The 138,062-nt window shown below is 40.9% G+C and overlaps 3 protein-coding genes across 16 annotated transcripts in view; 1 reads left to right on the top strand and 2 right to left on the bottom strand.

The window, feature by feature from the left end:
• Positions 1 to 11,151: 11,151 nt before the first annotated feature.
• On the bottom strand, positions 11,152 to 29,585 carry LOC146680954 (calcitonin gene-related peptide type 1 receptor-like). The gene is made up of 13 exons (XM_085448642.1): positions 29,423 to 29,585; positions 24,926 to 25,001; positions 23,665 to 23,818; positions 23,301 to 23,411; positions 22,813 to 22,925; positions 22,625 to 22,719; positions 20,933 to 21,056; positions 20,687 to 20,840; positions 20,541 to 20,601; positions 20,392 to 20,452; positions 18,722 to 18,934; positions 18,595 to 18,636; positions 11,152 to 15,373 (listed from the first exon to the last, which is right to left on the bottom strand). Exons 2-13 carry the CDS (start codon positions 24,992 to 24,994, stop codon positions 15,167 to 15,169), a joined length of 1,404 nt encoding a protein of 467 aa, XP_085304768.1. The 5' UTR covers positions 24,995 to 25,001; positions 29,423 to 29,585; the 3' UTR covers positions 11,152 to 15,166.
• Positions 29,586 to 36,720: 7,135 nt separating this feature from the next.
• Positions 36,721 to 116,052, top strand: inpp4ab (inositol polyphosphate-4-phosphatase type I Ab). 14 transcript variants are annotated; one of them, XM_085449219.1, is made up of 27 exons: positions 36,722 to 36,842; positions 64,736 to 64,795; positions 71,734 to 71,975; positions 72,750 to 72,794; positions 73,181 to 73,299; positions 73,935 to 74,051; positions 74,134 to 74,213; positions 77,407 to 77,518; positions 78,015 to 78,105; positions 82,405 to 82,552; positions 84,799 to 84,929; positions 85,011 to 85,115; positions 85,211 to 85,319; positions 85,556 to 85,573; positions 87,314 to 87,500; positions 87,587 to 87,802; positions 89,583 to 89,724; positions 90,656 to 90,844; positions 91,307 to 91,381; positions 92,007 to 92,179; positions 94,730 to 94,853; positions 94,932 to 94,999; positions 95,755 to 95,954; positions 96,029 to 96,126; positions 96,236 to 96,348; positions 96,522 to 96,676; positions 115,552 to 116,052. In XM_085449219.1, the coding sequence occupies exons 3-27, from the start codon at positions 71,867 to 71,869 to the stop codon at positions 115,682 to 115,684; spliced, it is 3,057 nt and encodes a 1,018-aa protein (XP_085305345.1). In that variant the 5' UTR covers positions 36,722 to 36,842; positions 64,736 to 64,795; positions 71,734 to 71,866; the 3' UTR covers positions 115,685 to 116,052. The 14 variants fall into 14 exon arrangements, with proteins under 14 accessions (XP_085305358.1, XP_085305345.1, XP_085305346.1 ...); XM_085449220.1 differs by lacking the exon at positions 64,736 to 64,795 and adding an exon at positions 52,379 to 52,460; XM_085449232.1 differs by lacking the exons at positions 64,736 to 64,795; positions 115,552 to 116,052 and adding an exon at positions 104,079 to 105,475 and having other exon boundaries at positions 36,721 to 36,842; positions 91,349 to 91,381.
• A 13,114-nt stretch (positions 116,053 to 129,166) lies between these two features.
• Positions 129,167 to 138,062, bottom strand: part of fam171b (family with sequence similarity 171 member B) — a 13,491-nt gene continuing 4,595 nt past the window's right edge. The window contains exons 5-8 of the mRNA XM_085448371.1: positions 136,606 to 136,776; positions 136,398 to 136,514; positions 136,185 to 136,308; positions 129,167 to 134,915 (exon numbers count right to left, since the gene is read on the bottom strand). Coding sequence (XP_085304497.1) covers positions 133,595 to 134,915; positions 136,185 to 136,308; positions 136,398 to 136,514; positions 136,606 to 136,776 — 1,733 coding nt within the window. The 3' untranslated portion in view covers positions 129,167 to 133,594. The remainder of the gene's footprint in view (positions 134,916 to 136,184; positions 136,309 to 136,397; positions 136,515 to 136,605; positions 136,777 to 138,062) is intronic.

Here is a 138,062-nt window from a genome sequence, read left to right as displayed (position 1 = left end):
TAATGCAGGAGCTAAAACTTAAGGACTGAGTATGCATATAAGAGCATGTGGTCTGCATGTAGTCTGTGCATTTCTGACAATCTGACAAACCAAAATTTATGTTTCTCCATTTGCATACCTTTATTCATCTCTGATTTGCTCCCTTGGGTCATGCTGGCCAGGAGACTGGTCAACAACCAGCTGTCACTGAGTAAAATTGGTTGCAATTCAATTTGTTTCAATTCATTTTTACTTATAGCACCAAATCACAACAGCAGTCACCACATGGCGCTTTGTATTGTAAAGACGCTACAAAAACATAGAGGAAACCCCACCAATAAAAAACCCAGCTATGAGAAAGCACTTGGTGACAGTGGGAAGGAAAAACTCCTTTTTAACAGGAAGAAACATCCAGCAGAAAAAGGCTCAGGGAGGGACGGCCTTCTTCGGTTGGAGTGGGGAGTTACTGGCTGTTAGCACATTACCGGGGTTGCCTGTAGAGAATAGCGTCTTAAAAAATTATATTTTGTGTCATGAAACAGTTTCTATGAGCATGCAGATGTGAACATAGAGACACTGTCAGCATGCAGGGTTTGGAAATTTAAGCTTTGGACTTAACTTTTGGCTGATGGCACTAAATAAAAAGTGAAGCTAGGAGGGTGTGATAGATGTTTGAATATTATAACTAAGGCAAATCAGTATAACATGAAAACAATTAATGTCTATCACCCTGATGGAGCGCTAAATGAGCACTGTATGAATGCATATCAATAGTGTTATTATTATAAACGGGCATGTGGAAGTGCTTGTCCCCAGAAACTGTGCAGTCTTCTGCTAATCTCAGAGAGGAAGTCATTCCTCATCTCCTGAGGAAACACTGCACATGAGCACCAAGGCTCCTTCTCCTCTTTCCACGCCCTCCCGCTCACATGCATGTTTACATTTTGGGGTTTTCTCTGCAAGGCTTTCTGTGCCTGCTTCACCGAAACGACGGCCGCTGCAGTCTGCGACCCTGAGATGACTTGGCAGCGGCGCCCAGATCCTGACTGGGGTGTCCTCTTGTTCGCTGAGGAGCCTCGATGAGATTTCCCAGCTACACCTTTTCCTTCCTGTGCACCCTCCAACCCTACCTCACTGACGCCCCTCTAAAAAACACTTAAAGCACACTGGGAAAGGAGCATGAGAAAGGATCCAGCCTCTGGCGTGAGTTATTCTCACTGGCGTGAAAACTCTGGGCTGACAACAAAATTCTCACCATTGAAGGACGGCGTTCAGTTTTCTCTGTCAACAACAATTTGTTGGATATCCAGGGAATATGTTTTCTTGGTATTTCTTCTATAGCCTTAGCTTAATCTCATCTTTATTTCTTTTACAACTTCCCTCTGGTTTTTAAACACCTCCCACTGCTAATATCACTTTAATTGACACATTGTTGCCTACAAGGGAAATATTGTATTGAAAAAGTGATGTTAAAAAAATCCTCTGAACAATGGTTTTATAGCCAGAGATTGGATGTTAATCATATTACAGACAAAAACAGCAGAACTGATTTAAAACCAAAGTATTTTGAATGCAGCCTCATTTTCCAGACCCTACGGTTTGGTGGTAGTGGACAAAGTTTCCCTTCAGGGCTCCAGGAAGTCCCCTGTGAAACAATAGTGAGTGTTGACTTGTGATTTTTTTAGTGGCAGTTTGGTGAAGCAGCCAAAGCACCCCAATGGACACATTGGAGAGTATGTGAGTTTCAGCATGATCAAGAACTGGAAAAACTAGAGACTGAAGCACCAACCGTCATGGCTGCTGACTCTTTTCTGGGTTATGAGTCCTACACATACTGCAAAACTCTATTGGAGGTCTCGCCCAGATGGGACTCAAACCCATACCCCCTGGTTTATGAGGCCAGGGGTGAGTTGTGCCAGGTTTTACTTAAAGTGACTTTAAAGAGAGGCCATGAAAGTAATGCTTCCACCTTTCAGGATGTTGTGCATCCCTGGGAATAATCACTTTGGATGTGAAATATAGCATTTAAGAAATATAGCTTTCTGAAAAAAAGGTGGTCTTGCAGCACAACTTGCCCCCATTGTGGGGTAAGTTGTGCCTTTGAAGAGAATGACTTGAATTGTGCCACTGATTATTAAAGTATATTTTGATCTCAGAAATTGTAATGCTCTATAAAAGCTAGACAAATTCAACACAAAATTACTTATCTAAGGTTTATTTAAAGTTATTTCACAACATCAGAGGCCAGTTTTATACAAGTCAATTGTGCCATATGAGCACATCAAAGTCAGTTTTATTAAACAAGGCCTAGTGTCACATGAACACATGTTCAGAACAAAATGAAACTCAAATGAAGACGAAATTAACTGCAATTCTCTTCACAGATCTGGTCTATTTCATAACATCCCACATGTTGATGCTACCCACTGCTCCCCTCTGGCTGTGGGTAGTTTTTTATGCACATCTTCTCTAGGGAAGACTCCGTCATCATTTTCTTTCAAAGTGAAAATGAGCACCAGTGTCGACACCATCAACCGTCTCAACCAAAGACTTGATTGGCCGGTCCAGATCTTTTATATCCTTTTATAGCCTTGTTTCTTTTCCATCTACCTTGTCCTTTACATGTATCGTTTTAACGTCATCCTGAATACGTTCATCTTCCTCGCCACCTGACGAATGGACTTCCCTTTCTCCACTTCATTCACTCTAAAGGAGTGGAAGCCCTGCCTGTCCTCCTTATTATAAGTTCGTTGCATTATGGTCTATTTCTATTTTTGGCCTGAAATTAAGAATGTCACTGTGAAAAACTGTAAAAATACAACCTACAATTACAATAAAAGAATATGTTTAAAATATTTATAATTTGGGGGAGTTGTGCCACTGGCCAAACTTAACCCAGGCCCCTTAGCACAAATCATGCCAACCCCAACATTTTGAAAAAAAAAAAAAAAAAGCATGGCGTATAGACTCATAGTGTAGCTTAGCAAAGGACTAGAAAATTTGGGAAGTGTTTTCAAACTTGTCTATAACTGTTCAGACAAAAAAATCAGAGAACCTTGATTGTAGAAATTTTACAGTTTTTAAGTGAGCCAATTTCTCATGCAGTGAGGCTCTCTTCTTTGCAGGATGAGTAAAATGGCTGACTCTTCACAAATGTACTGCCACTTGATCAGTTTCTTCTATGGCTTCCTAGAAAAAAGGGGTGGCACAAATTACCCCACTTTCCCCTACTGAGCAGAGGTCTTGAGCCACATCTTATTTCTTCAAGAAGTCAGACTTTCTTTCATTTTTAAAAGTGCTGTTGAGCAATATTTCTCCAGGCTTTTTGAACGTCTTTCAATGTGTTTCTTTGTACATTTGCTGCTTTTCCACTCTGACCATTTAGGGAGAAATGTTTTCGTTGGTTAAGCCCATTTAACACAATATATGACTCATTCAATCATAAAACAAAGTTCCTAACTCAAGAGATGAACCAGTGTTGTGTCTGCACATAAGAGCTAAGACTCAGTGTGTCCTTAAAAAAGATTTGAGGAAACTGGACAACACAAGTTCAAGGCCTAAAAAACAGAAATGGTCTCACTGGAAAGGCGGCTGTAAAGAAGCCTTCTTAAGAAGGGAAACAGGGAGAAAAGGCCCAAGTATAAAAATTACACAAGAACAGGACTGAAAATCAATGACAACAGGTCTGATAGGTTGATGAATTGGAAAGGTCTGGTTAAAATCCGCGCCAATATGTTTTTGTATGCTATATTTAAAAGATGATGGAGGCTGTGTCATAGTTTTGAGGCTGAATTTTCAACCAATGGTGTTGGAGATCGTGTCAAAAATAATGGAATACGACCTGGAAAGCCCGGAGAACTATTCCTAAAGAAATGAGGGTTGAGTCAACATTTTTGCACAGTACTGTATGTTACAGTAACGACTCCAACTATCAGCTGTACTTCCCTTTGTTCTCATTTTGGCTAAAGTGCGCTTTTTTTTAGTTGTTGTTGTGGGTTTCATGACAGCTTAAAAAAAGCCAGCTGTGTTGTAAAACTCTTTAGGGAAAGCAAACCTTTTTTTTGTTTTGGTTTTTTTTTGCATCAACACTTTCATTCACATGACTAAAAACGTCTTTTCTTTTTAAGCAGTTAATGCTGTGACGGCCTTTAACTTCCAGCTGAAGGTCAACAGTGGTGTTTTTCAACACCCCTGTGCCGTAAATCCACAAATCCGCCTTTTAATTGATTTAACTGATTAGATATTTTCCAGGAGAAACTCACTCATATGGTGTGACAGGAAACATTAAGAATAGATTGTAAACCTAAACCGTGGGAACTCACTGACATCACAAAATTTCAATCAGATCTGAATCTAAATGGTACTCTTAAATCTGTATACAGTACTTTCTAAAAGTATGATTTTATCTGGGTTATTGTTTAAGATCATGTATTGTACATGCCAGAGCTCCAGGCTGGTGTTTTTTCTGTTTTGTTTTGTTTTTAATCTCTTTTTGAGGTGGTATTTAAAGTCAAACGTCTCACATACACACAAAAGGCCAGTCACTTTTATGGATTCTGCTCCTAACACACCCCTCCTCCTCCAGCTGTGATGGTGGCTGATCAAAGGGGAAATGGGCCGCTATAGAATCCCACCTTTTCCCAGATCCTGGGAGGAGCCTGCGCCTGGTGGCAAAGAGAAGAACAATGGCAGGAAACTAGGAGAGGAGCTAGGGAGTTCCTGTTGGCAAGATGATCCCGAAGACGAGAGTGATGGCACGCCTCGTACAAGTGGACACTGGCCCGCTGCCCTGAGCAGGAGGAACTGTGCTCTTTAAAACTAGAATAAGGTTATTGTTTGAGATGTTTTCAAGAGTTTGATTCAAAATAACTGATGTTTGCAAGGAGGGATGTCTTAGATGTCCTGCTGCAAAATGTAAAACAACAAAAAACAAACTGAATATCAGAACACAATTGTTTGCAAGGTAAACAAATGGTAGATGTTATACTATGGTTCATTTAGACTAGCATCAAGCAGGGCTGAACCTAACCCAAGGGGTACTGCTGCAGTGGGTGGAGGTAGATGGAAAGATTAGCTCAACTATTACAGTTAGAGAATTACGTGGATCTTAAGTTAAATCTAAAGTTAAGGAGTTCAATTGAACAGATAAGGAATAATTAGGTGACTTTTTTCATGTTTTCAATGTTTTGATACTAGTGTCCGAACAGATTGCAACATAAAAAACTGTTGCGTGATTTGCCTCCAGTAATCTAAAGACTGATTTCCATCTATAGTATTGTCTAAAGGATTAACGAAACACATGCAAAAACAGAGTCTGTAAAATTCTAATAAACTTGAAAGGCAACATTTGGTGTGACCACCTTTATTCTTCAGCAGTCTGAACTCTCTTAGGCAGCCTTCTTTTCATGTCTTTAAGTCGTCTTCAGGAATAGTTCTCCAGGCTTCTTGAAGGACATTCAAAGCTCTTCTTTGGATGTTTCTGCCTTTTGTTCTGTTCTCTGTCAACATGATCCCACACTGCTTCAATGATGTTGAGGTCCGGGCTCTGGGGAGGCCAATCCATGACTGATAGTGCTCCACTGTATGTTTTTATATAAAAGTATGAATTCACTGCATTGGCAGTGAGTTTGGGATCATTGTCATGCTGAAAATGAAGCTGCTGCCAATTAGATGCTTTCCAGATGGTGTTACACGGTGGATCAAAATCTGAAATTTGACAAGATCTCCAACACCGCTGACTGAAATCCATTGATTTGAACAAAGAATCCTGTTTTCAGATTTTTTTGTCCTCTACTTGTTCAGTTACCTCAATTTTTAAGGACACATTGCACACCACACTGATATGCAAAGCTTTCAGCTATTATCTCTCTGGGAATCACCTTGTTGGTGGAAAAATACTATTTTATGTCAAACTGAGTAATCTTTGGCATTTTTCACAGATTCAACTAAAGAAATGGAAACAAATGTGTTTTTGTGACAGGCTGCTCGTAACAAATTTCCTTAAGTCAGAATTTAAACTAGTTTTGCTAGGTTGTCTGTTAAATGTCTTTTTGTGCTTGAAGGATTCATAAGTCAGTGTTACGTGGCTTAACAAACAAAAAAATTCTTTTGAAAATGGTCAGGTACAAGGCCTGGACTGAAAAATGAGTAAAAAAGCAGTTATGTCCAAAGAAAACCTTGACAGGCCTTCAGAAAGCTTGGAGAAACATTGCTTAAGATTACTTTTTAAAAAGTGGCAAGAAAGTCTGTCTTTCTCCAAAATATAAAGAAATGAGGGTTGGCTCGAGACTTTTGCACAGCACCTGTGATTTATTTTAGCTGAGCTCACTTTTGGATTTTACTTTGAAATAAAATTATTAAGCTGACTAGTTTGACACCTGTCTGGTTATATGTGCCCTACTGCAAACATGATAAAAATGCCTCACCCTACAGCAACAGAGTATTAAAGAATATTTTTCCTCCAAGATAATGGCTCGAACGTCATACAGCTGCAGAGGACAAAAAGAAAAACAAAAAATGAAACAGCTCAGTAGGATTAATTAATACTGCCTTAAGAAATACAGTATTCTGTCATGGGTCCTAGCTACACCCCTGGCTGGCTAGAACTCGGGAAATGAACTCTCCACATGATATATTCACACATTTGATCGTGACATTCCTTTTGGAGCCTCTAAAGTCGACAACGAAGTGTTGACATCACGCTGTGATGAGTCGCTTAGATAATTCATGACCTTGCAGCGGTCTGAGAGGGCCGTGCAGCAAGCGGCAGACTTCCTGTGGTCCCACCCAGGCCCGGGTCACATCCACACGGCCGGGGCCACATCGCTCACCCCAACCCTTGTGCTGTACACCCTCCACGCCCTCAAGCACAGCCAAGAACTCATTCCATTGTTCTCAGGAGTGAAACATCCCCATGCACAAGTGGCCAGAACAGCACGCCATGGGCCAGATGTGCGTATGGTATGTGTATGAACAGGGCAAAGCATTGTTTTCAACAAATTCAAAAGAAAACCTAAGAGAAGTTTCTAATGAAGTGCAGTTACTGGAAATTGTTTCAGCTTATTGTTTCAAGCTTGAGTCATTCTTCCATGAAAAAAATTAACTAATTCTCGCTATTTTAACCTACTGCAAAATGTGCATGGCATGATGCACAGTATGTTCACCGGTGGTTGGTATCATCACATTTTCTGCACCAGTCAAACCACGCCAGAAGTGACAGAACACCTTCTTCCCGCATTTCTGAGCTCATTCAGACCTCTTCAGCATTCCTAACATACCGCCCACGATGCTAGTAAGGTAGATCTCACCGTGTCTTTTTTATCAGAGGGATTTTCCAATCATACACCACACTCATGACAAATGGGAAGCGGGGAGTTTCCTCTTTCAGGAGAGAAAAAATCCATTTGACTGACCCAGAAACTCAGATGATAAACTATTAACTTACTTCAACTGCATGACGGGCTTATTGGCATTTCTATTCACTTGTTTTAGTGTCTGTTAATTGTTTTTAGTGCAGTATATGATCACTTATATCATACAGAGCGTAATGCAGTATTATGAACTGAGCCATCAACCATTTAATGCAGTGGTTCTGAACCCTTTGGCACATGGCACATCCCATTTCAGAAGCTCAGAAATGGTTTCTTAAAGTCATGTCTTTAATCAAAAGAAAAGAAATCCAGCACAGAAGAGGTTGGGTGGCCATTCTTAAGGAAGGAAAACTGAGAAAATGCTGAGGTATGAAAATTACACAAACTGGACTGAAAATCAGTGACAACGGATCTGATGGACTGAAGCTGCATGTCTTTGGACGGTGGGAGGAAGCCGGAGTACCCGGAGAGAACCCACGCAAACACGGGGAGAACATACAAACTCCACACAGAAAGACCCCGGCCTGATGTTGGAATTGAACTCAGGACCTTCATGGTGGTTAGCACTGTTGCCGCACAGGCAACAATGCTAACCACCATGCCACCGTGCTGCCTTGATTGAATTCTCAGTCTAATAATTAACAATAATTACTGAGGAGGTCAGGAGAGAGTTACAACAGTAAAACATAGTGTGCTTTAAATACACTTTAAAACACAGTGGCCGCTGTGGCATGGTTTGAGGCTGCATTTCAGTCAGTGATGTTGGGGATTTTGTCAAAACTGATGAATAATGAACACAGAAAAGTACCTCCAGATTTTGATCCACCATCTGGAAAGCATCTGATTGACAACAGCTTCATTTTCAGCATGACGATGACCCCAAACTCACTGCCAATGCAGTAAAATCATACTTGCATATAAAAACACACAGTGGAGCACTATCAGTCATGGATCGGCCTCCCCAGAGCCCGGACCTCAACATTATTGAAGCAGTGTGGGATCATGTTGACAGAGAACAGAACAAAAGGCAGAAACATCCAAAGAAGAGCTTTGAATGTCCTTCAAGAAACCTGGAGAACTATTCCTGAAGACTACTTAAAGAAATTATCTATGTTTGCTAAGCCAGCTAGCTAGTATAATGTTATTTAAATAAAGACACATCTGGCTCCAAAAAACTCAGTGTTTTATCATCTAGTGGTTGCTTTTCCTTTTTTTTTTTTTTTAACCAAAGTGCTAAGAAAAGCTAGTGGATAAAGATGCAGTGTGATTAAAATGATTCTGAATTATTCATTATTAATAATTATTTGAATTATCATATGTTTATTCTCAGTAAGATTTAAAGACATGTTTCTTCTCACATTACAGAGCAAAGCCAGCATTGCATGGTTTACTGATAACTGAAGGTCCTAGTAGTCGTACAGCAACTTAATTGGTGATTGCTTTGCCCAGTGATGCAGTGATGCAGAGATACAGTTATGATTAAACATTTACATCCACTCATCATGGGCATGAACATCATGGTAATTTTAGACTTTTAATGATTTGAACTGCTGACCCAGAGCATGATGCTACCACCACCAGCTGGTACATTTTTCTTAGGTCTGAAAGCCTCGCCTTTACTCCAAACATACCTCTTGTCAGTGTGACTCAATTTGTCAGTCTTTGTCTCTTCTGACCATAGAACGTTTTGGCTTGTCTATGAGGGCATCTGCAAATTTCAGTCGAGCTTGAAGGTGTCGACTTTGGAGCAGGGGTTACTTTCTTGGTCGGCACCCTCTCAGTCCATGATGATGTGAAATTTTCTTCATGTTTTCACTGAAGACAATTCAGACTTGAGCCTTGGTGGTCCCTAGATTTTTCCTCTCATCTAAGGATGGAAACTTGGGTCTTCTTCCAGAATTGTCTAAACTGATGATCTTTGAATCTGCAGTTGTTTAGAAATGGCTCCATGAGACCTTCCTAACTTGTCAAATCTACAATTCTCCTTTTTAGATCTTCACTGATTTCCTTGGACTTTCTGATTGTTCTGAGTATTAATCAATACAATAAATGTTGTTGAAAAATCCTTCATAGAGAAACTACCAGTTGTAGTCACTAATGAGACATTACCAGGCCTTAACCTTGTCAAGTAAAAAATAATCGTAGAATCTTCATTACCACCAAAGATTTAGTTGAATGTCTATAATTGAGATTGTATGTAAACTTCAGGCATCCAGTCTTGTTTTTTAAAGTCATTAAATGTGAATGCTCTACAGTCATTCTACTCTGAAAAAGGAACAGTTCAAAGAAATCATTAAAAACCCCAAATTAACATCACATTCATGCCCAAGATGAGTGGTTGTAAACTTGTCTACATCCCACACAGTCCAAGCCCTAATTTAAATCTCCACCTTAAGGCCTCAACTGTCACACACGTAATTGATGTCAGCTGTGTGTGAAGCAATAGTGCTTAACTGTGCTTGATGGTTTGAAATGCTGTGAACAGGAATGAGACCGCACCTTGTGTCAAATGCCTTGGCGTTACTTTGACTGTCTCAAAGCATGTTTCACACTATCATGGATTTGTGACGTTTACTTTGCTTAAGACGACCTAAGGACTACCTTCCTCATTTGAACATCAGCTAACAGTAACAGATGTTCTGCATTTTTATACCAGTCTATCCGTAACCACAGGAAATTACTTCAGATCAGTGCATCAGCTACACTGAATTAAATCTACTTGTGACGATGCCAATATGAGACAGATTTATGTGATGATTTCTGCCACATCTGCAGGATTGCCGCCAAACATGAGCGCACATGTGTCTCTGTTAAGTCACGTCCTGTGGAAATGGCCTTGACAAATTCACAGAACTGCTACTGACTGCTGGAAACCCGGGGACAAAAACATGCATTAAAGTTTCAGTGAAGGCATGAGGAAGTTAAAGCAGTAAACAAGTGTTAGTCATGAGGCTGAGGAAGTGCTCGCTACCAGCACACAAGAGCCGACGGATCAGGAGTTCAATGGCAATGTATTCTTAGAAACAGGAAGCCTGCAATGCATCCAGTGGCCTGATTCCCATTGAAGTAAATAGAGATGGGTGCAGCTTATCCAGTGGTGCTGTGATGGGTAAACAGGAAAAACAGATCTTTACTGATCTTGCGCTGATGTTTTTACATGTGCATTTCTTCAAGCTGAATTTGCACCTCTGACTTTATCTCAGTTTTAAAGGAAGCCCATGCTACCGAAAACCTCACAGGATATCACATCCTCTAATTTTGATCCAACTTATTAAACTTACTTAGCTCAAGTATTGCAGAAATGTTTCTGCAGAAAATTACAAGGGAGGGGACGGTTCATGATTACCGTAATGATGCTCCAAGCACTGCTCAAAAACCCGCAGATAACAGGAGTCCTTTGTGGATTGAGGTCATGACTATGAAAGGCATGTGAGATCATAAAAAAAACCCAAAAAACACTGGTCGTGTACAGATGCTTTTCATCAATGTGCATTGTCCTTGCAAATGAATCTGTTTAGGAGGAAAAGTAGCCGGTTAAGTGCTTTTACAGCTTCTCTCCTTTGAAATTAATAAAGTATGCGCTGTAAGTACAGATATAGTCTTTTTCCTTTGGGACTTCCTAATGGTACCTGCTCACATACATTCTGGATGAGAAGCAGACAGTAACACACCCTGCTTTGTGTGGAAACAATATTCATTGCAGTGGGAAACACTTTCTGAAGTCAAGGAAATCCCACCCTTAAATAAATATGTGGGAAAGATGGTTAAGATGGTTAAAGATGGATAAAGATGGTCTTGCATCTCAGTTTAAATCAGCTTATTTTTATTTACAGCATTGTTTCTCCAGTTTAAATGAGTGCTGTTAGGATTTATCCAGAAAAATGTTACAAAACAAATAAATCACAAAAAACTGAATGAAAAAAAGCCACAAAATACAAACTGTACAACAGCCCAAATTACTTAAGCTCTTCTCTCTGACACAAAACAAAAATTTTGGTCTTGTATTCATGTTTTACATCTGCTTTAAAGTTTCAAAATATGTAACACTTATGTGAAACGATAAGACCAGCTTTCCAGTCAGGTTGTCAATACACTACATTTACATTCTAAAAACAGTGGATCTGAGGGCGTAAGGCCACAGTCACACAGTTCTGAGAGACCAGTCTGCAACCATTTGGGAACCATGAGAAAAAAATGTGTATTCCCCTACAGGGTGGTAAGTGGTTGGTGACAACTGGCAGGAGAAACAACGGGCAGTGCTGCATGAAAAACTCTCTATGCTATAGTCCCTGGCGGATAGTTGCAATCACTTGTAGTGCATGTAAGATGCCAACTAGTCTGCAAACACTCAACAACTACTTTCCAAAACTGTGAAAAGTGCAGTGCTAAATGGAACCATTTGTCTTCTAAGTTGAAGCTGGTAATTCATAACTTTTACTTTGAAGGGGAATGTTCTCTATTTCCTGTTTGTGTTGCACTTTTTCAGATTTTTACCAGCTCTCGACTAGTAGTTGATGAGTGTTCAGGTCACCGTCTTGCATTCAAACTATGCATGACTGTGACATTATGCCAGCAGCCAAAATTGTGATGAGGTGTTTTTGGTGCAGCACCTAGCAACGACAAGCAACCTCCAGCAACTATTCTCCAATACACATTTTCCCCTAGCGACTGGAGTTTACAAGGGGGTCAGGAACTGGTTTCTTGGTCTGTGACTGAGACCTAATATAAAAACATTACTCTGACTAATGTGACATCAAAGGCCTGTAAAATACATCATATATAGACTGCTTACATTGCAAAAAAAATCTCTCTGCGTTCTGGATATTTTGTGACCACAAAGCAATCCTGTCAAATTATGACCAGTATAGCGTGCTATGTTTGTAAGGAAACTTTCATGGTAATCACCTGGTAGCATAGTTTTTGTAACAACATGTTTTCTCACTCACGCAGAGATGAGAAATAGCCATGGTTATGTAGCCATAACCACCAGGGCCAGAGGAATTTTAGCCAGTTAGCTTCATCAGGGAATCGAACACCTAGCATGGCTCTGTCAAAAATTAGCCATTAGGTTACCAGCTAACTTTAGCTAGCTATATTTCAGCTTGATATTTATTATTGGGTGGCTGTAGCTCAGGTGGCAGAGTAGGTCAGCCACTAATCAGAAGGTCGGTGGTTTGATCCCAGGCTGCATCCTGGCTGCATGCCAAATATCCTTGGGCAAGATACTAACCCCATGTTTGCCTACTGGTGGTGGTCAGAGGGCCCGGTGGCGCCTGTGTCCGGCAGCCTCGCCTCTGTCAGTGCGTCCCAGGGCAGCTGTGGCTACAATGTAGCTTGCTATCGCCAGTGTGTGAATGGGTGGATGACTGAATGTAGTGTAAAGCGCTTTGGGGTCCTTAGGGACTAGAAAAGCGCTATACAAATGCAGGCCATTTACCATTTATTATTTACAAAGGAAACACAATCATGTATGTCAGTCTTCTCATTCTCACCAAAAAAGTACTTTGCAAATCCCAAACTACTAATTCAAGAAATCAAAGCTGAGAATCCAAGAATAAAATGTTATAATATAAGCCAGTGTCAAAGATTTCTTTAACAGCAAGGTGCAGTTTGTTCTTCTGAGACACAAATAAATAATAATGGATACTTTTTTGATCCCCATGGGGAAATTACTTGTTTTTCTCTGCATTTGACCCATTCACTCAGTGAAGCAGTGGGCAGCCCACTAAGCAGGCGCCCGGGGAGCAGTGTGTAGGGACGGTACCTTGCTCAGGGGTACCTCAGGGTAGCCGTTAAGTGGATTCGAACCGCCGACCTTCCGATCATGGGGCGACCACTTTACCTACTGAGCTATCCCTGCCCCCAAAGCACTGCATACTAGAGGATTCATTGTCATGCAATATTTTAAAAAATTACTTAGAATTGCTTTAGCAAGATTTAATTAATAAGTTGTAGAAGACACTGGTAGGAAAATTTGTTCCCTTTGGAAACTAAATTGCCCGAAACTTTCCCACAAAAAGTACCCACTCCAGTGCAAATACTTCTAGAACACTGCTGAGGGTCCTTATTTGTTAAATTCAGAACAAATGCCATTATAAAAAAATCTAGCATAAAATTAAAGAACAGCAAAGTTCTGTGTGTCCTCTCAAGCAACTCAAACAAAACCTCACCATGTAGACTGTAACAGCCAAGAGCTGTTTTCCCAAAGATTTCTCTGTGTTCACATTGCTCTAGAATTATCTGCTACATGGACACAACCGCCTGTTGCAAGTGAAAAAAATAGATTTCCCCACTGGTTAGAGAGTGATTACTGGAGGTTGCTGCCTGCTGCCAGGTGAAATCGATCACAAAGAGAGACCAAAACCCTCCTTATGATTGTTTTTGTCACGAGCAAATTGCCTGTAGTTTGCATTGTGGTTGCAAGGAGGTTGCAAACTGGTCTCTAGGCTGGGGCCATCTGACTCTACATTGCCATGCATCACATGTTTGGCAGTTAAGTAAAGCCTCAATAGAGCTGGAAATACTTTTTTCAACCAATTGCAACTCTTTTGCAAAAGGATTGAGGTTTAAAGCATTTTAAAATTATATTTTCCTTATATCAGACCTGCGAGCTATGCTGTCGACTTCTACATGACAGCCTCACGCTTGTGATCCTAGACAAACCTATTGGCTTTCATTGTTGTTTCCCCCATGTTGTCCTATAAAGTTTCACACCACCTTGCACCTGCACCGAAAACCTGCAGTGGAAAGGTGCTTCCTGTTTTTAAAGGCCAGAACCAGCAGCTCTACAGGACAGTTTTGTCTTTTAACCTCAGACATATACAGTTTCCCCCCATTTACTTGATTTAAATGACAGTAACAGTGAGAATGACAATAATTATCAGTGCATTGTGTGAAATAAGTGATCCAGAAGTTAGGAGTTTATGTGACAATATTGCTATATACAACGAATGGTTTATAACTGAAACTAATGAAAACAACATTATGTTAAGTCCCTTACAACATGTCATTCATACACAATCAAATTTAAGTACAAACATATCAATCACGTCTCCAGCATTTTGGAATACAACAACAGTGAGCCAAACCAGTATACTTATCTATTAAGTATTAACTTAATAGAGACTGGAGCTGTCGCCAAGCCAGGCAAAATTATTTTGTGGACCTCACTCAGAAAACAAGAACTACATAAATAGAAAATTTACCTCAAAGTTGAGTTCAGTCCTCGTCCCATGCCGCATATCTTTATTTGACAAACAGCTAAAGCATAATTGACATTTTGCAAAGCGAGCAGGTTATTTTTGAATGTGTCTTTTTATCCGTTTCTATTTTAGTTTACGTTATTTTACATATACTTTACAAATGCCATTGATAACCACTACAAATAATATAAATAAAACTTCTTGCTCTTCATGCTCGCTATTCAGCTTAACAGCAAACAGCTGCGACACTGAGCTCCTCCATGAAACTTGAAGTGTCAGAAGGAGTGATGATAGAGGAAGCAGTATTTCACTTAGTTTACCGTCTACTTTTAAATTCCATCAAGCTCTTGAAAATGCCCAGAAAAGATATCCGCATAATACAAAAAAGAAATATTCCCTAGGTTATCTGCACAGTGCAGTACACTTTATTGTTGTTTGATGGCATTATCCTCATAGGATCTTAAGTCTTTGTTCTCACAGTCCTTCTAATGAAGTGAAATATGGGAGGGTGTCTTTTGGTTTAGTTTTTTGCTTTGAAAATGGAAGAAATACCTGTGTTATTTCTCAAAAACCTTGGGAGGAGAGCAAAACAGTAAGTCATGAACCTGAAGAGCTTCACACAAAAGGGCTGTCCGATCGGAATATGTCTGAGTAGCTCTTGCCGTTCATGTGCTCAGTGTGACTCTCGATGCTGTAGCATCGGTGGACTTCGGTCAGCGACGACGCCACGTAGGAGGCCGAGCGGAAGATGTCAGCGTTGGCGAAAGTACCGACAAACTGCATCCGCTGTTGATTCCAGTATCTCCGGAGAATGCTCTGAACCTGCAAGAGGAGGAACAAAGACGATGAGAGAAAAATCCGTGCTGGTGGTTGGACTTATCTCCAAGGGCGGTCCTAGCCTGTTTGGTGCCCTGGGCGAACACTCGCTTTGTGCTCTATTTGGAAGAAAACAGAGCACAATTCATGCAGTCGGGGTCAGAAGTTCACTTTCACTCATCATGGGCATGACTGTCATGGCAATGATGTGCTTTTAATGATTTCATTGAACTGTTCTTTTTCCAGGGTAGAGTGATTGCACAGCATACATATTTCATAACTTAAAAAAAACAAAACAAGAACAGGATAAACAAATTTTAATTTATTTTTGGAATTTCAAGAACTAGAAACTACTGAAACATCAGCATCACTGTCCACAGTAACGCCTGTTTTACATGGGCTGAGCTGACCAAGAAAGACATCGCTGTTCCAAAATCGACACCTTTAAGCTAGACTGAGATTTGCAGCTGCTCACATTGACGAGCAAAAAAGCTTCATGGTTGGATTAAAAGATTGAGCTGTTTGGCCACAGTAACAAGAGGTATGTTTGGAGGAGTAATTGTGAGGCTTTCAAAGCTAGGAACACTGTACCAGCTGTCAAGCACAGTGGTGGTAGCATCATGTTCTGGGGCTGTTTTGTTGCCAGTGTTGCAAAAAAGTTTTGCACAAAATGGTTGGAATAATGAACGAGAAGTACTACCTCCAAATTAATCAACTTCACCTCAAATCAAAAGCTAGGCAGTTAAAACTTAGACACAGTTGGGTGGGTCCAACAGGACAATGATCGCAAACACACATTAAAACTGGTTTCGGAATAATTAAAGCAGGCTAACATCAAGTTTCTGGAATGAGTCAAAATGTACATTTTGGCACTGTGTGGTCAGAGAAAACTGTACACTCAAACCTTTTTTTCCAAAGTCATTAAATGTGTATACTGTACAGTCACAAAGTCTTTGAAGAAATCCTCAACCACAACGTTCGTGCCCAGCATGAGTCGATGTGTTTGAGCATAGCTGCACATTTTAACTCCAATCACTCGATTCATTATAACATGAGAACCTTTTTTTATTTTTGTGATTTTGACTCTGTATATAACAACAGTGGTTCTTAAATCAAACAATCAAGAGGTGATTAAAGTGCAGACTTTCAACTTTAATTCAAGGGGTTTTACAAACATTTCTACATTAACTGTTGAGGAATTACAACAATTTTTATACACAGTCGCCAATTTTCATTTAAGTTGAACAAACTAAGGTAATTTTATATGTAAAGGAATTGTTTAAAGACTTGGATGTAATCAAATCTATAACTCATGGACCTCACTAAGTGCCGCATTTCATCCCTCAATCTGTTTTTCTTGGCTTTAGGTCAGCTAACTTATCATCTGAATAATATCCAGTTTCTTTAAGACTATAGCTCTGCAAACTTAAAGATTACTCCTGCTACTCCTATCAGCAGTCACATCGTCAATAAACCAGTCTCACTAATGATGGTGTCCTTCAGAGCAGAATTTTCTTTGACCGCTTAGTGGGAATTCCAGGGAAAAGCTACTAGCAAATGGAAATCTGCCCCATAACTTTCATCTGCTTAGCATGCGCACACCAGCTCACCCTCATCTTCACCAGACTCTTCAGCCTCTCACTGAATCAGGCAGCCATCCCATCCTGTCTAAAATCAGCCACAATCATCCCAGTGCCGAAGAAGTCTCCCATCTCCAGCCTGAATGATTACCGCCCTGTGGCCCTCACACCGGTAATCATGAAATGCTTTGAGAGACTAGTCCTTCAGCACATCAAGGATTACCTCCCCCCAGAATTCGACCCCCACCAGTTTGCATACCGTGCAAACAGATCCACAGAAGACGCCATCGCCACAGCCCTCCACGCTGTGCTGAGTCACCTAGAGCAGCGGCAAAGCTACGTCCGAATGCTCTTTGTAGACTACAGCTCAGCCTTTAATACAATCATCCCGGACATCCTCATCACCAAACTGGTCACTCTTGGCCTCCCTCCTCTCATATGTGCCTGGATAAAGGATTTCCTCACAAACCGGCCCCAGACTGTAAGACTCGGCCCTCATCTCTCCTCCACTCGCACACTGAGCACCGGCTCCCCACAGGGCTGTGTGCTGAGCCCCCTCCTGTATTCTCTCTACACCCACGACTGCAGTTCGACCCACAACAACACTCTCATCATCAAGTTTGCTGATGACACCACGGTAGTCGGACTCATCTCGAAGGGAGACGAGGCAGAGTACAGAGAGGAAGTCCTGAAGCTGGCAGCATGGTGCTCAGAAAACAACCTGGCACTGAACACTAAGAAAACCAAAGAGCTCATTGTTGACTTCAGGAGACACAGCACCGACTTGGCCCCCTCTACATCAACGGGGAGTGTGTGGAGAGGGTCCACACTTTCCGGTTCCTTGGTGTCCTCATCTCTGCTGACATCTCCTCGACAGGAAACATCTCAGCGGTCATCAAGAAGGCCCAACAGCGGCTGCACTTCCTGAGAGTCCTCAGGAAGTACAAGCTGAACTCCAACCTGCTGCTGACCTTCTACCGCTCGTCCATTGAGAGCCTGCTAACCTACTGCATCACGGTATGGTACGGCAGCTGCACCAAAGCAGATAGAGTGAGGCTTCAGAGTGTGGTCAAGACAGCACAAAAAATCATCGGCTGCCCTCTCCCCTCCCTGATGGACATTTATTCCTCCCGCTGCCTCAGCAGAGCAGCAAACATTATCAAGGACAGCTCCCAGCCTGGCTTCAACATGTTCAGCCTGCTTCCCTCAGGGAAGTGCTACAGGTGCATCAGCACAAAAACCCACAGACTCAAAAACTGTTTCTTCCCCAAAGCGATAACCACCCTGAACTCACACATGCACAGATAGCACAGCCCCCCACTTCCTACTTCCTCTAAGGACCACCACTGTGCAATACCAATTCTATGTGCAACAACTCAACTGTATATACATAACACTATTTATTACATATCACTTACGTCTTGTATATTGTACATTTTATATGTATGTATATATATATGTTTTTCCCTATGTTAATATTGACCATATGTACATAACGCTGCAGAACTGTACCCCCCAGCATGTTTACACTGAGTAGGAGATGCTCTGTATCTCATTGTACAACTGTATAGTGACAATAAAGGCAATTAATTATTTTTTATGGAAGAATCGGCAACTGTTCATTTATTAATTTGCTCAATTACTCACCTCCCCGTTGAAGAAGCAGAATATTGTCGAAACCAAGAGACCCTGAATAAAACAAAGAAAGTTTATTACGTAAAATATGTGCTAATATTAACATTATTATGCCTCTTTCTCCGATGCATGGACTGACCTGGTAGTGCATCAGGATGTTCATGATGTAGTGATAGATCTCAGAGTGGCCATCAGGTTTATATGGGAGCAGGACAAACTGGATACCGAGAAGAGGGATGAGAATGAGGGTGGCTCTCACAGCCCTCATGTAGAGGCTGGATTCGGCCTGGTGTGTCACTCGCAGCTTGGTGATGAGAACCCGAACGATGTTCAGCAGGAAGAAAAGGTTCACCTGGAGTCAAAGTAGGCACACACAACTTTTTATTGAAATATCAGACGCAGATTAAAAGGACAGGATAGTTCTTATCAAGTCAACACCGAAAGAAAACCTGTGCCAGACCTTCAGAAAGCCTGCTCATAAAGCAAAATACATAGCGTACAAGATATAAGGACAATAGGTGGTTCTAGAGTTTTATAAATTAGCGTATATAGTGAAGTACACCATCTTAATTCCTTATGACAGCTTCCACAATTTTACCTCTTTACCAGATAGATGTGTTGTTTTTTTGTAAATTTCTTTTGACCCCTGCCTTCTTTAACATACCTTTGCCTCCAAGTCCATACTTTCTTCTTAATACAGCTTGAATTATTTTGTGCATTGTATATCATCAGTGCAATGTTTACATCAAGTCAACTGAAAATTGTCAAAGTTTGTTGGTCATAATTTACTTTAGCATATAAAGTGGTATTGTTTGCTTTCAATGCAGTTGGTATGGAAGTACTGGGAATCAATGAACTGGTTCTTGTGAAGTGCTTTTCTACTCCACATAAGTACTCAAAGATTGGAAATGCGTCATTCACCCATTTACCTCTTTTCATATGCTCCGTTCTATATAACATTAACACTCGCAAGCAACTTGGAGCTAGCATCTTGTCCAAGAATATTTGGATAGCCAGAGATCAAATCCCCAACCTTTCATTTAGTAAGTGAGCTACTGTACCCTCTAAGCTACAGCCACCCAGGTTATTTCTGCATGAGACAGATTCAACAAAGTGCTGGAAACACTCCTCAGAGATTTTGGATCCATGTTGACATGACAGTATGACACAGTTGCTTCAGATTTATCAGCTGCACAGCCCAAAGATGCTCTGTTGGATCGAGGTCTGGTGGCTGTGCAGGCCACTAGAGTACAGTGAACTTATTGTCATGTTCAAGAAAATATACTGAGATGATCTGAGATTTTTTATTCTGCAGTCATCAAAAAATGTGTGCACTGTGGTCATAAAGGGATGGACATGGCCAGCAGCAATACTTTGGTGCTTAGGGGCCCAAATGTGCAAAGAAAATATCTTGAATATCATTACACCACCATCAGCAGCCTGACACATTGATGTAAGGTGATCCTATAAGGATGGATTGTAGACTCGGTTTCCTGTTCTTAACTGACAGGACAGACTGGTGTGGTCTTCTGCTGCTATTAAGATGCTCTCCTGCGTACCTTGGTTGTAACAAGTGGTTATTAGAGTTATTTTCCTCTTCCTGTCAGTTCAAAGCAGTCTGACCATTCTTCTCTGACCTTTGACATCAACAAAGTATTTTCACCCAGAGAACTGCCGCTAACTGGACATTTTCTCTTTTTCAGACCATCATGGTTCTTTGGGAAAATCCCAGCAGATCAGTAGCTGCTGAAGTACTCAGACAAGCCTGACTAGCACCAACAAACACGTGAAACAGAGTTTAGTACTCACCACCAATGCAGCACAGATGGGTCCATGGATAATGTAAAGCAAGGAAGTGTTTATGGTGCACCTGTGAGGGAACAGATCAGATCATTATATCCAGATGGGATGGGAACACGTGATATCTGTTGAAAGGATGTGTGAATCCAAAGACTCACTTGTCACTGTAGTAAAAGTTACGCGCTATTGAGTATATCACTGCCGGCATGATTGGAAAGCCTGTGAAATCAATAATGTTGAGTGACATTTGTGTTTGATAGCCAGGAAGTATGCACGCATAAATATTCACATGTCTTTAACTTACCCCAACCCAGCAGATAATACCAAAGGAGATGCTGTTCTTCTGCAAACACAGCCACAACTATCAGAGTATGCAGGTAGATGCCCTCACAAAGCATCCAGAAGTAGTTACAGCTCATCAGGTACATATGGATAAACTCCATCAGTGTGCAGCTTATCTGAAGGAAAACAAAACGTGTTTTTACACGACTCAAACAAATGGAGCCTGAGTTACTATCCAATATAAAAGGTGGAAAAGCAGGTCACTCACAGAGTCAGCATATTTGTGTCCTTGCTTCGCTAACATTGTGAGCACAATAACGGTCGCAATCGAGTTAAGTATGAAGGAGAGAAAGAGGTTTTTGTGGAGAGTTATCCTTTGGCAGCTCAGACTCCTGATGGTTATTAGAAAAGAAGACACATTAGATTTTTACTTTTGAATCACAGATTTGTCCATAAGGTCACAACAAGCACCACTGAGACACCGACCCCATCTCCCCAGTCAAAACAGGTCCAGGCATCATGCCAAAAACTGCATCAGAAATGGACGGATGTTCATGCATAGATGTATATTGTTGCAATAAGGAATGCATTTTGTAATTTATTATTATTATTATTACTTAGGGATTTCTTTCTAACAATTTCGGGCACTTTCAGATGTCAGCTTGATAGCCTTTAAACAGCTGTTAACTGCTAGTTTCTCCTGCATTGAAAGTTAGTAATAACAAACTAATAATGTTATCTAAAACTTGGGTTTCTAAATGGCCCTGATGAGATAGGAAAATTAAATGTATTAAAGCTACCAAGAAGAAAAACAATCTATGGCAATTTAAATTGTGGAGATTTAAGGGAATAAAAAACAGAATTTAGCAAATTCTATGGGACATGAAATACTGGGATTGAAAGTTTGAAAATGTTTTAGTAATTAACCTTTTTCTTTAATTTAAGTCCCAAGACTTTTCAACACATTTATGCAGTTAACATAAATTTACAATGAAACTTGGTCTCATTTGTTGTATGTGACTTGTCTCCATTGACTCCTTGCTTTCTGTTGTCAGCATTACAAGCCTCTGCTACTTATTACAAAACAATTCAGAGTGAAAATGCAGAGAAGATGGGTACACTGTTATCATAAGGGGATAGACATTGTCAGCAACAATACTCAGGAAGGCTGTGGCGTTTAAAAGATGCTCAGTTGTTACTAAGTGGCCCAAAGTATGGAAAGAAAATACCCCCACACCATGACACCACCACAAGCCTGAACTGCTGATATTAGGAAGGATGGATGAAAGCACGGATATGCTTTCATGTGGTTTTCATCATTCTGACCACACCATGTTAATGTCAAAGCAGGACTCATCAGACCAGGCAACATCTTTCTTTTTCTTCTTTTATTGTCCAATTTTGGTGAATTGTAGCGTCAACCTCGTGTTCTTAGTTGACAGGAGTGGCTTACAACTGCTGCTGTAAATCATCTGTCTCAAGACTGAGGTGTTTTTCTGCATAGCTTGGTTACGACAAATGGTTATTTGAGTTATTGTTGCTTTCTTAGCAGCTTTAAGCACTAAAGCCATTCTTCTCTCAAGACATCGTCACCCAGAGAACTGAAACAGACCCCCCCCCCCCCGATCACTCTATGTAAACTCTAGAGATTGCTGTGTGGCAAAAAGCTGAGCATTTTCTGAAATACTCAGTCCCCCCTGTCTGGCATCAACAACCATATCACATTCAAGTTACTTAAATGAGCGATCCTCAGTTTTCACTTCAGCAGGCACGTCTACACGCCTAAATGGATTGAGTTGCTGCCACGTGATTTGTTGCCAAGATATTTGCTTTGCATTTGAGTTCTGTACCTAATAAAGTGGGTGTACAAAATCTTAACTAATCACAGTAAGAGCAATACAAAAGATAAAATATAAAATAATATACTATAAAATATAAACAAGAACAGTGCCAGACTTACTTAAAATGGAAAAAAATTCCCAGTGAAATCAGCAAAGACAGCAGCGAAAGTCCATGACCGATCATAACCAAGTAGAAGTGAGTCATTGTTGCCTGCTACAAAACACAATACATACAGGTTTGCATTAATTATTGGCTATCGACTTCTATTGTGCTTTACTGATTTTATTGTACTTTGGTCACTTTTACCTCTCCGTGATGTGTGAAGTTGGCTTTGCAGTTTGTGTAGTTGGTCCACGTCCTGTTGCTCTCCGGATGCCGTGCCCACTCTCCAGTCTCTGTGCAAACTTTTTGAGCCATCACTGTGAGCAGATTTGAAAATAAATCGTCATTTTATTATGTTGATACTTTGGGACTGTTGAGTTTAAACAGAAGGTGGACAGCAGAGGGGGAGAGTGCCATCAAGCTAAAGGAGGAGTCCAGGCTTGGTAACCCTGTGGGACTTCAGAAGCAGCTGACAGGTACCGACAGGCCAAGCAGGATGTAGCCCAGGCAGCAGCCGAAGCTTTAATTCAAACTGCATAAAAGTTCGAATCATTTATTGATTGACTGATCGATACCGTCTATAGTGATTTTACAGCTCTCAGTTTAACAACCCTAATGACATAAAGGAAAAATAATGTGAACGCTCAAGGTTAATGACGTTATATGAAATCACAGAGGGCACAGAGATTTACCGTGTGTATCAAAATCATCAAAGTAGTCTGGACAGTTCTGCTCTTTAACGCCAGCTTTAGTTTCATCCCAGCACAGCCAGCCGTCCCACGTCATGTTGCACATCGGCTCCGCTAACAGAGGCAGAAGACAGACCGGCAAAATCACGTTAAAGAAGAAAGGCATGAAAGTTCAGTTCTGCTTTTCCTTTCATTTTAATTATTTTTATAGTCATATTAATAGATTTTAGTACTGTAATACAAAATACACAATTCTTTAGGTACATATACAGATTATACCTGCAGCATTTACTGCATTTATGCAGAACTTTTACATGCCATTGAGTATTTTTATGGTGTGATACTGTGCATGTCTACCACTGCTCACCAGTCGTTTTTGTTTTGTGCTGCGACTCTGTTATCCTCTGGAAACATCTGTACTGGGCCATGGTGATTTTAGACAGTCTCAACAGATCTCCATGGTTCACTGAATGATTCGCTGGTTCCTTGTGAGCGTCTTTAGCTGTTGCCTCCACCAGCATCTGGAAACACAAAATTTGCAAATGTCAAAAATGTGTAATTCAACCATTCGAGCTGGTGTTCCTCAACTCGTCCCATCCTGTTTATCTCTCATACGGAGAACCTATTCCATAAAGCACCTTTCATGCTATACTCAAAGCAAAATAATTGACTTTTTATACATAATTTAGCCATCTACTCAACTGTTATCCCATACGTTTAGCTTGGAAGTTATACTCTTACAGTAAAAAGCTTTAGTTGCCAGACAGAGTTTCTCACATTGGACTCTATTGGGCTGTAAAACAAGCTCATATCATGACCCCTCCACCACTGTGCTGACAGCTGGTATGAGGTTTTTGGCTTTGTGCATTATGGCCAATCATCGCACTGGTCTCATCTGTTCAAAGGGCACTGTTCCAGAAGTTTGGTGGTTTGTTCCGGTGCAGCTTTACAAGCCTAAGCCGAGCTGTTGTGTTAGTTTTAGAGAGAAGACACTTTCTTCTGGTAATCTTTCCAAACAAACCACACTTGGTCATTCTTTTTCTAATTTTAGTGTCTTGAACTTTTACATTTAACGTGCTAACTGTGGCTCCGTTTGTGATAAATAAATACTGACACGATGTAAATTTGTCATGTTGTGAGGTTGTATTTACCTGCTGAGCACGAGAATATTTTTATTGAGAGGTGAAACCCTAGAACCAAAAGAGACTCTGCTTTCTGTTTACTGTGGCTGTGCTCTGACTTGATCTACTACAAGTTCTGTAACTTTAGGGAAGCAACAGTCAATCAAAAGAGCCAAACTTAGCCAATAAAAAAAAGAGTTTACTGTATTTTGACAGAGAGTTGTTTGTTAGAAACAACGAGTTTGCATGAAGTTTATTTTAAATAGCTGAGATTATTTTTCAAATGCAAATTCAACATTCTGTGATACATCTGGGAACATTTATCTGACATTAAAAAAAGGAAAATGCTCTCAAGATATATCATTTATTCCAGCAGCAACTTATCATTTTCTTTACTAAAAAAAACCTTAAAACATCAACTCATGGTGTGACAGTTAATGCTCAACTCATAAATATGTACCAGACTGTTGTCCCTGTTATCAATAGTAAAGGAAAACATTTAAGTACCTTGTTGAGGGAGCACAGGACCAGGAGTAGCACGATGTAGCTCAGATCCATGTGCGCTCTGATCTTCATACGTTTCCTAAAGAAAAGTCACAAGAGTTGCAGCTGAGGAAAGAAATTTCTCCAAATATGCACACAACATATTACAGGTGCTGGTCGCATACAGATTAAAAGCATAGCCTTTGGACACTCGCCATTAGACTGGACGATATTTTTATACTTTGTTAGATGTTATTTTTATTAGTGTTGGAGGAACAGGTAAAAATGTCACCACTATCCCAAATAGTTTTCTCCCAAAGGCCCGATAATAACAACAACACTTCCTGAGCTGCAGCAGCTGCTGGGCTGATCCAGCACACAATGTGCTGACAGGAGCTGGAAACAAACTCACGTGCTCTGTACTGCCAGGACCATAAAATAACACATTTAGCATTAAAATTTGGTATCTTCGTATTATTATTTTTACTATTACATTTGTAATTTTGCCTTCTAATTATCTTTCAAAGCCAATATCAGGTCCCCCATCCTTTGAAACTGAGAGGGAAATGCTTGTAGCTTCATGTTTTTAACTTGTAATGAGCAGTCCTCTCCTTTTTTGGACGATAAGGTTACAGATTTGACCTGTTGCTTCCTCCGTTCTCCCTTCCTTCCTTCCTGCATGCTTATTAAGCACCGTGAGCAGGTTTAACCAAAGTTTAGCCAGAAGACATCACCACCATCATTTCTTTCTATTTTGCTTCCAAGGAGCCAGAAATACATTTTTGGAGGCACAGTGGCTGCTTTTTCACCCATTTTCAGAAGAATGCTTTTTTTGTTTGTTAAGCTACTTCACAATCATTCAAGCACAAAAAAGTCTCCTAACTCAAGGGATGAACCAGTGTTGTGGCTACATAACACATAACTCAGCAAAGAAACCATTTTAAATTGTATCTTTAGGCACTTTGTTGTTAGCAGCCTGTCACAAAAACACATCGTTTGTTCACATAGCTTTAGTTGAATCTATAAAAAATGCCAAAGATAACACAGTCTGACATAACATTGTATTTTTGCAAGAACAAAGTGATTCTCAAAAAGCTGTTACTTCAAAATTTCAGCATATCTCAGCATATTGTGCAGTGTGTCAGAGGACAAAAGAAGTGGCAGGTCTAAAGAAACAAAACTATCTACAGCAGATGAACAGGATGTCATTTCACATACAGTAACAGGAAAAACCCCAAAGTCCTGCATTTCAGCCAGTGGTGTTGGAGATCTTGTCAAAATTAATGAATTACGAACACAGAAAAGTACCATCGTGCAAAACCATCTTGAAAGCATCTGATTGGCAGCAGCTTCATTTTTTAGCATGACAATCATCCCAAACACACTGCCAATGCAATAAAATCATACTTGTATAGAAAAACACACAGTGGAGCTCTATCAGTCATGGATTGGCCTCCCCAAAACCTGGACCCCAGCATTACCGGAGCAGTGTGGGATCATGTTGACAGAGAACAGAACAAAAGGCAGAAACATCCAAAGAAGAGCTTTGAATTGTACAAACTCTGTTTTTGCCTTACATACTGTAATTACACGTTTGTTACAATAAATCCCTCCACCCATTTCCCATTTTCCTAGAAAAATATAAAGAAACGGGGATTGGCTCATGACTTCTGCACAGGACTGTAGCATAGAAGAAGCTAACATCAAAGCAGCTGCTACTTAGAGATATTTTAATTTAACTACAACAACAACTTTTCTTATGTTTGCAAGACTTTTTTTTAAATTCACTTTTTACCTCACTGCAAACTGTGGTTGAACATATATATAAGAATATATTTAGTATTAAAAAAAATTAATAATGCAATAAAAACTGAAATATTAAATGCAACAGTAAATACATCAAGGGGAGAGAAAGGTTAATAAATAGAGAAGCAAATTAAAACATAAATATTAAATTTATGTCACATAAATTAATGCCTATAGCCTACAGCTTAAGTAAAAGTAACTTACCATGCCAATTTTGATCTTCACGCAGGCCTTAAAGGGCCAGAAAACTGTACCCTAACAGAAAATATTTTAAATCCTCTTAAATGTTTCTTGCAGATGCTAATAGATGAAGATTCACGTTTGTAACTAAACTAAATAACAGGGTTAAACCTGCTTTGGCAGGAAAAAGTCAAACGTTGAGCTGGGTAGTCTAAAACCAAAGTCTGTGTCTTCGGTGACAAAGGCGTTGCACAATAACTTTAAAGCTGTTGATTACATTAAAGCATTTGCACCACCTCATAAACTGTCATTAATGAGTCTACCTTTCATATCTACAGTTTAATGCAGCACCAGAAAGTCTCTCTCGACATCAAACTCTTTCTGAGTTTCTCCTCTTAGTATGTCAGTGTCATACAACCCATCTATAATCTTGCAGCACAAATGTAATTAATTTCCACCTCCTCTGGCTGCTAATTCAGGAAATCTTTGTCACTTTAACAGATTAATATCCTCTTGAACACACCCAAAAAAAGGGAAAACACTACATGCAGTATGATTTCCTGCTGCTATGCAAAAAAGACATCCAATATCTATTCGTGCAGTCACTCCCTTGGTGTGTAATCCATTTGTGTGAGAACTCAGAGATTTAACCACTTCTACATGAGAAATGCCCTTCACTGAAAACACCGTCCTGTCCTGGAAATCTGTGTTTTTCCCACTCATGCTATTGCAGCTTTTTGTTAGGTGTTACAGAAAGCATATACAGTCACCCGCCACTTTATTAGGTACACCTGTACATTTCATCGGCAGTAGCTCAACATATTTAGGTGTCCAGACCTGATCATGACAACCTGCTCAAGTTCAAATTGAGCAACAGAACTTGGAAGAAAACAATTTTGAATGCCTCGTGGCTGTTGGTGGTCTGTGAATTTCAGAAACTGCTTATCTGCTGGGATTTTCCTACACAACCATCGCTAGGGTTTACAGAGAGTGATCTGAAGAGGAGAAAATATGCAATGAGCGGCAGTTGTCTGAGTGAAAATGCCTTCAGAGGAGAATGACCATCCTGCATAACTTGTTGCCAGTGTTGGGACTAACGGGTTATTAAGTAACGCGTTACAGTAACTACGTTATTATTGTGGTAACGAGCACAGTAACTAGTTATTATGCCAAAATCAGGAACGCGTTACTCGTTACTGGGATTTAGATAGGCTCGTTATTCGTTACTTCGTGTGGTGGCTATCGCGGAGCTTCCACAGATTCAGTAACATTAGCAAGTGGTGGAGGCCAGCAGGTGGATGAGAGGAAGGGGAGGGAGGAGGAGGAGAGACCTGAGGCGGCTGCCGGTCCGAGTGTCAGGTGAACTGAACTTCAGGTAAGAAGTTATAATGAAACCAGGAGATGTCCTTATTGAATCATCAAAACTGAACAGGTGATGGAGAAACAGGTTTACCTTTTAGGTGACATGAATGAGTTGAAGGGAAGTTATGAACTGTTTCTGAGAGACAAATAACACCAGGATCCTTTTTTATGTAGCTGACAGCTGGTAACTGTGCAGGGGCGGGTCTAGCAAAGTTTTGCCAGGGGGCCAGGTAGGGCATTAACAGGGAAAGGGGGGCACAAAGAAGTTAAAATTAACTTAAAACCAAAGTTACTTTCCCTAGTAACTAGTTACTTTGAAAGTAACGAGTAACTTGAAGTAACTGAGTTACATTTGATAGAAGTAACTAGTAATGTAACTAAGTTACTAATTTAAAGTAACTTACCCAACACTGTGCTTGTTGCGACCAAGGTGTGCAGAAAAGCATCTTACTAGCAGCAGAAGACCATGTTGGGTGTAACTCCTGTCAGCTAAGAACAGGAAATGTGGCTACAATTCAAATTTACCCCAAGTGGAAAATAGAAGATTGAAAAATGTTTTTTTCTCTGATAACCGCATTTATCCATGCTGCCTCGTATCAACAGTCAGGCTGCTGGTCTTATGGTGTGGGGGATAGTTCTTCGGCACACTTTGGCCCCCTCAGCACCAGTTGAGCATCATTTAAACACCACAGCCTGCCTGAGTTTTGTTGCTGACCATGTCCATCCATTTATGACCACAGTGTACCCATGCTTGACATGCTATGAAGTCAATATGGCCCCAAATCTCTGAGGATTGTTTCCAGCATCTTGTTGAATCTGTGCTAGTAAGAAGGCAGGTCTGAAGAGAAAGAGTCCAGCCCGGTACTAGCACATGTACCTAATAAAGTGGCTAATAAGTGATTTTACTGCATCACTTTGGTAAGTCGGTAAATATGTTGTGGACTCATGTCACACCATAAGCTCCCACCAACATTTTAAACAGTTCAAATTGGACTTGACGTTTGTTTGTTTGTTTTTTTCAGCTTGTCTTTTAATTCTTCCACATCATTCACACATTTTAATTTCTTTCTGTGCTCGTGCCTGATATGACAACAACGTGACATTAAGCAATGAACATTTTGACCCGTTTTCAGCATCTTGACCAGAGTGCAAGTACAAGTTCCAAGAGCTTACCTTCACACAAAAGAAGAAACAAAACTCAGAGTTGCCAGAGTCAGGAGTAATCCTTCAGTCTGAGAGTTTGGCTTTGCTGATAAAGGAAAACAATGAAACAACCCTGATCCCCCTTTTTTGTTTCCAGGGGCAGATCTCCACTGCTTGTTTCACACCGGAGACACAGGCGACACTGAGCTGGGCTGTCCTGATAAAAACGGACTGACTGGAGCTGCTGATGACATCACACGCTTGTCTGCTGTGACGAGACATCCCAGGAGAGCAACGATGAGCATTACAACGCAGCTGGACATTAATCATATAGATGAAGGATGTGAGGATGTAAGTGCTGTGACTGAACAACGGATTTATTGCTACCTGTAGCTTTACTGCATAGAGAGTTTTATAGCCTTAAGAAATGACTGCAAATGTATAGCACTCATCGGCGACCTTATGATGAGTGGAAGCAGGACGAAAAACAATAAAATGACGCGATATATAATAAATCACTGTGCATTTGGACCTTTTTTATTTATTTATTTAACTGCAGAAACCGAACCAAAGAGCATGAAGGTTTTAATTCCTTAACAAAGGCGACCTCTGCTGGGCAAAAATAATAAATAGAGCCGGCACTCCATACATCCTTGATTTAAATCTATGGGAATTTATCTTTAAACATAACTGAAACCACATCACACATTTGTGTGGAACAAAATCAGTAGATCGAAAGCAATGTGAGCTGTAGCTCATCTTATGTATTAGACTGGTAATCTGTAAGAGCACGAGCTGTTCTGTGAGATTTTACAATTTACATTCACTGACCACTTTATCAGATGCTGGAAACATTCCTCAGAGATTTTGATCGATGTTGACATAACTGTACCACACACTGTGGATAAATATTATACAAGATAATCTGTATGTACATAGAGTTTTGGCCTTTTTAACAAACAGTTCACAGCTGTCAACAGAATTGAAAAAAGGGAACTTCAGATCCTTAAGTGTGAGAGGACAGCGAGGGTTCAGCTTTATTCCAGCTGTGAGAGATGAACTTCACATTTGAGAGACTGTGATGATTCGTTTCTCTTTGTGATTACAGGAGCTGCCCTCAGATTCAGACCTCAACACCACCCGGTGACAAAAATAAAATCATCCTGTGTGTTCACTCTTTATGCTAAGAAAGTTAAAGGCAAAAAGTTAAACTTGGTTGTTACCTCTGGGGAATCATCGTGTATTTAAGATGACTGGAACACCCCTGCACACTGTGCATCAGCGCGAAAGAGCGCGCTATATTGAGTTTTGAGGTTTGTGTAATTTGGCATGTTTTGAGGGTGTAGTTTTTTGTATGGTTTTGTGTAGTTGGTGTGCAGGAGAGTCATTTGTTTTTGTTTTGTGTGTCAAAACAATGAGGGCACTACTGAATGTCACAGTTGCTAACCACCAAAGGCAGATTGCATTTTTAGGTAAATGGTTGTGTACACACTTTGTCTGGGTCATTAACAAGCGTTCGAAGTCTTTTCATTAGTCTTTTTTCTTCTTAATATGTTTAAAACCTAGAAAATAAATTCAGTGGAACACCCCACCCAGTCAACACACACAAGTGGGGCCCAAATGTGGAGTAGCAGGGCTAATATTTGGGGCCCACTTGGGAAACCAGCTAATTTTGTCCTCTGTTTCCATGGTGGCCCAAAATGTGTTTGTCCAATTGGATTAATCAAATCAGGCCCAGCCAAAAGAACATGTGTGTGGCCCAGATGGGTAGAAGCATGTTTGATATTTCGGACCCACTTCGGTTACCCGCCTGGGACCCAGCTATTTTTGTCCTCAGTTTCCATGGTGGCCCCAAGTGTGTTTGTCCAGATGGGATTTTGGATAATACAGTAAGCTATAATTTAAATCACCTGTACAACAAAGACAGTTTATCTTTTTTATTTATACAGACTAATATGAAATTTTAACAGTATGCTTTTTTAATATAATACTTTTTTTGTTTATAACATATTAACTAATATGTCCAATGTATAAACAAAAAAATAACAAATCAATGTGATACAGTTTAAAAGAAAAAGAAATGCAGCGAACCACAGCTTTTCACTCATTCACCGATCATTGGTCCTGGAAAAAAAATATTAGTGCCTTTTTTAACAAACAACATCAGATTTACGATACTACTTGAGTTGTTTTGGAGGTTGTGCTGATCAAGTTGTTTGACCCCCTACACTGAACTCACATGGCAACAGAAAAGCTATTTACAAAAGGATTAACCAAGTAGGCGCTCAAAAATCAAGTTAATGAGAAATATTTTACCTTATATCATCTGAATTGAAGACAACTGTTTAAAAGACAGTGTCTCAGTGATGGACAAAGCTTAGAACAGGCAAGTGGTTAACCAGTTTGTTGCATGGTGCAGAAACAATCACCTCATAATGAACACAAAAGAATGGATGATTGTGGATTTCAGGAGGAACAGGAGTAAACAAAGCACGGTTTATATGCTGAGAAAGGAGGGAGAAGTCTGGAAATGTAACAACGACTACATCAAACAAAAAGAGAACAGATTCTACTTCTTGAGGTGTGTGCCAGGTGGGCACCGAATATATAATAGGGCCATCAGATAAAGTTTGGGAACGACTACTTTAATGTCTACACCAAGATGCGGAATATCTTCTCCAAGTCTCTTGTGGAAATTTCAATCTGCTTTCCAGCCATTTGTTCGGGCAGCAGCATCAGAGTCAGTGAGTTTTAAGTCAGTTGTCAGTCAGTTGTAATTAATTTTACCTCCACAGTTTGTACAGTCTATCTAAACCTAGTCACTAAGGTATACCACTCTTGCACAAGTCACTGTGCCCTTGCCATGCGGGTTCCTCCTCTAGCTCTTGCACCAATAAACCTGCCTTTTCTGCCTCTTTTTTCTTCATCTGGCTGGTAAGAGCATTTTTTTCAAGCTGCCTGTAAAGCACGGATATTGACCACAAGAAAGTGAGACTATATTACTGAATCTAAAGACACAGCTGTCGTTGTCTTTTCCCTTTTAAACATGCTTATATTTATACTGTGACACTGCATAAAACCTTACATAAATGCAAAATCAGAGTATAAAAAAACTTAAGTGACTGATTAAATTGTTTGGCAGAACGACTACAGCTGTAGTGAGCATCTGTTATTCAAACATCAAGAAAATATCTTACAACTAATGAGCTTACCATATAGCACTTCAAAAACTTTAAGCCCTCAAAATTCTCGCTTTCCATGGCGCCCAACGAAATTATATTGCCTGAAAAGAGCACTTACAGTAATGAAGGGCATCATTCTTCTTGTGGTTTCATCAACAGTGCTCCCTCCAATCTCTGCCACAACAGCAACCTTAGAACAGACAAGGACATTAATTTTACTGACAGCAGTAGCTTCAGTCACACCTAAAAGAAAACAAGCAGAGCTACACAGTAATTAGACTTAATAATATTCATGCTATTTGACTGAGAGAGAGTTAAGTGTTTGCTGGGCATGTTCTCATTTAGACACACCCCTGTGTGTCAGTTATCTGTTTTGCAGAGAGAGCGATGCTGCTACCAAAGCAAAGTTATGAATAAATTTGCGGATACCTTCCCCGGATTGTTGAGACTGAAATCAAGTGTGTAAGTAACTTTAAAAACTGATCTAACATTGTAGAGCAGCAATTTGGACTGGTCTCCATTTCAAGAGCTTTGCCACAGATTGACCATCAGCCCCAAACATCATCTCTGACTCCCGGTCCCGTGGATTATTCCTCACCCTCTGAGCCACATGCTGTACCATGGCACAAAATGCCAAGAGAAAAGACCAAACTCTAAGGAGAGAAGAGAACTTTTTCGTGTTATTATTGATGATGTCCTGTGTAAAGAAAATATATTATATAAGACATGCAGCCTGTACTGTGGAAGCCGGATTGCTCAGGGGTGTTTTATCATTTGTCATTGTGTTACAGTTTGACCGTGCTATTTTGCTTTGTTTTTTAATGTCAATTTTATGTCTAAGATGTTACGCGACAACGTGTTATTTTGTGTTAAAGTTCTTCTCATGTCCTGCTGCATAAATGCGTTTTAACTGAACATAGCGAGGAGATACCAGACTATCGGATCTTTAAGTCTGACGTAATTTGCTGTGTCTGGGCCCAAACTCTGCTGCAGGTCCATAAGTCAAACGATCACTGCGGCATCACTGAGAGTTTAAAAAAAACTGTCTAAATTCTTTCATCTGTAATAAAATTAAGGGTGTGGCTGCTCTACCAGGTGTAACAATTAAGATCAACATCCAGGCATCTATGAAAACAGAATTATGAAATTTTACGGAGTTAGAAGTTAGCAGGTGAGTTAGTTCACTAGTTTCCATCTGAATATAATGTACCATGTTCTGACTGACAGATTTCTGAAACAAATTAAAACATACAGCTCTGCTTCTGACATAAATGAAGACAGGAAAGTAAACAGCAGTGACGTATGTAGGGTTACTGAAGTTGGGCTAGCTGGTTTATAATAATGAGCTACGTGATCGCTAGCAACACAGCTATGTTAGCATAATATAACAGTGAATCTGGAGGACAAAGGCTAACTTCTTCGACTTGATAAAAGTTAGAGTTCCCGATGGTTAGGGACAAATACAGTCGCATGGCAGGATGCTGTAAATTGACCAAACTTCAGTTATGAGAACAACTGAGATAATCCATCCACAGTATATGAGGTTAGTCATTAATATACTGCTGCATGGGCTGGACTGTAGTTACATCGTAAGGGTTTAAAAGCTGAGCTTTAAAATGAATAGCGGTAATAAAAACCGAGAGAGGCCGACAGTGATTACTCACTGTTTTTAGGGGCTTGTTGAGATTAAATAGAACAAGATACAAACCATTAAGATATGTTAAAAACACAACAGCCAATTAAATGCAAAGTAGTTGGGGCCTGGAAGCAGGGTTCATCACATCATCACTTAAAGACTCTAATGCTTTTCTGGATGATGGCTTTCTCTTCACAGTTCTGTTCAAAACACGGTGACCTTTGGTCTATTTAATAAATGTTCATCCTGTTTGGCCTAAATGTTAAAGCGTCGTTTCAGTTTTTTCGCTTCCTGTGATTGAGTTTGGTATCCCTGCTTTATGGAGCTCAAACCAAGGCAAATTTTAGGTGATTACACTGTCCCTTAAATTTATTTTTCATTTCTTTACTTATTTTGTGACACAAAACACCTCAGTGTTAAGTAAAATTATGAGTAGCAGATGATTTGACCTTTGACCTCTGGGAGTAGGTCCTTTCAGGGGCCAAATATCCATGCTAGCTACTGCTAAGACTAATATCATCATCCCTGAGGCAACAAACCAAGTTCTGTTGGTGGGAGGGACGAATGTATTGATTCACATATGAACAAGGAGCCCAAGCTCCCAAAAAGTAGGTTGAAATATTTTTTTGTCTGAAAATTTAAAATCATTGCCATAGAGAGTTAAAATAATTTAAGGATAAAATGAATTCAAATGATTTTCTGCGACTACAAAAATGACCTAAATAAGACAGAAGTACACATTCAATGTTTTTAGGTTTTTGTCTACAACAGGCATGAGTTTTCAATATTTGTTATGCACAAGGTTCAGCTGCCCCCATGAAGTGTCTTATTTCTATTGAGCTCCTATTTTGGATTTAGGAGACAGACACTCTTTCTACTTTTAAGATTAAGCTTAAAACTGAACTTTTTGATAGAGCATATACTAAGGGCTGAATCAGATATGTGTTTATACACCGCTCTGCATTTAATTAATAGTTATTGTTAATCTCTTCCACAGCGTGTCTTTTGTCCGGTCTTCCTCCCCTCACCCCCAACAGGTCGCAGCATATCGCCGCCCTTCCCGGAACCTGGTTCTGCCGGAGGTTTCTACCTGTTAAAAGTGAGTTTTTCCTTCCCACTGTTGCCAAGTGCTTGCTCAAAGGGGGTAGTCTGATTGTTGAGGTTTTTTCTTTTTTATTGTAGGCTTTCTACCCTTCAATCTAAAGCGCCTTGAGGAAAATGTTGTGATTCGCCTCTGTATAAATGAAATTGAATTGAATTGAGTGGGTTCAGCAGTTTTTAATAAATAAATAAATAATTGTGACTGATATTGTAAGAAATACCCTGCATGTAACTCATGGTAAGAAGAGCAATATCGCCCCCTCCTGGTTCAACTAAACTCCCATGTTTTTGTCAGAGAGACCGAGTAGTTTATTACTGTTATTTAAAATTTTCCTTCTGTGTATTTAATAAATAATTATATAGAAGTCAGTAACACCTACTCATATTTATGAGCAGCATTCCACCAACTCATTACAAACGAGATCCCATTAACTACTGCTAAGTGGTCTTGAGCAGTAGTTCCCCAGGAGAAGTTTTTTTTTCCTTTGCAATAATCCCTTCAATAAAAACACATATGCACTAACCTCATGCTTGCTGTTAACAATAGCCTAAAGACACAAAATCAAGTCAAGTTTTTTCCTGAAGTTGACATTTATTTATTTATTTATTTATTTTATAATTATATTGATTCTATTGATTGTTTGCCAAGCACTGAAGTCTCTGCTTAGACTGTTCTACTGGGATTACTAATTTAAAAATGAGGCAAAAGCACCAACGTTGTGTTCAAAAATGGCACAGTGAGCTACAACCTGTTGCTGTAGTAACTCTAACACGGTTATTTATTTATGCTTTTTTAAATACATACGTGTTCAGTTTTTTTTATAACTAATTATATAATTTTTTTTCTTGCAAAAATGTCACCTTAACACCCAAATACGTACATACGGAATTCAAAACTTTCTTATGATTACCCGTTTGGCTGGTAACATGGACCCAGTCTGATGTAAACTTATTGAATATTGCTGCTGAACTCTCAGCCATTGACTGTATATAAGTTATATAGAGATACAGTCTTTATTTTTAATTTTTTTTATTTTTTTGAAGGCTGCAGTCAAAGCAAATTATTGTAAAAACAAGACAAGTCAACTGTGGAAAAGTAACAAATCAGAAATCCTGTTAACAAATAATATTACAAATTGAAGAGCACTGATGAAGATAAGAGGAAGCATTTCAAGTTAGTCATTCTCTCGGTGAATACAAATCAAAATAAAATACGAGGAGATTAAAAAATACAAACATTAAAATAAATAGCTTTATTATTTCAACGTTTAACAGTTTCTTATTATTAAGGAAGATAATTTCTTAATTTTTGTCAGTCTGTATAAAAAAAATAGTAACGTAAATTGCGTAAAGGTCTGCGTGATGACGCTACCGGCGTGCTGTGCGGAGGGGGCGTGGCCGACGGCTTTGGCTGCTGCAGCCAGAAAGAAGCAGTGAAGGAAACAGTGCGGCAGTTTGAGGACGCTCTCCTGCTAACAGTTTGTGTTTCTGCTCGTTAATCGGATATTTAATCCCGCACGCAGCCGAGCCCGTAAGTAGAGTTTATTTACGGTAAACCTTAATTTAGGTGACGCCGTATTAAGATGTTTTTTGTCGGCTGTTTAGAGCTAATTTCTGCGGATTTTGTCAGTGTTTATAGTGCTGAGTGTAAGTTGGGAAACGGAAGCGTTGGTTTGGTTTCAGTGAAGAAGACAGTTCACAGATAAAACTTGTAACTGACGTCTAACGTCAGACGCAGAGGACATTAACTAAGACAGCACGGGGGGTATAAATGCGCTGAAGTGTTCAATGTTGTACTGACAGGACATATTAAGATGTGTAGGTGGTTTCTTGAGTGTGGCAGGCGGGTCAGAGCGCAGAAACGCTGCTGCCTCTATTACGTAACTTATTGAGGAAAACGATGCGTTTTCCTACAACCCCGTGCCTCTGTGTGTGTGACAGGAGTGTAAACATACACAGTGTCCTGCTATGACACCGCTGGGCGTGCTTACAGCAGTGATGCTGCGGCTCATGCACGCATCAACACGGCCATTTGTTCTCGCGTTACTGCGTGTGGATGCTGGCACATGTGGTCCGCGCACTTTACTGCAGTTTTTTTTCTGCTGGTTTTGAGTTTCAAGGTCAGCTGGACATCGATTTCTGAAGAGCTGATGATGCTCTAGAGGAGGAGGAGGAGGAGGTGGTGGTGGTGGTGGTCGTGGAGGGTGACCTGCCAGGAAATAAGGCCTTCAATGCGAGTGTGTATGAATGGATTTAAATTAGCTTCAATGCTGGTGCCAGATGATGAGCAAATAAGTCTTCCAGCTGGCTTTTGCATCTTTGATTTCAGGCATGTAAAGAGACCCCTAAAAGTTTAGTCTGGTTTATTAAACAGTATATATATATAAACAAATTACAGTATATAGGTTATAATCACACATTTGTGTGGAACAGGTGTTACATTTAGGCAGTTTGAGTGTGTTTTACTTTGCTTTGGTGAAAGTATTACATCCTTCAGGTCTGTCTTAATTCTTCATGTTGTAGTGTCAATAAGGTGCTGGGAACACTCCTTAGAGATTTTGGTCAACGTTACATGATAACATTGCAGAGTTGCAGCACATTTATCGGCTCCACATCTATCAGAAGATGGTGCACTGTCCAGGGACCATGTCAAGGAATGGACATGGTCAGTAAATATACTCAGGTAGGCTGTGGTGTTTAAACGATGCTCAGTTGGTACTAAGGGGCCTAAAGTGTGTCAAGAAAATATCCCCTATACCATGACACCATCAGCAGCAGTCTGAACTGTTGATATGAAGCCATACAGATCCATGCTTTCATGTTGTTTACATCAAATTCTGACTCATCTTTCTAATCTTCTATTGTCCAGTTTTAGCGAGCCTGTGTGAACCATGGCCTCAGCTTCCTGTTGTTATCTGACCGGAGTGGCATACAGTGTGGTCTTCTACTGTTGAGATGCTCTTCTGCATACATTGATTGTAAAAAGTGCATATTTGAGTTACTGTTGCCTTCCTTTCAGGTCAAAGCAGTCTGGCCATTCCCTTGTTGGCCATTCTCTGTAAACCCTGATGATTGTGTGGGAAAATCCCAGCACATCAGCAGTTTCTGATTTACCCAGACAAGCTGCCATGCCACATTCAGTGTCACTTAAATCACCTTTCTTCCACATCCTGATGTGCAGTTGCCATGTGATTGGCTGGTTAAAATTTGTGTGTTAACGAGCAGTTGAACAGCTGTATCCGTCTGGTGAAGTGTTCGCTGAGTTTATATGTAATATTTTAGAAGTCAGGGAGGCTTTGAAACAGTGATTTTTTTTTTAATGATTTCTTACAGTTTTTTGTTTACATCTTTGCCTGTGCAGCAGTTAAACCGAGTAATGGAGACAGTAACTAACAGAAAAAGAGGGAATTCTGATTATGACTCAGGATTGGCCACATTTGAGGGTTAACTTCCTCTAAATAAATCCAGTTTATGAGAAAGAAGAGCGGCAAATACACTTGCTTGCTGTTGATCGTTAATTACCTTCGAGTGAAGAGGCTTTGCATGTCAAGTTAAATAAATTTAGTCCCTGAATTTAGAAAGATGGCGTATTGATTCTGTCTGTATTGACAGATTGATGTGATTTGAAGCCATCTGGTCACTGCCCTCCTCTGTCTGTTATATTTGTGTGTGCGCGTGGTGACTCATCAAACTCTCCCACTCAGTGCCGAGCTGGGGGTCAGGCGGCAGCACGTTGATTCATCTTCATCCGCGTCTCCCTCTGCGCTCTCGTCATGTATACAGCGAGCACGTGTGCGGCGGTGGTCGTGGCAGATGTTCTCTGTTGTCTCATTACCCGTCTGTTTTAATACATGCAGGAGGAGAAGTATGTAGCTTACATAATGAGGAGGAGGAGGCCGGTTGGTAATGAGCTGTGTCATCCTCTTCATCAAAATACATCGCTCCATAAACCCTCGATGTTATCAGGTCATGTTAAACACAAAGATGGAAAGACAGTGGAGATGAGCTAGTAGATCCGCTGCCATCAGCATTTTGCTGGGATTCAGGACATAAGCAAAACTGAATAAAACCAAAGAGAAACGTTTCATCACATCTGCTAGTTCTGGTTTCATTTATTGAGATCAGCGACTAATGAGAAGTTACTACACCAATAACTAGACTGTGGGTATCTGCTGATACCAAGCACTGGTCTGATACAAGTGTAAAACTAATTTAAAGTTAAATTAATAATATCTACTTTGAGCAAAGTCTTGAGCCACCTCTCACTTCTTTATATTTTGCTTCCATGGAGCCAGACCTTTCTTTCATTTTTTAAGTGCTCTTGAACAATAGTTCTCCAGGCTTTCTGAAGGTTTTCAAAAGTTCTTTTTCCTTTTTTTTTGTTAACCCATGTAACACTGACATATGAATCACTTGAGCACAAAAGGCTCCTTACTCAAGGGATGAACCAGTGTTGTGTCTGCACACAACAGACAGCTCAGCAAAGAATCAATTTTAAAATGTATCTTTAGGCACTTTTTTACTATCATCCTGCCACAGAAACACAACATTTGTTTCCATTTCTTTAGTTGAATCTATGAAAATTGCCAAAGATAAGTCCATGGAAAATTCCAAAAAACAAAATAGTATTTATTTTCACAAACATGTTGATTCCCAAAGAGATGTTACTTGAAATTTTTTGCATATCTCAGCATGGTGTGCAGTTTGTCCTTTTAAAAATCAGAGGAAATTGGACAATCGGAGGTCAAAGAAGTGGCAAGCCTAAAAAGAGAACTGTCTACAAGAGATGAACTGTATTTGAAAGTCACGTCTTTAACAGTGAGAAAAAAAAATCCAGCAATCCTGCTTTCAGCCAGTGGTGTCGGAGGTCTGTGTCTAAATTAATGAATTATGAACACAGTAAAGTACCATCATCTGGAAAGCACCTGATTGGCAGTGGCTTCATGTTCCAGCATGACAATGACAAACAAAATAAAGAAATGAGCGGTGACTCGAGACTTTTATACAGTACTGTGTAACGAGACGTTATCTCACAGAGGCACCAACAAATATTCTAAAGGTAATTTAAGGTTACATTTCAGTTTCCCGCAAAGATGTCTTCATGTCTGTTGCAGTTCCAACTGATCAACAGAAACTGAAAGACATGTAAAGCTTTCTTGCAGTAGAGTATACAAACCAAATGTTATTCACATTTAAATACCATGCATGCATGCATGCATGCATACCATGCTTATGTGGCAATTGTACTGACCTTTAATCTCTGATATACAGTTGAACAGGTCTACCTGAAAGTCTGGTGAGTGTAATTTTAACCTGATAAGTATCTTATTTTTACCATATCTTACTTCTGTTCAGGAAAAGAAAAGGAAATAATTTTAATTCCAGATTTGCAAGAGTTATTTAGTTTCTTCTACAAATATCTTTTGTGAACAGTTCTTTTTAAACCACAAAGAAAAGTTCTGGTAAGAAATTAACCATATTGTAGTAGACTTAGAGTTTAGATAAAGTCCTTACACGGTAGTGTCTTGCCCAAGGATACTTTAGCATGCAGACTGGCACCAGTCATCAGTTTAGCAGATGACCTGTTCTACCGCCTAGCTACAGCTACCCGAGCAAACTTAATAAAATAAATAGTTAGTAAAATACAAGGAGACCAGTTCAGATTGATTAAGAGGAATTTGAAAAGTTCTGCTTCAAGCTAGTGTAAAATTGTAATGACGAGTTGGCTATAAAATAGTTTAGATGCTTTGATTTGACCATGTCTGCACTGGTTTTTCAGATGGAAACTGAAAACGAGTGTCACTTGAAACCGGTTCCAAATTTTTCCAAAGAATGAGACTTTTATGTGCTTTTATCAGCTTTATTAATCCATGCAGGTTCTGGCTCATTATATTTTCTGTAACTTATTTCAGTTGAGGTGAAGCCAACAGCAACATGCTGAAACATGAATGAAAACGATCGTCATGCAAATATTTTTTCACCTCCTCCATTTTAAATGTGGGAGAAGGATTTCAGATAATAAAGCAGTTGTATCCACACTGAAAATGTGCGTGGGTATACTTGTTTCCTCATGTAAAACCAGGTTAAGAATCAATAAAGGGACTCGATAAAGAAACACATCAGTAAGCCAATTCGATAATGACTTTGCTATCAATAAAGCCTCTGTCAAATAGAGTAGGAAAAATGTATTCCCGCCACTACAGCTATTATAATATGCAGTTTTGAATGTCCGAATTTGTTGCTTAGTCCTCTGTGATCTAAGTCTTCACCATTGCTTACCCCAGTGGTGTCCAAACCCAGGCATCAAGGGCCGGTGTCCTGCAGGTTCTAGATGTGTCCTTGATCTATCACAGCTGATTTAAATGGCTAAATTATTTCCTCAACATGTCTTGAAGTTCTGCAGAGGCCTGGTAATGAAGTAATCATTTGATTCAGGTGTGTAGACCACTATTATCCTTCTATCAGAACACAAAATATTGATTTATTTGATTGTTCTCTTGAGTCTCTTTCAGGGAACAAAGAAAAATAATCCTTTGAACTTGCGCACCAAAAACATTTTCTCCAAATTAAGTAAGTAAAGTAAGTTTGGAGTTTCTTTTCAGATCCTTTCTAGCTTCTGTCCCTTTAAAAGCCATCTGTTTTCTCATTGGCTGCCCCTCATAAACAGATGGCTTGAATTGCAGGTGGGTGGAGCCAAGATGTCAGCTCTCAGTGACATCAAACAGAGCCTAATGTAAGAAAAGAAAGCATTTGACACTGAGCGCAGAGCAGTCTGAAGCCTGGGGAATGACTGACCTTTACACGTGGTGATCTCATTATGCTTTTAATATGAGAATCCACCATTGTAACCACACAGGCTTATATTTGACACCATTTTGGAGAGGTGCAGTTTGGGTATGATGGGACACCTCTTGAGGAGATGTTGTTGCTTTTTCTGGCAGAGAAGGTATTAACTGGCTCAGATATTTGGGAAGCAGCGAGCTGGAGACAAATGTTTGCAGACAGGCAGGGAAAATAGGAGGATGCAAACCTTGAGGAATGATATACTGATTTCTCCCTGCAAGACAAATAAGAAATTTATTTAGAATTTCTTTTAAATTTTGATTTGCCCTACTGCTTGTCAGTGCAGTCTAGTCTTTGTGAACTATGTTTGCAGATGACATCGTTATCCATAGTGGGTGTGTAAAGGAGGAGGAGGAGGAGAGTCCAGAGTCGCAATGAGGGTGCTACACCAGAAGCCTCCTTCTGATCGCTTTAGTTGCTAGCAACCAGTTGGCGTGATGAGTCCTTCCTTTCACTGAATGTTTAAGAAACTAAAGCCCTGAGTGTTGATTTTAGAAAGTTCTCTTTTCTTGCTCATCACCCACTTTTATTAAAACTGCTGATATTGGGATTGTGGAGAGTTATAAGTAAGTAGGTAAAATGTATTTATATAGTGCTTTTCACAGCTAAAAATCACAAAGTGCTTTACAACACAAGAAATGGAAATATAAAACAATGTAAAACAATAAAAACAACATAAGAGGAAATTAATCAAATGCTTTTCTAAATAAAAATTTCTTCAGCTGTTTTTTAAAAGGATCAGTGGAGTCCGTGCAGCATAGAGACAGTGGAAGAGAATACCACAACTGTGGTGCCACTGCCTGAAAGGCCCGATCACCACGAGTTCTAAAACGAGTGCACGGTACCACCAGCAGTCTCTGATCTAATGACTTTAAAGCTCGAGAAGATGAATTTGGTTTCAGCAGGTCAGATAAATATTGGGGAGCTTGACCATGTAGGGCCCTAAAGGTTAGAACTTAAATTTTAAAATGAAACCTAAAACTTACAGGCAACCAGTGAAGGGAGGCTAAAACTGGAGTAATATGAGATCTTCTCTTGGTGCCTGTTAAGAGACGTGCTGCAGCATTCTGCACAGTCTGAAGATGATTTAAGGCTGATTTGTTGACCATTACAGTAGTCTAAATGGGAGGAAATAAAAGCATGAATAATCGTCTCAAGGTCAGGCTTTGACACCATTAGTCTGAGTTTTGAAATATTCCTTAAATGATAAAAACAGTTTCGGACCAGCTGCTTAGAATGCTGCTCGAGCGACATCGAGCTGTCAAATATGACACCGAGGTTTCTGAGGCTCGATTTTACATAAGGGTCTAAGAAGCTGATATGCTGCCTAATTTCTGAGGCCATGTTGTCTGGAGCAATAATTAGAGTTTCTGTTTTATCAGAGTTTAGTTGGAGGAAATTGTCATTTAACCATTGGTTGATTTCTGTCTGTTGCTCTTATTGTAATTATAACTTTAATATTATTGTTTTGTTTACTCTTATTGTTGCCTGCTCCTAAACTAATTTCCCCTTGTGGGACAATAAAGAATTTTAAATTCAATTGAAATTGAAATTCTGCAGCATGGTGGCACGGTAGTTAGCACTGTTGCCTCACAGCAAGAAGGTCCTGAGTTCAATTCCACCATCAGGCCGGGGTCTTTCTGTGTGGAGTTTGCATGTTCTCCCCGTGTTTGCGTGGGTTCTCTCCGGGTACTCCGGCTTCCTCCCACCGTCCAAAGACATGCAGCTTGTGGGGATAGGTTAATCGGATAATCCAAATTGCCACTAGGTGTGAATGTGCGAGTGAATGTGAGTGTGAATGGTTGTCTGTAGGGCTGCTCAATTAATCGAATTTTAATCACGATTACGATCTGGGCTTTCAACGATCATTAAAAATGACTGAGCCGATTATTAGCCCCCTCCCTAATTTATCCGCGACACCTTAAAGGCCGGTCCGTGAAAATATTGTCGGGCATAAACCGGTCCGTGGCGCAAAAAAGGTTGGAGACCGCTGATTAAGAGGACCCGAGGGAAGCTCGGAAAGCTAAGCAGCAGTTATTTGGAGAGTGACTGCCGTTGGTTGAAAAGAGAGTTTAAAAAAAAAAAACTTCAGTGGTGTTGCACACTATTTTATATTATTTTTTTAAAGTCATTGTTAACCCTTTAAAGCCGGTGGACTTGGTTCTATAGTAGGTCTTAACGGGTTAAATAAATATCGTCAAATAATCGTGATCTCAATTTCAGTGAAAAATAATCGTGATTATCATTTTTGCCATAATCGGTTTGGCTGAGATGAAAGTTATAGTTTTTACAATTTCAATTTCAGTGAAAATAATCGTGATTATCATTTTTGCCATAATCGAGCAGCCCTAGTTGTCTGTCCCTGTGTGTTAGCCCTGCGACAGACTGGTGACCTGTCCAGGGTGTACCCTGCCTCTCTCCCTATGACAGCTGGGATAGGCTCCAGCGCCCCCCGCGACCCTGAAAAGGATAAGCGGAAGCGAATGGATGGATGGATGGATGAAATTGAAATTGATTGCTGCTAGGCCTGCCACAAATGATTATTTTGATAGTCGACTAGTCACCGATTATTTTTGCGATTAGTCGACTAATCAGATTCTGCATCCATTGGGAGTAAAACGTACAGCTTATTGCACCAGCAGCATCTGCTCTTATATAACTATCATTAGCTCACAGCTTTAAGTGTTTAAGGTATGTGCTAACTAAAAATAAAGACAAGATGATAGTTTATTAAATTTTAATGAAATTTGCAGATTGTTTCGGTGAAGTTTAATAAACTCCTTGCTATCTAAAATATAACGGGACATCGGAGTATATTCTTGAGCATCTCACACTCCTGATGATCAGTTGTCTGCTTGACGTTTATTCAGCTGTGTAAAAACTATAACTTTCATCTCAGCCAAACCGATTTACTCAGGAACAAATAAAATACTGAAACGGGCTCTAGTGAGCCTTGAACCCCGGCTATCGAGCTAGTGGGTAACAGACGTCTCCGAAAACGTCGGAACGCTTTTGAAAATATGTGGTGTCCTGATAAACTGAGCAGATATTTGAAGTTTACACAGTTACATTCTTGCCCGAAAATATGTTAAACGTTTATTTTGTGACCCAGAAAGAATGATAAGAGTAATATTAAAACTAACTAGCTGCCGCCATTGTTGGAAACTGAGCTGGGCCGCGCTGTGAATTCTGGAATAGGTTGGGCCACGAAGTATACACCCGACGCATCCTTCAAATCTAGAAAAATGAAGGACGCATTTGTCAGCCCCATTTTTCGGAGTCTTCGAATTTGCACAGTCTTTGTCGTGTCGCTGTAACGTAATCGGCCTACAAATACGAGCACAGGAGGATGCGGTTCCTGAATTTGGACACAGCTACGATACCGGACACTGCTTCTTCTTCTTCAGGGTTTAACGGCAGCTGGCATCCTTGTGCATGCAGTGCTGCCATCTTCTGTTTCAGTCCGTTATTACACAATTAAATCCTACTACTTATTTCTGCATCTTTCAGGATCTTACAAAGCTTCAAATGACGCGTCGACTATTAAATTAGTCGTTGACGATTTTAATAGTCGACATAATCGTGACTAGTCGACTAATTGTGGCAGCCCTAATTGCTGCTGTCACTCTTAGTTTGTATGAAAGATGCAGACTTGTCTGCAAACACTCAACTACTTGCAGAGGAGAACTCAAACTGGTGTAAACTGGAGATGGGGCCTCAGTGCTGCATTTAACACATTAAAAGGGCCCTGATGTTGGAAGGTGAATGTTCTTCATTTCTGGTTTGTGTTGCACTTGTTGCAGTTGACAAATGTTTGCAGACAAGTTGGCGTCTACCATGCAAACTATGGCTAACTGCAGCAGTCTGCTAGCAACCAATTTCAAGGATGTTTTTGTGCAGCACCCACTTTACCTCACATCCAATTTCAACCATTGACTGCCAGGAACCCCAGGGAGCCCCTTGCCAAACGGTAATACACATTTTTCCTTAGCAACTAGTAGTTGCCTGGTGGTTGCTGACTGGGCCGTACTCTTTTGTGACCGGGGCCTAACAACACTTCTTAGATGAGGATGATGAATTTGTGAAGTGTACTGTTGCTGTCTGCTTGTGTCTTGTTTGTAAATGATTTGAAAGAAAATCAAATGTGCAGTGATATGTAGAGGGAAAGGAAGAATTCTAGCGAGGAAGGAGGTAGGATAATATAAGCAATGCTGTGTTTTTGGTATATACAGTTGTCCATATGTGTCTGCGGGGAAGTGAAATCTTAGTCTTAAAGGGTGACGATGACCTTTATTTAAAAGGCATTGAGGTGAGTAACCAGTCAGGATGTTGGCATATCTTACTTTATTGGCTTCTTTACTACCCCCTTCCTCCAACACCCAGCCTATTGATATTATTTTTGCCTACAGCAGCCTTAGTGCTCCGTGTTGCCGCCTTCATCATGGTGACATTTTTTTGTGTCATTGTGATGATTCATTATTAGTGACTTACTTCTCCTTCGCACCAGATAAGGTCACGTAGAACTGTTTATTAGCGGTTTTTCTTTCCACCCTTATGAGCAAAATAAATTTTTCCTGCACATGCAAGCACTGAAGCATTTCACTTTTCACACGACTCAAGGGACAAGACGGTGAAATAAAGCCAGCAGTCTGAGTATCAGTTTTCACAATTAGAGCCGTGGAAAGTTTTATTTTCTAGTAATTGTAAGTCAGCTTCACCACATAGAGATTTTATGTTAGATAACTGTTGCTTTCATGGCTGAAGTGTGACTGGTAGTTTTACTGTGTCATTACTAGGGGTGCAACGATATTCGTATCGATATTGAACCGTTCGATACAGTGCTTTCGGTTCGGTACGCATATGTATCGAACAATACAACATTTGTAATTTATTTTATCAACTTTCCTTCTGACGATGCTGTCTGTGTGGAGCGCTCAGTGGATCTGCGCTCGACAGTGCAGCCTAGGCGGAGTAGTCGAACGCAGATTCACTGAGCGCTCCACACAGACAGCATAGTCAGAAGGAAGAGCGCAGGGCAAGCTAGCGTGACAGAAGTTAAGCTCTCCTTGCAACATGGCAAATTGAACCTCCCCCACCCTCATTCAGATCTGGCGTTTGGAATTATTTTGGTTTTCATGTGACGTATGACCCTGAAGGTAAGCGAGTCATGGACTAAAGTAAAACAGTATGTTGGATGTGCCGTGCAATGCTCAATTACATGGGTGGGAGCTAGCGTGTTAGCGCAGTTAGCTTGTTAACGTGTTGGCCATCTAGCCCCATGCACGGGGCGATCAGGGGTAGCTCGTTAACGGAGATTTGCCGTGTTGTGGCGTTAAGGTCATTTTAACGAGGTTAACCTGAAAGCACTAGTGGGAACACAACGAATATGACTGCACATTTACACCAATATCATCCTAGTGCAAAGACAAAAACAACAAGCATGCTACTAACTTTACCCGAGTCATTTAGAGAGCCGTTAGCACAGGATTCGCCTTATGGGGACCTGATATGTTTAATATGTTGCTGAGAATATAGCCCAGAAGAAGCGGATAGTATAGCTTTTATTTTGGAAAGAGACATTTCTCTGTAATAAACTCTCTTTTCCAAAGATGAGTGATTCCTCAATAAGATACAGGGCTCGCAAAATCGCTAGCCCGACGTCCCGGGGCTAGTGATTTTTCCAGTCGGGCTACCAAAATCTATCTCTTCCCTGCCCGTCGGGCTATCGTAGGAAGGAAAAATATATGTCAATGCTTCTGCATTCTTTCGGAAATGTAGCTGGGTAATTATGTCATTGGCATCGGTGAGCCACTGTCAATATGTGACATATTGAAATCGCGTTTGAATTTGTGCTTGTTTTTTGCTTTCACTTTGCAATCGCGCGAACTGTGTATAGAGAGCGACAGCACTGATCTGTGAGTGATGATAATTTGTGCACCAATTCCTCTGACATTGTCTTATTAATCGTTAGCTTACTACGCAAACATGACAAGTGAAATCTCCCGCAGCAAGCTTAAACATGTGAGAGGTTGATCGCGCAGAGAATCGCTGAGCTTATGTGAGTGCGTGTGTAAAAGCAGCAGGATTTATTTCAGTTTTGCTGAGCCAAATAAGACAGGTCAGGGTGAAGAAGTGACAGCCAAAGAAAAGCTTACCACAAAATGGAGAAGTTATGACAAATCAGACTATAAGGCAAAAAGAAAGTGCAGCTTTATGGTTTCATGGACAAAATAATTTCTGTGGCTGCAATATGATGAGCTAAATAACCAGGGCTGCACATAAGTGGTCCACAGGTGCGCATTCGCTGTCAAAATAAAAAACACGCACAAGGGTTAGGGTTAAATTTAAAAACTGTACTTTTGAGTTAAAATATATATTTATAATTTTAATAAATGACAAATTAAAAAGGCATGAACATTTTATTTTGTATCGAAAAAATATCGAACCGTGACACCAAAGTATCGAACCGAACCGTGAATTTTGTGTATTGTTGCACCCCTAGTCATTACAAACATACTTAGTAAGTAGATAAAGGGTCGTGATTGAGAAAAGGATGAAGAATAGTTAGCAAAAAACAAAAGGTGGTTTCAAAACTCCCTGATGTTTGTGCCCACATGATGAATTTAACCCCTGGAGGGTCCTAGAAAAATGCATACACTATTGGGCTTAGAGCCACAAATCGACCTAAGACCCTCCAGGGGTTATTAATGGCAGTTCAGTCTCTGAATTCATGTTAAAATCTTATTTTAAGCCACAATTAGAGCACAAGCCAACTTAAAAAGACTGAGTTTTGACAACTTTTAAGGACAAAGAAAAAACATGGATTTGCTGCTTTTTAGTAATGACAAATGCCACCATCCTGGTGTTGTAGTGCTGTCAAATGTGCCAAATATCACATTTGATTTTGTGTATTGTATTTTTTAGATGGGTTTTTAAAAGACAGAATTGATCTTGAGTCTCACTTTGTGAACAAAGCACAGCAGAATGGCCCTTAATAGATTTGTTGACCTGTCCCTTTCCCCAAAGAGCCAGTCTACAGCAGAATTTGGGAATGGTGTATCGAATGCCAACTTAATATAAAATAGTTCACAGTATGTAAAATCTCACCACTAGATCTCAGTTGATTGGAGATTGCAGTCGACTGAGTTGTTTTCTTTCCACTCCGAGTTTAAGTTCATAATCTATGGTGGTCAGTGTAGGACTAACAACTCTGGCTGCCGCAGCTTACCATGTGAGTTCACATCTATGTACTTCGGAGGAGGCTGTAAAACTTTGTGGAAGGAGTCTAATACAAGTTTATGAGTTGGTGAAGCTCACTAATGTCTGATGACAGCAATATGGAGATGGATTTTTGAGGATTTCTTAAACGTTACTGTTGGTAAGCGTGGATGTTTTTGCTGCTGTTAGCCTCTGTTACCTGCTGTTAGCCTGCATTAGTGAAACTTTGCTTTGAAGTGGATTTAACATTGTTGGACTCGGACACTTGGTGAATAAACTCTCATACTATGAGAAAATGTAATCAAACTGTTTATCAGAGGGAAATGTTAGGACACTGGAGCCTCACATTAGTTGATATCATGTTCGCTGATAACCAGCTGCTGTTGTTTAGCCAGCTTTTTCTCAGCTGTCTGGAGATGTGAGGGTCGCATTTCTAATCTGCTGACCGTAATTAACTGCATCAATATTGTGAGTAAATGAGCATGTTTAAGCACATTATCATGTGTTAGAGCCCTGACTTCAGTTGAGGAGATGAGGCTTGAAGTAAAGTGGATTGAAAGAGGTGGCGATGTGGGAGGAGAGAGAGCAGTGGTAGAGGAGGGGATAGATATAATGAGAAAGAGACGATGATGATAATATACAAGTACAAATTTAAATGGTCATATATAGTTGGAAGGAGCTACTTGTTTCTTTCCAGAGAACCTTAAAAAGAGACTGGATGGGTCACGTGCAGGACATGCTTAAAAAGTCAAATTTGTTTTGATGTCTTTGTCACAATTTATAAAAGTCATGGCTGCCTGCTGACGCCTTTCAACAGGCATTACCACAGTGGCTGCAGATTGGCAGGTGTTAGATACACACCCAGTGTTTGTAGTATTTTGCAGCATTGCTGTATTAAACAATAGTTAGGTCATTTCCTTTTGAAGCGGCGGAGCTTGCAGATGTTTTAAGAGCCCTGTGTTGTGTTTGTTGGCTTAAGGCTTCTGTTCTTCATCAGCAAGTCTTCAGTGATTACTTCCTTTATGGTGCAGGAACCAGTGCTTACAGTTTCCATCAAAGAGAGACTCGCAAGTTGACACTGCCAGCTCGCTTCTGCTTTCATTGTCTTCTAGTCTTCCAAAGCTGAAGACACTTCTTTTCTGCATTGTTAGGTTTGTAGCTTGAACCTATTCGCTGGAACGTTAAGACAATATAATTACACTGCAAGCAAGACGCAAGTAGGCAAACTTCTTCATGGTACTCGTGCACGGGAGAGACTGGACAGAGCGCCGTCCCTTCGCTTGACCCCAGTAGCTCTCGTCCGTTCTCCCGTATCACTGTCCTTTTATTGAGGTTACATGAATATGCATAAGTTCATTAACATATGACGTCTACATACACAAAGAGTACCTTGCCTGTGTGTGTGTGTGTGTGTGTGTGGACTGCTGATCAAAGGGTCAAACATCCTTGGTCAGGAAGAGGGTAGCCTCCCCCTCACCCTAGATGGTTCATCCTAGATAACACGGTGAGGAAGTCCAGCAGTTCATCTAAACAAAGAGCACTTAGACTAGAACAGACGCAACTACGTTAATCCTACCATAAAACAATAAGACACGGTATGACCTCTCATGCTCCCAAAGTGCTGTCTAATACACACAAAGTTTGCAGACTATCAAGGATCAAAACCTCTACCAATCTACAACTAATTACAAAACTCTAAGCATATATAAGTAAATATTTCTAAGCATAAATGACAATCAACAATACAAATCTAACATTTATCTTTTTGTGTTGCAGCATAATCCTGAGCAGAAAAGACCTCCGCGGCTTCACTGGTTCACGTTTGAAAGCCCTACAGTATTCAGTAACCCTTTGTGTGTTTATTTAATGTCCGGAACTGTACTCGTCTTACGTTTATGCTGGAAAAGCCATCATCAGGTATTGTTTGAATCATGGCTGTTAAGGAAATATCCCTGACAAGTCAGTATCCAATGTGTCTAAACAGAGGTTTTCACCTGTCAACATGTGACTGCCAACTTTCTCTTCACTGGTGAACTGAGTGGTTTGTGTGCTGTTTTACTTCTGTGGTTGTTTCATTTCATTAAAGAGCTGTGTGATGGTTGGTTTAAACAAGTCAGGCTTCACTATATTTAATCCTATGTCTACAAACCCAACCTTTATGTTCTAAAAAGGTCTAAAAGACCTTCAGGAGATATTTGTTAGTCAGAATCTGAAGTGTAGGAAGACTAGTATATCAGCTCTTAAGTGTGATCAGGGGGCCAGACTTAGAGCTGCTGCTGCTGTGGGCCAGATTGTTTAAAGACACTTCCTGAAACAGCAGAAGGAAGTGGGTGCTGGCTCAAGCCAGAAGCAGTTTCACACTACAAAACACAGAGTGAGGCTTTGACTCTCCTTTCATACTCAACATCCCTCTCTGTCAGCTCATATATTCCAGGACGTTTTCAGCAAATATCAGAAACGTGATTAACAGATGTACACGTCAGCTTGTTGTTGTTGTCTGGGTTTCTTTGGCTCGTAGGGCTGAGGAGAAGTCGTGGCATTTGCAGCTTTTTCGAGCCAGAGTTGAGCTCGATTGAAGTGAGAAATGGATGGTGAGGGTGATGAGGCTGAGAGGGAGGGGGAGAAAGTGGGTGTACTCTGAGGTCGTGGGCAATGCTCATTTTCATGTGAAAGGGCTACAGCTGCTCTGTCGCTCTGAAGAAATTATTCATGCTTTATTCTAATGCCGATCCCAGAGGACACACACACACACACACACACACACACACACACACACAGAGGGGTAACTGTTATCGGCTCATGGGTGCAAATGTTGACGACTGATCTGCTGCTACTGCTGCTGCTGCGTCATTTTTATTTTCCAGCTTTGCTTCAGTGGTTGAAAATGAACAGCAAGAGCAACTGCTAACCCAACCCTGACTGTGGGTTCATTTAAGAGTTCCGTATGTGAGAGGGACACATCGCAGATCAGCTCTAAAACCCTGACCTTCTGCTGCCATTTTTCAGATTGTAATATGTGCCTGGAACATCGTCCTCACTGACCCCAGATCAGATTACTTCCTCTTTCCTGTTTTCCCATCAGCAGACTGTGAGTAGGCAACAAATATCAGAGAGACCACAGACCTAAACCACTAGAACCAACGAGCATGGCACCTGTGGCTTGAACTATAAAGCAGGATATATATATCCAGGATATGTTCCTACTTTCTGGTTTCACTTTAGGGCTTTATACAGTGAGCAAAATACAAAACCCAAAAATCTGCTGTAAAAAATGCACATAAATTGACAAGAAGAGGAAGAAACTGAGATGCTGGGTTCATCCGATTCTCACAAGCAAGGAAAAGTTTGTTTTGATCCTGGACCCGCTTTCCTACATATTTAATTAACCGAATTTCCCAGAGGAACCCACCCGAGGGATTAATAAAGTTTTATCTTATCTTAATTTCACGTTCTAGCTCTGTGTTTCACGTAAAATAGTTTCATTTTACTGAAAAATATTTTTAGCGCACTAAATATTCGCATATAAAAGACTTTACTGTGACACTGGAATTCAGCAGGGGTGTGCGGCTCTATCAACAATCGTTTAGTATCGATACTATGTCGGTATTGGTATCGATACTTGTATGGTAAGTTCGATATTTTGTCTTTGTCTTAATTTTCGTGTGTAAATTGATAATGATTCATCTCATAAATCATGACACACTACATAAGTTGCCTTTGTTTGTGGAAAGTATCGGTACTGGTATTGGTAACGGCAGTATTGACCCTGTATTTACTTGGTAGCAGATAGAAAATTTGCAGTGTCGCACAGCAGTGTAGGTTAAGGTGTTGCACAAACGTGGTTATCAGCTTCACAGGTCAGCCAGGGTTTTGTAAGTTTAGCTACGAGAGGTGGTGGTGGCACAGAAAGGTTTGGAGAGGTTAAAAACACTTAAATACAAGGCGACACAGCTGCTGCAGTGCTGCGCGAGTGCTTGTTCAGTAGTGTAGGATTTTATAGTAAAAGTAAATCGTGAAAGAAAACCTGAACAGCATTTTATTGTTAATAGCAAATTATACAAAAACATTATATCCAGACATTCAGCACGAGCCAAATGTAAGCTCAAACGTATCCTAGGTGGTCTTTTTTCCTGGGATTTTAAGACCTAAGTTTAGCTCCACCTTATCTTGGCTTGAGCTTTTTAACAGTCCGGTTAAACCCTGCTTTTCCACCATTTAATTCACAGTTTCCTCTTTCTGTGCTGCTATCAAGTGCTGGGTGGAGTCTTTTGTTTACTTTTCAACAGCTGCTAATATTTCCTGTATGCGTGCCTTCATCGCCTCAATGGCCTTTTTGTTGTTGTTGTTGTTGTTGCCTCCAGCTGTGAAACAAGTTTGTTACGGTCATCATCAGATTGCTTTCAGTTGTTCTTTAAAAGCTTTGTTGAAACAGCTTTCTTTTTAGTTACTAGATAGCAGACATGGGAATAACCAGACACCCATGCTAGGAGAGTATCACAATACTCAATACAATATTATCATGTTGTCATATATTGTCAAAGTTAAACGTTGTCAATACTGTTTCATGTGTCCACACTAACATTGTCATTCAAACCTGCCATACATGTTACCAAAAGATGGACTCAGTCTGCAATTAAATGTGATCAAGCCGTTGGTTATAAGCCGTCTGTTTCTGATAATACAGCAATTAGCTATGATTAATCATCGAAGCTAAGCGTGTCCAGGGTTTTTCAGTTGAGCTGATTTAATGTAAGCATGAGTTGAGCCCTCCTTTTTTTCATAGCATGCCCAGAACATTTTAATTTATTTAATAAAATATTGGTATTTGGTGTCCCTGTATCGATACGCTGATGCCCAGCAGCGTTATTGTATCCATGACAAATACCTAAAAATGTATACTGGTGTTATGGTGGTGAGCATAGGACATGACCTTAAAGTGATCTGCCATCATAATCCACAAAACCCACAGCACAGGCCTCGGGTAGTGTGCATTTTAATTCCTTCATTTATTCTTATTCATAATAATTTCCCACATATGGTTTTATATACAAAGTCATGTCTCAGGGCTGCACCAACATGGCCAGAATCAGGACCGCTTCTGTCAGTATTTTATTCTTGAATATTTAACGTGAACAAGCTTTTAGAGTTCTTTAAATTTAAATAGGATGCAAATGGAAAAATTAGGGGTGGAGTTCCCTTTTGTTATGTTTGCTTGAGCTGAACTAAACTGCTTTTAAGAAAAGGTGAAAATGCACCTCTGTAAAAGAAAAGGTGCGCTTGATTTACAACACAAGACAACTATAATCACTGAAAGTGAAATGAAATTAAAATCCAATGAATCAATCAGACATATTGTGTCCTCATGTGTCTTATTTTGTCTGAGTAGCTGTGAAACCCCAAAAGATTGTAGCTGGCAGTGATGTACAATTACATTACTTATGTTTCCTCCATATCTTAGAGCTGTTTGAGGCCAGTAGATACACAACAAACACTGTGGGCTCAGAAGTAAGCTACTTGTTCAGTGAGGTTAGATATGCACATTTGATCTGCCCTCAGGAAAACAGGGTTGGAGGAGGGATTCAACTAGCTCCCATGCTTGTCGTTTCTTGCAACATATGGAGACTTTCTGTATTTGATGTCAAGAAAAATAAAGCTCAGAAATAGTGATTGACAGCCGGGCTGTGTCTGTTTATTTTGTCCATATTTAGCCCTAAAAGAGTTGTGAAAGTATGACAGCACGCCACCCGCACAAACTGGTGGAAATATGACTCTTAATCAACCCACTGAGCCTTTTCCTGTTAATTATAACATCTGAGTGGTGCATAAAGACAAAAACAGTCCTTTATTTCTTTGTCTCGCACTCTGGTTTTTCACAAAATGAAGTCTTGCCTTCTTTGAGAGAAGTGTTTGTAACCTTCTAACTGAATGATTGCTAAAGACAGTAAGGACATTTGTGAGTATGAGTGGAGTTTATTACATGTGTGATGTGGCACAGATAGCGTGGTGTGGTCTTGTAACTCTTGATTACTGTCACTTGCTGTTTCACATTGTTGTGCTTTTGTGAACCAGCTGGGCGACAGTCGACAGAGTTTTGGCAGCCAGCGTCATGTTGTCGGTGCTTCCTCTAAAAGTATGAAGGCCGTAAAGGCCACGGCACGCCTGGGCAGCATCGTATCACGTTACACATCAGCCCGAGCTCAGCAGAGGAACTGATTTATTCATATTTGAGAAGGTTTTTGCATGTATATCACAGACAGAATAAGCTTCTCTGTGCTTAAAAACTCAGAGTGATGGATCATTGCTCTGAGGGTCAGAGATGTAAGCTAACTCCTTCCCCTGGATCTATTAATCCTTTAATGCTAACCTTCAGATTATTATTATTATTTATTTATTTTTTTTTGGGGGGGGGGGTTGGATTTTTTTTTTTTTTTTTTTTTTTTAAACAGTGAATCACTTTTACGGATTTATATCTGTGCAGCTTTTCACATTCACATATTTGTGTCAAGGGCTGTTGGAGTTTATGGGTGTTTTAAAAACATTATCTCCATTTATCTCAGGTCTGTCCTCCTCTTCTCTGCTCCTTCAGGAGCTGCTTTACTGCAGCTGCACGCTGAAAGTCTGAGTAAAATAAAGTGACAGCAGGTTTTGTCACGCACCAAGAGATTCACTTCCCTCAGTGAGCCGTACAGTCAGACTGAGTCACTCACACAGGTGCAGATAGGCTTTTGTTGCTCTGCTGATGGGTTAATTCTGAGTTTACTGACTGTTTTTGTTGCTCTTGCTGCTACTCGTCTTGTCTTCTCTGCTTGCTGAGCATATGTGCTAAGGTCTGGTGCTCAGAAGTAATTGGACAGTAGTCAGAAAAGCAGTTTCATAGCCAGGCAAGGCCTGTTTCCTTTGTTACTTCAAAAACCCAGGAGATTGATTCCAAGTGATGAGCTTCTGTTTGGTAGCTGTTGAGTGGATTTTCAGTATGAGGTCCAAAGAGATGTCAGTACAACTCAGGGACGCCAAACATTAGGCTGAAAAACCAAAATAAACCTATCAGAGAGACAGCATAAACTTTAAGAGTGGTCAAATCAATCTGCTCCCCGAAAGGGCCTGAATGACCACAGAAGACAACTAAAGTGGATTATTTTTGATACTGTTAAACAGTTTATTATATTTGTTGGCACTCTGATGTTCCATTTAACCCTCATATGTTGTATACAGAAGGATTACTTTTTATAATAGATATTGCAATGTTAACAACATGATAACTATATAGTTAATTATGAGCATTTATTAAATAATAATGCTCCATAAATAAAAGAAAACAATGTTGTTTTTGTGCATAACAAAAAGCTCACAATTGTGCAGTCAAAATGTAAACTAACAGACGCTGAGCATAATAACAAAGAGATTTCACAGCTGCTCTGTTCCCAACTTCTACTGCCTGACTGACAGCCTGGAGTTTGAAATCTGCTTTGTAACCGTGCCTCTGAACAGGTGCCATTTATGGTCCTTATACACACACACAATACGGTAATATTACGTTGAAGCACAGTACGTATCACTCCGCGAGGCTCCTCGGTAGCCGTAATGCTCCAACAATCCATCAAGCGCTGCAGCTCCGTAACTTACCAAAGTCGAACTAAAACATTTTTTGACAGATTGCTGAGCGCCGTGTACCACATAAAATCGGTTCGCGGCCATCAAGCACAACCAGAATTCATACATAAGGCGCGCTGTCTATTTTTGAGAAAATGAAAGGATTTTAGGCCGTGCATGTCGTTAGCGCGGTTAGCTCGGTTAGCCCGCTATCACGTTGATGCCGTCCAGCCCCACGCACGGGGCGATCCGCGGTAACTCGTTAACGGAGATTTGCCGTGTCCATCTTGTCGTTGCCTGCAGATGAAGCGATGGAGGAGGGGAGCTGTGTTCAGTGAAGGAGAGGCGAGGCCGAGTAACGTTGCGTAAAGACAAAAGTGGACGAAAGAGCGGCAAACTTGTGGCTCCACAACTATAATTATAACGTAACTTATACTATATCGATATAAACGATATTGTCACATCTTATATCTCGTATGAAAATATATCGATATTTTTTAAAAAACTCGATATATCGCCCAGCCCTACTTCACATTACCTTAAACACTCAGAGCCACACTTTTTTTTTTTTCTTCCTAGGCTTGGATATTTTTCATGTCATCAAGAGTAAGATTCCTAATATGGAGCTACATATATAGAGATACAGAAGCCTCACCCATCTGCTGTTTAAGAAGAATGCTATCTTAAAGAGTTAGAAAAAAATTTATTTTTACCTGTGAATCATGCAAAGCTGCTCTAGTAAACTTTAGGGATAAAAATAAGGAGCTGGAAGTATGTCCACTTTAATATTGATGCCATATGTTAGGAGTGAATTAGCTGAAAACTATAAGATGATGAACTTGGGGGCAACACCCAACAAATCCAAATCCACATGCTGAAACTGGAACAATATTAGCCATATTCATGGTGGGATTGTTTTTATTTATTTTTTTATTTTTTACAACAACTGAAAGTAGTTTAACATGTCATCTACAACCATGTCCATCTGACCCTTTCCTAAAATGTTTTAATCTATCTAAACACAGTGTTCCCTAGAGTCTCTGTGCATTAAGTGTATCCGTCTAGTTTATTTTTATGTCTGTGCAACTTTAATCTTTTGTGTGATTTCGGAAATGCATTGCTCTGGATTGAGCCATACACTTGTGTAACTTAGCACATGAATTCACATATAGCATTAAAAAGCTTATAAAAGCTTATTTTGGTTCAAAGTCACCAAACCTTAGATTTGACTTGTATTTTTTTACGTGTAGTTTTCAATTTCGCAAACACCATTATAATAAAAGTTATAGATATCGCCACAGTTATTCCTGTAAATAAATAAGCGTGGCAACATGTTCTTTTAGAGGAACTGATATGGGGTAAATTTTAAACTGAATTATGCAAAGCTGCTCTAGTAGACTCCAAGAATAAAGATACAGAGCTCCATTTAAACGGCCACACTGGGTAATAGTTTATATGATCATTTATATCTGGGGTGTCAAGAAACTAAAGCATGCAGAAAGAGACGTGATGGTCAACTTAATAAAATGTCGTCATCCTCTTCATGTCCTGCCTCATCTCCTGCACTGCATAAACATGCTCATTTATTTATTACTGATATAGTCGTAATTATTTAAGCTAATAAGTTGATATCGTTCTAGTTAATGTTGGACTCAAGTGTGCTAAAAAAATAAAATCGCACTTTACCTCTGATGAAGAGTTTCCAACAATGCTAAAGCCACCTCAAAGAAATGTTTGCTAACGCCAGTGAACGGCAACTGATGACAGTTAACTGTAGCTAATGAAGGCTAACAGCAGTCCTGCCTGCAGCTCAGCATATGCTCAAAGACTTCCCTCAGCATGACTGTCATTGGTCAGAAGTGAGACACGCACCTGAATCCTGTCATAGAGTTTTACAGCCTTCTCAGAGTAAAGATAGGTGGATGTTTCTTACCCAGCCCCTACAGCTGAGATAAACAGGAGATTGATAACCTTCCACAGATAGGGAACAACTTTGGGGCGGAGCCGGATCCAATCCAATATCAAAGGTAGATGAAATACAAAACTGTACATTCGGTGATTTTGAGAAAACGATTTCCTCTTATCTCCGAGGAAGTCCATCCACTCTGCACACAACGATGATGAGTATTAAACCTGTCAGAGCTCAAGCTCTGTGTTGGACAGCTAATGATGTGGCAGAATAAAGCTTTTTTCCCCCTTCTGCATCGAGGAAGAACCAAATTTAGAAGAAAGTGTTTGACAGATGTGATCAGACAGACACAAACACACTTCTCCCATGAAAGCGTGTGTCGTAAGGCTTTGTCCTCACTGTGTGAAAGGCCTCATGGCACAGAGCACGCTGTGAAAAGGAGGTTTCACCATGTATGGTCAAACTTGAGTCTCATGCTCATGCTTTCCAAATCTGTCTTTTTCTGCCTGAGGATGAAGCCAAAGACAGAAGCTCCAAACACACATAAATATGCACTCAGACACTGTCCAAGGCTAATGTGAGCAGGGTTAGAAACCTAAATGTGTTTCAGACTCACGACTGAGAGAGCTGAAGGGTGGAGAGACCTTTTTTTGTGGACTCTTGTCATGCTAGAGGTTCATTGTGAGCTCTCAGTGGCTCGTTGTTCTGCCAAATGACAGCAAGTAAGATTTCTCAATCTACTGATTAAAATCTCTAATCCTATTCATGCTGGATACCCACCAAATTCTCCAGGATAAATGGAAATAAAGCAGCTATTATCCCGTATGTTAAATATTGTGATTAATGATGGATTAAGGATTTATTCCTTAAAGAGGGCTGTAAATAATCATTATAATCCTGTGATTGAAGGAATAAACACATCTACAGTTTACTACATTCACACATCTTCTTCTTTTCCAAACAAAAATGCAAATTCACTACTTTTAAATATTTAAGTAATACAAGATTTTGCTTGGCAAAATGACCTGAATGATTTCTTAAATACAAGTAGGAATTGTAAGATTTTCTTTAATTAACCAGTAAATTATGGCACTATTAAGAGTTTTCTATGACTTAGTTTTGATGGCATTAAAGAGTAAAATGACTAGCTTTATACAGGATACCTTGACTGCAATCTTATATATAAACAACCCAACTTAATTTTGACCTCAGGCTATTTCTTTTCCAGTATGATAGGTCTTTTCATAAAAAATAATTCCTGAGGAGGTTATGTCTGACTTAAAATGAGTTGTGTTTGCAGGAAATGATATTATAATCGTAAAATAAGAAGAAAATAGTAAAATTAACATTATTTATTTTATTTTTTATTTTTTGCTAATCAGTGTTTTCCCCTAGAATTAAATTCTGATTATGGCAGTAGTATAGGGTAGGGGTAGGTAAATGCCATTTCTGCACTCACCAGCAGGCCTAAATTTTCTTAATAAGTTAATATCTAATAATAGATGTGCTGTTCATCAGCCTCTCTGGTTAAGCTGCGTCCACAATGGAAGCAATTGGAAGAACATAAAATTTAAAATTTTTGTGGTTGTAGTGTATTGGTTTGTTTTTTGTTTTTGTTTTTTGTCTTGTTCTTTATGGATGATTCCTTGAGAGTCTGACTGTGAACACGGTTTCCCAGTAAGGACAAGAAAATGACAGAAGTCATTGTTTTCCACCTGAGGTGATCAAATGCTTTCAGATCTACAAAAATTATAAGCTATAACTTAAGTGAGGCTTTTATTGCTTGCAGTATTTCATAGTAAAACTTGAGATGTACCCAAGTCCTCCCTGTAATTGCTGCTGTTGATGGATCTTTAGGCCTGTTTGTACCACTAATTAACCTGAATGCGCTTTGTGAATCCTGGATCGGGGTTTTAGGTCAGGAGCTCTGGCCTGGATTAACCGTGGTGTTTATACGGTGTATGTGTGTCTCTGGTTCATCTGACTCAGAAACCTACATTGACACATAGAAGCATGCCAAATTTGGAGCTGCCTTATATGGCGGGTTTATCCCCTTTGTAAAAGTTTGTCATTTGGTGTTTTTTGTTTGTAGTGAATTTCCAGACCTGCTGCATTGATTCAAGAAGTTAAATCTGTCACTGTCATCTGCTGCAGGCCATACAGAGAGGGTTTGTTTTAGGCAGGATGTAGTGTGAACTCAAACTGAAGAAGGAAAATGCCAGGAAGCAGTATTTGTTTGCAGATCTGTGAAATGGTGAAAATATACTTGACCATTTCTGGGTAGTGAAAGGATTGAGATCGCTAACTGCTGCCCATTAAATGCCTGGACTTTTGTTTTGGAGTGTGTGTATGAGCCCAGTTTTGATAAGGAAAATTGGACATCTTGAGCCCTCTCAAACCCTGGTGTTTTTTGGCCCTGGGAGTGGAAAAAGTGACTTCAGTTGGCTGAGAGGCTGGAATTTTTTTTTTCTTCTTCTAGAAACAAAGACCAGAGATGCACAGAGTCTGATAGATTCTTTCTATTAAACCTTTTCTTTAGGGGGGTGGTGACACCTTAAATGTTTTGATTCTTGCACCAGGTTTGATCCTCTTTGCCTTCAAAACTGTCTTAATTGTACGTGGCACAGATTCAACGAGGTGGTGGAAGCATTCCTTAGAGATGGTGATCCATATTGACATGATAACATCCCAAAGGTGCTCTGTAGGATTGAGATCTGGAGACTGTGGAGGTTCATTTGAGTACAGTGAACTCATTGTCATGTTCGAGAAACCAGTTTGAGATGATCTGAGCTTTGTGACATGCCGTGTTATCCTGCTGGAAGCAGCCATCATAAGCAGGTACACTGTGGTCATAAAGAGATGGACATGGTCAGCAACAACACTCAGGTTGGCTGTGGAGTTGCTCGATTTGTATTTCGGGGGTTAAAGCGTGCCAAAAAATATCCCCCACACCATTACACCACCAGCAGCCTTAACTGTTGATACAAGGCACAATGGATCCATGCTTTCATGCTGTTTAAAGCAAATTTCACAGCAGAAATTGAAACTCGACGGACCAGCCAACAGTTTTCTGAACTTCTGTTGTCTAATTTTGGTATCTTGTGTGAATTGTAGCTTCAGTTTCCTGCTGTTAGCTGAGAGTAGCACTTAGTGTGGTCTTCTGCTGCTGTTGAGATGCTCTTCTGCATACCTTCGTTGTAATGAGTGGTTATTTGAGTTAATGTATCGGCTTGAAGTAGGCTGGCCATTCTCCTCTGGCCTCTGACATCAACAAGACATTTTCTGTTTTTTGGACCAGAGATCAGAATCAGAATCAGAATCAGAATGGGTTTTATTGCCAAATGTTGAGCAGGTTTACAACATTAGGAAATTGCTGCGGTGCTTCAGTGCAAACATGCTGTCATAAATTGCGCTTAAATAGACATGAAAAAAATAAAAGTAAGAATAAGAATTAAAAGTGCTACGTAGAAAGATATATGCATGAGATATACATGAGATATATACATGAGAATAAGAATTAAAAGTGCTACGTAGAAAGATATATACATGAGTGCAGGTGGTGATCAGTGCCAAAACATGGAATGATGCAGTGAACACAGCGTAGGGTCATGAGTTAGTGGTGGGGACAGTCGTACGTTTATTGTTCATGTGTCCAACAGCAGAGGGGAAGAAACTGTTCTTATGGCGAGAGGTTCTGGTGCGAATGGACCGGAGCCTCCTGCCTGAGGGGAGCAGGTCAAACAGACTGTATCCAGGGTGAGAAGGGTCAGCTGAGATCCGAGCTGCACGCCGCAGTGTCCTGGAGGTGTACAGGTCCTGCAGAGATGGGAGTCTACAGCCAATCACCTTCTCAGCAGAGCGCACAACACGCTGCAGTCTCTGTTTGTCCCTGATAGTGGCTCCAGCGTACCACACGGTGATGGAGGAGGTGAGGATGGACTCGATGATTGCGGTGTAGAATTGCATCATCGTCCGTGTTGGCAGGTTGAATTTCTTCAGCTGCCTCAGGAAGTACATTCTCTGCTGGGCTTTCTTGATGACGGAGGTGATGGTGGGCTCCCACTTCAGGTCCTGGGTGATGGTGGTACCCAGGAAGCGGAATGAGTCCACAGAGGTGATGGGGGTGTCAGTCAGGATGATGGGGGGGAGTGGGGCTGTGTGCTTCCTGAAGTCCACAATAATCTCCACTGTCTTCTGGGCATTCAGCACCAGGTTGTTGTGACTGCACGAGGACACCAGACGTTCAACCTCCCTCCTGTAGGCAGACTCATCCCCGTCCGAGATGAGTCCAATAACGGTGGTGTCATCTGCAAACTTGATTAGCTTGACAGACTGGTGGGTGGAGGTGCAGCAGTTGGTGTACAGGGAGAAGAGCAGAGGAGAAAGAACACAGCCCTGATAGATAGATGTTGTGTGGAGGGAAAAGCAGTTTATGTAATACTTATAACAATAACTATGCTGCGTTCAAAGTCACTTAAATTGATCATTTAATCTACATTCTGATGTTCAGTTTGAACTTCAGCAGGTCATCTTAAATATTTGCATTAACAAGCAGTTGACATGTTGTACCCAATAAAGTGGCCAGTGAGTGTATTTTTTTTATTTTTATTTGGGATAAAAGTCTCAGGCAGTGGAGATGAATATTAAATACAGCTGTGAAGGTAGTCATGGTAGTGAAAGTACCATTAAAATCATCTTAAATCTTCTATAAGCACTCATGACAGTTTCAGCTCCTTCTGTAGATCACTCCTAGAAAAGTGGTCTCCTATTTAAAAGTGCTCATCCCCAATTCTCTTCTGACTCTTAGGAAAAACATTTGATACTCATGGCGATCTACACGGATTAAAGGAAACTTGCCAAAGGTGGAAACTAATTACAGGAGAAAGCTGAATGTATTGGTGAGGAAAAATCGCTAAAACTGCAGCAGCAGATTGGATTGTTACCTTAACTTAATTTGAAACCTTCTGAAATGATTAAATAAAGTTGTACAGAATTTTCTGGCACACCTGCTACTTTGAGTTTATCTAAAGACTAATCAGAAGGGTCTGAACGAAGCTGCTCTTGATTATAACATGTATTTTCATGACTCTGTGGCTGTTTACAGATTGCTCTTCAGTGGCCTTTCCTTCTTTCATTAGAGAGATCTCTTCTATCTAATTAGTGCTGAATGACCTCATGTAATTCAGAAAGAGACTCTTCTATTGCTCGGAATGCTGATAGTTTGATTAGTCGTTTAATAAGACTGATTATCTGAACTCATCCACACACCGCTGTTATTTTATCCACTGCTGGGACAGTAGATCTGAAAGCTAAATCAGAGGTATTGTCGTTGCCTTTAAGTACTACTCATGAGGTCAAGGGTTCTTCCTGAAATCTCATTCCAATTTTAAAAAAATCAAAAAATCAAAAATCAGTCAAATAGGAAATAAATTCCCTACATGACCCCCTGAGAATTAGCTCATTTGCTTGCTAGCTGTATGTGCTTTCTTTAGCTTGCCAAAGGCCTACTTACAATTTTACCTACAGTTTGACACCAGGCTCAACTAGTTTTCTAATATAAGATGGACATTTTCAAGTAACTACAGCTTTTGCTTATGAAGCTTAGAGAGCTTAAAATGCTGGAAACAATTCATTTAAAAACAACAAATATCACCTATTTTCAAAGGTAAAAGTTTGCATGAGTTCATTAAATATACTAAAGCTGTTGTACAGATACAGTTGGCTGATAGTGAGCCGGTCAGATGGTAGGCACGCACTTGGAGTGGAGACTTGCTGCAGTCATTAAAATGAACTGGAGCCACGATGGCTGTATAGCTGTTGACTTGTGTGTGTGTGTGTGTGTGTGTGTGTGTATAAATCTTTAGGGAGATGGAGCTGCAGCCATCCTGACTGCTGGAGTCCGAGTTCACAAGCAGCATTTTAAGGTTATAGAGTGCACAGTTATTGCATGTTTACTGTTCACTGTGATGCACTTTGTTTTGTATAGTATCTGCACATACTGTGACTGCAGCTTTTAACAGATGCATTGGATGATTTTATTAGTAAAAATTGTTAAATTATGCCTTGCTGCTACTTTTTATGCAGAAATTATCAGTATGATTCCCATTTATCAAACTTAGAAAAACAAATTGTCACAGTCTCTAGAAAATGCCCTCCAAATTTGTTGGATTGATATTAAAACAGAGTTGTTCCACTAATTTCTAGCTCCTTAGTTTTACTCTTGGACTCTACTAGAGGAGCTTTGCATGGTTTATAGTTTAAAATAATCCCTCCTTAACTTTACCAGACCTCTGTGAACCCCCCTTACTTCAGACTGTTCTAGTTCCTCCCTCCTTTATGGCAGCTTTATTCTGATAGGTTGCCCCTCGCATGGGCACTCTTTCTGACATCATACAGAGCCAAGAGTAGAAAAAATGCCTGAAACTGAGCATTTAGAGTTTTTGAAAGCCTCTTTTGGCTCAGAGTGATTACTTTTACGTTATCTTGACCTCACAGATCAAAAGCACGGTCACTTTGACCGTGCTTAACAACACTGAAAGGAAATAAGGTGACAGAAAATAGCTAAAAGCACAATACCTCCACCGTAAATGAGTTTGTCTTCACAGGTCTTAAATTTTGTACCTCATTAAAACAGAGCCGTATTAAATCTGTCTGAACCTGACATGCATGCTGTGCATTCATTTACTGACTCTTCTCCAATTATACATGCATTCATTACCAGGCAGAAGTTACATAGGGAGGGGATATTTAAGGCCAAATGATTAAAAAGCAGCCATGCTAATAGTAAAAATACAGCTCTTGAATCAAAATCTAAAGCCAAAGTAATGAAAAATATCTTGTTTATATGCATCAGCGACAAATGTCACAAAAGGAGAACGCTATTAAAAGTAAAATAAGACAATACTATGTGTGGTCTGGTTTATTTAAGTCAGGGGTCCCCAATCCCAGTCCACGAGGGCCGGTGTCCCTTCAGGTTTTAGATGTGTCCTTGATCCATCACAGCTGATTTAAATGGATAAATGACCTTCTCAACATGTCTTGAAGTTCTCCAGAGGCCTGGTAACGAACTAATCATGTGATTCAGGTGTGTTGACCCAGGGTGAGATCTAAAACCTGCAGGGACACCGGCCCTCGTGGACTGGGATTGGGGACCCCTGATTTAAGTCAAATTTGCTCGAAATTACTGGTTTAACCTTTACTTAGGTGTTGGGTTTTATTAATGTGACTTGCTGTTCTCCTTTGTGTAGTTCTGCAAATGTAAGTGTTAAATGCTGTGTAATAACATGAGGAGGAGTTTTGTGGGTTTGCAGGACAAATTGTCCAGCTGGGGGAGGTTTGCTTATTTTGTATGTGTCAAAATAGCATCCACCTGAATGCCAGGACTGAAGTTTTCCAGGAGAAGAAGATGATCAGTGTTGTTCATTTAGCCTGTCAGTGGTTTTAATGTTTTAATGATCAGTTTTGCAGCTACAGTGTCCTATTGGTTAATATTTCATTGAGTAGTCAGCCACCTCATGGTGTAGTTAGGAAAATTTGGACCCGCAGCATCCTGCTCACAGTCCAGTGCAAAACTACATTTGAATGCAAATGCAAATAGGGTAGATTTTCCTTCAGGTAGTGCTCCACTTGTTTGCAGTGACAGATGTAGGGCACCTCTATCTGAGAGGCCCGAAATGGAACACTGTTAGTGGTGGACCATATACATCAGGAAGTAGGCCAGCGACTATTAACCCAGACCCACAATTAAGCTCACATTCTGGACCTCTTTGGTTAAAATGCCGGTTTTATGGTTCCAGTTTTCAACATCTGAAATTGAAGGAACACATTTTGTGCACTCCTGTATGTTATTTTTTTAATATTTTCCAAAGATAAATACATTAACACTTTTCTTAATGAGCCACTTTAAGTTATTTTTAGCTCAATGCAAGAACATACCATCTTTTGATTACTCTGTAATAACTGGGCTCAGCTGTAATGCTCGAGTCTTTTATTCCTTTCAGTGACAGTCAGACCGCATTACTTATTTTAAGAGACACTTCCAGCAAAATCTGCCTGCTGCACTGTCAGATTTACCAGGTTCATAACTAAAAGTTTTTGGGGTTTTTTTGTTTTTTATTTTTGTTTTTTTGCTAGTTTTACGAACTCTTGGCTTGTAGTTAGCAAGTGCTTATATGCATGCCGGATGACTGGGGCAATCTGCTAGCAACTAAACTAATGAAAATGGGGCTTTTGGTGTAGTTCCCTTCAGCAACCACTCACCAACTGGTCACAGAACAACCGTTTTTATCTCTCCACCTAAGTTTGCCAAGGGGTCTCTAACTGGTCTCTAGCGTGTATGACTGAGGTCTAAGCTTCCTATCGTTAGCTTAGTGCTCCATGCTCTCGTCCAAATATGCTAATTTCTGGCTTCAAACAACTAACCTGTAAAACTGCTAATTCTCTAACCACTTAGACCAAAACAAATGGGTGATGTCCCAGTGGCTAAGTCCATCTTTTATATACAGTGTGTGTTTAAATGTGAGTGGGCTTTTGTGTAGCACATAGTGTCAGGAAAACAGTTTGGCTGTTTTGTAGAAACAGGTGTGATTATCCACACATTATTTTGATTATTTTTTTCTGTAGGAAATGGAGCACAACTCAACCCAAATACTGCAGAGATCTCCTTGTGTGTATTGTTAATCTAGACCGCGGTGCTCCTCCATCTGAGCTGGGTACAGTCCCTCGTGTGGACAGCTTTGCTGTAAATAGGCTAATTGCTCTTTACAAAAATGGGACAAAGAGAAGAAAAGCAGGAGAAAGAGTGGGACATTTGCTTGTACACAGACCGAAACCTTTAGGGGGACAATCCCAAAAGAGGAGTGGAGCAAAAAAAAAAAAAGTACAGGGGTGAAGAACGATGGACAGACAAGATGTTGGTGAGACGCTCAAGATGACATATATAAGGATAACAAAAATAAGCAGGAGAACAGAGGAAAAAAAAATAGATGGGCAAATGGGGAACGTTCATCAGGCACTAAAACATCACATAAAATGCTCTGGTGAAGCAGCGAGAGCTCACACACAGACACAAACTGTGCTCTTATGTATTTTCCACTGTTTATGCAGACGTGCTGGGGCTCAGGAGGCTGACAGAGCATGTTCTCACACACACACACACACACACACACACACACACACACACACACACACACAGACAGATACGCTCTTCACTCTTTCACACTATCAACATATCCATATATGAGACAACATAGCCTGGGACGTGTTTGGACTGTGACACCATGTGGAGTGTTGGAGGTGCAAGAAGTGTAGACTTAAGCTTTGCATTTGAGGGGCAGAGCAAAAAATATTTTTTCTTTTCCAGTTTAACACAGTCAGAAATTAAATGTTAATGGATGTTACTAAAGAACTGGGTTTCCAGTTGTTAGTTTGTGTCTTCAGCACGTGAAGTTCATGCTAGGTTGAGGTATTTGCAGAATTTTCAAGTTCTTTACCTTCAAAACCTTCTGAGTGGCCTTTTCAGTTTGTTCTTCAGTCCCCTAAAGCAGACAAACACCATTACCACCGTTAAAAATGGTCCACATTCTTTCACCTCTGAAAAATTTGTAAGTAGCACGTTGAAATCTACAGATGATCTGACTGAGGTTTTTTAAAAACAAACAAAAGCAGCACTGCAACAACTTTAGACATAAACAAAAGTGGAAACCTTAAAAACTATGGTTATTGATGTTGGTCTAGTCCACAATGCACCGCTTGAGGTTAGTCCTTAATGTTGCTGTGTGATTTGAATTGAATTATTTGCTTCCAAACATTCCTGGTCCTGAGCTGACGGCCAGTCTTCCTGGAAGCAGTCTGATGTTTTGATTTCTGGGACACGGCGGGACACGGCGGACTGTCTTTCATAAACCCTTCATATAAACAGTTTTTATGAAAGACATAAATAGTGCTAATAAAAAGTTGATATGTTATTTAACCAGCGGATGTGCTGTATTCACCTAGGCTGCTCCTGTGTTGTGTCAGCAGTAAACACCCCTGATTCAGTGGCACTGAACAGGAGTGATGTTCATGGCTTAGATACAAGTACCCTCGAGTCTACACCAAGGTTACTGTCGTTAAATTAAACTAAACTAAAACAGTGTAGTTGAATAAAATAAAAACTACTAATAGACCTTTGAAAAAACTTTGGGAACTTGGGTAAAATAAAATAAATATACATAGTTTTGGTATTTGTATATTTTGGTTAAATTTGTTATCACAAACTGTCTGATGAGATGTCTACAAGATAGAGAGCCAAGTGCTGTCAAATGTTCTTGTTATATTGTTATACGTGTCCTGATTTTCCTTAAGCTTTCCTGACATTATTCCAAAAATGCTGTAATAATTTTATTTTATTTTTTTAAAAAGCTCGGAAAGCTACCTGAAACTCAACTGAATTTAAAAACCAAAAGTGAAAAAGGAAAAAAAAATTGGGCCATATTCATTTCATAAATGTAACATAAATATGTAAATAAGTTTAACAACTCATGTGGTCCCTGATATATCTTAATATGAGAAAAGAAGCTGAGCCCAACAAAACAAAACAGAAAAAGCTGATTTCTTTAATAGACTGTGAAAAACCCAATTTTTTATGTCATGTCATTGTTTATGGGTTAATTACTTTGGTAATAAAATCTATGTGCAGGGGTCTAAAATTAGGAAAAGCTGCAAAATTAATGAAAACACAGTTAAAAATCCAAAATCTCTGTTCTTCACATTTTTTCAAAGCTGTCCAGTGGACTGGATTGGAGTCCTTACGGCCTACTTCAGTCTTCACTTCAGTCCTCACGTCAGGCCCTGGGCCTTATGTTTGACACCCCTCATTTAGTGAATATACATCACCTTTAAAAGGGGGCACAGCTCAACCTTGTGCATGTAGCACATGTGCACTTCTGTGGTGGTTGGGTTAAATGAATAGCAGATACATTTTGGGTGTGTGTGTCTCAGTGAATGAAGCAGTAATGAAGGCCCACGGTGGGAAAAGAGGATGCTCGCTCATTTAAATTCGGCTGCTCGCGCAGACACTGAACCTGCAGCTGATTCATATTTGTAAAAACAAGATTTTCTGTTTGTGTCCTCATGAAAATTAATGTGATGCTTTTGACCTTCTTTACCCTGAACACGCTGCAAGGGGCCATCTCCGCTCTGGCTGTCTGTTTTGTATTTGCATGGAGAGATTTGCATATGATTAAATTATTGAATGTATTGCTGTGTTGTGTTGTGACCCTGATGTGAAAGTGAGAGCCACAGAAAGTTGCTGCATGTTTCTCAGATGCTGAGATGATGCCGTATTGATCGATCCCTGTTAGTGAAATCAGATTCTTCCAGCAACAAAAAGGGTGTACGGTTGAAGCAGAACATGAGCACACAAGCAGAATATTAAATAAGCTGGAGGAAGACGAGCTGAGCCTTAGAAGAACTTGTGCTGCAGGCTGCGTCGGCGGCCATTGTGAATAAAGGCTCGAGTTCTCGACCCCAAAAGTCACATCCAATATTTTCAGTTTGTCCTGTAAGTTTTACTTTCTGTGACTCGTTCCTCATTTCTGTTCTTCAAACACTTTCATTATTGTATTTGTTGGAATTTATGTCGAAACTACACCACATGCAGTTTTTAGATTTTGTTTCTCTTGAAAGACGTCGTCCTGATGATGTCCAGCTAGTGTCCATAAACCACGAATTCTCTGACTCCTCTGTTTGTGCAAACAAACTTGTTATCACAATAGATTAAATGGACTATATAAGTCTAACCAGACTAAACAAGTCAAGCGTATTAAACAGAGAATAAAGCATAAACAGTCTAAAACAGCAGTGCAGTTTATTTATGTATTTATAGAGGACCAAAACTGCCAAAATTAAAATAAATAAATAAATAAATAAATGCCACAACAGATGTTGCTGTTAAATGCTTGAAAAGAATATAGATAAATATAGCAGTTAGTTGATGTTTTCTCTAATTTGCTTCTTAGAATTAACTTTATGTTAAAGGATCAACATGCTGTGTGATGATTGTGATCGACTGTGATCTGAGAGGTATACCACGATTCAAAAAGGTCAACAACAGCAAGCTTTCTTTGCTCTACCCTAGTACAAGATGACCAGTATCACAACGGTGGTTGTCAGCTTCCTCTGTTAAGCCGAGCTCTCTAGGCCTGGTGTATGTTTACATAAAAAGGGGTATTTCACTCTTCTTTTACACAAAGAATCCCTGTGAGCGCCCCCTACCCTGATCGGACACGTTAGCATGTAACGATAAAAGGTGAAAAAATGTATAACGAACATAAAAAATATAAATACAAAAAATAAAAAAGTGAAATGCAAATTTGATTGTAAATAGGACAACATTAATACCCCAGAAAATCATTAATCATTAGATTTGGTGCACAGATCGGTAACATAAACATTTTAACTTTAATTAATTACTGGCTGCACGTCAGATCTGTGAAACTTTAAACTGGATACTTTGAAACATTGAAGCTGACTGTCTCACAGCCTGGTAAACAAGATGTGGAGATAACTGTAGTCAGGAGATCAAAGTGAAATTAACTTGATTGATTGCTCTGGACCAAGTTATGTGTTCAGCATAAGTTACTATGGCGATCAAAGCTGAAGACTTAAAGCTCAACATACCTACAAATCTGCTAATCCGACTTCATGGCACAGCCCTCAGATGATGGGGACATAGGTGTATGTTGTTCTGGGTTTTGGAACTCCAACTGATCATTGATGCCTTAAGGACAAAAGTCATTTTTAAAAGATATAACATTGCTGTAAATTCTGGTTGGTAAACATCCCTCACCTCTCCTCTTCTCTCCGCTCTTGTCCTTTGTAGAGAGGTGAAGCGTTTCCTTGGCGCCGCCGTGGATCTGTGCAGGTGGAGGGTCACATCACATGGGAGTGTGCGACTGCACGCGTGACGGTGTGTGTTTAGGCCTCCTGCCGTCACTCGCTCCTCCCAGACAGGCATGGCGGGGGGCAGGGAGCGCAGCGGCTCGAGGACGCAGAGGCCGTGGTCGGTGTACCGAGCCAACACGCTGGAGCTGTCCAACGAGATGATCAGCTTGGCGCTCGCAGGTCAGAATAACGTGGAAACTGAGCTAGAGTCAGAAACTTTTTAGTGTTTTGTGCATTTGAGCAAAATAGAGTGTCAAATATAGTTTGGTCACATTTAAGGAGGTTAGGTTTAGAAAAAGGTCAAATAAGTCCAACTCACACTAATAAAGCATCCCTGAGATATTCACACATTATCAAAATGGTCAGATTTTGTATTTCAAAATAAAAGCCATTGAAATGTCCTGTATGAGTTTTTTACCTTTAATTTACAAACAGATTACAGGGAAACGTCCTGTTTTCACAGACGTATTTCCCTTTACCTTGATAGTATAACACGTCAGACTGTCACTCATTTAATATCAAGGCAGTCTGATTTGATCTGATCAAAATAAAAACCTTTCCTACAAAGGTAAACATGGCTTATAGCCATGAAAGGGATTACAGGAAAACATCCTTTTTACAGACATGCTATTAATCTAAAGGGAAGTATAATACCTCAAGCTGTCATTCCACGTCAAGTCATTCTGTGTATTTCAAAATAAAAGCCTTTTGAAAGTCTGAGCTGTGTTTACCTTTAATTTAAAAAGACATTACAAGGGTGCTAGTTTCATTTTCATCTAAACATAATCAAAATTGACGTAAAGTAGCTTCAATGTTGCAGCTGGAGATGATTTTAATAAATGAACTGCTGGTCGACTTTGTTTTTTAGTACTGCAGCATAATTTATCATGTACAAAAGCTTCAAATGCTGTTTCTCTGACTTAATGTTATGATGACGTTTGTGTTACTTTGCAGGAAATAGTCAGGACCCAGATGAACCTGTGCTGGAATTCAGTGTGGGTGAGTAATATGAGCATTTATGATGGCTGTCCGTGACATTTATAACCCGTATTTAAATTTAGTGGTCGTTAGTGCCTCAGTTCATGATCTACTCACTGCAAGTGACAGTGACTACCATAAGAGCAGAGTCTGCTCTTATGGTAGCAAAATATATTCAGAAAATCTCCATAAAACAGCAGCTCAGCAGCAGAAATATATCAGACAGTGAGAATATATGAGTATATGGTCAGCTGGTTGTGAGTTAATGAGTATGTGTAATCAATCCAAACATTTTGAAACAAACTCTCCAACCTCGCAGCTGCAAGACTGCCTGTGCAACCACAAGTGCCTTCAGAGAGTCTTCCTGCTTGCCTCTTGGCTTGATTTGCTTGTGTTTTCTCACCCAGCATGCACAGACCTGGTGACTCCTTCTCTGGACCGAAAACCCAACACCTTTGTAGCAGTGAGCTGCACGACGCCGCCGCAGGCCTTCTGGACCAAACACGCCCAGACTGAAGTCATAGAGGTCAGACTCGTCACACAGATACAGAAACAGACTTAAAGTTACAGTTGGACTAATGTTTAAGCAGCTCTAGCTTCCATAACGTTGATTTCAGCTTGTAGGTGTGACTTAACGACGGCATAGTGACCTGTTTGCCACCACCCACACCTTCCTTATCTACGTCATTCAGTCTGGATGTGGAGGACGAGGGAGAAATGAATAATAAAACTGCAAAAACACACTTTTAGAAAAGTTTTGTTGCCAAACACGAATGTGACCTCTGAAAGAGCAATTTCAGAGGTCACATCACTTTGTATTGAATGCATTTATTTGCACGCCCCCTCAAGTGCAGAGTGAGTCATCAAAAATAAGGATTTTGTTGGGTAAACACTCATAAATATGTATTTTTATGCATATTTGGCAAAGTTAAAATGATACAGTGTGAAACCAGTGTATTTTTAGGCGTATCTGTATGTGTTACAATGACTTTCTTCTTCCAAAATGCCTGTTTTGCACATGGTTTGAACTTTTAACTTAAATTTCAACGCAAATTGAAGCTGCTATTGTGTTACTTTTCCTTGAAAATGTGATTATGATAATAACAATAAAACAAAACATGAACTGCTGAACTATTTTGTGTAACCTGTGTCTCTCCACAGGGTACCAGTAACCCCAGCTTCCTCAGCAGCATTGCCTTCTTCCAGGACTCCAACATCAACCAGCTGACGCAGGTCAAACTGGCTGCGTATGATGTGAAGGATCGCTCGCAGGGCACGGTACGACCAGCAGCACTGATAATTTTATTTTAATAATTTGAGCAAAGAAGCAGCTCAGCGTGTGAACTGTCTGTCTGTCCAGATGTACATGTTGGGCTCTGCACTTTTCCCTGTGAAGGAGATACTGCAAGAGAAGAGCCACAAATTACAGCTCGAACTGCGGTAACACACACTTAAACACACAACACTTCTGCTTTTTTACTGCTGTATTCAAGATTCTTTAAATTCACCCCAGTTCTTTAAGCAAAACTCACTCCAACTTATTGCTGTTTTATTGCCGTCTTGATGCACCACTTTCACTTTGAAGACATAAACTGACTGCGAGTGAAAGATTTCTTGAAGCCATTTCTAAGCAACTGCATATTCCAATATCATAATTACACCCCCACTAATATTTGGTTCAAGGTCTCTTAGCATGTTGCACCTCAACCAGACACTTTTCACAGCCACCAGTGAGCTTCTGGTATAATCCTGGCTTATATTTGACTGCTATTCTTGGCAGAATTGGGAGAGTTAAAGTGTTTGGTTTCTTGGCACAATCTTGGCTTTTAAGCTCAGTCCACAAATCTTTTCAACAGGGTTTAGGTCGGGGTTTTGGGAAGGCCATTCCAGAAGTTCAATGTGAACCTGCTTTATCCATTCAAAACTAGTTTTAATGTGTGTTTGGGATCATTATCCTATTGGAACACCCAATTATGTCAAAGTTTCAATGGTCTAGCTGTTGATTTGAGGTCAAGTTAAAGATTTTGGAGGTAGTCCTCCTCCTTCATTATTCCATCCACCTTTTGCATCACCTGTACCACTGACAGCAAAACAGCCCCAGAGCATGATGCTAGCACCACCCTGCTTGAGAGCTGGTACAGGTTTGAAAACATACCTCTTGTCATTGTGGACAAATAGCTCAATCTTTGTTTGGTTTGACCATAAAACCTTTTTTCTAGAAGGCATCTAGCTTGTTGATGTGGGCAGCTGCAAATTGTAGTCAAGTTTGAAAGTGTAGATCTTCAAGAAGGGGCTTTTCTCTTGGTCAGCACCCTTTCAGTCCATGATGATGTAAAACAGGTGTCACTGTGGACAGAGATTTTGGTCTTCCAGCAGTTTCCAGTTCATGACAGGCTCGAGTCTTGATGGTTCCTGATTTGTTCCTGGGCATCCCTACCAATTTCCTCTTATTTGAGGGTAACAGTTTGGATCTTCTTCCAGACCTCAGCAAATCTGAATAACTTGTACTTAATTACAGTTGTTTGAACCGATGACCTTGGAATCTGCAGTTGTTTAGAAAAGACTCCAAAAGACTTTCCCAACTTGTTTAAATATACAGTTCTCCTTCTTGGATCTTCACTGAGTTCCTTAGACTTTCCCTTAGTTTTGAGTATTGGTCAGTCCAATGAGTTCTATCAAACAATCCTTTTTATGCTGCAAAGAAAAGCTACCAGTTGGACACAATCATGATCACTAACAAGAAGTTAACAAACATGTGCACCCAGTGTTTTAAAGTTGTTAAAGATGCATGCTGCACAATCATTCCACCCTGGACAAGAACAGTTAAAAGAAATCATTAAAAAGACAAGATTATCAATCAATCAAGCAATTTATTTATAAGCAGATTTAAAAACAACACAGGCTGACCAAAGTGCTGTACATAATAAAAAAGTAAAAAGTAGATCAAACACACACAAAGAACAAAACAAAACTCAGTCACAATTAAAAGCTAGAGTGTAAAAATGTGTTTTGATTGATTGATCGATAATATTTTATTCATCCCGATGGAAATCGGGTTAAGGCTGCCAGCCTTGCCAGCGCCATACACCATTTTCAAACAGGTTTTAAAAATGTCTAGTGTTGGAGAGATCCTAATTTCAACAGGCAGACTGATCCAAGGTTTGGGCGCAGCAATCACAAAGGCCCGGTCTTCTCTGTTTTTTAGACTGCTTCTAGGGACAAACTAGAAGCAACTAGCAGCTGACCTAAGAGTTCTATTTGGAGTATTTTTAGTTAACAGATCAGAGAGGTATGCCAGAACTAATCCATTTAGAGATTTAAAAACAAGCAATAAAATCTTAAAATCAATTCTACAACATACTGGAAGCCAGTGTAAATGAACCAAGGCTGGGGAAAATGGTCATGTTTACGAGTGCCTGTCAAGAGTCAGGCTGCAGCATTCTGAACTAGCTGAAGATGAGAGAGCAGAGCCTGGCTGATACCAAAATAAAGACTATTACAGTAGTCAAGCCTGGATGAAATAAATGCATGTCTCACTTTCTCAAAGTCAGCAAATGACAAAATGTTCTTAGTTTTTGCAAGGGCTCTGAGCTAGAAGAAGTTGGCTTTTACAACAGAATTTATTTGTTTCTCAAATGAAAAGCTGCTATCAAAGAACACTCCCAGATTCTTTGCAAAGGGATTTCTGGATTTTTCCAGAGGACCATGGTCAACCTTAAGAGAAAAGCGAGGGTCAGAAGGTCCAAATAGAGCAATCTCAATTTTTTGGTCATTTATATTCAAAAGATTTAATGCAAACCATGATTTAATGTCATCAAGGCAGTCTAGCCAAAGAAAGATTACCATGACATTCATGCCCATGATGATTGTGTGTAAACTGCTGACCACAACGGTAAGCAAGAAATAAAAGATGCTTGAATTTTAACTGTACAGAAGAAACATTTCATTTTTATGAAATGTTTCTTCTTACTTTGAAAAGTAAGAAGTGTTGTCATTTATGTATTTACAACATATAAAAGCCTGCTTGTCATTTACTTCAATTTTTTTCTCCATCTTGACACAAAGCCTAATGTGGTTAGTCAAATGAAATGATGTGTGACGTCCTTCCTTTACTTTAAGTGTGTTTCCTGCTAAATTTGCAAGACAAAACTTGAAATGGAAAAAGCATATAGTGACAGATTTGTGGTTCTAGTTTTTAGTGTGCCACTGAAGATCTGCTGAGGATGTTGGATAGCAGAAGGACATGTAACTCAATATAATCGAAATGGCAGTGGTGGGTGGCACTCTGGAAATGAATCATCCGGCTGAGAAGAAGGATATTAAAAAAAAAAACACAGAACAAACGTGGGCTGAGGAGGGAGACTTGAGGAACACCGCATTTAAAATGAATAGGAAACAGGAAGCAAGTATTAGCTAAGGCTGCTAAAGATGTTCTTTCAGAGAAGAAAGAGCCACTGACTGTAGAAGATCTTTATACAGCCATTGGTAAGAACATAGAAGATTAAAAGCGGATCTCTTAATTTTAACCTAGTTTGCAGAAGGTTTTTTGGCCCTTAAAAAAGCTATTTAGGAATTAAATGATACTAAAAGAATGATTAGCAGCTTTAATGCTGTTTTATGTTCAAATGGGCAGATCAGCAGAGAACCAGCGGGTAGGGAACATCACTGTGGCGGCGTGGCAGATGGAGGAAAGAACAGATCAGAGGATGTCGATGGGACGTCTGCCAGAAAGTATCAACGGCCGGGTAAGAGGCTGGCAGCCACGGGCAGATTTATTTATCTTCCTTGTGATCTGAGTAGATATTTTCCATGATTGGCTAACACTGGCGTCAGTTATTATATCTGCAAGCTCAACAAATGTTCTGAGGTTAATTCAATTAATATAATTTTGCATTTGCATCAAAAGTTCTGATGTTTGCTTGTAAAGAATTTGATTAGACTTGTATACTTAAATATCTCAGACAGACTTCTGAGTGTTTACGCTTCATTGTCTCTCAAATGTTGGTAAAATGCTGCATGTTTGCTCCTGAGCCTTGCTTTCTGTGACTGCATATAAAGCATATATATTAAATGATCATGGTACAATAAAGACATCGCCATGTGGCAGTAAAGTCATTTATCTCGGGTTTGTGTAGAAGCTCTGGGAGTGTGGTGTAGGTGATAGTGGAGAGATAAAGGAAGGTGGATGCTGCCTGCCAGAGCTGACGTAGTGTAATGTTGGTGCTTGTGCTTGTCCTGCAGACGGTGCTGCCTGTCGACGAGAGCCTGACGGAGTCGATGGGAGTCCGAATCAAGTACGCCTCGTTGTGCAAAGATACCCTGCTGCGCTCAGGTGGGACAGCTTTGCTCTGTGACTCGGTGTGTGCAAAGTAGCGTGGTGTTAGTAAGGTTTTGGTGAAGTTTTGTTTTTCTTTCTTCTTAAATCAGTTAAAATAACTTGGCTACATTGTCCTGTACTTTGCTGATATATTTCTAATCAGTTTAATTAAACATTTGGATCAAAATTGTTTAATCTGGTAACTGAGTAAGCATTTAAAGACATGAATGTTAAACAGATCTTCCTGCATTAAATGCCTTCATTAGAACCCTTTCACATAAGCTTAGAGATCAGTCCGTGGATCCCTGGCAACCTCTGGTGGGAAGGAAAAATGTTTAATTCCTGGCTGGTTGTTGAGTGGTTGCTAGAAGCTGCTGCCAGTCACATGGTGGTGCACAATAAAACCTCCGTTAACAAGATGTAAGCTTGTTTAGAAACACTCGTTGTTTACTGTTTGAGTGAAAGTGAAACTCGGATAAACTGTCACACAAACCAGAAATGGCAAAAATTTGCCTTCAGTGTAAAAGTTGTGCCAACACACCACAACTTGTAGGTATTTTCTAATTGTTTTTTATTTTTATTTCATTTTGACTTTTGATTTTCAGTTGAGTTTAGTTTCAGTTAAGTTTCCAGAGTGGGTTTTCTTATTTCAGTTTAGTTTCTGTTGTTTGAAAATGTTTAGATATAATGTAGTTTATATTAGTTTCACTGGTAGTTTTAGTCTATTTAATTAAGGTTGAACAGGTTGATCAGGTCAAAGACAAAAAGACTCAATAAAAGTTTTTACCCACCGGCTGTCAAACATACCCTACCTCCACCCTGTTTGAAGGATAACTGCACTGCCAACACTCATTACACTTTATTTATAAACCGTATTTTTATTCATACTATAAAGCAAACCAACATTCCTACCTTTGTAAACTGTATTTCTTATAACCGTATTTATTATAGTAGCAACAGCCCCCGCACACACTGAGTGTGTACCTCACAATGCACCTGCTCCTCAGATTGCATGTATGTGTATGTATATATGTAGGCGTGTATGTGGAAATATGTGTGTGTGTGTATGTGTATGTATGCATGCATATATGTGTATATATATATATATATATACATACATATACAGTGGGGCAAAAAAGTATTTAGTCAGCCACCGATTGTGCAAGTTCCCCCACCTAAAATGATGACAGAGGTCAGTAATTTGCACCAGAGGTACACTTCAACTGTGAGAGACAGAATGTGAAAAAACAATCCATGAATCCACATGGTAGGATTTGTAAAGAATTTATTCGTAAATCAGGGTGGAAAATAAGTATTTGGTCAATAACAAAAATACAACTCAATACTTTGTAACATAACCTTTGTTGGCAATAACAGAGGTCAAACGTTTACTATAGGTCTTTACCAGGTTTGCACACACAGTAGCTGGTATTTTGGCCCATTCCTCCATGCAGATCTTCTCGAGAGCAGTGATGTTTTGGGGCTGTCGCCGAGCAACACGGACTTTCAACTCCCGCCACAGATTTTCTATGGGGTTGAGGTCTGGAGACTGGCTAGGCCACTCCAGGACTTTCAAATGCTTCTTACGGAGCCACTCCTTTGTTGCCCGGGCGGTGTGTTTTGGATCATTGTCATGTTGGAAGACCCAGCCTCGTTTCATCTTCAAAGTTCTCACTGATGGAAGGAGGTTTTGGCTCAAAATCTCACGATACATGGCCCCATTCATTCTGTCCTTAACACGGATCAGTCGTCCTGTCCCCTTGGCAGAAAAACAGCCCCATAGCATGATGTTTCCACCCCCATGCTTCACAGTAGGTATGGTGTTCTTGGGATGCAACTCAGTATTCTTCTTCCTCCAAACACGACGAGTTGAGTTTATACCAAAAAGTTCTACTTTGGTTTCATCTGACCACATGACATTCTCCCAATCCTCTGCTGTATCATCCATGTGCTCTCTGGCAAACTTCAGACGGGCCTGGACGTGCACTGGCTTCAGCAGCGGAACACGTCTGGCACTGCGGGATTTGATTCCCTGCCGTTGTAGTGTGTTACTGATGGTGACCTTTGTTACTTTGGTCCCAGCTCTCTGCAGGTCATTCACCAGGTCCCCCCGTGTGGTTCTGGGATCTTTGCTCACCGTTCTCATGATCATTTTGACCCCACGGGATGAGATCTTGCGTGGAGCCCCAGATCGAGGGAGATTATCAGTGGTCTTGTATGTCTTCCATTTTCTGATGATTGCTCCCACAGTTGATTTTTTCACACCAAGCTGCTTGCCTATTGTAGATTCACTCTTCCCAGTCTGGTGCAGGTCTACAATACTTTTCCTGGTGTCCTTCGAAAGCTCTTTGGTCTTGGCCATGGCGGAGTTTGGAGTCTGACTGTTTGAGGCTGTGGACAGGTGTCTTTTATACAGATGATGAGTTCAAACAGGTGCCATTCATACAGGTAACGAGTGGGGGACAGAAAAGCTTCTTACAGAAGGCGTTACAGGTCTGTGAGAGCCAGAGATTTTCCTTGTTTGAGGTGACCAAATACTTATTTTCCACCCTGATTTACGAATAAATTCTTTACAAATCCTACCATGTGAATTCATGGATTTTTTTTTTCACATTCTGTCTCTCACAGTTGAAGTGTACCTCTGGTGCAAATTACTGACCTCTGTCATCATTTTAAGCAGGGGAACTTGCACAATCGGTGGCTGACTAAATACTTTTTTGCCCCACTGTATGTATGTATCCGTATGTATGCAGGTGTATGTATAACTTGTACATGTCTTTCTTGTGTAAATGCAAATTTGTCTGTGTTATTGTGTAAATACTTAGGCTATTGTGCTTTTCACACTCATGGAGACATGCCAAACTGCCTTTCATTGTTCTTGTAAGAGTGACAATAAAGAGCAATTCTATTCTATTCATATTGTATGCAGGGCATACGTTAGAGGCAAGACCTAGGAATATCAGCATAGTTATTACAATTAAAAAACAATTAAACAACTGACAAAGATAAAATCTAAGGATATGTGCTCTATAATTAAGCTTCTTAAAATTCCTTCAATTTTTTATATATATATATATATATATATATATATATATATATATATATATATATATATATATATATATATTATTTATTTATTTATTTATTTATTATTTTATTTTAGTTTACGGAAATGTTTTTTCATTTCTAGTTATAATTATAATCTTGAATCTGATTTTTTAGTTTGGGTTGTACTTTTCACAGTTTCACTTTCCCTATGAGAGTAGTTAACAAATTTTAGAAGACAAGTCAGCATCTTCCAAGCAAAGTTTTGGTCCCAAAAGTGCCCAGCAGCCTCTAGAAACCACCTGGTACCTGGGTGGGGAATACAAATTTTCCCCTATTGACCAGAGGTTGTAAAATGGTTGGATACTGGTCTGTAGCCCTGTGTCACTGAGACCTTAGGGTATTAGGTTTATGTGCATGGAAAACCAAAGGAGAAAGTGTGAAACAAACTGACTAACTCGTTGAAATTAATATTTAATAGTTTTAGTTTAATTTAATTTTAAAGATGCCAGGCAAAATGTATTCTGCACACACTGAATATTTTCTGAGTTAAAGTCCCTTGAGGACATAGTAGTGGCACTTTTTAACTCGCCTTACATTTTCCTGATACCAAATCAAATGTACACTAAGACTGTGATACTTCAAGTTTCATTGAGCGATCTTGTAAGCGTATAAATCATGGGATAAAACCTAGTTTCAATAGCCCCATTTCAGTGTGTAGGATGTAGAGGAACAGAAACGAGCATTGGTACCCTGAATGTTTGATCTGCTTTCTGATAATTCACAGGAAAAAAACTTCAAAAAGGCAAAACTTTGAAGACCCATATCACCATGTGGCATACATGACTGCTCAAAACAAGTTACAACATATGAACGTGAACATTTTTACCTACATCTTTATACCAAGCTAATCTCCGAGCAGTAATTCCGTCTCTGGAAAGAAGTGACTCATTTGGACACTTTTACAGAGCTTCATTAACCCTTATAGTCATATATTCTGAGAGGAGTATGTCTTCTGAATTTCAACCCTGCACCTGTTGGTTTTTTTATTTTTTCTCTCCTCGTCCTTCATTTCTCTAACTCACATTTTCCATCAACATGCAGTTGAGTTGTATTGATTGTCCCCGGTGAGTGGGAGGTGTCTGTTTACCTCAGGGATTGAGTGGCAGTCCAAAAATAACGGAAAGCAATAACGTTGTTTACTGAGAAAAACTTTGGTCAGATCTGTCTTCATCTAATCCAAGCTAACTGAATTTTGTGTTGCTTCAGTGTTTGGCGGCACGATGTCGAGGATGTACCGCTTCCCCACCACTGATGGGAACCACCTACGAGTGCTGGAGCAGATGGCCGAAAGCGTCTTGTCTCTAAACATTCCCAGACAGTTTGTCAAACTGCTGCTGGAGGAGGATGCAGCCAGGTACAGCCATGCATGCATTTCTAAAGTTTACCAATAAAGAACATGTTACTTGTTCTTACTTATTCTTCATTTCTTATACTGAATAAACTGAACCTCTGTCTGTAAAACTTTTTTCGCTCCTTGCTTTGTGCTTTTAAAGAATGCATAGTTTCTCAAAATGGGTTCAAAACAGGTTAACACTGTGTAAAATACAACATCAGATGTTTCAACTGCAATATTTATGCAGGTGGAGAATTTTAGCAGCAGCCTGCTTAAATTCTATGAGACGTGGACATCATCACAACTGCTATTTCCTTCAACCATCACCAGAAATCAGATTTTCCCACCATTGCACTGTGAAGTCATTTTGATCACAAAATATAACAATGAAGTTGTTAAATATATTTTCCCTCAACTTTGGACATTACTTACCTCATCAACACTCGACATCTTTAAAGCCTGAGCTTTGACTCATTTCTTTTGTTTTCTTTCTTGTTCGTCTTCAGTTTTTCTGTATTTTCCTGCTCTGTTTTCTTCCTCTTAGCTGTACGCCACTTTGGTCAGCTCTTGTTTTTAAAATGTGCTTACAAAGAAACTGAATTGACACGACTAATAAAAAAAAAAAAAAAGAGGCAAAACTAAGTTCCTGTAATAACCAACAGGAGACCAATGATGTGTAAACTGACTTCGATATGGCTTACTGGTCAGTAGTTGGACAGTGTTTGCAGACAAGTGGGTGTCTTGTCTGCAAACACTGCTGCTGAGTACAGAAATCGGGTTGTCATCAGTGCAGTCACAAAGAGGTTTTTGTCGCACACAGCTAGCAACCACTTGCCAACTGGTTGGGAATACAGTCTTTCATAGGCTTGTAACTGGTTTCGAGGCCTTTGTGATGGAGGCCAAATGAATATAACAAAACAAAAATTAGCAGAGACCTAAAATGCATGCTTTTGCACCATTATGGTTTATCCAGTGTTCCACTTCATAGATGCTCCCAACTCGGCGGTCTCGTGATTCATCTTCATAACCGTAGACAAGCTTGTGAGCTCAATAATTGTTTCAAACCTTTGAGGGGTTAAATATTTAATACATAAAGAACAAGAATCTTAATTTTAAATTTTTTTATAGCTTAAACTTCATAATACCCAGTTTGACCTCTTCAGATGTTTTGTTTTCTCTACAGCAGCTTAAAACCCAAAGAAATGTACTTTATTGCTTCATTAAACTTTGTGTCCTTAGTTTCTATGGACAAAATTTCTAGTCATAGCCAGATAGTTGGACGATCTCAATTTTGGTGGCCTCAGAATATCATCTCTGCTTTTTCTAGATGATTCTGTTCTGTTGGCTTCATTGGGTAGAGGTCTTCAGCTTGCACCGGGATGGTTTGCATCTAAGTTGCAGAAATGATAATGAGCACCTTCAAGTCAGAGGCCATGGTCTTCAGCAAAGAAAGGGCAGAGTGCTCACTCCAGGTCAAGGATGACTTGTTGCCTCAAGGGGAGGAGTTTAGTTACCTTAAGGTCTTGGTTGAATGACGGATTGGGGCTCTGCTTTGGTGAAGAGAGAGCTAAGCATAAAAGCAAAGTGTTTGGTTTATCGGTCAATCTACCTCCCCACCCTCAACTATGATCGCAAGCTTTGGATAGTGACAGAAAGAATGAGATTGCAGATAGAAGTGACAAAATAACCGTTCTCTGAAGGGTGGACAGCCTCTGCCTTTGTAATAGGATGGAAGAGTTCAGTCATTGGGGAGACATTTGGATTAGAGCCACTGCTCCTTCACATCAAAAGGAGGCAGCTGAGGTGATTCTGGCATGTGATTTGGATGCCTTATGGATACCTCCTGGGTGAGGTGTTTCCGGCATGTCCTGTGGGGAGGAGGCCCCAGGGCAGAGCAGGGCTCGGTGGAGAGATTGCATCTCTCAGTTGGCTTGGAAATAATTCAGTTTTCCCCCAGATGAGCTGGAAGAGGCGGCCAGGAAAAGGCAGGTCTGAGTTTCTCTGCTTAGACTGACCAAACCCATGACCTTGAACCTGGATGTATAGGAGAGGGAGGATAAATGAAAGGATGTTACATTAACCCAAAACAAGCAACAAATTATCCCGTCCGAGAAGCTGAAATCAGAGAAATTCCTTAAATTATGGAAATTATTTCTGATTATGGATAATTGCCACAGCTCTTATTGAAAGTCATTTGAAATGCATATTGAAGCGAGCGCAGTACTTGATGATTCATTTTTTCCTCTTTCTAACTATTCCGTCTGCAGGGTTTGTGAGTTGGAGGAGTTGGGAGAGTTGTCCCCCTGCTGGGAGAACCTGCGGCGGCAGATCGTCTCTCAGTACCAGAACATAATACTCGCTTACCAAGAGACACTGTCTGACCTCAGTGAATACAGAGGTCAGTGTACGTGCAGGCCCGAGTACACCTAAAAGAAAAAGTTAAAAAGATAACGACTACGCTTCTTCGTCTCTTTGTCAGGCCCATCATTCAAAGCCAGTAACCTGAAAGCAGACAAGAAGCTGGAGTTCATGCCCACTAACCTTCACGTTCAGAGGATGAGGGTGCAGGATGAGCTGGGTTTTGGTTAGACACGAATACAAATTATTAAAAAACAAATCTTGCTGTGATTGCACGCACTTCTTGTTGTGCCTTTAAAACGTCCTTGTTTGTCTTTCCAGAACAGACATATGATGTGGTAACAGTCGGCGCCCCGGCCGCTCACTGCCAGGGTTTTAAGAACGGCGGTCTGAGGAAGATCATCCAGAAGTTCGAGGAAGCAAAGAAACAGTAAGTTGAGCACAAAGTGGGGCGTCACATAGGAAAATGAAAGAGGTGGGGGGAAGCAAGTTGCGATGACCTCTGCTCCTGTTTTGGGTTTTTATATTTTGCTTTATTCATCTTGTGATTTGTATTTAAACAGTTGTTTTTTTTTGTCATCTTTGTTTCTTCAATTTCTGCATTAATCCTGCAGTTCCCTTTTTATGGCTTCCTCTTAATTTTGTTTTTGTTACTTTTCCGATCAGCATATATGAGGAGGAATGGTGAGTCGTTGCACTGCTTTGCTTGTTTTCATTTGACACTTCTAAAAAAATACAAAATAAAAAATCACACTTTCATAGATCCTTAAGATTTGTACAACAATGTATTTTCAGTTTTAAGCTGGAAGAATGGAGTTTTGCATAGCTTATTATGTTAATGCAAAGAAATAACGGCACGTGGCGCATCAGTCTTAACAGTGTTGTGTTAACTAATATAGAACTAAAATGTGTGTCGTCTTAAAGCGAGCACAAGGTTTGTCACAAAGTTGTTTGAATACTGCTCACTTTATGAATTCAGTCATCATTTTAAAGTCCATTAAAACATGTTTCTGTGCTTAAAAAGTCAAACCCTGACAATATTAAAGAGACATTTTTAAAATTCTTCTACATGAGATGGTCTGAATTTGTGAAGCGAGTGGTATCGTTCCCCGTCCCTGGCGTTTATTGAAGTCTGCTCCATGTTGTCTCTCCGGTCCATTAAGAGCAGGCATGTGCATGCAGACACTGTATGTTTGTACATCTGTGAAACACTAAAGTTAAGAGTAGTGGGTAATGTCTCTCACTACGTTTTTGAAACAGACCCTCTGAAGCTTGATTTAGACTTCTGCAGGAAGTTTACGTTCTAACTTAAGACGTAACCGAAACCCTTCTTAAACCTAAACAGGTTGCTGCTATAGTATTCTGTTTCCAGTTACAGCGTATATTTCCTGCTGAAGCATATTTCAGACATAAGACAGAAACATTACAAAAATATACACCTACAGGCCACTTTATTAGGTGCACCTTGTCAGTACCGGGTTGGACCTTCAGAGCTGCCTTAATTCTTTATCGCACAGTTCAGCAAGGTGCTGGAAACATTCTTCAAAGTTTTCGGTCCATATTGGCTTGATGGCATCACACAGTTGCTGCAAATTTGTCAGCTGCACATCCATGATGTGGATCTCCTGTTCTACCAAATCCCAATGGTGCTCTGTTGCACTGAGATCTGGTGACTGTGGAGCCCATTTCAGTACAGTGAACTCATCCTCATGTTCAAGAAACCAGTTTGAGATGATTTCATCCAACCTGAGGCAGGATGGATCCATGCTGTCATATTGTTTATGACAAATTCTCACCCTACCAACCAAATGTCACAGCACAAATTCAGGCTCATCAGATCAGGTGACATTTTTCCAGTTCTCTGTTGTCCAGATTTGGTGAGCCCGTGTGAATTGTAGCCTCAGTTTTCTTGTTCTTAGTTGACAGGAGCGGGACCTGGTGTGCTCTTCTGCTGTATTCAGAGCTGCTCTTCTGCATACCTTGGTTGTAATGAGTGGTGGCTTATTATTGCCTTCTTATCAGCTGGCTGGCTGGCTATTCTCCTCTGAAGGCATTTTTACCCAGTGAACTGCCACTCACAAGTTATAGCCTTAGTTTCCTGATCTTAGCTGACAAAAGTTGGATCTTTATGGTTTTCTGTGGTTGTGGTTGTCTGACAAAGTCCTAGTAGATCAGCAGTTTGTGAAATACTCAGACCAAACAACCATTTAAAGTCAATTAAGTCACCTTTCTTCTCCATTCTGATGCTCAGTTTGAACTACAGCAGGTTGTTTTGACCATAAATGCATTAAATTGCTGCCATGACCAGTTGAACAGATGTACCTAATAAAGTAATAAAGCACCTAATAAAGTGGCTGGTGAGTGTAGAGTATCCTCAGTCCCAGCTCGGATACAGACGTGTCTGTGTGTCTTTGTTCCCTACAGTAGCGCCCTCTCCAGCTCTCAGTCCATCATCTACATACCCCAGGACATTGTCCGAGCCAAAGAGATCATCGCCCACATCAACACGCTGAAGACTCAGGTCAGCTACTACGCAGAGAGGCTGTCTCGAGCTGCCAAAGACCGATCGGCCAGCGGACTGGAGTGGACGCTCGCCAGTCTGGCTGATAAGGTACAAAAAGTTTTTGGAAGTGATGTGACGTTACGTGGGGACGCTTCTTATTTCATCATATATCATTCATACCTTCTTCCTTTCAGACCCGTCAGCTGGTGACAGTGTGCGACTGCAAGCTGCTAGCTTCAGCTATTCAGGCCCTGAACGCAGCGCGGCCCGAGTACATCGCCTCCAAAGCGTCTCCTTCAGCTGAGTCCGAACAAGTAGTGCTCCGCAACGACCAGGACACACTGACAGCAAAGTACAGCGGTCGCAACAGCCGGTCTTCACTGCATGTGGACTGGCACGAAGAGGAATGGGTGAGTTCATCAGCAGTTTTTGGCTGTTTTTTGATTCCAGATTTATTTATTTATTTATTTTCGCATGAGAACAAATGAGCTTCTTGGCACGCGTTGTGCATACAGCTTAAGATCTTAACTACACTCTGTACCAAGCTGGATGACAACCAGTCTTCAGAAGAGGACACGCAGTTTGTAATTTAACAGATTTCCAACTGAAAGTAGAAAAAACAGGTGAAACTCAAAAAGGAGAAGCTCTGGGTTCATTTTTCAATCTTTTTTTATTTTTAGCCATCTGTTAGCTAATATAAGTAAAACGCAGTATCTGAAAAAACACGTGAGTGGTGGTTAAAGCTTCAGGATGCTTATAAGTGAACTTTTGAGCTCATGTTATTGAAAATATATGCACAACTACGCATCAGAATATTTAAATGATTATCCTTTAACAGTGCCAGTTTCCATCTTATTATTTAAGTTCTTGTCACTTTGTTATTTAGATTTTGCACTTATCACATTTTTTGAGTATAGTAGCAGAAAAAAAACAAAGTTTTTGTTTTTTTATATCACTACTGTAGATAAATATCATATAACAAGAACAGGAACTTCAAATGACAAAGGAAAGACATTATGCAGTCATCACACAGTCTTCATAGAAATGGTGGCTTCTCTGACACTGCTTAGTGGTAAATGATGCGCAAAATATCTTTATTTAAATTTAATGAACTTGAAGTGACATTACTGTCATGAGTGCATTTTGCCTCTGTGTACTGAGACGAGGGTCATGTAATGAAATCCATGAATCTTCGCTGATTGAATTCCTCCTCTCCTTCCTCTGACTTGAGTATAATTCCCTGCTGTAATTTATTTCTTCAATAAAAACAGTACTGTGTCCTGAACTTCCCCTCATTTAGTTATATTTTGTTTCCAGGAGGACAGACTATCTTTTGTTTGTAAAGTACTCTTGAGCAATACTTTTCCAGGCTTTCTTAAGGTGTTTCAAAGTGTTTCTTTGGACGCTGGCTACTTTTTTTTTTTTTTTTTTTTTTTTTTACTCTTTTTCAGTCTAGTCCTTGTACCTGAACATTTCCACAGAAATGTGCTTTGGAAATCTGTTTTTTCTTATTTCCGTTGTGTTTTGTGTGCCTTTGCAACATTTTTCTTATTGCTGGTGTTTTCTTAAGTTGCAGTCCGTTTGGCCTCTCAGGGCCACCGTAGAAATATCACCTGGAAATCATCTGATTGACAACAGCTTCATTTTTCAGCATGACAATGATCCCAAATACACAAGGAATGCAGTAAAAGAATACCAGTGGAGTAATATCAGTCATGGATTGGCCTCCCCAGAGCCCAGACCTCAACATTATTGAAGCAGTGTGGGATCATGTGGACAGAAAACAGAACAAAAGGCAGAAACATCCAAAGAAGAGCTTTGAATGTCCTGCAAGAAGCCTGGAGAACTATTCCTGAAGACTACTTAAAGACATGACAAGAAAGCTGCCTAAGAGAGTTCAGACTGTGCTGAAGAATAAAGCTGATCACACCAAATATTGACTTTCAGGCTCAGAGTTGTAACGCTGTTTCTAATTGAAACTACATACAAGCAAACATTTATAGCATATATACAAAGAAATTAGGAGTGGTGTGAGACGTGCACGTTTTTTACTCCTTTTTTGCACATAAATATTTTCAAAGTGTCACCTTTCCTTTTTTAGCACATTACTTAAAGACGCTCTTTTGATTGGTTTGTTACTCTCTAAAATTGAAGCTGAAACAGCTGAATGTTGTAAACATGTCCTCTCAGGAGAAGGTGTGGTCAAATGTGGATAAGTCTCTGGAGTGCATCATCCAGCGCGTCGACAAGCTGCTTCAGAAAGAGAGGAGACCCAGCGTCGGCAGTCAGGACAGTACCCAGAGTGACCAGCAGGGTGGCAGCAGTAAGAAAGGTAAGAGACTCTTACAGTTTTTTAGCTGTAGTTTACTTCTGTGCCCTCTCATCAGCACTCTTTAATTTATGCTTGCAGTGTTATACTGTTTCCGGGGGGTGAGATGCATGTGTTGCTAACATGTTAATCTGGCTCAGAGGTGGTAAACTGTTGGAGGAAAACAGTGTCAATATGATTCAAGAGCTGGTCAATGTCTTTACTGACATGCTTTTGGTACCATTAATAGGAATCTGCAAACTGGAGGACTAAAAAATGCACAGCAAAGTCAAAAGATTGCATTTTAGTGAGTTAGGGAGCCATAAGAGTGGGAGTTGGTATAAAAAGTCTAGAATAATATGGGATTACTTTGAAACCAGCTTGGATCTCTTAGTTATGAGGTCCTTTATGTTGTGAAACCAGACGGCACAGGTGAGGGATCAGAAACTGCACAGGACCACAGTTTACAGCAAAAAAAGACTCTAAAGAAGAGGCCAGAAGCTCATGAGCCCAGTGTTTACCTCGTTTATAGGAGCCATGAGATCTGCAGTTATGAGTGAGCAGATGTCCCAGTTGTGGGACTACGTTGTTTTTTTTATATCCCTCGGCTCTCCCTGTCCCACAGAGTAAGACAGTATTCCTGGAGTCTGGCTTTAAACCCAGTGCAGGTTAAACCTCTCGCAAGTCACCGATAAGATGTTAGCAGCTCTGCAGAGTTCAGAGAAAAATACCACAAAGAGACAGTAAATACTGAGAAATAGAGTTTTGCTCTTGTTTGTTTCCAACATAGACAGATATAGTGTGAAGTTATCACCACTTGGAATTAGAAGTCAATTTCACCCACCCGTTCTCTTTATTTATTTAAATAAGAAAATTGAAATATTCTCGTTGTTTTATACTAAAGTTCTAAACTTGTTTGCTGACCCCTTGATTTTTTTTATGTGGGTGTGAAAAGGCGATGGTGGGAAGTGTTTAGCTTTCTGGATCAACCCAGAAAGTATGTCAGAGGAATCTCCATCCTTACCACCATCATCATCATCATCATTAGAACCACCTCCACCATCATCATCATCTCCACCACCATCCTCTTCCTCTCAGCTTGCCCTCTCCTCTGCACGGCCTCCCAGCCCCGAACAGAAAACCTGTAGGTTTTGTTTTTTTCCTGTTTTTTCTCTTCTTCTTCTTCTTCTTGAGTCATCCCTCCACATCTATTTTCAGCTCAGGTCACTGCTTACTTTTAAGAAGTTGGAGGATTCATGAGCAGATTTTTCCTTCACCTCATCAGCCAACTTTATTCCTTGAGAAAATGCTCTTAAATGACTCGTCTTTAAAAAGCGTTCAGTGTTTTATGTGTGGTCTGCGTGTCTTTATGTGCACAGTGTTGCAGCAGTACTGTAGCAATGTAGCTGTTGTATCTGAGATTTTCTACATGTTGTAGCAGACCAGGGTCCAACATCTGTCCAAATTCCCCCCAAAACACACTAGATTTTCATAAAATAAGACAGAAAAGAGTTCTTCCTCGTGAGCCATTAGAGAATAAGGATGTTTGGACTCTGGTCTGCAGTGTTTCTTCTGTGTTGTCTCTGCTGCCCTCTATGGCGTACAGTGCTGCTAATCATGCATGTCGCACCTCCAACCCCTCTTCCAGATGGAAGCCCCAGTGCTGAGGAGGCGTATCCAGGTAAGAGCTGCCTCCCCACATGTGCTCCTCTCACTCTACTCACTTTTCCAGACGGATTTTGATAAGAAGTCCAGGCAGAGATATTCCAATGTCTGGACTGAGTAAACTCCAACAAACCCTGAAATAGTTACAAAAACTCATTATTTATTTATTTTTTTTAATAGCTACAGTGATTGACTCATTTTTAATACCTAAATCTGCCCTCAGTCCAAAAAACCCCCACAAACCAGTGTCACTGTTTTAGAATCTGCTGTGACTGCTCTAAATTTGCACCTTTTTCTTTACATAAAGACTGGGGTCTGTAACACTCAGCTCGTTTCCTATTTTTTAAGAACAAGCCTGACAGCAGGCTTTTGACTCAAACAGCTCTGTCAGATCTCTGCAAGTGTTTTTAGGTTCTTTCCAGCAGGATTTGTGGCTAGTCCTGTGGCTTCACCCTAAAAGATTTCAGTGTGTGTGTGCTTCTCCTTTCCCCATTGTCCCTCTTGTCTTTTTTTTCTGTTTCTGTCAAATTTAACAAGAAGTGGACTCTGAAAAACACAATCTTTGCTACTTGGTGTGGAAATTATTGGTTTGAAGGCATATTTGTGCTTGGTCTCTCATGGTTTATTTGCACTTGTTGCAGGCGAGTGGAGCGAGGCACTGTACCCTCTCCTTACCACGCTCACGGAGTGCGTTGCCATGATGAGCGACAAAGCCAAGAAGTCTATGGTCTTCCTGCTCATGCAGGACACCGCCCCAACGATAGCCATGGACGTGTCACTGCAGTACCGCCGCGACATTGTCTTCTGCCAAACGGTCAGCACGCAAACATCATCCAAGTGACTCAGACACACTCACCTACACATATTTCTGGTAATGTATGTCTGAGCTGATGTGTTTATCCTGGAGTGACTCAAAGTGAAGGAAAAGGCCAAGAAAAGTGTAAATATCGTAAAAGCAAGGAGTTCAGAGCTCTATGACTTTGTGGCTTTACGGTATTCATATGACTATTAAATGTCTGAGTAAAGAGTAAAGGCAAAGGGAGCACAGCAAGTAAGGATTTCACACTCCCACTCACCTGAGACTGCAGTTATAAAGAGGATATGATGCCAGATGTAGTCCTCAAAGTGGATCCCTCCTTCAGTATTTTTAGAGGCTCTTTGCGATTGTAGTTTTTGGCAAACCCTCTTGTCTAACTCACATCAGTTATATTTACCCAGCGGTGGATCCCTGCAGCTCTTAAATGAGCAGCTACAGGACTCAGACACTTCAAGTTAAACTCTAATCCAAGCATTAAGTAAAGAAGTAAGAATAGCATTTCATAATAGTCAGCTATAATCAGAGCTGAAATACTTACAAGTAATCAGTCAAGCATTTTCAAAGCATAAAGCTAAATATTCTAAAATTTCTTTTTGCGCCATTCAAGTGGTTTGAGTTTCATTGCTCCAAAGCAATGTTTAAAGACGGTGAGATCCTGTTTTCTGACATTGTTAATGCTTTGATTATAGTTCTCAGAAATGACCCACATGTGTTGAGAGTGGCCTTCCATCACTGGCACATCCATCGTTTTTCCCTATGCTACAGTCACACTCTGGGAAAACAGTGGTTGGAGGCCACTGCATGATCACAACCCCCACCATGCACATTGTGATCTTGTTTCCTCTGAAATTGTTGCTTCAAAGACGGGGACCAGGTCTGATAATACGGCGATTAACTGTGATAAAGCTGAGAAAATTTGAACTCTCTTGCCGTCTACATACACAGACATTCACATCAACTACTTACATTTGTAGATTTGACAGAGAAATTCAGAAATTCCTCCATTGGCACTCGGCAATTTTCACATAACCACGATACAACCAGTTTGCAACCACTTAAGTTCAGTCCTCTATTGTAAAAACACGTGTCCCAGAATTGCTGCGCTCATCTGTGCAGACTGATTGCAATATGTTGACAACCTGTCTGTGTTTATAAATTAGACAACAGTTATTTGCAGATCTTTATCATTCTGCCTCAGAGTGCTTGCAGTCGGTCTGAGTTGGACTGCAACTATTTGGAGACAGGTTGCCTCCCAGTAGGCAGTCGGATTTATTATTTTCCTTTCCTAGCTGTAGAGATGGCTGTCGTTTTGTTTTTACTATAGTGTGCTGGGCCATTAATGGCTCGTCCAGTTCTCAGAGGGGCTGGAGCGTATCCCAGCTATCATTGGCGCCATCACAGGCACCTAAGGCCAACGTAGAATCACTGGTCAGTCTAACATACTGGGGGTTATATTTACTCATCAAATAAAAATATCTTCCTGAGTTTGGGACTCTGCAGGCAGAATTTCAGACTCTGTTTCAACCATGCATTAAAGAGCATATTTAAGAGCACACAACTGCAAACTCAATAGTGATCCTCAGCCATTCAGGGTTTGTTGGGTGTATAACATTTCTGATCGTCTTCAGTCAGATCCGTGTGAAGTTAGCTTCTGGCAGTGTGAACTGAAAATCAGTTACATAAAACTTGTCAGTGCAGTCCTCAAAAGCGTGCGCCGCAACACGCTGAGCTGCACAAGGATGCACAGAAACCAACCGCATGAGTCCACTTACATAATGTGATAAGCAGCCAATCGGTGGTGTCTTGATGTGAAACCATATGTTGATTTGCATTCGAGAATATGATGCAGGTTTAAAAACCGACACTGCAGTCAGTGTCGGGTGTGTTAAAAATGAAAGTGTGATCTGAATTGTAAATTAAATGTAAGATTTTTGTGGTAATTACAGCTTAAATCATGTGTCGTTTAACATTTCAAGGAATCTGCAGTGAAAGTACTTTGAATTTGACTTTATTTAAACTGCACAGATTCACAGCAGCAGCAGGCATCAGTGACAACAGATACAGGCGATTAATGCCGAGCTCAGACTGCAGGATGTCTTTGTGTGTAGTGATGATCAGTGTGCTACACAGACAGCTATAGAGTCGTTTTGCTTCCTCATTGCTTTTTTGGTCAGGTTTATGGTTGAAAAACACTGTACTCATATTTGTCGACCTCACAGACGTCAGATTTCAGATGGGACATCAAATGCAGCTCAGTTTCATATTAAACACGAAAGGAACACTATAGCTCAGTCACACTAGAGCAACAGTTGCAAGGAGGAAAGGAGGAAAACTTCCCACTTTTGATTGTAAGCCACAGGTTGACTGGTGGGAGGCTGGCGTGGACCGGGGTTGCAAAGCAGCTTGCAGCAGTAGCTTTGGCTGATGATGGTGTCAGACCGCTGCTTTAAAAGTTTATAAAACTGAGCTTGGAAAACAACAAACTGACTCTTTCTTGTCTGACCTGCTGTTCGAGTTCATGTGTGTGTGTATGTGTGTGTGTTACAGCTCACCGCTCTCATCTGCGGCTTCATTATCAAGCTGAGGAACTGTCTCCGTGACAACGGATTCCTGCGACAGCTCTACACCATCGGCCTACTTGCTCAGTTTGAGTCCCTGCTCAGCACCTACGGTACAAACACACTCAAAGCTTTTTCTAATCGCACACAGCTGCTTGAGCCTCTGATTTCCAGTGTGTGTGTGTCTGCAGGAGAGGAGCTCGCCATGCTGGAGGACATGAGCATCGGCATAATGGATCTACGCAACGTCACCTTTAAGGTGAAGCAGCATGCTAACTGTCTTTCCAGGCTGTAGAGCCACTCTACGAGGATAATATTAGGAGGCCAGAGGTCTGGGTGGAGCTGGCATGAAACGTGGAAACGGTCACATAGATTAGACCCACTCTGAAGACACGATTTGGAGTAAATGTACTGCAGAACTCAACTGAATGAGGATGTGTTTACTGACCTTTTTATTGTAGTTTTCCTGGCTTTGCATTAAAAAAGACATGAAAAGTTTTGTGTTAAACGTAAACAAGCAGAGTGAAGCTATAAAGTGCAAACATGGACTCTGTCCATTAAAACTGCACAAAAACAGTTTTTTATTTTGAAAGCTTTGGATTTTTTTGTCCCTTCCTGTGGGACAAAAAACGATACAATCTTTCCAGGGAGCTCAGAGTCTAACTCAGCTCTCTGTGAATGGTACTCATGGTCACTGGTCAGTCAAGAAGGATGAGGAAACGAGGAGGTGAATGTATGGTTATGGAGTCTGAAGAATTTGGTGTTACGACGTATCTTTAATACAAAAGTACAAATCCCTCTCTGATTGAGCTTGTGATCAAAGTTGAGTCAGTTTAATACTGAAGCTGAGGTTTGGTCTCTGCAGAGTTGAGGACATGCTCAAAAACTTGCAGCCTCGCTGGACGGGCTCTGTTAATTTTAATTGAGTATTTATTTTGCTTTTCAGGGGCACTTGGTTCACAATTTCCATCTAGGTATTAAAGCTGCGTATACATGTACCTTTGCTCCTTTAAGGTCACCCAAGCAACCGGCACCTCCACCCCCGAGATGCTGCCGATCATCACAGGTAACCGGGATGGCTTCAATGTCCGCATCCCGCTGCCGGGGCCCATGTTCGAAGCCCTGCCCCGAGAGATCCAGAGCGGCATGCTGCTGCGGGTGCAGCCGGTGCACTTCAACGTGGGAATCAACGAGCAGCAGACGTTGGCCGAGAAGTGAGTGAGCACGTCCGGGATTTACCACCACAGGTGTTTGAGATTGGAAAAAATTTGTTTTGTGTGTTTTTCAGGTTTGGAGACACATCCCTGCAGGAGAACATAAACTCTGAGAGTCTCTCCAGACTGAACTCGTACTACGAGCAGTTCAAAGAAGTCCTGCCGGAGGACTGTGAGTACACAGTTTTCACGTTTTTCCTTCTTTCTAACTTGCACCACAAACCATTAGTGTTGCAACTCCTGCTTTAACCCTTCTTTTTTCTGTTCTTATCTACTTTCAGGCCTCCCGAGGTCTCGCTCTCAGACGTGCCTTCCTGAACTGCTCAGGTTTCTCCGGCAGAATGTCAACGCCAGGAAAAACAAGAACGTAGACATCCTGTGGCAGGCTGCGGAGGTGACATTTGCGCTCTTTTACTCAGAATGTCCGACTGCTTTGTTAGCAACTTTTAATTCTCCAGTAGGATTTTACTGCATTATAAATTTTACAGCTGCTTTTCTCTGAAGATGTCAAAAACGAAATCATCAGCGGTGACTCACCTCTCCTCCCTGCTTGCCTCACCATCTCAGATCTGCCGGCGGCTGAACGGCGTTCGCTTCACCAGCTGCAAGAGCGCCAAAGACCGCACCGCCATGTCCATCACGCTGGAGCAGTGCCTGATCCTGCAGCATGAGCACGGCATGGCGCCGCAGGTCTTCACGCAGGCCCTCGACTGCATGCGCAGGTAGGATGCCCTCACAGTGGCCGAATGGAAAAATGCACAGCTGCAAATCGCACCTGGGCAAAAAAAAAAACAACTTTTACTAAATAAATAACTTCTGTGCAGGGATGAAAAGATCAGGAGTTCATCAGTGTGCTACTTGGTAATCTGACTTTAACTGTTCTCCATGTAGTTTTAACCAATGGGAATACAGTAGGTGTTTAAATGGTGTGTTAGTGGTTACTTCTGTCCCACTTCAAATATGTGGATCCGTCTGCTGTGGGAAATAAGGGAGCAGTGTCTTACTTTTTCTTTTTTAAACTAGAAGATAATATATTTTATGGAGGCTTATTTTCACACTGAAAAACTTTTTTTTTAAATATATTTTTGATAGTATTTTGTAATACAAGTCAAAATTTCTTGTCGAGAACTTGGTCATTTGAGAGGTATTCCAGGCATGTCCTATCAGGAGGAGGCCCCGAGGCACTTACAGGATTTGCTGGAGGGATTATGTCTCTCAGATGGCTTGGGAGCGACTCAGTTTCCCCTCCTGGATGAGGTGGATGACGTGGTCAGGGTGAGGAAAGTCCAGACGTCTCTGCTCAGACTGCTGCCTCCATGACCTCTGTCATGTGAAAGTACAGTTCGGGGGCCTCTTCCCAGTGGGACATGTCCGGAACACCTCACACAGGAGGCATCCTTGTCAGATGCCCGAACCACCTCAGCTGGCTCCTTTCGATGTGGAGCAGCAGCGGCTCTACTCCGAGCCCCTCCCGGATGGCTGAGCTTCTCACCCTGTCCAGCCACCCTTCGGAGGAAGCTCATTTCCGCCGCTTGTATCCGCGATCTCGTTCTTTCGGTCACTACCCACAGCTCGTGGCCATAGGTGAGGGTAGGGACGTAGATCGACCGGTAAATTGAGAGCTTCGCTTTTACACTCAGCTCCCTCTTCACCATGACGGACCGGTGCAGCAACTGCATCACTGCGGCCGCTGCACCAATCCGTCTGTCGATCTCCGGCTCCCTTCTCCCATCACTCGCGAACAAGACCCCGAGATACTTGAACTCCTCCACTTGTGGCAGGAACTAGGGCTGGGTATCGTCACTGATTTCTAGAATCGATTCAATTCCGATTCACAAGGTCCTGAATCGATTCGATCCATGATTCGATTCGATTTAAATCTGGGAAATTTTGACAGTCAGAAATATAATTCAGATCAGTACATTTACATATTTTTGTATCTATAAAAAGGAAGCTGACACTCGCAAGACTTTATCCAAGGTGTGAGCATCACAGCAGAGGCCTTTGTGTCAAAGTAGCTGAAGATAAAACACAGAAAAACATGAAGGTGATTTTCCTGGCCTGGGATTTTATAAAAATATTCTGCAGTACATCAAAAACGAAAGAAAACCATTAATTAATGAACATTACCTCTGACGTTACAGCGGTTTTATTAGAGACACGGCTAAGCATTTTGCATTTTGAATAATTTTAAAAAGTTTCAATTTGTTCAGTATTGAACAGCAGAAATGAGGTTTTCTTTTCGGAAGAATGTAAAAGGGAAAAAAACAGCGGCCGACAGCGCTGTAAGCAACAGTAGACTTGTGCGTAACAAGCAAGCGAATAATGAAGAAAGGGAAACTGTTCGAGAGAGAGAGGGGGGGGCGGGGGAGAGGGGGAGGGAGAGAGGGAGAAAGAGAGAACTGCGCATCGCAATGGAAACAAAACAGTAAAAGAGTGAATTCATGACGATGTTTATGTGAAGCGTTTGGATCTTCTTTTGCTGCTGGTTCGGTCAATATTGTTTGGAGAGAGATAAAACTAACAGCTTTAGAATCAGCGCATAAAGGGCGTGAACACAAAGCGCGGACCCGGATCAGCGAGCTGTCGGCTTTCAGCCCCGACTGTGAGAAAGGCGACATCTAACTGATTCTGATCCGCGAGTCGCGCTGTGTGTTTAAGTCTATGTGCAGAATCCCTGTACCTGCTCTCATTTACTGTTTGGTGGTTCTTGAAATTTTGTGAGCTGTCACCAGAGATTCTGGCATTTCGGACAAAATAAATTTATATTAAAAAATCGATTCAGGATTTTAATGAATCGATTTTACGTTATCCAAGCCAGAATCGATTTTAATCGATGAATCGATTATAAAAACCCACCCCTAGCAGGAACTCATCCCCGAAAACCGCATTGTTCCTCCTGTATCCGAGGTTCGACTAGCGGACGAACTCTCCTTTCCAGCACCCTGGCATAGACTTTCCCAGGGAGGCTGAGGAGTGTGATCCCCCTGTAGTTGAAACACACCCTCCGGTTCCCCTTCTTAAAGATGGGGACCACCACCCCGGTCTGCCAGTCCAGGGGTACTGCCCCTGATCTCCACGCAACATTGTAGAGGCGTGTCAACCAGTACAGCCCTACAACGTCCAGAGCCTTCAGGAGCTCGGGGCGGACCTCATCAACACCAGGGGCTCTGCCACCAAGGAGTTGTTTAACTGCCTCAGTTCCCGGAAATTGGCGGGTCATCCCCAGACTCTGCTTCCTCCTCGGAAGACGTGTCAGTGGGATTAAGGGAGGTCCTCGAAGTATTTCTTCCACCATCCGACAATTTTCTCAGTTGAATTCAGCAGCGCTCCGCCAGCACTATACACAGTGCAGGTAGAGCACTGCTTTCCCCTCCTAAGACGCCTGACAGTTTGCCAGAATCTCTTCAAGGCAGTCCGAAAGTCTTTTTCCATGGCCTCTCCAAACTCCTCCCACACCCGAGTTTTCACTTCAGCCACTGCCCGAGCCTCATTCCGCTTGACCTGTCGGTACCTGTCAACTGCCTCCGGAGTCCCACAGGCTAACCAAGCCCGATAGGACTCCTCCTTCAGCCTGGAGGCTGTTGAAATCTCCCAATTCTTTGAATCTTTGGGCTGAAGGAAGGACAATACTCGGTGTATAAATGCTCAATCAACAATCATTTATTTCCATACAATTCAACAATCAGAGCATTACAACGTCCGGACGGGAGAGATGCCTGCAGAGGGTCAACAGCATGTCTCAAAATGGTAGCAACTTTCACAGACTTTTATAGCTAGTAACAGCCCCCCTCCTTGTCATAAAAGCTGCATCTTCACATGTTTTTCTAATTCTTAGCGAGCCTGGCTCCTGACCTTGCCTCCCTGTCTTTCTGTGTGAAGTAGGAAGGGGGGTAAGGAATGTGGTTTTATCTCTTCTGCCCAGACACCTAGTCCCCTGCTTACAGCCTTCTTCACATGATTCAGCAATAAAACATTTCAAGAAAACAGTGTAAGACATTCACAGCTGATCAAGGATACAGAGTAATGCACACTTTATCTAATGAACTACAAAATGATTATGTTTCTTTTATTCAAGAGTATAATAAAGACTAAACTACATACATAGCACACCATCAGAACTAAAGGATAATATATGGCCTACAGCTGTTAACCTAATTTACTACATTGACTACTGGTCATAAAATGGCATATGTTTAACTACTAGTCTCAACAAGGCTCCCTTCACCTCTGTTGTCCACCATTTGGTTCGGGAATTACCACCACGACAGGCACCAACCACCTTGCGGCCACAGCTCAATGCAGCAGCTTCGGCAATGGAGATGCTGAACATGGTCCATTCGGACTCAATGTCCCCAGTCTCCCTCGGAATGCTGTTGAAGCTCTGCCGGAGGTGTGCGTTGAAGATCTCGCGGGCTGGGGCCTCTGCTAGGCATTCCCAGCACACCCTCACTACACGTTTAGGTGCACCGGGTCTGTCCAGCATCCTCCCCCCGCCACCTGATCCAACTCACCACCAAGTGGTGATCAGTTGACAGCTCAGCCCCTCTCTTTACCCGAGTGTCCAGAACATATGGTCGCAGGTCTGGTGATACGATTACAAAATCGATCATCGACCTGCAGCCTAGAGCGTCCTGGTGAAGAAAGTCCAGACGTCTCTGCTCAGACTGCTGCCTCCGTGACCTCTGTCTTGAATCTGTCATGCAGTAAGAAATGGCTGCGTGGAGCTCAGGCTTGTGAGGAAAAAAATATTTTTAAATTTCACGAAAATTGCTTTTTCAGGGGCGATAACAAGCTTCCATAATATTTGGTTGAGTCCTGTCAGAACATCAGCACAAACACTGTCAGCGGCTCCATTTCAGACTAGTGGAGGTGAAGTCTGCACGTCAAAGCAGCCAGTTTCAGCCGCATGCAGTTGTTGGTTAAAGAGACTGAAACCAGGCTGTCAACATGTTTATTTTTGCTGTAATGATGGACATTTTAGCATGGCAGTCTATGGTGACTGACTCGCTGTTGAAGTCAGCCTCAGGCAGACGTTTGAGGTACTTGGTCAGTTTAATTTTTCAGTCCTTGTTGGCACACGTCTGTAAGAGAAAAGAGATATATAATTTCCTTCTGCGTCCACACATCAGTGCATGTCAAAGTTTTCTTTTGTGCCAAAGTGCCTGAGTGATGCTTGTTAGTACCCCCCTCTACATGTATATTACAAACAGGAACCACAGACAAGCACATTTCTGACTTTCTCAAAATTCAGAAGGACAAATGTCCACTTTAAAATGTGGAGACATGGCTGATGTTACGCAGCTCTGGGGAAATACATCCACAGCTTCTCAGATTCAGTGTTTTACTTTATTGAATCTCTAAAATCAGTTTTGCCCATGTGTGGTTTGAAAACTCATCACCTGCTTCCTCTGCATAACGAGGCGAGCTAGAGGCTGTCTCGAAGGTGATGCTCGAATGAGTTAAGACTCAGTTGGTTACCTCACTTCACCGGCAGATTCCTCTCAAAGTTTATCAGTAACTTTTGATGCTTTTTAAACCTAAGAAGGACGCTTACATGGAGAAGAGAGCTACCCAACTGCTACTCAGTCCTTTTAATGGTTATGTCGAGTGTTTGTTGGTCTGTGTTCTTGTCTTGTCTGTCTAAACATCAGTTTGAATATCCGTCTACTTGTCTCAACTGTCTTTCCTTTATTTGTGTAACCAAAACACCTGCCATAGAGTTCCTTCACCCATCCTCATTTTATCGCTTCCAAAAACAATTTCTGCCTGTGTAAAAGAACTGGACTTCGTTTGCCTCTGTGTGTTTTTAAAAAATAAATAAATAAATAAAAATGATCAGGGTTGAAGTCAGGAACACCAGATAAAGGTAGAGATGGGGTGGAGGTGGGTTGCAAAGCGCCTTGCAGAAGCAAAAGTAGGCTACAAGAGCCTTAAAAAGAAGATTAGCCTGTAGAAACATTGGGCTTGACTTTGTGGCAAATGCTACTGTAAACTAACGCTGATTCAATACTTTATAAAGTCAAAAACCTAGGCTTTTCTTTTCCTTCATTTGCTTAAGATTTTTTTTTTGGATGAATTCACCCCACATTGTTAAGATAAGATAAGATAAGATAAGATAAGATAGAACTTTATTAATCCCTCGGGTGGGTTCCTCTGGGAAATTCGACTTCCAAAAAAAGCACAGCAACGACCGAAGTTACAGTTACAGAATTGTTATATATATATATACACACACACACACACACACACACACACACACACACACACACACATATAAATACAGAGACAAATATAAATAAAGTATACAAAGGGGATAAATAGAATAAATAGGAATAAAAAATAAAAATACAAGTGAATTGCACATTTCAAGTATTACTATGGATGGTGTTACTATGGAAACAATCATTCTCTGTTCATGACAGCAAATTAGGGTCACTGAAGGTAAAAAAAAAAAAACTAAATAAATTAAAGGAAGTAGATAAATCAAAAAAGGGTCTGAGTGAGAGGAGTGAAAACTCAAACTTTTAGAGTTGAAAAACAGAGGCGCAGATACAGAGGTTTTCTCATACATTATTCATTTTTTGTGGTAAATTTGCTACTTTTTCCTCTGAAATTTGCCATTTTATTCATTTTCCACATTTATCTTGTATATGTTTGTAACTTTTCTTGGAAATCTGTCACTTTTCTCTCAAATTTCCCACTTATCTTGGTAAATTTACAACATTTATCACTTAAATGTATCCGTTAATGTAATTTAAATTTCTTGTGAAATAAGCATGTTGTTTGCGACCCTTTTTCTTGTAAATGTACATTTAACTCTTTAATTTGCCACTTTTTCTGGTAAATTTACTAGTTCATGTGATTTTCTTGTGAAATAGCCACATTTCTTTGCCATTTATTTGGCGCATTTATCTTTAACCTTAAAGTTTTTTTTCTTAAAAATTCTAACCACTCTCACTCAGCCCCCTTTAAAAGAAATGTTTTCATTTACAAAAAAACCCAGGAAACACGAGGGATGCTGGGAATTTGTATTCCTGAACGGAGCATTATTGATATTTATGTGATTTCCTGCTGGAGGACAGTCCTTTAAAAGCCTCTGAAAGTGTTTGTTACTTTCTCTGTCGACGGTTGTGTGACTTCCTGTTGTGAATATTTCTGTTAAAGATGGAAACACGCCTGTCTACAATAAAGTCCTGCAGATACTCGCATGATATGATGTCTCTTCACCTTTCTTCCTCTCCCCTTTTTCCTCTCCTCCTCCTCACCAGCCGACGTGCATGAAATCCGATCATTTTTAGAATTTGTTTTATTATGTTGGAGCTCAGAAGCATGCTAAACGATGCTTGGAGATATCGGCCCCCTTCACTCCCTCTTTTATCCCCAGCTATCTGCACTAAGTGGTTTAAAGTGGATGAAGTAAATGGATAAGACACCCTTATTGCATGTTACCTCTAATAGGACGCCATCTTTATCATTTATAGTCTGAAGTTCTTCCTTTAAGCTTTACTCCTTCAATAAAAGGGTGTTTTTTCCAGTCTTTTCCCTCCATCTGTCCCTCCTTCCTCCACCCATGTCTTAGAGTATATAAACATGGAGAGCCATTGGTGTGTTTTCTTACCTTCTTTCCCTTTCTTAATTTCTCTCTTTTCTCTCTCCTCCTCCTGTTTCCTCCTCCTCTTGTTTCCCGTTACATGATTGCTGTTTTGCTCCTGTGATTGGCTCATTTTTGCGGGGTTGTTGTGTTGTTGATTTCTACTCCGTCCGCCCATTTGTCGTCGCCTTGATATTATTGCTTTTATTTTGGTCTAAAATGCCTCCGGTCATTGTGGATGTGGCTTCTTCACTGTCACTCTGATTTTTTTTTTTTTTTTGGTCACGTGTTAATTTGCCGTCGCACTTGTGTGCACTCACACTCCATCTGTTTATTTTGGCCTCCTTCACCTTTCCTCCTTCCTTCTTGCAATTTCCTCCTTATTTCTTCTCCTTCCTCCTCCGTCCCTCTTCTTATCTTTATTTCCCCCTCTTTTCCTCCCTCCTTCCCCCTGCCTTGTTTGCTGCTTCACACAACCACCTCCTCCTCCTTCTCCTCTTCTTCCTCTTCCCGTCCCCGTGGCTCGGCAGCATTGGCACGAGGGAGGGGGTGATCCAGAAGAACCTGAGCGGCTTGCTGCCAGTGCGTGACTTCCGGCTGGACCCCAGCCTCATGTACTCCCTGCCCCTGCTGGCCCTCAGCCCCAACCTCCTGGTGGTGTGGATCTTCCTCAGCATGGCCTACTTCCTGGCCAAACTGCGCTGCAGCTGAGCGAGCAGCTCTACGCTGGAAGTGACCAAATGTCAAACGTACTGCGAGGGTGGGCGGGGACTCTCCACGCTGACTCCCCGGGGTGTTTCTGAAACTGTGCCACTGACCTGTGAGAGGGGTGTAATCAGCTCACACACACTGTCCCACCCTCACTAAGGGCTGTACGCGACTTACGTCCCACTTATCAGCAGCCACGCTTTGGGCTTTTTCTTTCTTTTCTATTCTTTAAACATCTTTTTCTTTTTTCTATTAAAAACCTGTCATAGCTCAGGGGTGTCAAACTCATCTTATTCGTGGGCCACTAACCCAATCCTGTATGATCCTAACAGGACCAGAAGGCTAACCTCTTCCCACTCCCCTAAACCTCCAAATTGTTCTTAATGTAATGAATTGATCTGATTTATAAATCTGATAAACTCTCTGTGATATCTTGAACTCCTGAGACCCTGCATCATCATACAGGGATATATGGTAACATATTTACTCTTCATTCTTCTTAATAAAGTGTTTATCTTTTCAAAAAAACACAATGATTACTTTATTCTGGTGGGCTGTCAAAGAAATAGTGGAGTTAAGATTAGGTCCAGCTAATCGTAAATCGCTAAGAAAAATTAAAAATGCATCCCTAACGAGAGCTCGGGTGTCCGGAGGTTAAGGACAGAGTACAACGAGAAGACGTCCTCAGTCTTGCAGGTCTAGCGACCCCTGCCTGTCAACCACCAATAGTTATGGAAAAATGTGCAGCACCCACTTTGGTGGGCCTTTTGAAATGTTCAGATGACATTTTTTTTGTCTCTATTACAAGTTTTACACCTTTCAGTTTCACTGCTGCTTAGTAAGCAGTTGCAGACAAGTTGTCTCACTTGCAAAATATGAGTGACTCCTGGCTATCCAGTAGCAGCTACAACAGTGACGTTTGTAGCGCAGCACCGTGTACGTCTTTGCAACCACTTGGCAACCTATTCAGTAATGCACATTTTTCCTCACCAACTGGTTTCTAGTTCTGTGTGCCTGAGGTCTTACTGGCCTAGTTCTATCCCACTTGTTTGACACTCCTGATATATTAATTGTGTTGCCTACATTTGAGCGTGAGGCCACATGCCATGTTCACACTAAGCCCTGCTGAATGTGAATTCTACATGAATCCATTCATGTGTTTTTTTTAGGATGATATTCGTCCACGTGTACACGCTGAAATTACCCAGATTATTTCCTTCTCTTCTCTCTTTTTTTTTTTTTTTTTTGTCCAGGATTAAGATAGCAGACACTGCTGTTTTAAACTCACGATTCACTTGTCACTACAGTCCAAAACGCTGCCACGTGATTAATCCTTTTTTTGGGCTTTTATGTGAAATACTAAATTTTAACCATTACGATGTCCTAAATCTCCAATTCTGTTTTCTTTACTGAGGTTTAACCAAACATGCATTTTTCTAAGACTTTACAGAAACTAACGCTGCAATTTTCAGATTCAGTGTATCTGAAAAAGCTCAGTTTTGTCCGCATGGACGGTATTTGCCAAAAAGAGGACTTTCAAAAAAAATTTGGCTGGCTCCATGCGAACATATAACACAAAGCCATTAAAAGACATTAAGATATTACCTTTAGTAACTCACAGGATTATCCACTTCCAGTACTGCCTAACGAGAGTGTATTACTTCTTTCTTAGTGTATAGCGCCCTCTGATGGACATATTTTGCTCCTTTGTGATGGTCAGTTAGTACTCTGCCTTACCCTTCACTGGTGGAAGGTAACAGTTTATTGTAAAGAGTATATAATGTGTATAAGGATAAGCAGATGATATCTAAACTTTGCTTTCAGGAAAGACCCACAGTAGCAATCAGATGATTATTTTATTCATGATTTAAGCTCAGCGCAAACAGCTTATATCATCAAAACATTTTCTGGAACATTTGGTTTATCATTGTCTTCCATGTGCTTTTGCACTTGCCCCACACGCTAATGTGGAGGAACCTAAAGCTTTTATCTCGTGCCAAAATGAAGCAAGTACGCGCTTGCTTAGATATATATTTTTAAGGCAGCATTTGCTTGTTTTTGTTTCTTTTGGTCTTCCTGCTTCTTTATAGACGGTGGAAGCATTTTCCTGCTTCTGCCTGAGCTTTTGCACTTTCCAGCAGATCCGGGTCTGTCTCTGTCTTTGTTTAGATCCAGCCTATTGAAATGTTTATGTGAGGTAGTGTTAGGAATCACCTGATAGCCCTGTTTAATCAGAAAAAATGAACTGAACCCATTAACTGACCGTTTACTTGATGGACATTAAACACTTGTGCTGCTGATATGAAAACTATGCTTGTTCACATTCATTTAGCCTTAAACAAAAAGCCCCGTGACATGTGTGACCCGTTTTAAAAGAGGAGTTCACTGAGCAGGAATACTGCTCTGAACTGTGTCGACTAAATGCGTATTGGCACAAGTACAAGCAGTATTTCGAACTCCTAGCACACCCACAAAAATAAAAATAAAATCATAAAAGCTGAAATATTGTCGCTAGTAGACGGAACAATCTAACAGTCTTATATTGAGTGTAGAGTGTGCCAAAATAAGTAACATCAATGTGAAAGCTGTTATTTTTTACGTTCAAACCAGTGTTAAAAAATAGATGTGGAAAAAAATATTTAGTTAACTGGAATAAAATGAACAACTAGACTTTTGAAAAAGAAAACTACTTGAAATGATGCAACCACATAGCTGCCTTAAAATAAATAACAATACACTGGAAATGTCTTTGCAGTTAATTTGGTCTTAATTTAAGTCTAAATATGATAAATGTCTGCTGTAAAAGTTAGCAAAATAAAAATAACTACAACTAATGTAAACTAAAAAAAACTTTGAGTTTCTCTTTAATTAATTCCTTATTAAAATTAAAGCTGCCCTGCTTAGTAGATTCAATGTCGAAATGCTCATTTAGTAGTGATGGCGATACTGAAATATCGATTCCTCCGATACCAGTCATTTATGTTCTAGAATCGATTCTCGTATTAAAATATCGATATTTTAGTAATTTAGGGTAAATTTGTAGTTTATCATTAACAGGAACACAGTGGAAATAAACTATATCATTCAGATTGTCTACATTGGAAGGAACTACTTCCTCTTCTGCCTTTCATAGGTAGGTATGTAGGTATGTTCAGGCCTATACTTTAGTGGCACAATTTACTGTCTTTGAGTCCAGTGTTTTGTATTTGCATTGCACAGCTTTACTGTTTTACTTTTCTCCTGCTGCTCTTTAGTGTCAGCTGTTTCCCCCATGAGCTGGTGGAGACCAAAAATGGAGCAAAAACTTTGATTTATCAGGTAGTCACAGTATTAGCTCCTCTTCTTTTTCTTCCTCCTAGCGTTATTCCCACTCTGCGGGGTCTGCTTTTCTGCAAAGCCGCCTCCATTTGGCACGGCCAAGGGCGTCGTTCAGGTTGGCGCTGATATTCTTCACGTTGCCTTTAATTTGGTCCATCCATCGCCTTTTTGGTCTGCCCCTTGGTCGCCGTCGCAGTGCTGTTTTTGCCACAGAGTTTTAATCACTTCTGGACCACATGCCCATACCATCACAATTGCACTCCTTGCATCTTCTCTGTGATTGGTGCAATACCCAGCCGCTTCCGGATGTCGATGTTCGTGACGTGGTCCTATTGTGTCAGGCCCAGGCACCATCGCAGCATCCGCATTTCCATTGTGTTAAGGGCCTGTTCGTGCTTTGCGGTGGCTGGCCAACACTCTGATCCATAAAGGGCCACAGGGCGCACTACACTCTTGTAGATCTTTGACTTGAGGTGGTCGGGCATTCATCGGTCGCACAGGACACCAGTGACTTGACGCCACTTCATCCAGGCCTCATTAATCCTGGCTCGTACGTCTGGCAGGATGTCGCCGTCATCGCCATCACAGTATTATCTCCTAATGCTAGTAATATTTATTAAAAGAATCACATATTTAACTAAAAGCAACCTTTTGAATTGTACCCCTTTGATCAGTTAAAATTCAAGTCAGACTACACAGCAATAATATGACCCATAATTAACCAGAATACTTTTAATTATCTTTTACTGTCTTTACTGCCAAAACAAAAAAAGTCCTGTAGCCTGGATTTGCTCATTATCATTAAAGTGACCCTCTCAAGTTTAAAGTTTAGGCATGAGTGGCTGTTTTGTCATTCTTTTATCTCTTCATGGACTCAGGTTTTTCCAGTCTGGCTGAGTGTTATTTATGGGTTCAGTTCATTTATAAGACACCGTCACATCCTGGTGTTCACCTGCCCAGAGGCTGAGACTGGCCAGCGATGGCACTCTTCAAACACTTTAATTGGTCCCAGTGTGCCAAAATAGATGCAGTAAGTCAGCGATTCGACCCACATCTGCTCTGCAGCTTTCAGGACAATGCAGTCGAGATCAGCTCTGTCTCACCGACTGACAGAACTGATCTCTGCGTACTTCAGGATGCAGCTTGTAACTGGAATGTATGATTGTAGGATATTCAGGGGAAATGTGTTTGCATTGCTGCAGCTTGTGAACCCTTTAGAGCATTTATCTGTACCAGCCGATATGTTTACATGAGCTTTATAGAGACAGTAGAGTGTTTGATGAGTAATGTGAGGTGTTAAGATGCAAAGAGTTTAGGCTATTAAAGATGGGATGTCTGCATTCATTTTGGCTTATGCATCCTAGAAACAAGGGACCAATACACAATGCAGTGTGTGTCCCTCTTGTTTCAGGCATTCTTGTGTCAAGTAAAGATCCCAGTGTGATGATTTCTGTTAGCTGATTAACTGTTGTTTCTAGTCTTACCTTGCCAACAGTCCAGAACCCAAAGATAATTTGCTTACTAACATATTTTAAAAATAGCAAATTTACCATTAAAAACGCAAATATTTGGCATTCATGTTTAATAAATGGCTAAAATAATAAAAATACATGCCAACTAATTAAGCCACTGGATCATCAGTTAATCATCTTCTTGATTTTATCTAACTTTATGCACTTTTAATAGAGCTTCCTATAAGAATGTTGTTTTGATGTTTGATATGCCCACTGTTAATTATATCATTGTATTATTATGAAGAGCCTTATTTCCCAGTTACTAACTCCATGGCTTCCATGATATTTTGGTTATATTGAGAATGAAGTAAACGGGACCTACTTTGCTTTTTTTTTTCTTATTTAGTGCACGGCAGCACGGTGGCGCGGTGGTTAGCACTGTTGCCGCACAGCAAGAAGGTCCTGAGTTCAATTCCAACATCAGGCCGGGGTCTTTCTGTGTGGAGTTTGCATGTTCTCCCCGTGTTTGCGTGGGTTCCCTCCGGGTACTCCGGCTTCCTCCCACCGTCCAAAGACATGCAGCTTGTGGGGATAGGTTAATTGGATAATCCAAATTGCCACTAGGTGTGAATGTGAGTGTGAATGGTTGTCTGTCCCTGTGTGTTGGCCCTGCGACAGACTGGCGACCTGTCCAGGGTGTACCCCGCCTTTCGCCCTATGACAGCTGGGATAGGCTCCAGCGCCCCCCGCGACCCTGAAAAGGATAAGCGGAAGCGAATGGATGGATGGATGGATAGTTTTAAATATATATAGCCCCTTTTCCATTAGTGCCTACTCGTGTCATCTCGCTACTATTTACTGGGTTTTCCATTAGGTGATAGTACCTGGTACCAGGTACTGGGTTTTTTTGGGGGGGGGTTTTAGCACCTACTCGCTCAGGGTTCCAAGCGATCCAGGGCGATCTAAAAATGTGACATCAACAGACTGCATGCCACCTATTGGCTCGTCAGTGACGTCACTCCATGAGTCATTAGAGCGTCTCCCTCAGGAAAATCAAAACTGCCACTTTTAAAACCCGGCAACAAGGAAAATGGGTTCAAAAAGCAACGCTGTGGTCCCAGAGTCTGGAAAAAAGCCACAGACCAAGCAGGAGGTATATCGTTGCCTCGACGTCCACCTTTGTGGTTCTTATCCTGTGAAGAGTGCTATATAAATAAAGTAAAGTAGGTGGTACTCGATTGTAATGGGGGGAAAACGATTTGAGGCAAGTCGTGCTGTTTTGAGCTGAGACGAACCGAATAGGTACTAATGGAAAAAGGGCTTTTGTGACAGGAAATTCATATTAAATGGAATTCTTATTAAAAAACTTTCACACAGGAGAAAAACTTCGGTGAAAATAGTCTAGTAGGCACTAACAGTACAGCTCGCAAAGCATTCAGTGCTACCCCTCAGCAGGCTTCCCGATACTGGCCTATTCAAAGAAAGTAGACTTTCAGGTGAGGGTGCTCTTAGGTCTCAATCACGCAGGCTTAGAGAACAGTTGCCAATGCCTGGTAACCACAGTTCACTAGGGAAAAATTAGGGTTCCCTAACTAACTGCGAGTGCTTGTCGGCAGTCGCAAGTGGAAATTGATTGTTAACCCTGTTCATGCAGTCATACTGATGGCTAGTTACCCCCTAATTGGAAGGGGAAAGGGTGTATTCTCTAACCAGTTGGTGATTGATTGCTGGGGGTTGCTTGTTGTTGCTAGGTTGTAAAGTATATGGTGCCCTACCGAAAACCTCCTTGTCATTGCTTTGGTTCTGAGCAGATTGTAACTTTTCATGTTTCATTCAAACCAGAAACTCAGAAAATTTGCCTTCAAAGTAAAAGTTGTTGGTTTCAGTTTTAAAACTACAGTTGCACTAGGGATAAGGTTACAGACTGTAGCACAACCAAAATTATGACAACTGTTGGCATTGAACTTGCAGTGGCTAGTTGAAGACTGGGAAGCTACATCCAGATGAACAGAGTCAGCTGTCTGGACTTTTCTTACCTGGATAACTGAGCGCGGAACGAGGACAGACCAAAGCAATCGCAGAGAGGATTTTGTTGCAGCTGACTTCATGCAATGATAGCCAGCAACCTCATCAAATATGTCAAGAAATAGATGATTTTCCTTTGAAACCTGTCAGGGGTTGCTGACCAGTCTCTAGGCCTGTGTGACTGTAGCCTTAAAGAGAAAGTTAGGGACAGAAGATAAACTGAGGGACCTCTGTGAAATATTAAGTATATCTGAACTGTGAGCCATCCATAGCTACTCTAATACAGTGCGCCAATAAAATCATAGAGCTGGAAACAAGCATAGTAGGTCCTCTTTAACAATGTATGTGGAAACTGTGTTAGAAACCAGAAGCACTTAGATTGTTTTACATATTGGAAATCTGTAATGTAAAAATCAATATCTTTGCTTGTAAAGCTAACCATCAGCATCGGTCGCCTCCCTAGAGTTCAGAGGCTCTGCCTCATTAAGATCGACCCAGTATGGAAATGGATCAGACTAAAATAGCTTCCTTTGGGGAGCTTACCCATGCTGACGACCTCTAAGCAGTCACATACTACAGTAAAATGATCCTTCCTGTATGCTTTCTTTTGGATCCTGAAAATATTGAACATCTTTCAGACTGCTTTGAGAAATGTTTTGTGTCACAGGAAATGCAGTATACGTGTAGTAATTTCAGTAAAATATCAATCTTGTGCTTTATATTAAAAGAATAATATTAAATTTGGGGATTTACTTCCTGGAAGGTTAGTGAGACGATTGGTACCATTTTTAATAAAGTGGCTAGTTAGCTTAATTTAGCTAATCTTATAAAACTAAAAGTTGTTTTTATTCTTTAAATATTTAACAATCTTACATTGTTAATGTAATTACAGTTAGGATACTGTGTAAAATGTGAATATAGACAGAATACAATGATTTGTAAATCTCACATTGATATTTTATTCACAGTACAACAGAGAAAACATACAAAGTTTAAACTGAGAAATAAAAATATTAGCTTAAATTGAATTTGATGGTAGCAACATGACACAGGGCAGTGTTTACTGCTGTGCAGCATCCCCTCTGCTTTAGCAGTCTATAAATATCTGTAAACTGAGGAAACTAACTTTTAGACTTTTGGGAGAGTCCATTTACTTCTGAGAAACTCTGCCCGTCTATAATGGTACATTTTCTCAGTTTAAACATATTTTTCCTATGTAAAGAAAATGTGAGTTTATGAGATTTGTAAGTCATCATATGTTTTTATTTACATTTTATGTTGTGTCCTAACTTTTTTGCTCATAAAGGAAAGGGCCTTTAGTCTTTAAAGCTGCTGGTTGGTGGATTTTGTTTCTTTTGAACTCAGCCAGGCTAGCATTTTATTCCTTTTTACCCATTTTGTCTATTAGCTGTAAGCTAGCTTAATGTTTTAAAGTAAGACTAAAAATAAAGCTGGGTAAAAGGCTTTGTGAAAAGCTACAAAAGGTATTTTGAAAATCCACCAGCACCCTTAAAGCTCTTTTTTTTTAAAATCTTTAATTAATATAAAATATGTTTTTTTTTTTTTTATCAACAATATAGCTAACTAAAGCTAACTATCTGCTGGCGGAAGCTTAGCATGCTAATGTGAGTGTGGGGTCAACTTTTTTTTTCTTTTTTTTTTAGCTCAAATCCAGCAACAATGCAACTACAAATTGTCTCAATTTAAGTGATTATACGCCGCTTTTGAGGTTTTTAGCATTAGTTTTAAGGTTATTGCTTTCTTATCATCTGTTGAACTACCTCTGTGAGCTTAGCATTTATTCAAAAATAAAATAATATCAAAACTTATCATCGCTGAGCAGTAGGAATGTAAGTATTATTGGGAAATGGTAAAAAGTTGTGGAAGTTTGATCAAGACTAAATGCCAGTGAGGGATAGTGGTTTCAGATACTTTGAACATTGAGTCCCACTATACCTGCAGGTGTAACTACCCTAAAGTGCTTCCTACAAAATTAATCTAATGTTATATTATCCACCTGAAGAGAAAACATCAGTTTGCCTTTTCCTTTGCTTTATTTATTTATTTATTTTTAGGAAATCAGATATATCAGAAAATATATTTGTACTGCTGTAGATAAACTATATTTAAATGCCTGTATTGCCAAAATGCTTTATTTATCATATTGTTGTCTGCTATATGTATACATATATATATATATATAGTCTGCGGTTATTCCAAAGTAGAGTGTGTATATATTGATTATTATAATGCTTGTGCCATAACTGTCACGCTGTCATTACTCTTGGTCACAGCTGAACATGACTGTTGTTGAGTTCCCTGTAATATGCATATTTATATGTATTTTGTTGTGTTGTGACTGTTAGCTGTGGATTTGATTGCTTCTCTGTTTGCAGGTGTTTTCAAACCTCGTTTTGACGGACTTGCACTGGTTTTGTGGCTCTCTTGTTGTTTAAGTTAGCAAACAGCAGGAAATCATGGTACCAGATTTTCTGTTCTTGTTCACGTCCAAAGGCTTTTTATCTTGCTGAGTATCGCGAACCCCAGAAAACCTCCCCTTTTCCTGCTCAAATAAATGCTTCCTGCATCCACCTGCAGAATGTAAACCGTGTGATATTTTATAGTCTTTAAAGTTTTGCACTCTCATCTTATTCTAACCTGCTTTAACGTGTCAGGTTCTACCTGGCTATCCTTGAACATGCTTCAGCTGTGCTCTGAATAAAGAGACAAATGTGATTATCCAGCTGGTAGCAGACAATTTGGAGGTCGTTTATCTATTTATTCATGTGTTTGTCAGTCCATGTGTCATAATGTGCATTTGTTGTGTCTATGAATGGATTTTGTTTTTTTTTTAATTCGGCAGCAGTCATGCTGTTTATCAGGTTAAGAAACATGTTTTGGGCTGCTGCCTTAGTGGTGACTGGCTTGTGACCCCCCCTGAGGATGAGTGTCTCTCCTCCTGGTCTCAAACCAGAGATCTTTAAGGCGTGGGGGAACTCCAGGCCTGAAGGGCCGGTGTCCTGCAGGTTTTAGATGTGTCCTTCATCCAAAACAGCTGATTCAAATGGCTAAATGACCTCCTCAACATGTCTTGAAGTTCTCCAGAGGGCTGGTAACAAACTAATCATTTGATTCAGATGGGTTGACCTAGGGTGATATCTAAAACCTGCAGGACACCGGCCCTTCAGGCCTGGAGTTCCACCGTGCCTGCTTTAAAATATGACTGCTTCACCTGAGCCTTTCTAGAGTAAATTTGAAAGAGTGTAAACTTACTGACCTCTGCTGGTCATAAGCAGGAATTGCTATTGTGAAATAATCCATAGGCTTTTTTTATTTATTTATTTATTTATATAATAAAAAATACATTTTTTTTTTAACCCTTGAACCCTAATGTGCTTTTTTTTTGTCACTAACATTGGGCCTATTTTACTTGATATACTGTTAAAACATACTTAACATCAACAGTACTCCCTTTTCTCTACGTAACCTCTATGCAACGTCTCAAAACAAAATAAAGGAATCATGGCGGGACCCTCCAGGCTCTAATGCACCGCAATGAAAATCACGTAGCTAATATCACGTTGGTGAAAATTACCTGACGTTAGTGTTCTCGGGTTGAGACAGATGCTTTTTTTTTTTTGTTTTTTTTTTTTTGTTGAACGTTTTTAAATTAAAGTTTCAGTCTTATTTTCTGTCATTTGTACTAACATTACATTTAGTGATCTGACTGCCTGTCTGCATGGTAGATTAGATTGATATAAAGATTAGATATAAAACCTGTAAAACATGTTTTCATCCATTGTCTCCATCCTGCATTCTTTCTACTCCTGTGCCTATAAAAATCAGTCATTCTACAGACATCTGTGACAAAATTGACCCTGCTTCTCATTCAATCTCCTGCTTCATAATCACAAAACTATCAGAAATGTGTTCACTGGTCTCTAGTTTTGAGTCTTACTGAATATAATGTGATTTAAATTTATTTTTTTTAATTTTGGTTCCATTTGAAGTGAAATCGACCACACAGTGAGCACTTCTCAGTCACATTCACACCTTATGTGGACAGCTCTGGTTTAAAAAAAAAAAAAATAAGGCTGAGGAGTCACAGCATCACAACAACTAAAGTTACCTTTAATTTTCATGGTAACCAGGAGAAATAATAGAATAGATTTTTATAATATTTTAACTTTGTTTAATATTTAAATCCATTTCCTTTTGAAAATAGTGTTAGTTTTACAAGTTCACAAAATTGAGTTTATCCCAGAATTTCAATCCATCAACAAGAGTTTCCCTTTGACTTCATATGAAGAGACGTGTGTCCTCTAACAGAACTCTTAGTCCTTTGCACTCATGGTTGAATGATCATTTTCATCTTTTCTTCTCATCATGTGCACAAGTCATCATTTCTGCTTTTTTTTTTTTTCCTTTTGCTCTCATTCTGCCTGTGAACGCCCTCTCTCCCCTCTGTCTCCTCCTCCTCCTCCTCCTATCTCCTCAGCGAGGGCTGTAGGCGAGAAAACACTGTGAAGAACGTCGGATGCCGAAAGTACGCGTTTAACTCGCTGCAGCTCAAGGCCTTCCCCAGACACTACCGACCGCCCGACGGCACCTTTGGCAAAGTGGAGACCTGACTGGAGGAGATCAGAGGACTGCTATGCGATCAAACTGAGTACAGTGAAGATACTGTGATGAGAGACTGTATAATTTCACCATCATGTGGCCTGGTTCCTGCTGTAGAGGTTTTAGATTAGATTATCGTGGAGGTAGACTGAGTGACTGAATGTCACACTAACAAACAGTAGCTCCGTCCTGAAAAATAAAGACGAAAAACCACCTTAGTGGAATGACTGTTTTTAGGTACTGTACACATTGCTTAGAAATGTTTTTATTTTTTATTATAGAAAAGCACTGCCTCACTTCCACTTCCAGTACTGATGTAATCGATATGAAGGATGCATAATTTCTGTTCTACAATAAAGATGAAGAATATCAGAAAATCTGCAACTGTGTTTGACTTCTTTCCAAATGAATACAAATGCAAACAAATACAAATACAAACAGACTTAGTTTTAATAAACCTATATTTGCACTTGTTAATTTCCCAATACACCGAAGATTGGGGGGGGACAAAGTAACACCCCCTTGATTAATAATGTGACTAACCACATTTTGGAAAGCTTTCAGTTCAGTTTCATGAGCCATACTCAGATTACTGCCAGACCTGCTGAATCAATAAATCTGTTAAACGGAACCAGTCTGACAAAGTGAAACAGGCTAAAAGATCGCAAACAACAACACATCAGGCCATGATGCAAAGAAACGGCTGAGAAACAAAGCCAGTGACATCTGTCAGTTTAGGAAAGGTCACAAAGCCATTTCTGACTCCAGTGAACCACAGTGAGAGGCATACACACATAAAGAAAACTTGGGACAGTGCTGATGTCATGGTCCTGCGACCATGACTCAGTGACTTTATGTTTATGTACTTATTGTTATTACTTTCATTATTATTCATGGCTGTTTTGGGATGGTTTGTGTTTGGGATTTTAGACACTGGGTTCTGGGTTGTGCTCCCTCTGTTGGTCCCTGGTGTTAGTGTTCCCCTGTCTCGTCAGGTTAATCAGGTCCAGCTGTTTCCCCCATCTGTGTGTGATTTCCCAGTGTCTCTTTGTGTATTTATAGCGTGTGATTTCCTCTGCTCCTCGTCGCGTCGTCTGTGTTCCTACCTGTGTTCATCCTCTGTGTTACCCTGCGTACTCTGCATCTACCCTGTGAAATCCTCTGCGTGCTCTCCCTGCTGTTCTCCCTTCGTGTTCAGGTTTGCCACTCCTTTGTGTAGTTTCACCCAGTTTAGTTCATCCGTAGTTCTGTTTTGCCATCTCCTCTTTATGTTTGTTATTATCAATAAATCACCCTCACACCTGAATAAGTGCTGCGCTTTGAGTCCTCCTTCCACTCTCCACACGGCCGCTGCCCCGGACCGTGACAGTACGACGCGACCACAACATGGACCCAGCAGCGCTTAATCCATCCAGGGAACTACGTGTAGCCAGATGGGCTACTCGCCTTCCGTTGTTTTTCTTCTCTCATTCTCTCTCTCTCTCGCTCGCTCTACCACCCTCGCTCTCTTTCCACTGCACTCGCTCCTTGTATCAGGTGATCGGGTTAATTGGGAACCCACCTGCACATTGATTGCAGGGTGGCGCTAGCCTGTATAAAGCTAAGCCGATGTCTCGTTGGATTAATTCCTCCCGAGCTTCTGGTACGATACAGCAGTAAATGCTGGCGTACTGCGACGGACTGATCAGCAAGAGCCGATTATACGACAGCTACAGGTATGCTCTCGCTTAACCTTGGATTCCCTCCGAATACTGGAATTGGTGTTAATATCCTTTTCCGGCCTGTTGTAGCGCAGCAGTCTGTTTAATTCTGCCATTGCGGAGAGAGGTGTTCGTGGTATCTCCACCAATGAGAGTATAGTGCCTCCGGTCCTGGGGTAAGCTGTTAGAACTACTTTTATTAGCATTCATAGCTATAAGAGTTTAAGGTTACACTTATCTGTTTCAGGGTTCACTGCTGTACTCACCTCTCCATGGTAAATTGTCCAACCTAAATTGGAAGAGTGGACTGCCTTCTCAGTTGCTGTTGTGAACTCCTCCTTGGTGGAGTCTGCTGTCTTGTCTCGTTTTGTCTTATCTTGTTTTTATTAAGTAGGCTTACCTTTTTTTGGGTTCGCCTGGTGTTCTATTTTACCCTGGACTGTTGCTCGTACCCACACTTCTATGATCGGGCTGAAGTGATTCTCTGCCCGAGTGTCGTGCTGGGACTCTAAATCGCCTGGGTGGCCGGTCTCAGCCGGTGGGGAGCCAGACCGGCCTACGCCTGAGAATAATTATTACCAGCACGAGTGGTAGTTTGACCCGTGGGGAATAAGCCTTTCCCGTGTGTGTGTGTGTGTGTGTGATTTCTTTTATTAAAGTTATTAAAGTGTGTTTTAGTCTTTTTATGATTTGTAGCGAGCCTGACGCTCAGTGTCCTTTTATTCTTTTAACATACTTTTCTGTGTTTTATTTCAGTGAAGGAGGACGAGCCAGTGGCCCTGGGACCTCAGGTGGTGGGTCGTTTTCACACTTTCTTTTGTACAGCACTGGGTGGTCTGCAGTGATTCTTTTGGTGTGATTTTCTTTTGGTTCCACGGCTGCTGGTAAGTCCAAGTTCCACGATTGTTTATTTTTACTGTAGGACACTGTCAATAATGACGCTACATCTTGACTTTTAATATTTTATTTATAAAATATTATAAATATTATTTATAATATTTTATTTCTATAAATAAAACTGTTTTAATATTGGAAGCCAACCTGCCTCAGTGTGCATCCTTGAATCTGTGCGGTCTTCTTTTATTCCTTTTATTTATTTTTCTTAAATATATTTCCTGGGGGTGTAATTCCCCTAGGTGGCGTTGTCAAGTTTATTTATTTTGTGCATAACCCCGCCGACCACTTGGTCACATACGGGAAAATCTCATCGATGCCACACAGGAGCTGATCGACCTGTGGCTGGAAAGCCCGGGTGGCACGTCCCAGCGCGCTGTAGAGAGGCGGCTACAGCGTCTGGTGACCGGTCTCCCATGGCTTCTGGGCTCGCTTTGTTCGTGGGAGCGGGAGTTCCTCCTTCTGGACCTCGGTCTTCACCCCCCGTCTGCTTTTACTTCCGAGCAGTCCGAGGCGGTGAGCGAGCGACATGTTCTGGCTTCCCCAGATTCCGAGACTCTGTTTTCTGGGGCTATCCAGAGCGGGATGGGAGACTGTTCGGATCGCTTACCCACCTTCGTGGTAACGGACCCTTCGCAAGTGGGCGTGTACAGACCCTCTGTGAAACCGAGAGACTGTTTCTCTGCCGCTCCTTCTGAGCCAGGACTCTATCACCATTCTCCGGCTCAGTTCTGTGTCCAGCCACAAGCTTCCCAGTCTGTAGCTCAACCATTAGCCTCCCTTAAGCCACAATTTTCACACTGTTTTTCCACCGCCGTTTCTGAGCAGAGAGACAAACTGTTACATTACGGACCTGTTCCTCAACAGCTGGCAACATTAGTGACTGTTACTCACTCCGGGGCTTCCCCAGAGGCGGGGTTGCTGCCCTCAGCTTACTCTGGACCCCTGGTGGCCAAGATGCCAGCTGTGAACTGCACCGGGCTGTCACTGCCTGAGCAGGGTCAGTGCTCTGCGCAGCTGCAGCCCTCCGTATGTGTGCCAGAGGCCCACGTGCCTACTGGTTTTGTTTCACATGTGCCAGAGGCCCACGTGCCTACTGGCTTTGTTTCATGTGTGCCGGGGGCCCCGGTGCCCACTGGTTCTGCGGCTGTTTTCGCTGGGGGGCCCGAGGAGCCCGTCCAGTCTCCCGCTTCGCCTGCTGGGGGGCCCGAGGAGCCCGTCCGGCCACCTGTGGCTGCTTCTCCACCTGTGGCTGCAGCGCCGCCTCCTGCAGTATCATCACCTGCAGCGCTACCACCTGCTACTGCCACGCCTCAGCCTGAAGCTTCAGCCTCGCCTGGTTCTGGTCCAGCTTCATCCTCACCTGGCCCAGCTTCAGCGTCTGCTTCGCCTAGCCCAGCTTCAGCTACGGCTTCATCCACGCCTGGCCCGGCTTCATCCACGCCTGGCCCGGCTTCATCCACGCCTGGCCCGGCTTCATCCTCGCCTGATTCTGGTCCAGCTTCATCCTCACCTGGCCCAGCTTCAGCTACAGCGTCAGCTTCGCCTGGCCCAGCTTCAGCTGCAGCTTCTTCATCGCCTGGCCCAGCTTCAGCTGCAGCTTCTTCATCGCCTGGCCCAGCTTCAGCTGCAGCTTCTTCATCGCCTGGCCCAGCTTCAGCTGCAGCTTCTTCATCGCCTGGCCCAGCTTCAGCTGCAGCTTCTTCATCGCCTGGCCCAGCCTTTGTGTCTGCATCATCATCTCCGCCTGCTGCGGTCCCGGCTTCCGTGCCCTCAGCCTTGCCTGGCCCAGCCTCGTTTGGGTCTGGAGCTAAACGGCTGTTTTCTGGACCGCTGGCTAGGCTACTGGCCGAGCGCCATCGCCTGTGTGGCCGCCGCTGCCTTCCGCACGGCCGGCCTCCTGAACTCTTTACGCGCCGCCGTTGCCTTCTTCGTGGACGGCCTCCTGAACTGTGCTTTGGACTCTGCTCCCCTGTGGGTTTTGTGTTCATCTTTGTTTTGGGACTCTGGGGCCTCCGTCCGTGGTCGTGGTCCGGTCCCTCCGTCCTGGGCCCCCTGCCGCCCGCCCGGATCTGGTGGTGTGTTTCTATGGCTGTCGGGGGCCAGCCCTTGAGGGGGGGGTACTGTCATGGTCCTGCGACCATGACTCAGTGACTTTATGTTTATGTACTTATTGTTATTACTTTCATTATTATTCATGGCTGTTTTGGGATGGTTTGTGTTTGGGATTTTAGACACTGGGTTCTGGGTTGTGCTCCCTCTGTTGGTCCCTGGTGTTAGTGTTCCCCTGTCTCGTCAGGTTAATCAGGTCCAGCTGTTTCCCCCATCTGTGTGTGATTTCCCAGTGTCTCTTTGTGTATTTATAGCGTGTGATTTCCTCTGCTCCTCGTCGCGTCGTCTGTGTTCCTACCTGTGTTCATCCTCTGTGTTACCCTGCGTACTCTGCATCTACCCTGTGAAATCCTCTGCGTGCTCTCCCTGCTGTTCTCCCTTCGTGTTCAGGTTTGCCACTCCTTTGTGTAGTTTCACCCAGTTTAGTTCATCCGTAGTTCTGTTTTGCCATCTCCTCTTTATGTTTGTTATCATCAATAAATCACCCTCACACCTGAATAAGTGCTGCGCTTTGAGTCCTCCTTCCACTCTCCACACGGCCGCTGCCCCGGACCGTGACAGCTGAAGCTTCCCAGGAGTGACCAGCCCACCAAAATTACTCCAAGGATGCATCGACGACTCATCCAGGAGGTCACAAAAGAACTCAGAACAACAGCTAAAGAACTGCAGGCCTCACTAGTCTCAGCTAAGGTCAGAGTTCATGTTTCAACAGTGAGACAGAGACTGGGCAAAAATGGCCTCCATGCAAGAGTTCAAGGAGAAAACCACTGCTGACCAAAAAGATCGCAAAAGCTTGTCTCAGTCTCACATTTACTAAAAACATCTTGATGATCCCCAAGAAAATATTCTGTGGACTGACGAGACAAAAACTGAACTTTCTGGAAGGTTTAAGTCCCGTTACATCTGACATCAAACTAACAGCATTTCATAAAAAGAACATCACAGCAACAGTCAAACATGGTGGTGGTAGTGTGATGGGGCTGCTTTGCTGCTTCAGGACGACTTGCTGTAACTGATGGAACCTTGAATTCTGCTCTGAAGGAGGATGTCTGACCATCAGTTTATGCTCTGAAGCTCAAGAGCACTTGGGTTATACACAGTGTTGGGTAAGTTACTTTAAATTAGTAACTTTTAAGTAGCTAGTAATGTAACTAACTCAGTTACTTCAAGTTACTCGTTACTTTCAAAGTAACTAGTTACTAGGGAAAGTAACTTTGGTTTTACTCAGAATTATCTTGTTAATGTGTTGCTTCCATAACTGGATACCCAGCAAGATTGCAGTCTTCTAGCTTGCTTACTTGCCACAAGTGCACTGTGCATATTTACACTAGAGAAATCCCACGCCTGGACCGTCATTGACTGCTGCCATGATTCTAGCCTACGTCACAGCGTCATGTGCGCTTTTTACATCCAACACAAACTGCAGTCGTGGTGCTTTCGATTGTACTCAGAACTCAGAAATTCTGCCTTCTGAATAGGAAGATGTAGGTAACACCAGGCTGCAGATGAGCTGCATACAGGGCTGGACTGGGACAAAAAATCGGCCCGGGCATTTTGACTAGAGACCGGCCCACCATTATAGGAAAAATCATAAAGCCTTTGAATGAAAACAAACATTGTTGTGACAATGATGTACACTGTTCTGATGGTATATATGCTTCAATCTATCAATCGTTTGTTGTAAGACTCAGATAATTATTTTTTAAAGCTAGATATTTTAAATGAGAATAAGAAAGAAAAGTATTTCTTCGTGCCCCCCTTTCCCTGTTAATGCCCTACCTGGCCCCCCCTGGCAACACTTTGCTAGACCCGCCCCTGCACAGTTACCAGCTGTCAGCTACCTAAAAAAGGATCCTGGTGTTATTTGTCTCTCAGAAACAGTTCATAACTTCCCTTCAACTCATTCATGTCACCTAAAAGGTAAACCTGTTTCTCCATCACAGCTCTGATGATCCAGTAAGGACATCTCCTGGTTACATCTTCATGTTTCCCTCTCACCCATAGCTGGACTGGCCATCGGGCATACCGGGAATTTGCCCGGTGGGCCGCTGGTGATTTTTTTTTTTTTTTTTTTTTTTTTTTTTTTTTTTGGAAGGGTATAATGAAAGGTGTTGGATTGGCCAATTGGTCATGATCGACTCTGGGCTGGACCAATTACAGCCGAGGAGGCCGGATGCACCCGCCCCCTAGTTTAGCAATCACGTGATTTTCGCGCATTGCATGCCGGGAACTAGTGGCAAAATAATCCAAGTACCGCATCAAATGCAAGCATTTGCAGCACCGCAAAACGTTCATTCTCCGGTTCCAATACCTTCTTGTTTTTTCTTTGCCGCACAAAAAAGGAATGTACAAAAGAAAAGGAGAACAAGGACAAAGACAGACTCGACGAAAAGACAAAGAAAAGATACGAGAAAAAAACTCAAAGGTGTGAAAGGGGTCAGACCCTTACGAGCACACAGAGTGGACAAAAGACGTTAGCGTGCTGCCCAACTTTCACCACGCTCAGATTTATAATCATACGGTTCTTGGAGTGAGTGCATACACTCATGAAGTTCAGTAACTTCAGGTCACTGCAACAAGCCCAGGTACAGTTTACCGACGGATGGGTACAGGACCTTGAAACGCACCGTGTAGAACGAAAGACCATCGTACATATCATAAGTTTACCAGTCTCACAAATCGTCGTCATAAATACACATTCGTTAACCGTTTATTAATATAACCTTTGAGCTCAACGGTAATTAATTAGTGGAAATAATTTCTGGTAGCATCACAGAAATGTAGCAGTGACAATATTGTATGCTGTAATCGCATTGGGCAATTAGTGATACAAAAAACCTGTTTTATCCTGTGAATAAAAGTATATGTTTTTGTCAATGTACCATAATAACAGAAGCGAAACGCAATATTGTGTCAGCACAATTCACTATTTATGCACAATAAACACAATAAACAAAGGAGCATAGCGCGACAATTTCTGTTCAGCGCCAGACTTGCTTGTAACCTATATCACCAATTATGTTAAGAAAAATGACGCATTAACTACTACAAAACTCTGACCTTTGTGGGAATGCTTGGAGCAGACTAACATGTGAGCTGGAGTGTTCTGAGACGTTATATTTGGTATATCCAGACCATCCGTCGGCTCTTACTTCGGAAACATGGCTTAAAAAATTTCTCTTCAACGACGTAATCCGATAAAAAAAACAAAAAAAAAAAAAACGATCTCTTTACCCGTCGGCTTCCTGTGGCTGTCATGCGACCGCCTATTGCAGTTAATAATACAACAGCTTCTTGACATTTTTTGGGTTTCTTTTTATCGCTGTGTAACTGAGTTCAATTGAAAGCCTGCGTGCGCTAGTACCTCTTGCCACAAGTTCCCAGAATCCTTTGCGGTTTTTACCCCTGAATGACGTCACATTTTCAATCTTTATCCTGGTGGGCCGGTCTAGTTAAAATGCCCGGGCCGATTTTTTTTTTTGACCCAGTCCAGCCTTGCTCTCACCAGATAACCAAACTGATATCATGACCAGCAGGTTAACAGCTGTGGCTCCAGCAAACATCAGCTGATACTAGAAATTAATATTAAATAAATTCTAACAACAGCTGATCAAGCTTAAACGTGCTGCTGTTGTTTAACGCTACATCCACTGGTTTCTTCTTTCTGGCGCAAAGTGAGCGATAAACAAACGAGAGAGAAAAGCTGATCAGCTGATCATTGATCAGTTTCATGATTGAAGTAGAAACAGGAGAGAAAGAGAGAAGAAGAGGCAGCTGTGCAGCGTAAACACAGAATAACTCCAGCTTTGTGTCTTTTTCATTGTAGCTGAAGTCCGGGACAAACTGCGTTCCTCTTCACCTCAATACGAAACGCGAAATATTTTCTCTGAAAACGAGACGATTCTGTTTTTTACAGGACGGCTGGCAACTCTAATAATTAACCTTATGAACAAAATAAAGTTCAACATCAGTAACATAGCACCACCCAGCTGTATAGAAACTCCGTCATGCTAGTACCCAGTTCGAAAAAGTCAGCATAACGAAAATAAACTCCACCTAAACTTGGTTCATAACTTCTTACCTGAAGTTCAGTTCACCTGACACTTGGACCGCCGGCCGCCTCGGGTCTCTCCTCTTGCCTCCCTTTTCCTTCGTCCACCTGCTGGCCTCCACCATTTGCTAATGTTATTGAATCTGTGGAAGCTCCGCGATAGCCACCACACGAAGTAACGAATAACGAGCCTATCTAAATCCCAGTAACGAGTAACGCGTTCCTGGTTTTGGCATAATAACTAGTTACCGTGCTCGTTACCACAATAATAACGTAGTTACTGTAACACGTTACTTAATAACACTGGTTATACAGCAGGACAATGATCTGAAAAGTCCACCTCAGAATGATTCAAAACCACAAAATTATGGTTTTGGAGTGGCAGAGTCAAAGTCTGGGCTTAAATTTAGATTTATCCTTTTTTTTTTAATAAAACAGACAAAAAACCCAACTTATTTGCATATTTATTTCAAAAACTAAATACTTTTTAGTTTTTGCAAAACATCTTCCCATCACAAGGTAATGCTTAAATTCTTATCCAGCTCTGCTTTTAACATAATAAATCAGCAATATCTGTCACAGGTGGATCTAGAAGGGTGGCATGGGGTGGCATGTGCCACCCTAAAATGATCTTGTGCCACCCTAGTTTTGCATATGACAGTGTTGTTTATTAAAACAAGATAACATTGGGCCTAGCAACAGTTAACACTGAATGTAAATTCTAAAACTGAATATATTACATAGTGATACCCCCCCTCCCCCATTAACAAATGGTTCAGCCCACAGCACAGAAGCATTATTTCTTGTTCCAGAAGGAGTGGCTACATTTTTAGATAAATAGTTGTATATAACTTTATTGTTTAGAAAAGTTGTGCAGAAATGTTCAAAATTTACAACTTATATTTGCATTTCAAGTTGTGAAAATAATTTACTAAACATGTCTGTGGTTTTTACAGTAAAAAAAAATATAAGTACTACTAGGATTTTTGTTTTTTGTGTGATTTCAGATCAGTTGTGTTAATACTATATGTCAATGAAAAAATAACTGTAAATTCAGACGTGAGGCTGAGGTGAAAAGAATGATACAAGCAAGGAAAAAACCAAACACAAACAAAAGAACAATTTGAAGGTGAAATGCAAATGTCAAATCAAAAGTAGTCAAAAATGGCGAATTACATTTTGGACATCAGAGGGTTAACGCAACAAGTCATGAAAAATTAGGTTTAAATTTTTGTTCATGGCAGTGTAGATTTGTTACATTTTGTGTAAATTTAAGCATGCATCAATTAGATTTTTTCTAAGAAAAAAAGTTTGACACTTTACTTAGACATGTGTTTGTAAATGAACTGCCCCATGTTGTGTAGCTTTCTGGATTTTATACTTATTGGGCTACATATTTATTTATTATACAGGCTATACAGTGTATAAAAACCAAAAATTCACAAACTTTATGTAACTGAAATGTTTACTTGTGTTTGCTACAGAAAATAATTAAATTATAGGCTACATTTATATTAAACACGTATACATACTTCCTTTGAATCATTTTAACCATATGTAACGTGTGTGTGTGTGTGTGTGTGTGTGTGTGTGTGTGTTTTAAAGGCTTTGATTTGGCCACCCCATTTGATTTCCACGCCACCCTCGTGCCACCCTAAGAAAATTTCTCTAGATCAGCCCCTGATTTTATGACTGCTTGTGTTTTCCACCCAGGCTGCCGTTTATCTGCAATGACCCATCTGGCCACACGGGGGAGTCACTGCGCTGTAAAGCCAGGCGAACAGCTCAGTCCTGACTTCTTCATACTTTGCTTCCAAGCAGCCAGACTGTTAATAGTTTTTAAAATATGTTTCTGAAGTGCTCTTGCGCAACAGTTTTCCAGACTTTATTAAGGGCTTTCAAGGTGTTTCTCTGGAACCCTGGTAAGCGGTCAGCGGTGGGACCTTCCAGCGGAGGAGCCCAGCAGGAGTCTTGTTTCCATGACAACCGTGTCATTACCTAGCATGGATTGTGAAGCGGCTGCGGCTGCTACTTAGAGTTTTACCGACAAAAACGGGTATACAAAAGGTCGCGGGTTGTTTAATCCAGCAGTTTGGCTCCAGAGAGGCTGTTTGTGATAGTAGCACTAACCGAGTAACGAACGTAGAGACGGACGTCACGTCAGCTGTGCTTTAACCTGGGAAATAAAAACAGGCTGTATACACGTGAATTTTACTTTATTTCAAACACACAAGTGGTAACAATCGAAGAATTAAGGTGTATGTGGAAGGTGATGGTGAAAAAGAATAAAATGAATGGCTGGAGGACCAATCCTGAGGAAACAAACAAGTTTTTAAATTAAAGTATCAAATTCATTTTAAAAACTATGAGCATGTTTGTCTTTCTCATAAATTCATATTTTCTCCTTGTAAGTAGATCAGTTTTTCCTCCAACTTACACTTTGTTTCTCACAAATTTCCAAATTACAATTTCTTGTCTTGTAAATTTGTAAAAACAATTTTTTTGTAAATGTATTATTTTGTCCTCATAATTTACTTTTTTTTAATGTATCATTTTTACTCATAAATTTGCATGTTATTCATAAGTTTGTCATTTTCCATTTTTGTAAATTTATCATTCTCATAAATTAACAAATTTTAACTTGCTAACCAACATTTTCTTTTTAACCAATTTAACGGGTTTTGTTTTGTTTTTTTAATGTCATTTTCCCCCATAAAATTTTCTAAAAGCCTTTTTTCCTATGAGTGTAAATTTTTTTTAGTTCATAATTTTCTCGTTGTTTCCCCACAAATTTGCCATTTCTTCTTAAACTGTGCCATGAATGACAACATATACCAAATAAGTTGATCTATTCAAATGAAATTCAGCTCGTGGTTCTCCAAAGATTTATCTCTCTGTAGTTCTGCAGTTATAATAAACATAAGACTTTTTTTGAAATTGCCACATGGGGGTTAAAAGATGGCGTCTTTGTAGCACAGGGGGTGTTAACATCTTAGACATTCCTGTCATTTAGCTGTGTTAATCCTAACGTATTTCTAGAAGGTGTAGATGACAGTGTCCCAAACGTCATACTTGTACTCATGCTGCCAAGCCTAACCCTGAATGCCAGCACAACCATCAGTCCTGACTTGTCACATAGAAATAAATCATTAATTGTAAAGAGCTTCTGTACTCATATGAGAATTTTGTGCTGCTAACAGGAAACTCCAGGGTGGGAAGGCTAAATGAGCATGACTCTTAAATCAACCTTTTTAATCTTTATCATTTCAGGGTTTTACTGTGGAAAGTCAGACTACCCAGAGAACATGAATGTGAGTTACTTTCAGACTTTTGGTCGGTCAAAGATTGTAAAAACCTTTGAAACGTTTACTCACCCATGGGCATGAATCTCATGGTATTTGGGGGCTTTTAATGATTTCTTTGAACTGTTCTTTTTTTAGTGGTGGAAAAAGTTAATGTATGTTATATAATTCTATCTATAAAAGCTTTAAAAAACAAGAACTGTGTGCACAACTTTAATTTTATACATATACACTCCCATTAATTTGTGGCTTAATGTCTCTTAGCATGTTGGACCTCAACCAGACACTTTTGGTAGCCACCAACAAGCTTCTGGAATAATCCTGGCTCAGATCTAACAGCTCTTCTTGGCAGAATAGGAAGAATTCATTTAAATTGGGTGGTTTCTTGGCACAATCTAGGCTTTTAAGCTCAGTTCAAACATTTTCAACAGGGTTGAGGTCGGAGCTTTGGGAAGGCCATTCTAGAAGCTCAGTGTTAGCCTGCTTTATCTGTTCTGTAACCAGTTTTTATGTTTTTGGGATCATTGTCATGTTGGAACACCCAACTGTGTCCAAGTTTCAACCATCTAGCTGCTAATTTGAAGTGAAGAATTTGGAGTCCTCCCCCTTCATTATTCCAACCATTTTGTATAATGTATCATTACCACTGGCAGCAAAACGGCCTCCGATTCTACCACCACCATGCTTGACAGCTGGTACAGTGTTCTCAGGTTTGAAAGCCTCACCTTTACCAGTCATGATACTTTACAGTTTGGGTCTTCTTCCAGACCTTTAAAACATGGTGATAGATCTTAATAACAGCTGTACTTGCATACAGTGAGTTAAATGGATGATCTTGGAATCTGCAGTTGGCTCCAAAAAATATTCCCAACTTGGGTAAATCAACAATTCTCTTTCTTGGATCGTCACTTGGAGTTCCTTGAACTTTCCCATTGTTCTGAGTATTGGTCAATTCAATGAGTGCTGTCAAACAATCACTTTAATGCTGCAAAGAGCAATGATGAGTTACATTAAAGATTTAAGCTGTACAATCATTCCACCGTAGAAAAAGAACAGTTGAAAGAAATCATTAAAAATTAGCATCACACGGCCTTTCAGGTGAAACTTTTCTGTGTAAAGTTTTACATATTAAAATCGAACATTAACCAAACTGTTATTTCATATTCTAAATTTTCACCTTAGTCAACTTCACATGCGCACACACATTTCAGCTCCACGTGGACTGTGTGGACCCGATCCTTTGGTAGTCCAACTCCTGCCCCTTGGATGGATATGTTGTTTACAACCCCCTGACTTTTAGAACCAGTGACAGGAAGACCTCCGCAAAGTCAGACTTCACTTCGAGGTGCTATCAGGCACTTCAGTTTCTTTAAACATCAGGAGATGAATCCTTAATCAAAATCAAGTAAAAAAAAGAAAAAGAAAAAAAAAGACTTGAATCTGCAAGTATGAGATTTATTTTTGCTTGCAAAGTTGTATTTTTTCTGTATTTTACAACACAGCATTAATTAAAAAGCCATAAATTCTCACTGGTATCAACTAAGTTTATTAATTTGGTGCACAAAAAAGGCAAGACTAACAGCACTACCATCATTACAGAGGTAAAAACACAAGAGGTGTCCATTGGGGAAGAATCAGACGATTCGATAGTGAGATACACAAGGGGAACACTATACATGGAAATCAATACAAATCACGTTCAAAAACAGGAAGTGGCAGTGATTGGAGTTGTTGCGCTTGTCAAGAAGTACCAGCACAACGTGTTGACATACGACTCCTCGAGTGGCCGCTGAGGCTGGGGTGTACCGTGTTTTTTAAAGCTGATGACAAGCAGGAGAAAAATATTTTCAGCTGTAAGCGTACTGAATGATCAAGTGCTCAGTTTGTTGCTACATTTAAAATTACAAAGCTCAGGCTTTTTGTACAATCCTGTGGGGGGAAAACACTCAAAATCTGTTTCATTCAATCGGTGCATATCTCCACTTCTGGATGGTAGAAAAAAACAGCACAAATGATTTAAATCACTGTCACATCGTACATAAAATCTTTACTATATACATACAAAAGAGCACACGTGAATGTACAGAATGAAATCCAAAGAGTCGTAAAATGATGGAAGACTAATTATGGTAAAAGCTTTGCTGCACTGTTCTCTTTAAAAAGTGAATTTACTTGAAAATATTGCTATTTGAACCATTGTTTTTCACACTGTATCATGGTTCAACAGTTTTAAATGTTTTATTGTGGATATTTTTACCCACTTTTAGTGGGTTTTTACCCGACCTTCAGTGGGTACCCATATTTACCCACTGAAGATTTCTTGGAAACATGGATAAACCTGCCTTGTCCTGCCAGGTAGGAAAGGCATGAAAGAGTATGGTTGGCCTTTTTGTTCAATATTTCACTAAAATACTTCTTTGTATAAATATTAAGAGCGTAAGTACTCAGATTTATGCTACCAGTTGTCCTCTGAGCTCAATGCTAGCATGCTAATATGGTCACAATAGTTAAGCTTAACATGCTAAGCGAGTATATGTATATGCCTTGTAGGGCCGCAGACCAGTCAGCACGCCCCTTATAAAATGTGTATTCCCTGACTGGTTGGTGAGTGGTTGCTGGCTGTCGTTGTGTAAAATAGTTTGCAAAACAGGGTACTGCCTCAAAAACCTTGTTGCAATTGCTTTGGTCGCTAGCAGATTACTGCGGTCGTCCACAGTTTGCATGGAATTTGTCTGCAAACACTCACCAGTCAACCAATGAGTGGTAATGAAACATGAACAAGTGTAGCACCACCTAGAACATTTGCGTTCAAAGTAAAAGCTGCTGAACCAACATATTTCAAAAGGCAACACTTTTACTGTAAAGGCAGTCTGTGCTCTATTCTTCACAGTTTTACTATCGCTTCGTGAGTAGTTGACAAGACATGAAGTGTTTGCAAACCAGGTGGAGACTTCCGTGCAAACTCTGTGCCAAATCGGCCCTCTATTTTGTTACAGCCAGCTTCACCTAGCAACAGTAACCTCCAACAACCTTTTGCTAATCTGGGAAAACACATTTTTCCATAGTGAACGGCAGTTACAAGGGGGTCACTGGTCTTAGCAATGGATTCCACAGCGACTGCCCACAACAAGCAAAAGATCCCCCAGTTCAAGACCAGGAGGAAATACCTTGTGGGTTGCATCAGGATGAGTATCCTGCCCAATCAAATGTGCAGCACTGCCCACTGTGGAAACCCTTAGTGAATAATGGGAGAGCTTAATGTAGTTTTCTTTTGGTTGGAGATTTTTTTTTTTTCCTAGCAGCCTTCCAGTGCCAGGCAGTCGCCATCAGCTCTCTACGTCTTGTGTAAATGAGGCCTTAGTCATCTTATTTCAGCTAATATTTCTCATATTTGCTGGTTAGACACAAAGTACAACAGACATTATTATTAGTCTTGCAGGAACTGAACCGTTGAAAATTTGACCATGGACTGTTTAAAGGATGGACAAAGTCAAGCTAATGCAGGAGCGCCTTAAAGGTGCATTCTGATATCCAGCAGGGGGCGAGTCCTCTGACTGCAAAAAGACTTTGGGTCATATAAACCTTTACAGAAAACCGCCCACAGTTCCTAGTTGACAAGTTACAGACAAAGTTGCCAGTTTCAGAACATAGTCGTTCCAACCTCGTTTTAAAAATCTTAATACTGAGCAAGCAGTTTCTCAGTCAAATCCACACCTTACACATCATAGCTGGTTTCAAACATCACAGTGTTTGAAACCAGCTGTGATGTTTGAAACCAGCTGGGGAAAACACTCATCCACTGAAGCACTTAACAGGCCAATGGATGATGCTCTGGTGGCTAGGTCCATCTTTTATACAGTCTATGACTTTGACTTTAAGATGATGCAGCGTGGAAATTTAAGGGTCAGCAAAGTTCTTACAAATCATCCTGAGAGGAACATTAATATACATGGCTATCCATCCAACCAAATGTCAGCCTTATAGTGAACCGGAGAGAAAAATACGTTTGTGATTGAAATAACTGTGATACAGTATCAGGAAACAATGAGCCTCTGTACACATTCTAACAGTAAACCACCAACAGTTGTTGAAATGGTTTACCAACGGACCAACGAGCTCACAGACCGCTACAATGGCATTGCCTTCTGTTGAGCTGCACTATATCAGTGTAGCAAAGAAGCGCTCTCTGGACCAAAAGAGGAGAACCATTATTATAAACTGAAGCGTTCATTCAAACCCAGATTTTTTTCCCTCCCTCTAGAAAATATAAACCTATGTTGATGCCTACTGTGTGAGTATATATATATATATATAAATAGATTTGGGCATGCAGGTACAGCTAAAAGCAGATCTCCAAGGCACCAATTGCACAATGCTGTCAAGAAATTAGTTTCAAAGGGTAATGCTGTACCCGAAAAGATGTTCAGGTATTAAGAAAAAAGTAAATCAAATCATAATTTATTGTCAAGCAACAGATTCTTTCAGTTACAGAGGACTTGCTATGCTTGTTACCATCTCCATGTTGTTATTCTTGGACTCTACTGCAGTAGCTTTGCATTATTCAAGGATCAAAATAATTAATATTCCTTATACTGAGCCCTGGAGTAGCCTATCTTAGACTATTTGTCTTCTAAATGGCTTCCACTAACAAACAGAGGATTTGAACAACAAGTGGGTGGGGCAAAGACAGCCCCACTCTCTGACATCATCCAGAGCCAACAGCAGAAAAAACTGTCTGAAAGCAAGTATTTAAAGTAGACTGAAGCCGGCACTTTTCCTTGCAGAGGTTACTTAGACATACACTGACCTCATCAATTAAAACCTAATAGGTAGCACAATAAGTCCACTTTGTCCACTGTGTGACAACAGCATATTTATAACAGTATCCCTCAAAGAAAAGTAGCAACTGTACCACTGATTGTTTCCAATAGTTAATCTAATTCTTTGGGCTCTTACGAATCCCGTTAAACAAGTCTTGACACGTTTTGTCATACAAATAAATGTGGACAACTGTAAATGGAAATAAATGGGAAAACAATTCAGTCTCTAAGTAATCTATGATGAATTGCTGTTAACGGTAAAATGCAAATATATTCATACGCACGGTGAAAACATTCATTTTCATGCATTCAAAAACAGATGTAGGCTAAAAACCTTAAACTTCAGACATGAACTTCAAAATGGCAGCTTTGCTTTGCTTTACAATGTACATCAAAATTTCAATCCAAAGGTTCTGGAGTCAGTCAAAAGTTGGAAAGCTGAAGCTCGTTTTCCTTTTACTTACACTCAGTTTAGTTAACAAATCCCAGAGCGTCATTTATGGTGGAATGAGGCAGTAGGATACAAAGCGAGATGCGAGTGCTGCGGACTGGGAAAGCTTCTTCGTCTTATTTAATATACAGCAGGCATTTATGGTGAGGATAAGTGCACTACACATTGACCTGTATCTGTGTCCATCCTGCAAACTCACCAGATTTTTTTTATACTAAATATCGAAACACACCACCTTTGCGTAACCCTATTTAACGATTACAGGCAGTAAGAAGGCACCCTCTATAATGCCAGAACCGGATACTGTGGGACATCGTGTTCACATGGACATCTGCTGTGAGGAATCTCGCTGGTGATCGTCAGATTTGGGAGAATGAGAGAACACGGTGCACAAACTCGTCTTAACAACAGCTACATAACGTGACACAGATGCTGATTCATTTCTTGAGCTAGCTTATGCATTCTTTGGCAAAGTTGTACAATCACAGAACTCAACAACAACAATGCCTGTGTGAACACAAACTCATATGAATTACTTAATTTGGATTTTAACTGAAGCACTGATGGGTGGGGAAATGAGCCTGAGAAGCTTTAGCTTCTCTTGGTCAGAGGTCTGCCCTCCCGGATGTGCTTGGCGCTCCTCTTTTCCGTCTTCCCCTTCTCCCTAACCTTCCTCAGGCGCCGGGGAGGTGGTGTACCTCTTGATTCACTGTCCTCCTGAGCGCTGGATGTATCCATCCCATCACGCTCTTCAGGAATATTCGGAATGGCCCCACTGCTCCCATCTAAAATGTTCCTCAGGGACGGGTCCTCTGGTGTGCAGGTAGCAGTGGTGCCGCTCTCACTGCTGCTCAGGTCCTGCTCTTCGCCGTACCGCCCGCCACGGCTGTGGTGCGGCAGGGAAGAAGCCCTGATAGAAGGTCGGTCACGCTCCGTCTCGCGGATGCTTTGCTGTGGCTCGTTCATGTCCACCCCTGAGTCCAGGCTGGTGTCGTTGCTGCTTGGCGGGCGGTGGTGGCTCTGGAGCTCAATGATGGAGTGGCGGACCTGCGCTGCTGGCTTCCCGTCTAAGGAGACAAACCAGGCTCTGGGGTGAGACGACAAGGACTTGCCACGTGTCAGCTCCAGCAAGGTGCGCTCTGAAATCCCCTGCAACTCACTGGGCACGCCGTGCCCGGTGTTGAAGCCCTCCATGCCAGCTGCCTCATTAAGAGTCCCAGGCACAGAGACGGAGGATTCAAGGAGGTTACTGTAGCGTCCCCACACACTGTTAGGGCCTTGCCCCTGAGGGGGCGTCTCCAGAGGCTGGGTATCATCTTGGCTACTCTGCTGTGGGCTGCTCCCACCTTGTGAGTGGTGGTGAGGAACTTTGGGTAGTGTCTGGGTGTAGCTGTCTTTACTTGCAGGCTCTGAGTGAGCATCATACTCACTTCCGTTGCGGGGGAAGGTGGCGGACTTGCAGCCTGGTAGCTGCTGCTCCTGAGCACTGAAGAGCTCGGGAGCGGGAATAATGGCCACTGGCTGGTTGTAGATATGGACCAGCTTATCCTGAAAGAAGTTGTCGCAGTTGATGTTGGCCCGGTTCTGCTCCGACTTCTCCCTTAATCGAGACACCTCCTCACTGTTGATGTAGTGAGGTGGCGGCTGAGGACCCTTCATCCGATCTGGAGTGATGTTCTCATAAAGCGGTGCCGTGGCACGAGTCCCTGGATCCTCCACATAGATGTTATAGTTGGCTTTGTGCCTTGGAGTAGATGACGGTTCGCACTGGATGCTGCAGGTGGCGAGGCTGTTGTCGCCAGATCGGAACAACAAGCCCTCTTCCATGTGGGTGGAGGTGGTTTGGTCTTTCTTTACAACCGTCAATTTGGAAAAACGTGCTCTCCTCCTCCTGGGCTCTCGATAAGAACCTCTGTACATGGGAGAAGCAAAAGTTAAGCAGGACAAGCTTTGGTCTACAGGCTTTTCAGACTCACTCAAAGAACCTTTAAAGTAGGAACTGTTTCACTATTTCATTACTAACAGCCTATCAAAGCTGAACACAGAGTACCACATTTACTTGTTAAGCAGCTCTTGAGAGTTAGCATAACTCTGGCAGAAGATATTGCTAAAGTTGCAACAAGCATTGTAATCTGTCTTTTTAGGTTTTCAGTCATCCAGGTCATACTAGTCTTAAGAGCTTGGTAGAAGGTGAGGGGTCCAGTTTGTTTAGTCACTCTTAAGACTAGCATTGCAATCCTTTCTGCTAATTGTGCACCTGCACTCTTCTACTTTTATCACGTATATTTTCCCAGTTTGACTGTGCCCTTGCAGCAACTTGATTCTTTTCTTTTTCAGCCATTCTGTTGCAGATTTGCTGCTGTGCTTCAGATCATTGTCCTGCTGCATGACCCAGTTTGGACCTTGTTAAGTCTTTTATAATTGTACTTTAACATGCTGATACAGTGCTATGGTGCAGAGTTAAGATAACTGATATGGTGGAGTTGCAACAAGCATGGCAATCATTTCTCCTAGTGCTGCAGCTGCACAGTCTTCTGATCCACTTTACTGATAAAAAGCATGCATAGTTTACCATTTTTACTAAAAATGCTTGAATAATCTAGCAATTTTTTGCAGCGATATATAGGGAAGGCTAAGCTAAGGCTACAGCTAGCAGCTTTAGCCTAGCCTTCTCTGTATGAAAGGTGTCAGAACAGAAGCTAACAAAGTTCTGTTTTAATTAGAAATTTTGGAGCCCAAAAATTGTCTTTAGTTTATATAGCAAATTTATATCTGTTCCAAACAACTGTTAACTGTTTCCTTGATTACTAAAAACTGCCATATTGAGCCATATTGTTTGAGCCCTAATTTAAAGTGACATTGTAACCAGTTAGGCCAAAGAGAAATTTACTGATACTGTTAAAGGCCTGTGAAAATCTAAGCACAACCCATAGCAGAAATAACTTGAAGTAATTATTTCTGTATGGCTTTATCATTTTCTGAGATTGTTAGGAATTTTCTGTATGCAAAGTCGCAGGCAAATCTGAAGAATAAAACTGCTATGATGATTTCTTTAGAGATGCATTAGAAGGCAATCTTGAAGCTATGGATGCACTCTTAGATCACACCTTTTTAATCTGCCTCTTGTTGATCAGCATTGCATATATTGTCAATTGAAAACATTTCTAGAAGGGTTTCTTACCCACAGTGGCACAAGAGCAGGGACAGAAATCCGATCACTATGGCCAGAGTTCCACCCAGTATTCCTACCAACAGGTAGGTATGGTAAGATAGGAAATCCAAAGAGTTTGCATGTCCCAGATAATCTAAAAGGATAAATGTATAAGAAGGTGTGAAACAGGTCTAAACAAAAATAGCATTCACATGTGTTAATGAAGGTCAATGAGGTATCTACCTCTTGATGAAGGCAGAGGGGCGGCGATCCAGTAGCCCAGATGGGAAGCGGTGTAGGTCCAAACCAGCTCATTTCCAACCGTTTTAACTATTCCCAGACCATGATTCTCCCAGCCACCTTCAAACAGCAAGGAAAATAGCATGAGAGGAAATTTCTTTTAAGTCTTTTTCTTGTAATTCAGCTGCTCTGCTGCTATTTGCATTGCTACCTGTCTTCTGGTTGAAGGCCCAGGCTGGCACAGTATCAGAGGCCCTGAGGTGTGTGTGGTGGCCCAGCGGCAGACTGATCTGGATGGGTCCTCGAACCTGTATCTCCTCGCCACCGGAGTACAGCAGGACGCTGATGGCTGCCACGGCTTTCAGATCAATACTTCTGAAAACTGCAAAACAGTCCATGCCAGGAATGTAAATGGTAAAGCATATTGTTTGGGTACCTCAATAAAAAAGTCATCCATCCATCTCCAAAGCCACACTTTCCAGTTCCTACTGGGGAATGCTGAAACAATCCCAGGCCAGACGAGATATATAATCTCTCCAGCAGGTTCTGGGTCTACCCCAGGATCTCCTTCTAGTTGGGTGTTCCTGGAAAACCTCCAAAGACAGGCACCCAAGAAGCATCCTAACCAGATACCCAAACCACCTAAAGTTCCTCACCCTATCCCTGAGGCTGAGCCAAACCACCCTACTGAGGAAGCTTACCTCAGCCCCTTGCACTTTGAATCACCTTGTTGTTGAATTGTGCTATACAAATAAATTTGCCTTGCCTTGCCTTGTATTCACGACTAATGTTCCCTCTAAGCTGCGCACGTGTGCAATTGCCCACTGCTGGCACGGTCTCTGCGCACAGAAAATCTGCGTTGTGCACAAAAAAAAATCTAACCTTAATTGAAATTGAAATTAAAATTTCAACAATTCTGTTTTGCAGTGTTAGTCAGTACGTGACTGGCTGCTCCAGTATGGGATTAGAACGATGCCACCTTATCCCATAGTCCAGCCAATAATGCGATTCACATTCGTATATACGCAGCTAATCAACGTCGTTGACAGGCTACGACAGCGTCCTTATGTGCCGACACCGGTGTTTTAGCTAGCGAAGCAGCGTGGCTGATGTGGAGTGAAGCCACGTTAATGACAACGTGTACAACCATTGGAGATGTGAGCAGGACTGACGGAAGAATTGACGGGAAAAGTGTTGACTTTATACCAGTTTTTAAATTGTGTTGATAGGCCACGTAAAACCAGAGTTATGATAAAAAAATATATGCAATGTTTGTTTTCTTCCTGAATACTATCGTTGTTTATGTTTACTGCGGGAAGAAACGTTCTATAAGAAAAAACGCTCGAAGTACGGAAGCACTCTCCGCCTGTGAGCAAAAACAAAACCAAAAACACCCCACCTTTTCCTATTGGTCGAAAAAAGTACCATGTCGACCAATCAAAAAATGATATGGCAAGTTGTTAAGAAACGGATGGAAGTTTTAGGAGTGACGGCGGTGTTTTGAGATGTGAGAGATTTGCGACATAGCGCAAATCTTATGTCGTTAGTGTGTAGTGTAGTCAATAGTTTTGTTGTGTGTCAGAACAATGAGGCGACTGCTGAATGTTACAGGTGTTACAGGAGTGATACATCTCCTGTTGTCAGGCCTGCAGGTATCAGGCTGTTGTT

This window comes from Copadichromis virginalis, linkage group LG23 (assembly GCF_057382275.1).
Source record: "Copadichromis virginalis isolate Kocher_CV1m ecotype Utaka linkage group LG23, C_Virginalis_male_GT1.1, whole genome shotgun sequence".
NCBI classification, from domain to species: domain Eukaryota; kingdom Metazoa; phylum Chordata; class Actinopteri; order Cichliformes; family Cichlidae; genus Copadichromis; species Copadichromis virginalis.
Note: the sequence above shows the minus strand (reverse complement) of the source record. Positions and strands in the feature narration are given on the sequence as shown.

Excerpts from the sequence above, each read along its gene's own strand:
- inpp4ab (XM_085449232.1), top strand. The coding sequence starts at position 71,867 with ATGGCGGGGGGCAGGGAGCGCAGCGGCTCGAGGACGCAGAGGCCGTGG. Across the intron at positions 72,795-73,180 it reads TGTGCTGGAATTCAGTGTGG|CATGCACAGACCTGGTGACT; the intron begins GTGAGTAATATG and ends TTTCTCACCCAG. Across the intron at positions 95,955-96,028 it reads CAGCAGACGTTGGCCGAGAA|GTTTGGAGACACATCCCTGC; the intron begins GTGAGTGAGCAC and ends TGTGTTTTTCAG.
- LOC146680954 (XM_085448642.1), bottom strand. The coding sequence starts at position 24,994 with ATGAAGATCAGAGCGCACATGGATCTGAGCTACATCGTGCTACTCCTG. Across the intron at positions 22,926-23,300 it reads TGATGATTTTGATACACACG|TGATGGCTCAAAAAGTTTGC; the intron begins GTAAATCTCTGT and ends ATCTGCTCACAG. Across the intron at positions 15,374-18,594 it reads TCTGCTTCTTCAACGGGGAG|GTTCAGAGCATTCTCCGGAG; the intron begins GTGAGTAATTGA and ends CTCCTCTTGCAG.